The 121,896-nt window shown below is 39.0% G+C and overlaps 1 protein-coding gene across 11 annotated transcripts; it reads left to right on the forward strand.

Annotated features, from left to right (window-relative positions):
• Positions 1 to 30,478: 30,478 nt before the first annotated feature.
• On the forward strand, positions 30,479 to 118,377 carry CD44 (CD44 molecule (Indian blood group)). 11 transcript variants are annotated; one of them, XM_031942277.1, is made up of 20 exons: positions 30,479 to 30,959; positions 67,109 to 67,274; positions 71,564 to 71,697; positions 76,401 to 76,472; positions 77,550 to 77,780; positions 83,624 to 83,731; positions 85,153 to 85,287; positions 87,670 to 87,792; positions 89,162 to 89,272; positions 90,124 to 90,249; positions 92,362 to 92,481; positions 94,804 to 94,923; positions 95,964 to 96,146; positions 98,199 to 98,285; positions 99,855 to 99,950; positions 101,328 to 101,504; positions 104,582 to 104,629; positions 107,506 to 107,586; positions 110,256 to 110,334; positions 114,479 to 118,377. In XM_031942277.1, exons 1-20 carry the CDS (start codon positions 30,893 to 30,895, stop codon positions 114,690 to 114,692), a joined length of 2,478 nt encoding a protein of 825 aa, XP_031798137.1. In that variant the 5' UTR covers positions 30,479 to 30,892; the 3' UTR covers positions 114,693 to 118,377. The 11 variants fall into 11 exon arrangements, with proteins under 11 accessions (XP_031798137.1, XP_031798135.1, XP_031798136.1 ...); XM_031942275.1 differs by having other exon boundaries at positions 30,670 to 30,959; positions 99,858 to 99,950; XM_031942276.1 differs by lacking the exon at positions 101,328 to 101,504 and having other exon boundaries at positions 30,678 to 30,959.
• Positions 118,378 to 121,896: the final 3,519 nt, after the last annotated feature.

Below are 121,896 nucleotides of genomic sequence, written 5' to 3' on the forward strand. Positions count from 1 at the left end.
ATTCCAGATCCATTACTCTAATCAATTGTGCTTCATACTTGCCTTAAGGGAACTTAAACTTAAAAATAAACTTAAATTTAGTGAAAATATTGGAACAATCCCCAATAATAGAAATATGCTTCTCAAACATTTGGTCAGCCATTAGTATACTGGCAGGCCACACTCAACTAACCAGCTGGTCCATCCCTCCTGAACTTGCAGTGTATAATCCAGTCTACTTGAGGATGGGGGTGATGGTGGTGGTCAAAATAACCCAGATGTGGTATCATCCCTCCCACTGAGGTTAGATAACAAGCTGTATTTGCTCTCAAATGGGGATAAAAGTCATTCTCCAGACAGTGGATCTTGACATTGAAATAAGAAACCCAAGTTTCTTTTCACCACCCACTCTTGTGGTCATGCTGAAAAGTGCTCTTGTCCTGACATGTGCTCTCTCACTCCAGCACTGAGGGAAGAAGCTGAGTGGGCTGCCCGACTTCTCCCAAGAGAGGAGACATGAGTCACCTCGGCCAGGACGGCATTGGGGGAACTCGACTCCTGGCCGAGAAACCCGAGGGTGATTAGCTTATGGTGGGAGGCCGCAACCCCAGGAAGCAGCCCTCTGCCCGCTCTAGGCCCAAGTGACTTCCACCTGAAGTGGGTCTGGGGGCAGAGCAGACACTTTCCAAGAAAGTATCGGACATTTTGGGAAGTATGGACTGTCAGCCAAGCTCTCGTCCATCTCCTCAGAGGCATTGTGGGTCAAGGCACAAAAAAGGCCAGCCCCAAAGACAGGACATCAAGGTTTAAATTCTGTCTAAGGAACTTATTAGCTGGGTGATCACCATCATCGAATCTCTCAGCACCTCCTTGTTTCACAGAATCTCTCAGGGCCTCGGTTTCTGCATCTGTAACAAGGAAATCATCATCCTGCTCTCTGCCTCATAAACTCTTTGAGAAAAGTGTCTTAAAATATATAATGGGAATTGTTATTATTAAGTGTTTCAGCCATATGTAACTAGTATGACTAGGCGAAATATGCAAATATATGCCTGTAAGACTTGTAGCTGAGTCAGTGAAAGTGTCTGAGATGCTCTGAAATGTCTTCAGTGATTTGCCCAATATTATATAAACTAATGTCTCCTTTCCCCTAGAAAATACAGTCTTTATCCTTGCAAATAGCTGTGTACCCACTTTAAAAATTTTTTTCTGATCTTTTTCTTCCTTCTTCCCTTCCTTCTTTCCTTCCTCCTTCCCTCCTTCCCTCTCTCCCTTCTTCCCTCCCTTCCATCATTCCTTCCTCCCTTCTTCCCTCCTTCTCATCCTTCCCTCTCTCTTCTTCCCTCCCTTCTTCCCATCCTTCCCTCTCTCCCTTCTTCCATCCTTCCCTCTCTCCCTTCTTCCCTCCCTTCCTCCCTCCCACTTTCTTTCTTTCTTTCTTTCTTTCTTTCTTTCTTTCTTTCTTTCTTTCTTTCTTTCTTTCTTTCTTTCTTTCTTTCTTTCTTTCTTTCTTTCTTTCTCTTTTTTATTCTCTTCCTTCTTCCCTCCATGTCTTTACCTCTCATTGTCTTTCTTCCTTCCTTATTCTCTCTCCTCCCTTCCTTTCTCTTTCTTTATTCTTCCTGCCTGCCTGCCTTCCTGCATTCTTCCCTCTCTTCTTCCTTTCCTCTTTCTCTCTCCTTCTTTCTCCTTCTTTCCTTCCTATCTTTTTATCACCTGGAGGTTAAGCTATATCACACTAATTTTGGAATGTGCCTTCCCCTCCTTCATCCTCCTTATCCTCTCACCAACTTTAAGTTGTAAAATTAAGATTAAAAATAAGTTAAGCAAAACTAACAGACAGATCTTCAGCAGCAGTGACAGAATATACAGTTCCACAACTGGAATCCTTCTCTTCTTCAATGGTGTAGTTAATAATAGCAAATATTTATATAACTCCTACTATGTGCCAAGAATTATAAGAAGTGCTTTACAATTATTATCCCATTTGATCCTCACCACCCTGCAAGGTAGGTGGGATTATCATTTTACAGTTAAGGAAACTGAGGCAAACAGGTTAACTGACTTACCCAAAGTCACACAGCTTATAAATGTCTGAGGCTAGATTTGAACTCAGGACTGACACACTCTCCACTGCCCCATTTAGCTGTCCTGTTAGGTTTCTACTTTACTAGGACAAGGAAAGTTTGGTAGTTGGGGAGTAGTTGCAATTACTATTAATACATAGGGGAATACCCTCAACTTTGAAGAGGAAGGAAATAAATTAATTTAAAACCTTCTTTGGAGGTCTGCTACCATTATATGTTTGTTCATTGACTGGTTTGCTGCACGTATTGGGAATTTTAGGAACAAATTATCTTTGGATTCTTCTAGATGCAGTTTCATGCTATCACCTAGACTATTGCAATGACTTCCTAATTGTCATCACTCGCTCCCTTTCCAGCCCAGCCTCCACCTAATTGTTTATTCCTGGACATTAAGCATTTGATTACAAATTTGATTATATATTATTTATTTATAAATTGATATTTCTAAAGCACTAATGTGATTATGTTATTCCTTGCTCATAAAACTTCAGTAGCTCCCTTCTCTCTCTCATTTGTTTGGTATTCAAAGCCCCTGACTACCTGTCTCTAACTTCCCTTTTGAGACTTACTAGATTTCACTTCCTCTCACACATTCTATGATCCAGCCAAATTAGCCCACCTGCTATTCCTTGTGCAGAACTCTCCAATTTCCCATTCGGTGTCTTTTTAGTCAGTCCCCTGTTCCTGAAATACAGATCCTTCCTCTGAGAATCTCCAGACTTCTCTTAAAGGTAGTTGTAAGCCCACCACTATTTCCTAGATGAGACCTTTCTGGTCCCCATTTTCTAGTGACATTCCCTCTCCCCACTTCTTCTCCTGTATTTTGTTCTGTATATATTTTGATCCTCTGTGTGTAATCTCCTTGAAGGCAGAGACTTTCCATCATCAGAAGCTCAGAGCTTGGCACATAGTAGGTACTTAATAAGTACTTTTTGATGGATTAATCATAGCGTGACATCCTCAACCTAACTAACATTTTGTGTAGTGCTTTAAGATGTACACAGCGATACTTCCCTAACAATTCTGGAAGGCAAATGAAAGGATCACAAGTTGTGTTTGTTTTTTTTTTTTTAATAGACCTGGAATATAAAGAACTTCTCTGATTAGCTTTTGTCAACTTGGCTATAATCATAATGAGCTTCCTGAAATCACAACCTACTTATTTGTACATACTAATAGTATCTACACAAATTCTTCTGACTCCAAATATAGTCCCTCTGGCTTTTAGATCTATTTATCATCTCTCTTTTATAAGTAAGAAAACAGATTCAGTGAAGTTGGGACTTCTCTGAAGTTACACAATTAGAAAAGGTCAGAACCTTAATTTGAACTCAAGTTTCCCAGCATGGAGTCCAGAGCTCTTTCTGCCCCTAAATTTGACTCTCCAACTTGAGATAAAGGCTTGACATTTAAAGAGGATGTTGATAACATCAACCCTTTTCTCCTTTTAACCTGTTTTTAGATTGTAGGAAATACCGTGTTCCATGAGACAGTTACTTAAAAGTGAGGAAATACAGTTTCAATATAGTAACCACAGGGAAGGGAAATGCCCTAGCTATGTGCTTTGAGGAAGCAGTGACAAATGGTAGGTGTAAGCAGGCAGCGGTATTAGCCGTTCTGACTTGTATGAAAGAGATGGAATAATTATCAAACACATGGCCTGTGTTCTGAGTGAGGCTCAGGATTAAAATGGAATTAAGAAACATTTAACAAAAATAAAATATTTAGCAGAACATTTCAATATTTAACAAAATAAATACAAATTCAATAGGACATAGATAATATTAATGTGTAGTTTTCTAAATCAGTGTATGAGTTCACAGGGAACCTTCATTTAGTGGTCCTGTTTCTACTTGATCCGGATGCTCCTGGCAAGAAAATCTTGAGACCTTGTTTGACTTTGCCTCAGTTTCCTCATCTGTAAAGTGAAGATAATCACACCACTTACTTTTTAGAGTTGATGTGAGGATAAACTCACCACTGCCCAGAAATCCTTTAGTTTTTTTCCAGATTTATTCTCAAATTTCCCAAAGTAACTGTTCTAAATCCTCTCCTTTCTCCTTATGTCATAAGAGACACAAGAGATCATAAGATACAAATCATAAGAGATTTCAACTCCCCCTTTTTTATTGGCAGATGACCTCATCTCCTACTTTAATGACAAAATGGATCTTTCATCATCTCTCCCACTCAATATTTCAAACTCTCTCTATTGTCATCATCCTTCTGCTTTGATCCAGTCCCTAAAGGAGGTAGCTTTTCTCATCAAATCCTTGATTTTCTTGTTTGATTTGACCCTCCAGCAATCCCCTTCCAACTCCTCTGAGATTATTCTCTTCCTCCCAGAAGTACAATGGCCCACTTCTTCCCCAGATATGGCCCTTAAGAAATTTCCACTTGCCTGTGTCTTCCGCTTAGGCTATCACTCTATATTTCTCTTCCCTCCCACTTCCAGGTTCCTAAAATGAGTTGTCCATTCTCTCTGCCTTTACTTCTCCACCAGCCTCACACTGCCCAGCTCCCTATAATGCGATTTCCATTCCTCCCACCCTTTCATCATTGCTTTCTGCAACGTTAACTTAACTGATAAACCCAGGGCTCTATTCTAAATCTTCATCCTCCCTGACCTGTCTGGTGCCAGTGGAATCCCTCCCTCCACTTCGATCAGGGTCATCTACTTCCATGGCAGAATGGAGATCCAGGAGCTCAGTTCCCATTCCTCACAATGGACTAGCTACAATTGCGTAAGTGTCTTCCTGAATGAAGAGGTATAGAATGGGATGTGTAGCTTTCTCAAAACACACACACACATATACAAATAATTCTTGTTGTTCAGTCATTTCAGTTGTATTCAATTTATTGTGACCTCATTTGGGATTTTCTTGGCCAAAATACTGGAGTGGTCTGCTGTTTCCTACTCCAGCTCATTTTACAGATGAGAAAACTGAGATTTAAGGGATTTACCCCTGGTCACAAAGCCAGTTAAGTCTGAGACCAGCTTTTTTTTTCTTTCTAACAGCAGGATGGGCTAATTCTACCTATATAATATACATAATTAATTGTTCTTTTAAAAAATATTAACTTCACATTCTTATGACTCTTCCTTCCAATAGATTTCTCCTGTAACAGTAAAATGGAGGGAGAACAAAACAAAACAAAGCAAAACACAGCCCAGTACAAATGCATGATTCATTCTGTACCTGTGGCCTACCACCCGTCTGTCTAGGATCTGTAATGATTCCTAGAGCAGATTCTTCACTTTCTTGCCAGGCCCTGGTAGATAGGCCAGTTGGAACACTTCTTTTTTCTTTCCATGTTTGAATTGTTGAAATTCTGGCTGGTCTGAAGTGTCATAGAGGAAATGATAAAAGAAAAACCACTTCCAGAGAATACTTCTAACTCCTCTGGGGCCAATGGAAATCATGGGGTGGGGACAGAGAAAGGGGATAACCCAGCTTCAAAGGCAGTTAGAGGAACACACTGAAAGAAACCCAGAGTGTGGGGAGAAGCCAGTATATTAACAAATTATATAGGGGAGAAAGGATTCAGAAATATAGGATTTCAGATTTGGAAGGGACTCACAGACATCTAGACATGGAATTGACCAAACTCAGGGCAAAAATCTGAAGACAATTTATCCTATAACAGAATTGTTCAACAAGCACCCCGGGATCATCCACAACAGTCCCAAGTTCAGCCTGAACCAGATTTTTAAAAATTGAGAAATATTTAACAAATTTAAAATACAATAAAATACAATGTTAATATATATATATATATATATATATATATATATATATATATTAGTAAGTCAAAAATGGGCCTTGAAGGGTTGTTATAGATTTGTATTTGAGTTCAACACCATTATTCAACAACGTGCTGAAAGAGTGGCCAAATTAACCTTTGCTTGCAGACCTCCATTAAAGGAAAAGCTGGTCAATCTTACAGCATCCCATTCTGGTTTTTGGATAGTTTGAATGACTAGGAAGCTTTGACCTTATGTCAAGTAATTGAATGGTTGGTTGTTGCCCTTCATTCTTGAAAAGGAACCAAATCACTATGTTGGAATCAAGTTAGTGTCCAGCTGTGACTGATCAGACCAACGCGAGCTCAGGATGCTCTGACACAGTTTGGACACAAATAGTCCCTATGAACATTCTTTAACTTTGGGTATCTCGAGTTTCTTCTGAGCTAATTCAATTCTGTTTTGTTCAGAGCACAGGACTTCTCTGATGAGGGCAAACCATGCTGGGTAGTCATGTGCCATTGATTGTGCAATCAGTTCTAAAATCTTATCCTTCCCATTCTGCTCTTTTGTGACTAGAGCATAAGGCTAGACTCACTTCCACATGATGGACCTTCACTTAATTGAAGACAGCTCTTCTGTCCCTTCACCTGGCTGAGCATTCCCAGTTCATTTAACTAGCATTAACTTCACCATTTTGGTGACCTTTCTCTGGATACTCTCTAGTTTGGCAGCGTCCTTCTGAAAACATGGCACCCTCCTAAGCCAACCCAATCCTCCAGGGCAGAATCCAGCAGAATGATCTTCTCACTAATCCTGGACAGTATGCCTTTCTCTGCAAACTATGAGCTTTTTTGACAATTACATCATAATGTTGGTTAATAATGAAATTGTAGCTCACTAAATCCCTTAGATCTTCTTCAAATAAAAGACTTTCTAGACATATCCCTTCATCTTATACTTATGCGTCTGATTTCTTTTCAAGTGCACTCTTATCACCTTCCCTCTTCAGGAAGTCTAGAATACAAATCCAGCCTCAGCTGTGTCCCCATGGGCAAGTCACTTCACCCTATCTGCCTCAGTTTCCTCATCCGTAAAATGAGCCGGAGAAGCAAATGACAAACTCTTTAGTATTTTTGCTAAGAAAACTCTAAATGCGGTCACAGAGAATCAAACATGAATGAGAATGACTGAATGACAATTCTTATTACCTCTGGAGGTACTTCATTCCTTGTAATAACTCTAATAACTAGGAAGTTGTTCCTTTCATGGAACCTAGATGCGTCTTTTCCCAAAATCCGCTCATTGCTCTCAACTCTGGCCCCTTGAGCCACAAAGAAGAAAAGAACCAAGAAAGACATGGTATCTATCTTCAAATATTGAAAGGTGTTTAATATGATAGCCTTTAAATCATTTGAAGATTCATATCATTTGAAGATGAAGTCACAAAGCTTTCCTTTCCTCCTCCCCACCACCAAATTTACTCTTTCTCGGGCTGATCATCTGTTCATTAATCAGTCCTTATGTGACATCCTCTTGTACCTCTAACATTCTGATGATCCTTCTTTGGATAAGTTCCAGTTGGAGGATGACTTAGAAAGGCTTTAAGACTGATTTGATGAGAAGTATAGAAGAAAAAAGAACAGTTCAAAGAAAAAAAGAAAAGTTGGGGCATATTCCAGAATCTGAAGGGCCAGTGCCATCTGGAAAAAATCAACCTAGATCTACTTGTCCCAAGAAGCTACATGTGAAAAAATTTATCTCTTTTAAAAAATAATTTTTATTGATATCATTTGGATTTTGTACCATCCCTATTTTCTACCTTCTCCTTTTAGAGAACTATTCCCTAAAATAAAGAATAAAAAAGGGGAAAACCCCAATAGTTAGCAAAAAGTCTGACATCAATATGCAATAGTCCATGCCCATAGTCCCTCACTCTGCAAAGATGGGGAAGATCTCTTTCCTATCAAAATGATTTCTCATGAAAGAAACAGAGAATAAAAGAGTATGGATGACAAAGAAAAGGGAAGGGAAGTCAGAAAGATGACTTAGATTCAGATATATTTCATTTCTCCTCTTCTGACAATAACAATGTCAATAATCAATAACAGACAATATTTGCATGGTTCCTTTAAGGCTTATAAAGCACTTTCTAGCCGTTAGTTCATTTGAAAAATCCCTACAAGATAAATACTACAGGTCTTTTTATCTTCATATTACAGATGAGGAAACCAAAACAGAAAAATTGAGGGACTTGCCTGGGGTCACAGAGCTGGTAAGTATCTGAGGCAGGGATGAATCCTGCATTACTCCCAATTTCACTATGCCATGTTTTCTTTCTGTATGTGTGAGATCATTGATTCAAATTTATTAAATAATTTTGTTCAGTCATTTTTAAGTCACGGTTACCCCTTTGGGTTTTCTTGGCAAAAAATATTGGAGTGGACTGTCATTTCTTTCTCTATTTTACAGATTGAGGAAACTGAGGCAAACAATTTAAGGAACTTACTCAGGATCACATAGCTAGCAAGTCTCTGAGGCTGGAGTTGAACTCATAAAGATGAGTCTTCCTGGCCCAGTATTCTATGCTGCTTATCTGCCCCTAAGTGGTTACTGAGTGACAGACGGGTTCAGGGAGTAAACCAGCCAACCAATGCTGGCTAAGCTGGAAAGGAAAGTTGAGTAGAAGATGAGGACATTTCTCTTTCATTACTTTATTCTCAAATCCTTTCCTGAATTCACTAGAACTTCTCTTTTTTTAAGTTTGTCTTCCTGAAAGGGAAAGCAATAGAAATCCACTCACAGCCACTGTAGAAGTCAGTCGGAAACAAACAACTTTTAGCTATGGTACGCTAAGCCATTCTTCCTCCCCCCAGTTTTTCCCTGGGAGTCCCCCAATACTCAATGATTCATATTCTTCTCTCCTCCAAATCCCCCATCAAAACCTGCTCTCAGGAAATGGTCAGATGAACTCATTCACACTGAAGTACAAATGATTGAGATGGCTGGGTTTCATCCTTCCTAGAAGGTTAATTAATGGTTAATGGAAAGAGCTTGATTTGGGATCAAAGATATAGCTAAACTCTAGAGATTTGATTTGCCAGCATGATGTGGGGAGGGGGAGTAAGCCAGATCCTTTAGACAGGCTACATATACAATATACAATACAACAGCACTGAGAATATCGGCATTCAAATATGGGACTTTATTTTCTGGGAGAAGTTCAGAGTTATTACATAAAATAGGGAAAGGATGTGGACAGAGATGATTTCACTGATAATGGGAAGTGTCAGCAAAAAATTTCTTTGCCTATACAGTTCCACCCCTTCCCTGAAATTTAGAATCTTAAGAGACTGCCTAGAACATTGAGAGTCAAGCAACCTGCCTCACATCACCCAGTAGTTATTAAAAGAAGAATTTGAACTCTTTTGGGCTTCAAGAGCCTCTCTCTGGGCAGTATTCCACTCTCTCTTACATAAAATTGATTTTACTTTACTTTATTTTATTTTTTTGGCTGAGATAGTTGGGATTAAGTGATTTGCCCAGGGTTACACGGCCAGGAAGTGTGAAGTGACTGAGGCCAAATTTGAACTCAGGTCCTCCTGACTTCAGGGATGATGCTCTATCCACTGCACCAACTAGCTGCTCCTAAATGTAATTTTAAAAAAAAATTGACTTTATAGCAGCTCTTTTTGTGGTGGCAAAGATTTGCAAATAGAGGGGATACCCATCAATTGGAGAACAAGTTGTGGCATATGACTGTGATGAAATACTATTGTGTTCTAAGAAATGATGAGCAGCATGATTTCACAAAGGCCTGGAAAGATGCTGAATGAGGTGAGCAGAAGCAGAAGAACATCATACAGTGACAGCAACATTGTGCAATGATCCCCTCTGACATACCTAGCTCTTCTCAGCAATACAGTGATCTGAGACAATTCCCAAAGTCTCATGATGGAAAATGCTGTCCACATCCAGAGAAAGAACTACAGAATCTGAATACAGATTGAAATATATTATTTTCACTTTTTTAGCTTTTCTTTTTCCATTGCTTTTCCCTTTTGTTCTGATTCTTCTTTCATGATATGATGTGTTAATATGTTCAATATGATTGTATGTGTATAACCTATATCATTGCTGTCTTGGGGAGGGAAGGGAGAGAGAAAGAAAAAATTGGAACTCAAAATATTATAAAATGATATAAATGATTTAAAAAAGTTTGATTAGGATGCCTCATGTGGTCAAAAGATTCCTTAATTCCAGAAGGAATTTTAGAGTCCAGAAAGTCCAGTCCCAATCCCCCATTTTACTGATGATGAACTTAGAGGTCAAGAGAAACCAGGTCATACATAGTGTGGAAATCTCTGGCAGGTTTTAAATCCAGGTCTTCCTGATTCCAAGTCTAACACTTGACTACCCCAGATCACAGCCAGCTATCAGGAATGTCATCAAGTTAATATCCTGTATTGGATTGTCATTGAGCTATGACCTCCACTGTCCTTTCCTATTCTGTGCCCAGATCAGAGGCACTTTTGCTTCCTTTAGTTAATCACCCCAAAGGTGGTCATGGGAATATCCCAGACTGCCATTTGATAATGAAGTTGATGAGGAGCTGATGACAGTAGGTTGAGCTCAGAGCTAAGCTTCCTGATGGAGGAGGTACCAGAGGGGAGGGAAAAAGCTGCTGGGGAGGCAGAGGCCCCCTGATTCATGGCAGCAGCCTAAGATTAACCCAGAAAGACCCACCTTTTGACAACCCTTGCTAGGCTATAGGCCGGCCAGCTCCAGAAATTCTCCAAGAATTCGGACGTTGCATAAGATTGTAATCTTAGCAACCTCAGGATGGAGGAGATGTGATTATAGAAGCTGTGTTCTCATCGCAACTGTTCTCCTTTCAGACTGCCTTGAGGAGTCAGGCAACTTTCATCTGATAATTACTGTTTTTCCATCGTTATTCTAAGTGAGTTTTTATGACATTGCATTCTTTTCTGGCAAAGACAGTGGCTAGCATTAGTCTGTGCTACTATTTCAGATAAATTCTTCATTCATTGAATAGACATTTAATTTGTTCCCCCCTCCCCAGCGTGGACAGAGCACTGTGTTAGGTACTGAAGTGAATACAACAAAGTTGAGTCTCAATATAATTCCTGCACTCAAGGAACATATAATCAATCAACAAGCATTAAGTGCAGGGGATTCTGGTAAATATTTAAGAACCACTTTTGGGGAGAGGGAAGGGAGGCAGGAAATATATACACAATGCACTTTAAAATTTATTTGGCATTATCAACATTTCCCTCCCCCACTCTTTTCTTATGTCAACAAAATAATAAATCAAGTCCTGACTTGTATTTGCCTATTTCTGAGGTTTAAATGCTTCTGATGGAAATTTAACAATCTCCTCTCAGAGCAAGAAGGAGCTGGCTCCAGGACATCATGAGAGAACTTGCTGTGTGCTGGGCACTCACTGCCCAGATCTTAGATAGATCTTGAAGACACAATGCAAAGAATGAAAATCTCCTCAGACCTCCCTATTTCCTGAGACAAAAACATTGATATTAGGTCAATTGATAAGCCTACAATGGCAGCAAACTTCATGGTTGTTACATTTTAAGAACTGCCACAGCCCAGCCTCAACCTTCAACAGCCATCAACATCAAGACCTTTCGCCAGCAAAAAAAAAATTGTGACTCTTTTCACCAGGAAAAAAAAATGTGACTTTATAAAGACTCAGATGATGGCTAGCATTTTTTAGCAATAGAGTATTTTTAAATTCAATTTAGCAATAGAGTATTTTTAGCAATAAAGTATTCAAATAAGTATATACATTTATTTTTATACATAATATCATTGCACATTTAATAGACTACAGTATAAACATGTATCAATATGTAAATATAACTTATACGCACTGGTAACCCAACCATTCCTGTAACTCACTCATTCAGTGGGCTGGAACTGAACCCACAATGTCTCTGGGGCATGCCTCCAGTGTTCCATTTCCCATCTTTGCAAAGGCTGGAGTGCTGTTCCTTCCTATCTTCACCTACTGGAATCCCCAGCTTCTTTTATAAACTTGCTTAGGGACCCTCACATCAATCTCAACCTCTCTAGTCTTTAATATCTGTCCCCCACTCCCCCTCCACAATACTTTGTCTATGTCTTGCATTTCCTTCCCTGTGCATTCGTTCAGTCCCCCAGTAGACATGCTGCTGGAAGTCAGGATCAATTTGCTCTTTTTTGCATCATTTAGCGCAACGCTCAGATACTTTTAGGTCTCAAAGAAATGTTTAGTGATTTGCTGAGGGTCCTGACCTGGCAGTTTGGGTATAGAATTCATTGATCTGAAGGCTCTTGTGGGAACGACCCCCTGAGGTAGGTCAAGTGAATGAGATCAGTTCTAGCTCAGAAGTCCAGAGATGTTATGTAAGTAGTAAGAATAAACTTCTTAGTAGGAAACTATGGCAAGCTTGAAATCCAACTCACCTGCCCTGCTACTGAGTGCTCAATCAATGCTTGTTGATTAGTGGATTCTATACCCATGATCCCTCACCTCTATAATGAAAAACGGAAGTTGCATTTTTTTAACTCTATTCCCGGGCCAAGTTTTATCATAATTACACTGGATTCAGTTTTGCCTTGGGCAAAATGGATTGTGGCCATCTCCGCCCTCGGTGACTGATGGATGCTTCATTGTGGTCGGCTGTTTTGGACCTGCTCAGACTCTTGTGGAATGATCATCTCTTCTACTTAGTAAAGACTTTGGACCCTTTCTTGAGGTAGAATGTAAGTTTCTTGAGGGCAGGGACTACTATACCTATAAACAATGTTTGAAACACAAGTTACTTGATCTTGTGCTTGTAGCCTGATTGATTGGACCCTTTATAGACTGGGGACCTTCCTTTACCCACAAGCCCCAGTACTGATCCTTCTTTAACTCAGCCCTGGGCAGTTTACTTTGGCCCAAAGAACCACACCCTGAAAGACCAAAGCCGGTACAATGAAAGACTTTTAGCTGTACCACACCTCTAGTCCCATCCCTGGACGACCTGGGATTGTTTTCTTTTAAAATTGATGTGTTTTGTTTGCACATGCAATCATTTCGCTTCCCTACCCATTGAGCAAACCTCTATAACTATGAATTTAAAAGAAGGGACCAGGGAAGAAACCAAAATTCTAACCCTGTCTGACCATACAGTCACTCTGCAGATGCCGGGCACTTAGTAGGTACTTAATAAATACTTGTTCACTGATTGATTTCATCTCCATATTCCCCCATCTCTATCATGAAGAGAGAAAGTTGCATTTTCTCAATTTTCTTCCCTGGCCAGGTTTAATCATCATAATTACACTGGGTTCAATTTTGGCTTTTTTTTTTTTGTTGTTGTTGTGATCATTGGTTAATTTTTTTCTTTGTTTCTATTAAATTGAAAAAGAAATTGTTATAGATACAGGGCCTGAAAAGAGTGTTTTCCTTCAGTCACTATTAGCTTTTTATCAGCTGCATATATTCAATCATTCTCCTGAAATTCTCTCTCTCTCTCTCTCTTTCTCTCTCTCTCTGTCTCTCTGTTTGTCTCTGTCCCTCTTTCAATACACACACACAACACGCACACACACACACACACACACACACACACACACATTTAGCTGTTTCAGTTTTCCACTGCTAAAGAAAACCAGTCCATTTTTTTTCTTCTGAAATATTGCAAATTCCAAGCCAATGAGTCCAAATGACTTCCATTAGATTCCAGGAAAGAAAGATGGCCCTGGTATTTTTCATGGGGAAAGGGTGAGAACAGACAGAATCCTTATTCTTTCTGAAAGATTCAATGTCCCAGAACAAAGCTCTGATCCAACATTTATTATTTCTAGAATACTACAAATTTCCACAGGATTTTTGAGGTTATTTCCCAAAATGCTTCTATGATGTCATGAAGGATCCCATCTCACTAGTCTAAGAAGCAGCCTGAATTCTAAGTAGGGTGTCAGGAAATTTGTACCCAACTCTCAGTTCTCAGTGTTGTCTGCATAATCTTTGGTAAGACCATTTTCCTCATCAGTAAAATGAAGCACAGGAAAAGATCTCAGGTGCCTTCCAACTTTGGCCCTATGACCATTTTGTTGCTTGGAAAATCACTACCTAAAGGTCAAGTGGCTTCTCCAAAGTGACTTAGCCAGTTGCAGGTGGAGCAGGTGGATGGACTTGTGTATCCTGACTTCCTAAACTGTAGTCCAGTATAGAGACTTGCTCTTACTATACACGCTGGTGGAAGTTTCTTTTTATCTAATTTCTTTTTTGGTTGTTGTTGTTCTTTTCTTTTCTTTTCTTTATTTGTTTATTTATTTACTATGCAAGCCTTCCCTGCTCCATTCAACAATGCAATTTTCAAACTTTGTTTAAGGGCTTACTATGTTCCGGATATTACGCTAGGATAGGGGATCCAGAGACAAAAAAAGAAACATTTCTGACTCTAAAGGAACTTACCTTCTGTGAAGGGGTGATACAATGTGTACCCAAAGTCAAAACAAAAGAGATTCCAAAGTCTCCCAAAGTTACCTCAAGAAATCAGGGTGGGGAACAGGAAAAGCCTGATCCTTTGGGCTGAGAGTACCAGACCGAATTCAAAAGTTTTCTTAAGAGGTGGAGATGAGTAGGAAATGCAATTTAAACTGAGGGTTATAGTCCTGGGCAAATATCTGGAGAGAGGAAATAGAATGTTGTAAATAGGAGACAATATAGTTTGGGCTGGAATAGATTAAAGAATCAAACATTCTCTGGAAGTTCCTTTATTATCTTTCAAATACCCAGCAATCACACATTTCCTAAGTAAGTCTTCATAGCATCCAAAAAGCTGGGTAACATTTGGAAAGAATGAGGGAAGGGTTGTGGCTTTTTGGATGAAATCAGTGATGGGTAGGGGAAGACTAATGTGGTTTGGGAGGGGGAATAGTAGGGATTTTACCTTCTAACTCAGGTGGAAGGAGCTCGACCCTCAGACTCAAGATGTAATTCAGCTAGGGGGTTCCTCGGAGAGAGCACTGGATAAGGTCTCAGGAAATACCCAAGTTCAAATCCAACCTCAGACACTTATTAGCTATGTAAGTAACCTCTGCCTTAGTTTCCTTCTGGCTGAATCATGATAGTACCTTCCTCCTTTGGGCTGATCAAATCATGTATGTGAAACAGTTTGCAAAACTCACAATAATAAAGAGGCAACATGGTATAGTTGAGAGATGATAGTTCAGGTCCTGGCAGTTGAATGACTTTGACAAAGTCACCTCCTTTCTGTACAATGCTTTGTACAACTTAAATCACTGTATAGATTCTGGATGTTGTTTTGGTGGTTGTTACTTGTACCCCAAACCTTGACCAGATTGCAACCTCATACATTTTAGGAAATAGTTTTTGAGAATTGCTCTGCAGACTGATTTTAGAAAAGCCTGAAAAAGTCTTACATGGACGGATGCTAAGTGAAGTGAGCAGAAGCAAGAGAACACTGTACACAGGAACAACAAGATTATGTGATAATCAATGTGATGGATGTGATTCTTTTCAACAATGAGGTGATTCAAGGCAATTCCAATAGACTCGTGATGGAGAGAGCCATCCTCATCCAGAGAGAGGACAATGGAGAATGAATATGGATCAGAACGTAACATTTTCACCATTTTTTGTTGTTTGCTTGTTTTCTTTCTTTCTTTGTGTTTTTCCCCCTTTGATATGATTTTTCTTGTGATGATGAATATGGAAAAATATTTAGAAGAGTTGCACATGTTTAACCTACGTTGGATTGCTTGCTATCTAGGGGAGGAGAAAGGAAAGGGAGAAAACTTTGGAATACAAGGTTTTGCAAAAGTGAGTGCTGAAAACAGCTTTGTGCATGACCTGATGCCTGAGGAACATCTTAAAGGAAGAGAGAGGCTATGAAGGTGGAGGAAAGGTAATGCATGCCAGGTGTGGGGGATGGACTAATGAGAAGGCAAAGAAGTGGGAGCCAACTCCCATTAACAAATCCAACTTCCTCAGTTTGTGCATTAGGAAATGGAGATCCAGAGAAATTAAATGATCTAAAGTTACACCAGGCAGCAAGAGTCAGAGCTGAGATTCAGACCCATGTCCTCTGACTCCAGGGTCAGTTTCATCTCATTATACCACATGTGATATATCATCTGTCACTGGGTCCATTCATGAAGCCTTTCTTTCTTTCTTTCTTTCTTTTTTTCTTTCTTTCTTTCTTTCTTTCTTTCTTTCTTTCTTTCTTTCTTTCTTTCTTTCTTTCTTTCTTTCTTTCTTTCTTTCTTTCTTTTTCTTTCTTTCTTTTTCTTTCTCTCTATCCCTCCTTCCCTCCCTCCTTTCCTTCCTTCCTTCCTTCCTTCCTTCCTTCCTTCCTTCCTTCCTTCCTTCCTTCCTTCCTTCCTTCCTTCCTTCCTTCCTTTTATTCCTTCCTTCTAACACTCAATTGTTCAAGTTCACACAGGATGAAGCTTTTCTAAGCTGAAAAAACTTATCAGAGCTTGAATTCTACTGAAAAAGCGAGGATGGCCTCCAAGTCAGATGAACCATGAGAAGTGATGGAAAAAAAGGAGAGAAAATTATTGAGAGGTTCAGTCAGTTCAGGAAAAAGCATTTGTTAAGCACCTACTAGATAGCAGGAACACAATATATATGTGCTAGGTGCTGGGGACAGACAGACACATACACACACACACACACACACACACACACACACACTCCCCCTAAAATAGGATGTTTCATCTCTCAGAAAACTGTGTGTCTATCCAGAGAGACAACTAGCAAAATTATAATAGAGATTGGAACTATGATTGCATTGCCACAGGAAATTCCCAGATAAGGAAACCCTCTACTTTCCCCACAATTTGTAGTCTTAGGGAGTTGATTTGGACATGTGACTCACCTAGGGTCACACAGCCATGAGCTTGTCTAGGAGCCAGGGCTTTCTGGTTTCAAGGCCAGCCTTCTAGCTTAGCCACAATACCACATCTCTCTCTCTCTCTCTCTCTCTCTCTCTCTCTCTCTCTCTCTCTCTCTCTCTCTCATCTGATCTTCTCATTTAATGGTTGAGAAAACTAGAATAGAGAGGTGAGCTGCTTTTCCTGAGGCCACAGAAGTAGCAAAAGGGGAGGAGGAAACTGTCATTTGGACCCCAAGTCTTCTGACTTTCAAAACCAAGGCTTTTTCAATGATGTCACATTTCCTTTCTTTCCCATGAACTTCCCCAAAATGATAATGGGTTAGGTTATGACTAATTAGCTAATTGATTTGTCATTTGTCTGGAAGATATGCTCCCCAAAGAGCATGCTATTAGTGCTCCTTCCTGAGAATGCTCACAGTTGTTGAGTCCACGTGCCTGGATTTTATGGTTTGGTGCTTAAATGGGTGACTGGGGCTAAGTGACTGAGTTGCTCACTGTATGAGGTGCCCCTCCTCCATCTGGTTCAATAACAAAGTGAGAAAGGGGAGTGATACAGATTGCCCCATTTAATTAGTTTGAGGCTATGTATTTATCAATCTTGATTCCCACAATTCAGCAAAGGGCTGTAACTACAATTCTGGTGCTCTAGGAAAAAAATCAGTTAGGGGTTGGAAGAAGGGAGGAATCGAAAAGAGAGTGTGCCTTTATTAGATGGAGTCATGCTGGGAATAGAGACCTCTAATCTGGCTAAGAATCTGTCCCCACACCATGGCCAATAGTCTTCAAATCCCCAACACCTAAAAGGAGGTAGAAAACAGAGAGAATTACGGGGGATATAGTTGGGGTGGAGGGAAGATAGGACTATCAAGATTACAAGATCATAAACTGAGAAGAGATTTCAGGGATCATCTAGTCCAGGACTTTTTAAACTTTCCCATTCATAATTCCTTTTCACCAGAGAAATTTCACATGACCCTGAGTATATGTAAAACAGGCACAAATCAAACATTTATTGATAATAAATCATAATTCTGTGGTCTCCACATTCAGTTATAAGATCCCCTATGAGGTTTTGAATCACAGTTTAAGAAGCTGGGATTTAGTCCAACCCTCTTATTTAAGAGTTGAGGAAATTGAGGCTTTAAGGGTTTAAGACTGAAGGCCATACAAGTGATAAAGTAGGTGAGAGGATCATAGATTTAGAACAGGAAGGAACCTTATAGCCATAGGATCAAGCTCTTTCCTTTTACATCTGAGGAAATAAACCGAGGCTTGCTCAGGGAAAGTGTTTGAGGCAGAATTTGAACCCATCCATCCATGTATTTATCTATCTATCCACCCAAATATCTACCACTCATCTATTTCTTTATCCATCTATCCATTTATCTAGCTATACATCCATTATCTATCTATCTGTCTGTCTGTCTGTCTGTCTATCCATCCATCCATCTATCTACCCACCTATCTATTTTCCATCTTATTAATCATTCTTTGATTACAAGCATAGGATGACAAGATGGATTCTGAGTGCTTGCTCTATCATTACAGCACACAACTCCAAATTCAGGGCTCTTTTCCTTGCACCCTGTTGCCTGCTTAGAGAAGGGGATGCCCAAAATCAACCTAGTCAACATATTACTACCACTTATCTCAAGGCTACTTCAGCTCCTGTTTGATCTCTGGCTTATTTACAGCCAAGAAAAAAGGTCACTCACTACTGAAAGGTCCCCCTTGAGACCACAATTAGACAAAATTAAGTCTTTCTCTGTGAATGGTTGTAGAGGGCTGAAACTATTGAATCAATGCACTGAGGTCAGGACTGCTGGGCACTTGAGGCTAATTACTGATTGGATGATAGCCTATGGGCATATGCTTGGAAAATGGTCCTTTCCACTATCCGTATTGGCTCAATGATTGGTGTATAGATGATGGTAGGAGGGACTAGGGGGTGGAGTAAGATGAGCAAGGGACACACTCTGGGGATAAACGAGGGAAAGGCGCTTGTGGAGATTCTACTTTCATCCTGTTCAATGCTGTATCTGGGCATGGAGAATAAAGACTGAGGACTTTTGCTTATCCTGACTCTGGCTGATTCTGGGGTGTCCTGGGTGCTAGCACGGTCGTTACATTTGGCGTCCAAGCATGGGAACCAAGGACCCTAACTTCACTGAAGAAGTCTCCGGTGACCAGGAAATAGGGTGAGTATTTAAATAGACAAACAGGGAACTTAACTTTGTTAAGGGCTAAACTAGTATCCTTTTCTAGCTGCAATGGGGCAGATATTGGGAAAAAATTCTCCCCAGCCCCAGCCCCATCCCCAACCCCAACCCTACCCCAAAGGAGATCTGCAGGAAGCATACTCAGACTGATAAAGAGACAGGGCTTATTTATGACTTGTATGCAGATTGATGGATTCCTGGATACATTAGAATTTACATCCCCTTGGTTCTTTGAGGAAGAAGAGATAAGCCTAAATAATTGGAAACTTGTAGGAGATCAATTATGCAAATATTATAATGATAATGGTTCCGAGTTACTTTCCAAAGAAACACTATATATACATATATATATATATATATATATATATATATATATATATATATAACATAATACAATTGGCCTTAAAAAATCCTGCAAGTTATAGAAAAAAGAAAAGTTTTCAGAATGGCCAGATAGGGAAGTATGAGGAAAATAAGGAGGACAAAGGAGGGATTAAAAGCAATATCACCAGAGGGCATGGGGAGTTAAGTGAGGATGAAGGGCAGGGTGAAGGGCATGGTGATTCTTGCTCTCACAAAACAGCTTCAACCCCGCCTACACTGGAACTGGTTCTTGACACACCCCCATCAATTTCACCTTCTAGGATGGAGGGGGAAGGAGTAGTAGAAGGGGCTGTGACACCACCAGCACCTCCCCCCCAAAAAAAATCACCCCCTCCTATGACTAGATTGCAAAAGGCAGTAGTTAAAGCCAGGGAAGAAGGCCAGAATTGAAGTGATTTGCAACTGGAAATGTATCCAGTGATTCAAGAATTTGACTCTTCAGGTCAAGAAAGTAAAAGATATGCTCCTTTTGATATAGAAAACCTCAAAGACCTGAGAAAGGCTTGCACTCTTTATGGGACTACATCAGCTTATGTTAAGATGTTATTACAGAATTTGGCTTATGAAGTCTTAACCCCTAGGGACTGGAAATCTATAGCAAGGGCATGCTTAGAACCTGGACAAAACTTGTTGTGACTTTCTGAATATAGTGAGCTCTGTAGGATACAAGCCCAACAAAATAATTATAGTGAACTTAATCCTCCAATCACCTGTGACCAACTAACAGGTGTAGGTTCTTATGCAGAAATTTCACTACAGATTAATTACCCCATAGTAGTATATGAACAAATTGCTGCTAATGCTACCAAAGCATGGACTTCACTTCCCAATAAGAACGACAAGGGTAAAACTTTCACAAAAATAACACAAGGGCCAAATGAACCCTTTGATGATTTTGTGGGATGTTTGCAGACAGCTATTGTACGTACTAATGGTGAAAATGCAGTAATAGACATTATGATAAGGCAACTAGATCATAAAACGCTGTGCCACAGTGGCCACAAATGTCTTTTATAGCCAGGCTATGATGCAGACTTCCCAAGATCCAGGGTCCCTTTTGGCAAGGGACTTCCAGAGAGACTCGTCAATGCTTTCACTGTGTTAAAGTAGGGTATCTGAAAGCTCAGTGTTGGCATAGAGACAGAGTGAGAAAACAGGGTGGGAGAACAAGACCCCAAACCCCATGTCCAAAATGCAACAGAGGCTTCCATTGGGCCTCAGAATGTAGACAGGTTCAGAGAAACGGGATGAAGGGTCCAGCCCCAGGACCCAAAACAAAAAACACTTGAGGCATGATGGCAGCCAATGCTACACTCAGAGAGTGCCTAGAAGTCCAGTACCCAGACTTGACCAATCAGTCAGGAAGCCATATGATGGGAGAAAGGGATTACAATTGGGGAGAATAGAGTCGTATGCAGCTGGGACAACTGAGATACACCCCTGGAGAGGTGAAATCTGTTCCTCTCCAGCCTATGGACTCCTTGCCTCCAGGCACAGTAGGCTTGACCATTTCACTTCCTGAAAGTACGTACAAAACAGTGATCATTCATACCCTGATGTGGGAAACTGGGGAATGTGTAGATAATATCCCAGTCACTAAAACAGGCAGACAATGTGTGACATCACCCAGGAGAAGTAGTAGCATCAGGTTTACTCATACAGACTCCTAATTAGCAATCTGGTGATAGTTGCCCAGATTCTGACTCCAAACAACAAAATCCAGGAATATATTGGACAGCAGCTATGATAGCTGACTGACTTATGCTCACTATCTATATAAATGCCTAACATTAGAAGGATTGGTAGACACAGGTGCAGATTGTACAGTCATTAGAGGTGCCAACTGGCCCAGTCACTGGCCAGAGATTAAGGCAGATACCTACATGTCTGGCGTAGGAGGATCAATAGCAGCTGAAGTTAGTGCTGCCCCTATGAGATGGATATTTGAAGGTGAAACAAGAGTTTTTACTCCTTTTATAGTTGAAAAATCCCCATCAATCTGTGGGGAAGCGACATTTTACAACAATTAGGATTAAAAATGAGTACCTTGGTTTTTTAGGCAAGGCTGCTGTTGAAGGCCTTTTCCTATCCAATGGAAAACTGATATACCAGTGTGGATAGAACAGTGGCCCTTAGGTAGCGATCAAATTCAGGCCTTATTAGATATAATACAGGAGCAACTTGACCAAGGACACTTACAACCTTCTCTAAGTCCTTGGAATTCCCCAGGATTTGTTGTTAGAAAGAAATCTGGAAAATGGAGGATGTTGGTTGATTTAAGAAAGGTAAATGAACAGATGGAAACTATGAGAACTCTTCAGCCTGGACTTCCATCTCCTACTCAATTGCCTAGAGAATGGCCTCTTTGGGTTATAGACATTAAGGATTGTTTCTATTCTATCCCTCTGGATAAGGAGGATATGAAAAGATTTGCCTTTTCAGGCTCCACGTTAACTCAGCTGAGCCTTATAAAAGATATGAATGGACAGTTTTGCCACAGGGAGTGAAAAACAGCCCTACTATGTGTCAAATGTATGTTGCTGCTGCTCTTGCTCCAGTAAGAAAAGCATTCCCAAAAGTTATGCTATTACATTATATGGATGATATATTGGGATGTGCACCTGAGAAACAAATGTTAGAAGCATGTCTACAAAAGACTATGGAAACACTAAGGAATTACAAATTGCACATAGCTCCAGAAAAAATTCAAAGACATGCTCCTTTTCAATATTTAGGATATGAAGTATATCCTAAGATGCTCACAGTACAAAAACTTTCCTTAAGAACAGAGAAGCTAAACACCTTAAATGACTTTGAGAAACTGATAGGAGAATCCAATGGATGTGTCCAGTGTTAGGCTTGACTACTTATCAATTGCAGGCATTATATGATATTTTAAGGGGAGACAGTGCTTTAAATTCACCATGCCAGCTTACAAAAGAAGCTCAAGAGGCTTTGAGAGAAGTTGAACTGGCTTTATCCAATGTGGTTGAAAGAGTCACTCAAAAACCCTTGGAAATATCGGTTTTTGCTACATAAGAGACACCCACAGCAGTCCTTCATCAAGGAAATAGTGTGATAGAGTGGGTGAACCTCCCGGCACAACCATAACAAAGGCTTACTCCTTACCCAGTGCTTATGGCTAGAATTTTATTAAAGGCCATTAAGCAAGCAGTACAATTATCTGGAATAAGACCTGACAAGATATGCACCTTTTATACTAATGCACAAATTAATGTGTGCTGTGAGACCATCCCAGAGTGGCAAATTTTACTGGCCATGGCTCCAAATTTTGCACACAAGTCTCCATTAAAGATAACCAGACTATGACATAATTGGCCATGGATTCTTAAAGAAAAGGTTTTTAAAGTTCCTCTTAAAGGACCAACTATCTTTACAGATGCATTCAAACATAATATTTGTGCTATATACTCTTGTGACTTAACTATAAAGAGAGTAATCAAAACTCCTTTCCAGTCCACTCAGCAGAATGAATTGTATGCGATCATTCTAGCTCTTACTTGTTATCCAGGAGATATAAATATAATATCTGATTTGGCCTATTCAGTAGGTGTGGTTCAAAGAATTGCCACAGCTCAATTAAAATTTGTAACCTCTAATATATATCAGCTCTTCAAAGAACTTCAAGAGCAAGTGAGAAAGCATCTAGGTAAGATTTATATCTTGCATGTCCACTCTCAAAGTGGACTTCCAGGGCCTATTTTTGATGGTAATTCAAAGGCAGATAGCCTTCTAACTATGCTGACCAATACTCCTTTATTTCAAGAAGCCCAAGAATCTCATTTTAAATATCATCAGCCTGCTTGAGCTTTACGTTTGCAATTTGGAATAACAAGAGAGGAAGCTAGGAGCATAGTAAAAGCTGTACAACTTGCCTTCCTTTCCACGCTCCTACACTGCCTCCAGGGAAAAACCCTTATGGTTTGAGACCCAATGAAATTTGGCAAATGGATGTGACCCATTATAAATCTTTTGGTCGTCAGTCTTTTATCCATGTTGTGGTAGACACCTTTTCAGGATTCACTTTTGTGATACCAGCAGCAAAAGAGATAGCCCGAGTGGTCACTGAATTCCTTATACAAGCATCTGCAATTATGGGCATGCCACAAGCCATAAAAACAGACAATGGACCTGCATATACTTTTTGCACACTTTTGTGCACAGCGTAAGATTTTATACACCACTGGCATACCCTTTAATCTTCAAGGACAGGCAATAGTAGAGAGGAGAAACAGAGACATTAAAACGCTCCTCCAAAAACAAAAGAAAGGGGAAGCCACAGGTAACCCTAGAGAACTTCTAGATCTAGCTCTTTATACTATTAATTTCTTGATTTTTGACAAAGATGCACTGGCTTCGGCAGACAGATTTTATAATCCACCGGAAGGGCAATGTCCAGTGCGGGCAGCTCCACTATCTTTAGATAATCGCCAGGTGATGTGGAGAGATCCAGAAAGTGGTGAATAGAAGGGACCAGATAGGCCAACTGCTTGGGGGACAGGGTTTGCTTTTATTTCCACAGGTGGAGAAGGAATCAGATGGGTGCCAATGAGCCATATTTGCCTTGTTCATTGGAGAGAGACGGAGCAGATCCTTGAAACAAAAGAGAAGACCCAAGAAACATCAGGTGGTTCCATTGCTGACTGTGCCCACAACTGAATGAACATGACACTTATGGTGTTTGACTCATGGACATCAAAAATTGTTGGACTTCAGAACCCTCAGGAATCATTGGATTCTCTGAGACATGATAAGATTGTTGTAGGACCTCAAAACCCTTAGGAATCATTGGATTCTCTGAGACATGATAAGACTGTTGTAGGACCTCAGAACCTTCAGGAATCATTGGATTCTCTGAGACATGATAAGATTGTTGTAGGACTTGAAAACCCTCAGGAATCATTGGATTTTCTGAGAAATGATAAGATTGTTGCAAGACTTCAAAATCTGCTGGGATCATTGGATTCCCTAACACATAAAAAGACTGTTGCAGGAGTTCAGAAACTTGTGGGGATCAGTGGATTCCCTAACACATGAAAAGACTGTTGCAGGATTTCAAAAACTTATGGGGATCTTAGATTCCCTGACACATGAAGCAATGGACAATAGATTGGTTTTGGACTATCTCTTGGCTGCTGAAGAAGGCATATGTTTGACTGTTTTACATACCCTCCTTCTAGGACTTCTGGAAATCTCTTATAATACCATATTGATTTATATTGCTTGTTGTATCACTACTTGCATATACAGTTCATGTTTGTTGCACCACATTGAGCTTGCACTGGTTGTGCAGAGGGTCATCACTAATAGCCTGTGCGTTATTGCTATGTGCTTGTGTAATACCTCCCATGCTTATGGGTTTGTGCATACCTGTTTCTAATAAGAGCCTTCAGCCCAGAAACCCACTAGCAATCCCCACTTCCCTTTGGTGCTTTTCATCTCCCTTCCTGAGATGTCAGGGAGGGTGTGATCACCTCCTTTTTGGTGTTTTCACCTCTTTCCCTGAGAAGTCAGGGAGGGTGTGATCACCTCCTTTTTGTGTTTTCACCTCTTTTCCTGAGAAGTCAGGGATGGCGTGACTACCTGTGTTCTAAAACAAAAGAAAGCAGGACATGTAGAGGGCTGAAACTATTGAATCAATGCACTGAGGTCAGGACTGCTGGGCACTTGAGGCTAACTACCAATTGGATAATACCCTATGGGAATATGCTTGGAAAACGATCCTTTCCACTATCCATACTAGCTCAATGATTGGTGTATAGAGGATGGTAGGAGGTGGAGTAAGGGGGTGGAGTAAGATGAGAGAGGGACACACTCTTGGCAGCAGACAAGGGAAAGGCGGTTGCAGAGATTCTGCTTCCATCCTGTTCAATCCTGTATCTGGGGACGGAGAATAAAGACTGAGGACTTTTGCTTATCCTGACTCCGGCTTATTCTGGGGCATCCTGGGTGCTAACACGGTCATTACAAATGGTATCCTGAGACTCCTGAGCCAGTTCACCCAAATTAACTGTTGCTAACTCCAGTCTAAATACAACAGGTAAAAAACTATCTTGGCTAAAGGTAGTACAGTGGCTAAAGTGCCCATCCTGGAATGAGAAAGACCTGAGTTAAATATGACCTCAGAGAGTTACCAATTGTGTGAAGCTAGGCAAGTCATTTCATCCAGTTAACCTCAGTTTCCTCATCTGTAAAATGAGTTGAAGAGGGAAATAGCAAGTCACTCCAGTATTTTTGCGAAAACAAACAAAAAACATTCAGATGGATCACTAAAAGTCAGATACTACTAAATAACTAAAAATTACTGCTCCACACTCTAGAATAGATGTGGAGTCTACAATTTGATTTCTGTGCATTTACAAGAATTTCCTTCTGAATACACCCTTGGATTCTTATTGAAAATGATAGAATTAATCAGATAGTTGTTTCAACATGATACAAAACTTGGCCAATGTTCTTGTCTCCACTACTTTTACTGACCTAGATTTTAACCATTCATTCATTCAAACCATTTATTAATTATCTACCATCTTCAGAGTACTGAGCTAGGTGCCAGGGGTAGGGTAGGAGAGATGAGAGAAATAGAAAAAATATTAATCCATAGTCCCTGTTCTAATAGAATTTATATTCCAGTAGAGAGATGGAACATCTATGAGTGATTTTAATACAACATAATACAGTTCAATACAGGGAGGAACTTTTTTGGGGGGGGCGCCAAAAAAGAATAGAGGATTTAGAGGCAGATGACCTTGTTTCCATCGCCAGTCCAACAATTAGAAGCTATGTGACTTTGAGACTCCATAATCTCGATTCACCTTCCCTTTCTAGACTTTATGTATTCTATATTCCAAGAGTATAAATCACTTCAATTTTCTATATCTCACTATCCTTATTTATAAAATGATGAGGGTTCACCTAGATTTCCTCTAAAGTGCTTTTTAGTACAAAGTCTATGATGCCATGATCCAATAGAGGTGTACACTCTATGAAGTCTAATAAAGAAGCAGAGAAGAATTAAGGAGGGCTTTGTGGACCAGATAGCATTTGAAGTGGGCTTTGAGGGATGAGGAGATTTTGAAATTTTACTTCATAAATAATATTTTAATTTTGAACACTATGCCCAAGGATCTCCATATATGAATAAGAACAGTGGAAAGATGGACACGCTAATCTCAAAGCAAAAACAAGGACAATCCCACAGACTTTAGCGAGGATTTCCACAATGGTGGGAGAGAAGAGACTCAGGAAGTAGGGAATAGTATAAAGAAAGGAGTGAAAGCAGGGGAACTTGGGGGAACATGCTTGGAGGAGAGTAATTAGTATTAATGAATTCCTACTTGAATATAAAATGCATGTGGTGGATAACATAAAACAAGTCTGGAAAAATAGTAAAATGGCATCAGATTATAGTCTTGAATCCTAGATAGAGTTGAATTTTAGTCTACAGACAACAAGAAGCCACTGAGGATTTTTGAATGGAAGGTGAATCTGATAGCATATTAAAGGCTGTTTTAGAGAGAAAAGATACTGGGAGTGGGAAGCTCCCCAACAGTCTATTATTGTTTTTCAAACTGGTAGCGATGAGAAATTCAACAAGGTTTGAATAACATCCCAGAATCACAAGTTTTATGATTCTTAGAAGTCAAGAAATCTCCAAATATTTTAAACCATTTTGTGTGTTCATGTCACAGGTCCCTTTGGTGGTAAGGTGACCCTTTCTCATAAAATTTTTCTGAATAGGATAAAATGCATACAAAGGAAACAACAAAATGTTCTTTAAAAGTTTGTGAATCTGGAGTAGTTGGTATAGTGGATAGAGCACCAACCCTGAAGGCAGAAGAACCCGAGTTCAAATTTGGCCGCAGACACTTGTGTGATCCTGGGCAAGTCACTTAACTCCAGTTGCCTCAGGGGAAAAAGAGTTCATGGATCTCAGGTTTAAGAATTCCTAACTTAGATTTAAAAGAGATCTCAGAAGGCATCTGATCCAACTTCATTTTTTAGATGAGAAAAACGAAAATTTGAGAAGCTCAATAATTTGCCCTAAGTCACATGAGGGAGTAAAAGTCAGAATTCAAATATGGGTCCTCTCCAACCCATATTTGGGACAAACTGGGACAAGCTCTTCATTCCTTCCATGGAGAAATCTACTCTGCAAAAGGGAAGGACATGGAGCATGCTCTGGTCCCTCATTCCAGATAAAAGTGTCTGGGGAGTAGCTAGAATGTACGTTTCATGAGACCCGCAGCTTCTTTTCAGCTGCTCTATCATGGTAAGTGGTTAATAAGTGCTCAAGGAATTGAAGTGAATTGAATTGAACTGCTGTTTATCCCCACGGGAAAACTGCTCATCACCTCAATCCAGGCTGGAAACACAACATGGCCACTTTTTCCAAGTCAGCATGACTGCTCTGGGTGGCCATGATCATCAAGGAAGCAAAGGACCACAAGGGGTATGTGGATGCCACGCCTCTTTTCTCTTTGGGGAGAAGTAGGGGGACACAGTCATGAGCTCTTTATGGTGACTGGAGGCCAACTGTTGGGCTCTTAGCTCCTGTTTGAGGAGAATGAATGGAAGTATAACTTCCACCTGCCACTGTGCACCTGGACTCTGGATTTTGAAAATAGAATGGTACTTCATGCAGGGGTACTGAATCGGGAGGCAGAGGGCCTCTGCTCTTTGCTAGTTGTGTGGGCTTGGGCAAATCACTCAACCTCCCTAGACCTCAGTTTCCAAATCTGTAAAGAGTGTGGATTTGACTACTGAAATCTTTTCCAGTTCTAGATCTATTTTTCTAAACCATGTAAACACCCCTAGACTTCAATTTCCTCATCTATAAAGTGGGAGATTGGACCATCTGCCCTCTGAGATCTTTTCCAGTTCTAGATCAATTACTCTAAATCATGCAAACACCTCTGAACCTCAGTTTCCTCATTTTGTTTTTATTTTATTTTGCTGAGGTAATTGGGGTTAAGTGACTTGTCCAGAGTCACACAACTAGGAAGTGTTAAGTATCTGAGGCCAGATTTGAACTCGGGTCTTCCTGACCTCAGGGCTGGTGCTCTATCCATTGGGCCACCTAGCTGCCCTAGTTTCCTCACTTGTAAAATGAGGTGAGGTGACTAGTTACCCTCTGAGGTCTTTTCCAAATTTCGAACTATTATTCAGTATCTCCACAACTCAATTTCCTCATCTATAAAGTGGGGAGATTGGACTAGTTGCCCTCTGAAGTCTTTTCCAATTCAAAATCTATTATTTAAATCATGTAAACACTTGTAGATCCAGTTTCCTCCTCTATAAAACGGGGAGACTTGATTAGCTGTCCTTTGAAGTCTTTTCCAGTTCAAGATCTATTATTCTAAGGCATGTAAACACCTCTGAACCTCAGTTTCCTCATCTATAAAACGGGGAGATTTGACTAGCTGCCCTCTGAGGTCTTTTCCAGTTCTAGATCTATTATTCTATATTCCTGGACTCAGTTTCCTCATCTATAAAATGGGGAGACTTGATTAGCTGTCCTTTGAAGTCTTTTCCAGTTCGAGATCTATTATTCTAAGTCATGTATACACCTCTGAACCTCAGTTTCCTCATCTATAAAACGGGGAGATTTGACTAGTTGCCCTCTGAAGTCTTTTCCAGTTCGAGATCTATTATTCTAAATCATGTAAACACCTTTGAACCTCAGTTTCCTCATCTATAAAATGGGGAGATTTGACTAGCTGCCCTCTGAGGTCTTTTCCAGTTCTAGATCTATTATTCTATATCCCCAGACTCAGTTTCCTCATCTTTAAAATGGAGAGATTTGACTAGCTGCCCTCTGAGGTCTTTTCCAGTTCTAGATCTATTATTCTATATTCCTGGACTCAGTTTCCTCATCTATAAAACGGGGAGACTTGATTAGCTGTCCTTTGAAGTCTTTTCCAGTTCGAGATCTATTATTCTAAATCATGTAAACACCTTTGAACCTCAGTTTCCTCATCTATAAAATGGGGAGATTTGACTAGCTGCCCTCTGAGGTCTTTTCCAGTTCTAGATCTATTATTCTATATTCCTGGACTCAGTTTCCTCATCTATAAAACGGGGAGACTTGATTAGCTGTCCTTTGAAGTCTTTTCCAGTTCGAGATCTATTATTCTAAGTCATGTAAACACCTCTGAACCTCAGTTTCCTCATCTATAAAACGGGGAGATTTGACTAGTTGCCCTCTGAAGTCTTTTCCAGTTCGAGATCTATTATTCTAAATCATGTAAACACCTTTGAACCTCAGTTTCCTCATCTATAAAATGGGGAGATTTGACTAGCTGCCCTCTGAGGTCTTTTCCAGTTCTAGATCTATTATTCTATATTCCTGGACTCAGTTTCCTCATCTATAAAACGGGGAGACTTGATTAGCTGTCCTTTGAAGTCTTTTCCAGTTCGAGATCTATTATTCTAAGTCATGTAAACACCTCTGAACCTCAGTTTCCTCATCTATAAAACGGGGAGATTTGACTAGTTGCCCTCTGAAGTCTTTTCCAGTTCGAGATCTATTATTCTAAATCATGTAAACACCTTTGAACCAGTTTCCTCATCTTTAAAATGGAGAGATTTGACTAGCTGCCCTCTGAGGTCTTTTCCAGTTCGAGATCTATTATTCTATATTCCTGGACTCAGTTTCCTCATCTATAAAACGGGGAGACTTGATTAGCTGTCCTTTGAAGTCTTTTCCAGTTCGAGATCTATTATTCTAAGTCATGTAAACACCTCTGAACCTCAGTTTCCTCATCTATAAAACAGGGAGATTTGACTAGTTGCCCTCTGAAGTCTTTTCCAGTTCGAGATCTATTATTCTAAATCATGTAAACACCTTTGAACCTCAGTTTCCTCATCTATAAAATGGGGAGATTTGACTAGCTGCCCTCTGAGGTCTTTTCCAGTTCTAGATCTATTATTCTATATCCCCAGACTCAGTTTCCTCATCTGTAAAATGGGGAGGTTGGACTAGATCATTTCTTGGGATATTCAGAACGAACTCTCGGGGAACAGGGACGGGACCACTGCAGCAGCTCCCGAGTGGGGAGCGGATTCCTGCTTCCCGGAGACTCCTAGGGCTTTATTCGGTCCTAATCTATCGGTGTAGCAGCCTCCTGGGGAGCAGGGCTCGATAAGAACGCCAGCCCCCGGCCGCGAGCTCGGCGCCGGGAGCCGGGAGCCCCGCCATCTGCTCCTCGCCGGCCGCCCCCCGATTTCCAAGCTCGTGCTACTTTAAAGCGAGCGAGGGAGCGAGCGAGCGAGCGGGAGCCGGGAAGCGAACAAAAGAGTTCTGGTGCTTCCTTAAAGCCCCTGGCAGGCTGCTTGCTTAATCATACAACTGCCCTTCAGCTATCCACATGGGTGTGCCCTCGCGCTTATGTCCCTCCTTCATCAAAACTGCAAGCAAACTTCCGAGCCCTCACTCCCGGCCCGCACATCCTCCTCGGCCGCGCTCGCTCTCGGCCGCCTTTGTCTCAGCGCCCAGGGCCTCTTCCGACGGGACACGCGATGGACGGCGCGCGGAGCCGGACGCTCTGGGGCTTGTTCTTGGTGCAGCTCAGCCTGGCCCAGATCGGTGAGTGCTTCTGGAGGAGACGAGTGCCGGAGCCGTGTGCTCCGCGCCCGGGGGCGCGAGGGGGAGCTGCGGCCGCCGCCCGCTTCGGGAGCCGGGGGTCCCCCTCCTCGGCGGCGGCTGCCTGCGGCTGCCCACCCCGGCCTCGCGCCCACCCGTCACCCGCCGCCTCCCCCCGAGCGCCCTCGCCTAAACTCTCATCCTTTGGCAATAACCTGTGGGAACGGACAAGTCCGAAGTTTGGGGTTTGACTCCTCTGAATGAGAGAACGCAAGGCGCTGACGGGGAAACAGTTGTTTAAGGCTCCGTTGTTTCAAATTTCCTGCTGAAAAGAATTCTCTCTCTCTTTTTCTCTCTCAATCTCTCTGTCTCTCAACCTCTCTCTTTCTCTCTCAATCTTTTTCTGTCTCTCAATTTCTCTCTCTTTTTCTCTCTCAATCTCTCTCTTTTTCTCTCTCAATTTCTCTCTCTCTCTCTCTCTCTCTCTCTCTCTCTCTCTCTCTCTCTCTCTCTCTCTCTCTCTCTCTCTCTCTCTCTCTCTCTCTCTCTCTCTCTCTCTGTCTCTCTTTCTCTCTGTTCTTTTATTCCTTTTTCTCTTTCTTCTTTTTAAAGATTGGAGAATCTCTCAGAAAGAGATCGATCCCGAGCCTGGGTATCACTGCATCCCCGGCGGCTCAGACCACATGGTAATGCAACTGACTAACTGTCCTCCTGGAATCCCCTAGCCTGCTTGGAGTTGAGTAAGAAGCCCATTGCCGGGGCTGGGCAGGGCTGGGCAGGGCTGGGCAGGGCTGGGCTGCAGTAGCAGGCTCAGATATGCCCAAGGCAGAAGAAGCTCCAAGTAGTTTTCAGAGAACCCACTTGACGACTCCCCATGAAGCTTTCCCTGCCTGCTCATCCCGCCCCCCCACCCCACTGATCTTACCTGTCCCCGAATTATTAAATTAGGAAAGGATTTTTGGAGTCTACCAGCTCCCAATTGATTGCGTGGAGCCTTGGATTGTTCTCTAACTGGGTCAGAGCTTCCAGACTGGGAGGCTTTGTGGAGCCATTCGGTGGAATATTGGCCGATAGAATCAGAGTGAGGATTCCCAGAGGACTCAATCACTTCATTTTACAGAAGTGGAAACTTCCCTAGATTTAAAGCTGGAAGAAACCTGAAAAATCATGAAGCTTTCCCCTATCATTATACAGAAATGAGGCTCAGAGGATTAAGTGACTTTAAATCCATACCTTCTGAGACCGGTCCTCCTGGTCCCCCTTACCCCCACCCCAAAGAGCACACTTTCTCTTGCCTGCTTCATGGAGACTGAGCTTTCTTGGCTCATCCCATATAGAAAGTGGGCACCTCAAGAGTGCTTTAGACAGTAGGAGCTTAAGTGCTTCAACTTCCATACAGTAAGTGCTTAATAAATGCTTATTGCATAGGCTTAGGCTGTTTGACCCAGAAGCTGAGGGTCCTCGGGAGAGACGTGAGAGAAGGTCTGAGTAGGCTGCTGTAAATAATTCCTTCCAGCAACCCATGTCCCTGGGGGAGCTGAAATCTGTTCCTGCCCACTCCCCTTCCCCCACCTCCCCCAACTGTCTATAAGCCCTCGTTCTCAGGAGCTCCTTGGTAGCTTGAGTGAGTGTTTGCGGGAAACTGGAAACAGCCTCACTGCCTCTTCCCGAGCTCCCCAGGAATAGAAATGGTCTGGGGGAGGGGGGAGCAGAGAATCAATCGCCCTGCTCCCGGCTGCCAGCACCGAGAGGCTTGTGGCCATGCCCAGGATGCTGATGTTTCCGCCTGGGCTCTCTAACTTGCCTGACCGAGAGGGCTCTGGATGGTACATGTACAGGGGACCGAAGAATGGGGAGCAGGCCTGCTGCCCCCTTGGCATGAGGAGGGCCACAGCTTTGGGCCAGCTCTCTCTCTGGTGGGGGGGCAGGAGTAGGGGCTGGGGGAGGAAGGGAGAGATGTGGGATGCAGCCCTCCTCCGGGCCACTCTTCTTTGTCTCTCCTAGCCTCAGTGGATAATTACAGAGCCTCTTGGCTTATCGCTAACTAAATTAATTTCCTCTTTCAAGAAGTGCCAACAGTGTCATTAAACAGAACCCAGCTGAGGATTCAATTCAGGGAGGATGTAGTAAGGACCTTCTCCGCTCTGGGCTGGGCTGTGGGGCCGGGGGAAACCGCTCTCTTCACAGCAATCTTGGGAGGCAGGTAGTCTGGCACTGGGTGACAGGGGGAAGACAGTGGAGTTCAAATGTCGCCCCAAATCCCAGCAGCTGTGGGGGCCTCCAAAGAATGAAACACAGGGTTGGGATGTGGGAACCTTTAAGGCATTTTCTGAATCTGAAGCTGCTTCCTCATTTCATGAGGAAACCAAACTGGTTAAGTGGCTAGGTGAGCCCCAAAAGGAGAGCCCAGATCTCTTGCATTAGATCCCCAGATTGTTTTTATTAATTTATAAAGAAAATTCTTGTCTAAGTGGGGCGATGAGATATGTACCCAACAAGCTGGAGGCCCCAGGATTAGAGATCCAGCACTGCAGTAGGGAGGATCCAGATTCAGATCCCACCTCTGAAATTTACTGGTTAGGGATAAGTCAACTTCCCTGAACCTCAATTTCCTTTAAAAAATGAGGAAGCCGCTCCAAAGGATCTCGAAAATCCCTTCCAGCTCTAACTCCTCTGCTCTATGATTCATTTAGAGGTTAATTTAACAGTTAGGTAACCAAGCCCTAGATTATGTTGTAGACAAAATGCCTAGGAATTCAGTGGCCGAATAGATTGGGGGGAGCTGGAGCAAAGTGGATGGAGAAGGTGGACTTTGATTGAGACTCTGGAAAGCTGGGGAGTTCTGGGAGGGGAGAGAAAAAGAATAGCTCAGTGAATTAGCAAGCATTTTCTAGAGAGCACCTTCCTATCCAGCGGGCACCGTATGAAAGACGCAAAGGCAAATATGAAAGTCCCTTCCCTCAAGGGAAGGAAGGAAACAACATGTTTCTATGGGAGGAAACAATGTGTACATATGTTTAAGTGAATGAAAAAAGCGACACACTATACAAATAGTCTGCACCAAGTTCTGGTGGAGATTCATGGGACACAATGGGAAAATGTTCATGTTCACTTTTTTTTTTATAGTTTTTTTATATACAAAATATATCCATGGGTGATTTTTCAACAGTGACCCTTGCAAAAGCTTTTGTTCCAAATTATCCCCTCCTTCCCTCCACCTCCTCCCCTACATGGCAGGTAATCCCATACATGTTAAATATGCTAAAATATATGTTAAATTCAATATATTCCATTCACTCTTGACTTGAACTTTGAAGGCAATTAGGACTACCGAGTCAGGGATGAAAAGGAGGTGCATTTTAGGGATGGTGGAGGGCCTGGACAAAGGCATGGATGTAGAGTTTTAGATACCAAGTCTGTCTGGCCCGAAGAGTGTGTGAAGGAGAGGAACAGAGGCAGCTTTATTTCAATGATCAGAGAACGATCCCTTACTTATTTGTAGTTCAGGAAGGTGACTATATTGAATTTCCCAACTGGATCGAAGGAAATTATTTAATAACTTTGCACAGTTCTAAACTGCAGCTCAAAGCATCTTGAGTCTAATTGTCATTATCTTAAACCCAGGGATATTTATTAAGTACCCACGATATGCTAAGTCTGGCCAGCAAAACTAAAAACGTCCAGTAACCTTTCTGGAAGCTTGCCTCTTCTCATATGGGGCTCACCCCTCTTTTTTTCACAGTTCATTTTGGGCGGGGTGATTCACATGATGAAATCAGTAGCTGCTCTGGTCCCAGTTGTCCTGACTTTCATGTGCTTGTAAAGCTATTTAGAAGGGGGCTGAAGGCTTGAGGTGAGGTGAGACTGAGGAAAGGAGAAGATAGCAAGAAGAGAAGGAAGGTAGGGGAGAAAAATGAATGGGAAGAACATGGTGAAGGGAAAGAGAATTCTCTTTAAAGAAGGGAACTTGGGAATAGTTGGAAAGGGATAGAGATTGGGGGTAGGGAATAATCAACGGAGAAATAAGGAGGAAGAGTGTGGGTTAGAGAGGAAGAGCTGGGCAGCCTAGATAGGGGCGATGGTTTTAAGGAGAGAGAAAAAGGAACTGGAATAAACATGTACGAGTAGAATTAGCAGGACATGAACTTCCAGGTTGGTGTTTTAATTTTGTTAGAGGGGAGATGTTATCTTGGATAATGCTCAGAGTATGAAGAGGCGATATTTTGGGGGGAGTGATCTCAATGCCCCAGAGAGTCAATGCATTTTGTTGAATTCTCCTGGATGTCTGGTGCAAAGGATTTTGGGTGATGATCTTTCCCTCTGTGAATAGATGAGGGCGCTGGTACTTCATTCACTCATTTTTTTCATTCATTCTATTCACTGAATATTTACTGAGTCATAATTGTGTGCAAGGTCTTATTGCAGGGGTTGTTTTAGATAGGCAAATTTTAATGATGCCTTAGGAGAGGAACTTGCAGAGAAGACTTTTCCTTTCGCAAGCACTTATGAGACACCTATGATGTACAAGGTGCTAGGGCTGGGGATGCTTAGTTTTAGCCCAGACTTGTCATCTCATCGGTGTGGGGAATCTACCTTCACTGTGCAATTACAATAGTCTTGGAGAGATGCCTGGGGACGCTAAGGGGTGAAGTGATTTACCCAGGATCATACCGCTATAAATGTCAGAGATGGGACTTGAGTTCTGATACAAGGATTATTTCTTGGGGGATATTTAGGAAAAAGAAAAAGAAAAACCTCCCCAATTTTAGCACAAGACCTATGATTTCTTCGTATAGAGAAAGCCAAGGGAAAGAACTCTCCTTTAATAATTTAGTTCATATAGTCATGAGATCTCAGAGAACAGACTGAATCTTAGGTCTTGATGACTTCAAAGTCTGCTCTTTATCCATGACACTACACTGTCTCTGAGTACAACTTAGGAGAGTAACTAATTTTCTTTTCTAGGGCAGCTAATGGACTGGCCCTCAGGAAGACCTTGGAAATGGGTTGGAGGGAAATCAGTCTTACTGGGTTCCATTTTTGCCTGCCTGAAGAACCAGGCTTCAATTTACCCAGATGCCCACAGAATGACTACTTCCACTTATGTCCAGCTGCCTCCCTGGATGTCTTCACTCTTTGTAGGGGATAAATACAAAAGCTGAAAAGAGGCAGTAGGATTGTGGGTCGTGGAAGGCTGGGACTTCTCTCAGAGTTTTCTGAGGTTGACCAGAGGAAGACTTTGAATGTTTCTGCCACAGAAAATCAGTCAGATCACATGTTGTGGAAGGAGTGAGTTGTAAACATTAAGCATTCACCAGCTCACCCTGTGGCCCCAACCAGGATAATCCATAAATCCCTTCTCTCTAATCTCTCAAGGAACCAGGGCAGCCTAACTAAGGTAAGAAGTTTGCTTTCTGAATGTCGGGGATCCCAGTGGAATTCCCGATTCTGCCCCTCTCTTTGTTACATGCCGGTTCCCTCTTGGTTTTTGTCAGAGTGACAGGGAAGGTGGATTTATTTGACACGTACCCACATGGGTAGCCCCTCTCCAATCCCTAGTAGAACAACTGCGAGGGGGACAGAACTTTATTTTCTGAGAAGTTGAAAGAGGAGGTGGTATTTCTCTCACTCCAAAGGGATGTTTTAAGGAATTGACCCCCAAAGTGGGAAGGTCAGGTGTGAGCTTGACCCCCATTCATTTCTCTCCCTCCAGTGATCATCCATAGAATCTGCCTGAGCCTTGCAGTCTCTGTGTGTGGAGGGTGGAGGTTTAGAGAGGGGAACAAGAAGATCAGCCCCAGCTGGATATTTTCAGTTGTTCTTCCTCTTCCTTTTTTTCCCTTAACCCCCTCTAATACCTCAGAAGGAGAGCAGGACCCATGAAAGAAAGTAGAAATGAGCAGATGGTGCCAGACAATGAGGCGTTTTTGGAGGGACCGTCTTCTGTGCCAGAGAAATTCTGGGACTCTGATCTGCAGGGATGTTCATGACTCAGTTTCCTTTTGTACCTCAGCTTGAATGAGAGGAGGGGAGGGAGTGGGGGAGAGAGAGGATGAATGGATGAACAAATGAATGAATGAATGAATGTTAGATTAATCATAGGAGTGCTCAGAATGTTACTCATCAGGCCCAGGGCCTGAGTCTTGGAAGAGCTTCATGGAAAACTTTATAGTTCTGGGAGCAGGTTTTAGCAAGCCCTCCCCCACATCCCCACTGAAGTTCTCTGAGTTCCTGGAGGTGTTCAAGAGCAACCCTCTCATACACTCATTGTTCAGACAGAGAAGGAAACAGACTTGTCCAAGCTCACCACTCATTAAGGGTGGGGCTGGGACTCAGGGCCTAGAAGTAGAGGGATGAGTCCCACACTTAGTGAGAGTATTTTTACGGGGAGAGAAAGTTTCTGGAATTCTCCCCCCCCCCCAGGGGGAGAGATATGTAGATATATCAGGTCTAGCCCCCTCATCTAACACAGGGGGAAACTGAGGGGGAAGTAACTCTTCCAAAGTCACGTAGCAAGCAAGGATTTGATGCAGGATGAGGACCCAGGACCCAATTGAGGGACTCCATTCTGGTTCTCCCCAAACCTCAAGACCAGGCATCTCTGAGGAAGGACTGGGACAGGAAGGCACATCCAAGCTACAGAGAGCAAAGGGACTGCATAGTGTAATGGATAGAGCTGAACTTGGCAAGTCATTAACTTTTTTCCCTCAGTTTCCCCAACTACAAAGTGGGGAAATCAGCAACACCTCCCTGTCCCAGGATTGTTGCAAAGATCAAATGAGGTAGCATGTATACAGTACTTAACACAGTGCCTGGAATACAGTAGGAGCTTAACAAATGCTTTTCACAGCCTCCCTTCTAAAATGGAAAGACCACAAGAGTATCCAAATCACAGGCTGGTTAGGAAGAGTGATTAGGATAGCTCATGTCAAATAGTTTGTGAAACTTTAAAACTATACCTAAGTAGGAGCCATTATTTTGAGGGGCAGCTATTTAGTGCAGTAGATAGAGTGCCAAGCCTGGAGTTGACTCAGCTTCATGAGTTCAAATCTGGCCTCAGACACTTACCAGCTGAGTGACCCCAGGCTTGTCACTTTACTCTGTTTGCCTCAGTTTCTTCATCTGAAAAAGGAAATAGCAAATCCCTTCAGTATCTTTGTCAGGAAAACCCCAGATGGGTCACAAAAAGTCAGACACAACTGGAAAGACTCAACATTTTATTATTTTTTATGAGAGGGCTTCTTTAAGGAAATCAGTCTCATTCAATTCTGCAATCTCTAGGGATGACGGTATGAATATTCCATCCACCTATGCAGATTGCAGCTCCTGTGACTATGTAGTATGCACCCCCTTGGGGCTTCCTTCAGTTTAGCTGGCCTGGTCTTCAATCAATCAATCAATTTCTCAATTAATCAATAAACATTTCCTAAGCATGTATTGTCTACGGCTGAGAGGTGCTCCAAAGCTGTTCATATGGCAGTCCCTGCCTTCAGAAGGCTTCTATTCTATCCCACTCTGCATCCATGATCCCTCCATGTGCCTAGGGAGGGGGAGTGACACTGGGGTGACATTGAGCAAACAGCCCCTCTCCCATCTCAGCCACTCCTACTGCAATATGAGAGAGTGGTGCTCCATGCCCTTGTGGCTATAACTCTAGCTCCTCTGACATCATGGCATGGTGGCCAGGAGGGTCAGCCTTGGGGTCAGGATGACCCGGATCCCATTTCTGCCCCTGATTCATTTTAGCTGGGCAACTATATCCCAGCATTATTTGAACATATGTGTGTTTCAGGGTCCTCAGCGATTGATCTATGTAGGTGGAGGGGGCTTCCACACCTGAAGTATCCCATTTGGGTAAAATCACAAATCACCCTCACTGGCAAACAAAACAAAACAAAACTCATGACTAAAATCCTTTTTTTAATCTATAAAATGGCAATTAAAATAAACCATCCACCACTTTTCACAAGTTCACTGTGAATAACAGATTTTGTAAAAGTGATGATATGGCAATGTGAGCCAGTCCCTCAATTTGAGTTATTCATTATTACTCTATATTATACATATCATATATAATGTTATTATATTAGTATATATATTATATTATATTACATACTATTACTTATAAGTGAAATCACCACCAGTCTTTTCCGCTGTTTGGAGGTCTTTGGAACTGGTGTGTGTGAAATGATTGGCCTCCTGAAGTCTGTGCGAACTTCTCTTCCTCATGGAACCCCTTGGGCACTTATCAAGCATGCATCTGTGGGGTGGCTGCCAATGGGGGAAGTGATCCTGGGCAAGTCACTTAATTCTCTTTGCCTCAGTTTCCTCACCTGTAAAATGAGTCAGAAAAGGTAGTGGCAACCCCCCTCCAGTATCTTTGCCAAGAAAACCCCAAATGAGGTCACAGCCACACACAAAAATGAATGAACGATAATTCTACTTCGAGGAACCTTTGCCTTCGCAATTTGTATTTTTCTGTTCTAAGGGATAGTTGCCCAGTTCCGATTTGCCCCGTGACTAGAACCCATCTCTTTTGTGGGTGCGTAGGGGGGAAGGAGAAGGAGTTCTCCCCTCATCAGCAGAAAGGAGGATGGCTAACAGGTGGGAAGCTCATTTCCCTGAGGTTTCAGGGTTATTGGTGGCTGGCTGGATCCCTCCCTTCTAAGACAGAAATCTCCCCAGACTTGTGGGCAGCTGGGCTCCTTACAGATGCATCTTCTGCAGCATTTCCGGATGAATCTCAGGGAGGGTGTGGAGACACTGAGTCATTTAAGGAAGTGATTTGCAAACCGGAGGCTTGCAAAGCCCTTCTAGATTTTGGGGTTTGTCCCAGATGTGCTTCTGGGAAACTCCTTGTAGAATCACAGATTCGGGGCCCTTGGAGGCCCTGGAGTGTAACCCCTTCTCTTCACAGACCAGGAAATTGAGACCTAGAGAAGAAAACTTAACAGCTAGTCACCGAACTGGTAATCAAATGCCGTTCTCTTATTCCAAGACAAGATCTCTTTCCAATTTGTTTTTGGAAAGTAAAGCTGATTGCAAGACTTTCCAGATGAAGGAAACAATTTGTTACCTTTCAATGGAGTCATTATTTTGAGCATTTATTTACTATTTTTTGGCAAAAGATACGTTTCATTGGGGCATAGGGATCTGTTCCTCTTTCTCCTGTTCTTCCTTTGTGTTGATCTGTTCGGTGTCTTTGCTTTGAGAACATAACGTGGTGTTCCCCCAAATCCAGACTCTTATCATCTTTTCTTTCTCTGGATGGGTTTTCTCCCCATTGTTATGCCCCATCAATGAGAATATAGGGCTTTTTATTTTTCCACAAATGGAGGTGTGTCTTCCCTTTATGTTGTGTGGCTGGAGAATGGAATTATAGAAATGAAGGGAAGGAAAAACGAGTAATTGGAGTTTCCTCAGATGAATAGTTGGGGCAGCTTATTCATTCCAAGCTATGAATGGAAAGGAGTTGGTTCTTTGCTGTGTGGTTTTGGGGGTGGAAAAAGAGCAACCTTTGCAGTTTTTGTCTATAATTTCATCAGTGGGGACCAGGATGTGAGGCAGAAGTCTCTACTACACCTACACACAAAAGCAGCACTTAATATATGGCTCTTGATTGACTGATCGAGAATCAGAAGGAATCTTAGTGTTGGAACTCTCATTTTGTGGATAAAGAAGCTGGTATCTACAGAGCTTGAGTGACTTAGCCAAGATCACACAGTTAAACAGAGCTGGGATTTGAACTTGGGTCCTTTGGAAGCAGCATGGCCCAGTGCAAAGAATTGTGATTGTGGTTTCAGACGTCTGGATTTTAATCCCCCCTCTGCAGTTTTTGTCTATAATTTCATGGGCAAATAAGTCACTTTTCCTCTCCGGCCTCCTTTTCTTTGCCTGTAAAATGGATTGGTCTACATGGGCCCTGAGGCTTCTTTTAGCTTTAAATCTGGGATTTTCTGGTTCCAAATCCACTATTATTATCAGTGCAACATTCATTTCTCATTGGGAGTATTAACCTTCTGGGCCAGGGTTGGAGGGGCAGCTGGCAGACTCAATTCCTCTGTCTTTATATTTGGTCAGCATCAAAAGGATCCTTTACTTTTGGGGGAGGGGCAAGGACATCGGGGTTAAGTGACTTGCCCAGGATCATATATCAAGGAATAGTTAAGCATCTGAAGCTGAATTTGAACTCAGGTCCTCCTGACTCCAGAACCAGCACTTTAGTCAGTGCATCATCTAGCTGCTCCAAGAATGCTTACCTTAAAGCTTCTCTAAGACCGTCAGGTCCTGGGACTCCCTCCTGGCTGAGACTGACAGGTGAGGGAAAGAAAGCTTTGGGACTAATAAAGTTTTGAAAGAAAGAAGAAAGGATCTTCTCAAAAAATGGACTCTATGGAAGGAAAAGATCTGAGGTGGGAGAAGAACTTTCTTCTTACTGGCTTCAAATTCCTCATTTTACTGATGAGAAACTTTAATGTCTCTAAAACTGTCTCTTTGATTCTTTAATGGGGGACTCTCACTTATTATTTGGGTATTTGTCCAATCTCTTCTATAAACTCTCTGACTTTCATCTTCTTTAGAGAAATTTATGTTTTGTAGGATTTCTGTAGCTACCACAGCACCTTAGCACAGTGCCTGGCCCTTGGATTCTATTTAGTTGCTATTTACATTAACTAATTTTCTAAATACATATTTGAGGCACCTGAGTAGTACAATGGATAAAACATTAGCTCTGGAGTCAGTGAGATCCGAAATCAATCCACCCTCAGATATTTATTGCATGGATGACCTTGAACAAGTCTTCCTTATCTGTAAAATGGGGATAATTATACCTTCCTCTCAGGGTTGTTGTGAGGATTTAGTAAGACAAAAATTGTTACATGCTTAGCACCATGCCTAATACATAAATGTTTGCTGTTATTATTTTATTTATTTATTTTTGCTGAAGCAATTGGGGTTAAGTGACTTGCCCAGCGTCACACAGCCCGGAACCTGACTTCAGTACTGGTTCTCTATCCACTGAGCCACCTAACTGCCCCTATTATTTTTAAATGAATAATTTCAATATATTGAACAAAATGGACAGTTATGACTGAGTGATAGTATACTTAGATCAATTTGGAACCTTTTAAATGACTGGACCCAAAGAATGGTTCTGAATGATTCTGTGGCAATTTGAAAGGCGGTTTCTGCTGGAATGCCCCAGGTATCTGCAGTAGGTTCAATGCTGTCTAATATTTTTAGTGGAAACATGGCTGTAGGTATGAGATGGCAGCTAGAGGGTGAACACATGTATCAGATAACTGAGTCAGGACCAAAAAAAAAGATTTTGACAGGCTAGGGCTGTAAAGTTTCATGCTTGGGTTTAAAAAATCAAGTTATTATTGAGAGAAGACTGACTCCACAGCATCTCATCTGAAAAAAGATCTTCATGTCTTTCAGTGGACTGAAACTCATCAGGGTGCTAGAGCAACCAAAAAGCTGCTGTGGGCTGGATCTTGGCTGATTGTAAAACTTCCAGGAATCAGGTGATATTCCTGGTATAATCTACCTCGGTGACTGTACCGTACTCATTTCTGGGAACCCCATTTTAACAAGGTCTTTGAAGAATTGGAATATCCATAGAAGGGCAATTGAGAGAGTGAAGGGCCCCAGATTCTTGCCTTTTGCTCATCTAGTGAAAGTACTCGGGACATTTTGCCAGGAGAAGAGAAAATTTGGGGGAAATGTGATGATGTTCTTAAAATAAATAAAGAAATATGACAAAGACCTAGTCTACTCAGTCCCAAGGACAAGACTAGAAACAGTGGATGTGAAAGGACCATTAGGATGGATGGTGGATATAGGATAGATGAACCATACCAATGGGAATATTTAATAAGAAATTGCTTCCTAACCATTGCTCTCTAAAAATGAAATGGGAGGGGCAGCGAGGTGGCACAGTGGATAGAGCACCAGCCTTGAAGTCAGGAGGACCTGAGTTCAAATCTGGTCTCAGGCACTTAACACTTCCTAGCTGTGTGACCTTGGGAAAGTCGCTTAACCCCAATTGCAAAAGAAGGAAGGAAGGAAGGAAGGAAGGAAGGAAGGAAGGAAGGAAAAAGGGAAGGAAGAGAGAGAGAAAGAAAGGATAAAGAATGAAAGGATGAAAGGATGAAAGAAAGAAAGGCATTCATTACCTTAGAAGATAATGAACCCCTATACTGGAGGCCTTCCTTCAGTGGCTGGGTGACCACTTGATTGGTAGGTTGTATGTGATATATTCATTAAACTCAATGGTGCCCAATCATCTCAAGGATCAAATATAAAATTATCTGCCTGACAAAACCTTTGATTCAAAACCTTCTCTAACCTGGCCACTCCCCTCTTATACTATGCTGCTGGTACTTCATATAATGGAACCCAGAGCAGTAGTAATATGACATGAGGGCTTGGACTCTAAGCTCTCTCTCTCTCTTGCAATCAGCCCTCTAGAGTCTCCATCACTGGGATTGTCAACAACCCCAAAAGAAGCCTCAGGAAACAAGAGGGTGCCCAGCAGCTTCTTCAGGGTGAAATATTTGGTAATTTAGTGTTTGGCTCTAAATGAACATGATGACTCAAATTCTAGTCCAATCTTCCTGGGTGGTGGGCGAAAAACGTTATCATTCTAGACATCTCCCGCTTTGTCAGACTTACGAAACCTCAGGAAACATATGACAAGGCCTGGAGAAAGCCCACAGAGAGCCAACTTCAAGGCTATGGAGATAAGAAGACAAACTTATTTGGAGTCTTCAGTCTGAAAACAAAAAAGAAAGAGATAAAAATCACAGAAAATATAGATCAAATGAAAATAAATGTGTTCACCAGATCCCAGAATTCTATTGTATTCATTCATTCACATAAAAATACCAGAAGGCAGAGTCCAAGGCCTGCCCAAATAAGAATCCTCTCTCATCAAATCAAGTCAACAAACATTTATTAAGCACCTTATAGTTGCCAGGCACTTAATTTAAGGTCTGGAAAAATAGTTCATACTCTGCAGCAGTCCACATTCTAATGAAGGAGAAAATATGCAAATTTGTGTAAACAAGATATATACAGGATAAATTATAGAGGAAAAAAAAAAGTTTTCTAACCAAGAGAAGCAAAAAACAGTCCCTGTTCTTCATTCTAAGGAAAGAGAAAACTATGCAAATTCTGTACAAATAAGATATATACAGAAGAAATTGCAGAAGTAAATGCTTCCTAACAATAAGGACTATTTAAAAACGAAATGGGCTTTCTTGGGACATAGAGAGAAGATGGTAATATTAAGGCTTCTAGTAGAAGGTGAGATCTTAGCTGGGAACTGAAGAAAACCAGAAAAGCTGGGAGGTGAAGAGGAGGAAGAAGAGTGTTCCATTCATAAACAAGCCAGTGAAAAATAACCTCTTTATGCCTTAAATTTCCTCATCTCTAAAATGAGAGGGGTTAGCTTCCAAGGTCTTTTATCTGTGTTCTTAATCTATGATCCCTTGAAAGGGCAAGAAGCTGGGACTGGTTATTTGGGTTGGGATCTGTCAAGGGTTGGGAATGGCTCCCAGACTTGAGCTGTGATTCCCCTCCATAATCCTAGAGTGACTTCTGTTTCCCTTCCTTTGTCATTCTAGTCAGTCAACAATAATTTTAAAGTGCTTACTATGTACTAAGTATACAGAAAAGAAAAAAAAAAATCCAATCCTAAAGGCAAGGGTCAGAAAGATTTAGGATGTGAAGCAGAAAAAACGAGATCCTCTGTCCCTTTTCTGACCTCTTTCTAGGCACCCACCCAAAGTTCTTAGCGGAATACAGTCCATCCTGGGTGTGCCCATTTCATGCCCTTTGGGGATCTGCTGACTGGAGGTTCAAATGGTCTCCTCATGAGCTCAGTTCATGTTTCTGGTTCAAAGCCCCAGCTTCTGCTGAAGGAAACTAGGGATCACACCCAAGTACCACCAGCTGTTCACACTGGGCCTTCATGGAAGGTTGTGTGGTATGAGAGGAAAGGGGAATCTCTGAATTCCTGGAGAGTCTAAGAGCAATATGAATATAGAATCAGAAAGCATGGGTTTGAAGCTCATGATACCAGTAGAGGCCCTTGGAGAGATTCCATTGTGTTGATGTGGGAAGAGAACAACAGAATAGAAAATACTAAATTTGTGCAAAATAAATGTAAAGGAAGTTGGGTCGTTGGGAAGCTCTAACAATGGGGGACATCAGGAGGACTCCATGTAGGGGGTGCCATTTGAACTGGACCTTGAATGGAACTAAAAGATAAAAGAAGTAAGAAGATTTTTAGAGTCTATTCTTAGCAGGAGGGACAGTCATCAGTACAAAGACAAGAAGGAGATAGATTGCAGAATTCAGAGAACATAAAAGTTGGTCAGTTTTGGCTGGAGTGTATGATGGGAAATAAATCTGGGAATATAGAATAGGGGCAAATTGTGAAGAGCTTGAATGTCAAACAAATGAGTTTCCATTTTCTCCTAGACATGGTAATGAACCATTGGGCTTCTTAAGAAGAGGTCTGTTTAATTTGCTTAAATTAAAGTATTGCACTACACTGGGCCTTAGGAATATTTCTAGGCCTCTGTTTTTTGTCTGCAGATTTAGAAGGAAGAACCAGATGACCTCCAAGGTCTTATCTGGACCTAAATCTACAACCTCATCTCTACTATCTACTATTCTTATCGAACATTACTTAGACTTACTTAAGTATATGACATGACTTCTCTGGCCTCAGTTTGCTTCTCTGTAAATTGAGATGGTGAGACTCAATGATTCCTAAAGTCCATTCCAGCTGTAATAATCTAAAGATCAGCTTCCTCATCTATAAATTGAAAAGATGGGACTATGTTAGGTCAGGACTTTAAATCATGTACATCCTTAGTTATTTATACCTTGATTCCTTCATTAGAATATAAACTCCTTGAAGGCAAGAGTGATTTTGTCCTTTCTTTCCCTCCCAAGCACTTAGCATAATGCCTGACTTTAATAATGAGTGCTTTAAAAATGAATTTAATAAGTGCTTAATAATTGCTTATTGACTGACATATTGGTCATGTGACCCTGGGAGTGTTTGTTTCAGTGTCCCTTTCAACTGTCCAAAAAATCTTCCTATGAAGGATGATGATTTTTCTAGTGTGAAAACCTAGAGGAAATTATTGTGAGACATAGGATTTAATACAGTTAAGATAAGAAACAGGGTATCTATCCTGAATCTAATCAGGAAATTTTCAGATCTTCCTTCTTTGTCATTTTCCCCCAACTGTAAATCACAGAAAAATGAAATTATATAGAGAGATCACTGACTTTGGAATTCAAATCCTATCTCTGCTGCTTACTACTTGTATGTCCATGGGTAAATTACCTCATCTGCCTGGGTCTCAGTTTCCTCCTCTGTAAACTGAGAGGATTGGAATTCATGCTGTCTAACCTCTCCTCCATCTCTGAATCCTATGATTTTGTGTTCTAGCCATGGAGGGGGTAAGATGGGGGTTGATAGAAGCATAATTAGCTAATGTCAGAAGATGAAAGGGGTATGAACGTATTAATTAGGGCTCTTATCTGGACCTGCAACCTCCTATTTTCAGTCCTTTCTTGACCTCTCAAGTTTCCATAGAGATTTCAGGTCATGAATTAGTTCTACCAGGGTAATATTGACAAAGGATAGGTTCTGCACTCTAACCATGGGTAGAATCCTGGGCTTGTACTCAGGAAGGCTCATCTTCCCGAATTCAAATCTGAGCTCAGTTAACTTCCTAGTTGTGATCCTGAGTAAGTCACTTTACCCCATTTGCCTCAGTTTCTCTTCTGGAAAATTTATAATGAGCTGGAGAAGGAAATGGCAAATCATTTCACCATAATCCCCCCACTCTCCCAAAAAGAGACAGACCACGACAGAAACAATCGGACAACAAAAAACAAATCAGTTCATACATTCCAGTCACCTCTAATTATTATGGCCAAGGCATGAGCAGAAAAGATAAAAGAAGGAAAAGGGTGTGAATGAAATGCTTCCCCTTAGCTAGATTACTAGAGATCTTAGATTAAAGACTGGTCACTATGGTTCTCTTAGGACTTTGTGAAAAGCGCTGATATAATAATGCCAGTTTTCTCTGGCATGTGGCTGTCAGTAGTCATAGGATCCTGATAAGAAGATAGAGTGGATAGAATGCTAGAGTTGGAGCCTGGAAGACCCTTGTTCTTGAATCCCTTACCAATACTAGGAGTGTGATCCTGGGCATATCACTCATTTTCTCAATTGTAAAATTTGTAAAATTAAGAAAATAATAGCATCTATATCACTGGTTTGTTGAGAGCAACAAATATGATATTTGTAAAACCCTTTGCTGATCTTAAAGGTTTATATGTTAGCTATTATTAGTATTGATAATAATATTTTCCAAGAATATTATCTCCTCATTGTATACGGCGACCACAAGATTATATGATTGATAATCAATTCTGATGCAAGTGGCTCTTTCTAACAATGAGTTGATTCAAATCAGTTCCAATAATCTTGTGATGAAGAGAGTCATCTGTACTCAGAGAGAGGACTATGGGAACTGATGTGGACCACAACATAGCATTTTCACTCTTTCTGTTGTTGTTTATGTGCATTTTGTTTTTTTTTTCTCAGTTTTTTTCCCTTCTTGATCTGATTTTTCTTGTGTAGCAGATAACTATAAATATGTATACATATATTGGATTTAACATATATTTTAACATATTTAATACGTATTGGATAATCTGCCATCTAGGGAAGGGGTAGGAGGAAGAAGGGGAAAATTCGGAACCAACATTTTACAAGGATCAATGTTGAAAAATTACCCATGCATATGTTTTGTAAATAAAAAAGCTTTAATAAAAAAGAATATTATCTCCTAACCAGACAATAAGTTCCTTGAGGATATGGACTATGAGGATATATTGAGTGTGAGGGTTGCAAAATTATGATTATAAGGATATATCTCTTATATTTCCCTTAGCGTCCAACCCAGTAAGTTCTTTTAAAAATTATTCATTCTACACTGATTGGTTCCTATGTCTTTTTCTCTATGAAGGCTGGTACCAGGACCAATGAGCTAATGGGTGTGAAATGCATAGATGTCGTGTAATGAGGGTGATAATGATTGTGGTGATGATAATAATAATAATAATAATAATAATAATGCCTTACATTTCTATAGGTCTTTCCCATACATTACTTCAGTTGACCCTCACAATCATCCTGTGAGACATACAGGACAACTATTATTATCTCCAAATTTATGATGAGAAAATTTACTTTTGAGACAGTTATCAGCTTGCCTGTGGTCCCAGAGCTAGTAAGTGTCAGAATAAGGACCAGAATCCAAGTAGGCTTTATCTTCCTCCTCCTCCTCATTATTACTTGTCAGTCTATACACCAGTATGGTGTGACAGAAAGGGTACAGTAATCCTACCCCTCATGGCCGCCCTCATCTCCATCTTTCCTTCACATAATCAGACTTCTATAAATCTCTGAAATGATATTCTTTGGGGTACATATACACTGATTCCCATAATACCCCTTTCTCCCTAACATTCTCGTTGTGGGTAAAAACTCATAGGTTCACAGATCTAGAACTGAAAATAGCCCCAAATCCATCTAGTTCACACATCCCCTCATTTACAGACAAAATCTAAGGTCATACAATCACCGAATATAAAGCATGGAATTTGAACTCAGATCTTCTCCCTTCACTGTATCAAAAAGGCTCAGCATTTAGAATCCACAAAGTCCTGACACTCTAGGCCATGGGACTGAACTTTAAAAAAAAATTGATTACTCTATTTCAATATAATTGGTTTTCTTTGCAACCCTATTTTATTCTTTATTTACTTATCCATTTAAAAAGCATTATATCAAGAAAGCTTCGCCAGATTGCCAGAAAGACCCATGACATAAAAAATTAAGGACCCCTGTGATTTAGGCTAAAGCTTCTTAAACTGTGGGTCACAACTCCATATGGGGTCTCGTAACTGAGTGTGAGGGTTGCAAAATTATGATTTATTATTGATAAATGTTTGATTTTTATGTACATGTATTTCTGGGGTTGTGTAATAATTTCTCAGGCAAAAAGTAGTCATGAGTGGAAAAAGTTTAAGAAGTCCCATGAGTCTAGCCCAAGGGAAATAGTGTTATTCATTGAAATAAACTCACTAGGGAGAACTGGAAGGCTTTAAAATAAAGGGGTAACTTTTTCATGTGTGCAGTATGTTTTAAAAATACTCTTACCTAAAGTTAGTGACACACATGCTATTTTTCAAAGGTCCTTCTTTATGTTAACCCTCTGCTCTGGGGGAAGGAGCCAATAGAACTTCCCCAATCCGGGATATTCTGAGGTTCATTGTTGAATTCAAAGAGAGACTCTTTGCTAAAAAAGACCCAGACTCTTTTGGGGGTGGGGAAATTGTGATTTTTTTCTTAGAGCCTTCAAACTTAGAGTGTCATTTGGCAGGCATATGCAAGGTGCAGGGAAATCTAAAACTAGATAGTTCCTGTCCTCAAGGAGCTTACATTCTATAGATTTAGATTTCATCCAGTTTAAAGTTTAAAAAAAAAAACACACACACACACAGGCCATGTTTTTCTTCTAGCTTTGTTTTCCCCTTTGTCATTCTTCTTCCATCTTTCTTTTGTCTCTGTTGATGATCTAAGAAATGGTGTCTTCCTGTTTCCTTTAAGAGGACAACCCAAGAAGTTATATGTTTTGTTAGAGCACTCCCTTTCTAAACTGGGCATGAAAAGTAAAGAGACCTGTTCATCACTGCGTGAACCGGAGGGGACTCGGTCATGCTTGGGATGGCTTCTGGAGACTGCATTTCCAGTTGCACTAACTTTAGTTCCGGCCATCATCCCTTTGCTCTCTGCTGGCAGTCAGCAAGGAGAGCCATCCATGTGGGTCCCTCCCCTGAGCATGTCAAGAGCAGCCCTCTCTTTTTTAATAAGTGCTGTCAGACAATCACTAGCCTTTGTCACTCAAAGAATAGGAAAGGGCTCCTCTGTCTCTCTTTGTTTTCTCTTTCCTTATGGAGTAATGACTTGGCCAGTGAAAATCAACAGCCCGTTTTGTAGTTGGCAGACATCCTCTCTTTAAGAAAACAAAAAGCTTTAGAAGATAAAACTCCATGTTTTTTTTTTAAATTTATTTGTTTTAATGAGCCTCCCAGGCACTCTTGGCCTTGCTGGAGCTACTGAGTTCGTGGTTGTCTCAGAGGCAGAGAATTAGAAATGTGGGGTTCAGTTTGAGTTTCCGGAGAACACATTTTTCTGTCCACTTCTAATGTGATTCCTTAGAGTCTGGACAAAGGGAGTGGGAATGAGGATCACTGGAAAGGGGAAAGGGATGGATGCTTCTCTAATTTGTTCAGAGCAGGCTGCTATTGCACCAGGGTCCCAACTGATCTCTTCCTAGATTTCCACTCTCCCTTACTCCCCTCCTCTCCCACCAGTCACTTTGTGTTGTCAAACCATGGATTTAGGACCCAAGGGTTCTTATTCTATAGTGTTTTCTATTATACTCCTTAAGTGGATCACTGCCCATAAGGCCACAGGGAAAGGGATGGAACCCTTTCAAGCCCCTTACTTTACAGATAAATAAACTGAGGCTCAGAGAAATGATTCTTCATAGGATCCTAAATTGATTCTGCTGTACAGTTAAATCGCCTGCTGATGCATCCTGGAGATTTTCATTCTATTTTTGGGCCAAGCCTTGGCCAATGAGATCATGTTAAATTGAGGAAAGGTTGAAGAATGGGGATGGGGGGAGGGAGAAGGGAAAATTGGCGGGCCTGGAGTTGTGACATCTTTATGTGTTTACCCGAGCAACGGTTACCAAGTGTTATAAGCAACTCACGGATGCATCATGAGCCACATTTTTTTTTTTTAAACTACAGCAGCTGGTAAAAGAAAAAGGGAAAATCCCCTCGAGGTTCTGTCCTTACTTGTTCAATTACAGTAAATCAGCTCCACTGCCTGTCTGGGCAAATGTACTCCTTCCTGCCTCATGAAAAAAGGGCATGGAGGGTTCTCAGCCTACGGCAGGTCTCAGGGTGAGGGATGGTGGCACCTGTGACTCAGGGTGGCAGAAGCAGAACTCTGGGAGAGGAAGGGACGTCGGGGGCCCTCAAGTCAGGCCTTGTGCTTTACAGATGGGGAAACTGAGGCTCAGGGAATTTAAGTGACTTGCAATGGATCATGTAGGAAATCCAAGAAAGACAAGATGGTGCAGTGGGAAGTGTGCTGGGTTTGATTTTTGAACTGCTCCTTGTGTGACCTTGGGCAGCCTCAGTTTCCCACATCTGTAAAATGCAAAGGTTGAATAGGGAGTCTCTGAGGTTCCTTATGTCTCTAGGTCAAGTCTTCCTATCTTTCACAGAAGAAAAATGGGGCTCAGAACTCAACTGCTCCTGTTATTACTTCCTTGATTTGGGGTAAATGGCTTCACTGTTCTGGGGCTCACAGGGTCATGGACTGAAGACAGAAAAGAAGCTTAGGGGCCTGTATCAGTGGTAGGAGTTGGGCTTCTCAAGGAAAGATCCAGGATCCAACATAGCGAGCACTGCTAAGGTGCCTCAAAGGACAGGGAGGATCCCTTGGGGATCCTGGGTCGCTTTCCCCCAAAGGGAACCTGCTAAAAATGGGGATTATATTACTAACCTCACAAGCTGCTTCATGGCTCCCCCAGCCCCTCCTGGAGATCCTTCCATGTTTCTGGAGGACTTTCAGCAGCTTCATCTACCTCCCTTCCTGGGCAGGGCTCTGGAGTGCAGCTCTGTGAGTGCAGCTGAGGTTTTTAGTTATAAATTGGGTGTTCCTGAGCTCATGAGTGAACTCCTACCCCCGCCCCCTAATTAGCAAATTCCTTTCATAGCAAGACCCTTTTATAGCTTCTTAATAACCCAAACGTCCATCCCCTGGTAAGACGGTTTCAGTTGTTCAGTGTGGTCCTTGCTTTACTGAGTCCCAATAATGGAAGGTCAATAGTTCCAATGTGTGAGATCAATGGGCGTTTTAGAAGAGTGTTTACACTGTATTCTATCCCAAGCTGCCAAATAAGTGTGCCAAAGTGCCCTGCTTTGATTGCAATGAACGATCGACAAAGGGCTTTTCATTGAGTGTATATTCTTTAAAACAGAGCAAGAGGATCTTAGTGGACCCTGGCCAGATATGTCCACAAGGAAAGGAATCCTCAGATTCTGAGCTTGAAGAATCATAGGGTTGAGATCCTTGGAGACCACCTGGCCTAAGCCCTCTTTTTTTTTTTTTTTTTTTTTACAAATAGGGAAACTGAAGCCCAGAGTATTATAGTCAAAAATGTAATTTTTATGTAAATAAAAGGTCAAAAAAGAGTACATAAAGGAAATCTACCACCCTGTTGTGACAGAAGCAGCAGTATTGCATCTGGAGTTGCCAGCCCTGTATTGCTACTTTCTTAAGTGGGTCATTTTCTCTTGACCTCAGTTTTCTCATCTGCAAGATTAGGGAGGTATCCTCTCATCCCTGGAAACAGAGGACCTCCAGACTCTGGATCTCCTCTCTTGCTCCTGTGCTTTGGGCTCCCTTCCCTGTTGCGCTTTAAGGTGGGCTACAACACTTTGATGGTTTGAAGCTTGTCTCGTCCAGAAGGAAGTGGCCAGAGTGCCTGTACCTGCCTTGCACACAGTCCTCCAAGATCCCCGTTCTCCGGGCCCTAGGTCACCATGTAGAGAAGAGCCCATCTGGTATTGCTCAGAAGCTCTTCAAAGGGGGATTGTCTCATCGGCAAAGAATGGCCTGGTTGGCCAAAGCTCGTGGCGGGAGCACAGACGTTGTTTACAGTAACCCTGTAGGACCCTCTCCAAGGCAATCTCAACTCCACCGAGATGCTCTTTACAGAAAATGGCCCCTCTGAACTCTCCCCCTACCATCCCTGGCCCTCAGTGGCTACCCATTTCTCTGAGGGAATGCACCTTTTATAGAGCCAGTTAATCACCCAGTGCTCCCCATTCTCCCACCCTTTTGCTTTTCTCATTTCCCCTTTGTGGGCCTGCCTGCTCCTATCTGATGAATGGAGCCTATTCCTAGCACAAGCCACGCTACGGAAATGGGATCCTCCAAAAGTACAGAGGGAGGGACTCAGCTGGGCTTGACCGTAAGTTAGAAGGAGAATGGGGGGAGCAACAGGGGAGAGCATGAGGGGGGAGGATGAGGGGGAGGATGAGAGGCAGAAGGAGAGAGAGAAAGAGACACAGAGAGAGAGAGACAGATAGAGAGACAGAGAGAGACAGAGACAGAGAGGGAGGAGAGAGATAGAGACACAGAGAGACGGAGAGAAAGAGAAATAAATGAAAGAGAGAGAGGAGGAGAGAGAGAAAGAGACACACAGAGAGAGAGAGAGACAGACAGAGAGACAGAGACAGGAGGGAGAAGGAGACAGACAGAGAGAGAGAGAGAGACAGAGAAAGAGACAGAGAGAGAGAGAGAGAGAGAGAGAGAGAGAGAGAGAGAGAGGAGAGGACTAAGAGGGAGAAGGAGAGAGAGAGAGAAAAGAGACACAGAGAGATGGAGAGAAAGAGACAGAGAAAATGAAAGAGACAGAAGAGGTGAGAGAGAAAGATAAAGAGAGAGAGACAGAGAGAGAGAAAGAGACAGACAGAGAGAGTCAGAGAGAAAAAGACAGAGAAGGAGAAGGAGAGAAAGAGAGAGAGAAAGAGGCATAGAGAGAGACAGAGAGAAAGAAAGAGACACAGAGAAAGAGACAGAGAGAGAGAGAGAGAGAGAGAGAGAGAGAGAGAGAGACTAAGAGGAAGAAGGAGAGAGAGAGAGAGGCAGAGAAAGACAGAGACAAAAAGAGACAGAGATAGAGAGAAACACAGAGAGAGACAGAGATAGAGGAGAGGGAAAGGAAACAGAGGGACAGAGACAGAGAGAGATAGATAGAGACACACAGAGAGAGAGACAGGAATACAGGGAGATGAGGAGAGAAAGAAGAAGAGGGAGAAGGAGAGGAGACTCTCCACAGTCCCCCAGCTATCATCTGTCTGGGCTGAGCACAATAGGCCTGTTTCTTACCTGATGCTGAAGGCTGCATCTCTCTTACTGCAAAACAAGATCACTGTAACTTTCCTAATCATGTATGATAGTATTGGCTCATCCTGGGCTTTTAGTCCAATGAGACTGTCAGAATTGTTTCAAACGAACTGCTGTCTCCCTCCTCTTGTCCTCGTGTTCTAGTGGATCAAACACTGGACTGTGTGTCAGGAACATCTACTAGGTGTATGAGCCTGAATCAGTGTTTTTACTTTTTTGACTCAGTTTCCTCATCTAAACAGTGGACATTATACTTATACAATACCTCCCAGGTGTATGTTGCATTTGGGGGGCAATAAGCTAAGCTACATGTGCATTTGACATAATTTATTCTTTGCTATATTATACTGAATGCACTTCCATATTTTCTTATGCTCTAAGATCACAGTTCTGAATATCACTTGTCATTTATTCCACTATTAGATTTTTTAACATTATGAGCTGTTTGGTTCCCAGAGCCAAGGATATATGTGTTGTTTCCCCCAAAATGGATGTGGTCATTCCTGATCTTTACCATGAACTCACTGGCGGCTTACTATCATGGCATGAGAATAGTCTCAGGTTCTTACCAAGCCTAAAGCATGTCGGAGAATGGAATAACTCGGTAGTAAGGTATCCACTGCGAGAGGTATCCCTTCCATGGATGGTGATTTTGTAGAGGAAATTCCTACTTTGGTTTAGGATTGGACAAAATGACTCCTTGGGTCTGGTTCTGTGGTTTCCAGATTAGCAAACACTGATTGTGACTTGGAGAGAACAGCTGTTCCTGGTCTTAAGTCATTTCCATTTCCATGGTCCAGGCAATCCATATTTCTAATACTTCTGTTAGTAAGGCCAGGCCCAAGGCAGACAACTAGACCTTTTTCCTTGGGTGCACAAAAGGTGAAGTTTTATTCCTAGCCGGTCAAGAAAGCCCCATATCCCTTCGCCAGGTTGGCCCTATCGCAACACCCAAAGGCAATAAATAGATCTTGATGGACAGTGAGTGACTTGAGTTGGCCCCTTGCTCTGGGACTTTTAAGTAGTAGAAGATACAGAATTCAGAGGAATTCCTCTTTTTTTTTTTTTTTTTTTTAAGCCGATCTCTGATAAGTATCTTTGCAAATGGCAGAAGTGCACAAGACATGAGAGGCTTGGAGAGCTATGAGTTTCCATTCATTTTGAGGAACTTGAAAGGCAAATACAACAGTCTTTCTTCAACAAAGCCCATTGAGAGCTGCTCTCCCGGCCTTTAGACTCCTTGCATGAATGGGCTGTTCTTAGAAGCAGAAAGTTCCATCTGGGCGGTCCCAGCTGAACACAAAATGGGGGAAAAAAGAAAAGACAAAAAAAAAAAAAAAAAAAAAAGAAAAGAAAAGACAAAAGCAGGAGTCGGGGGGCTTGAGCTGGATGGAAACTCGTCAAAAATACATTCCCCTGGGCTGGCATTTGAGGCATGCACTTGCTCCTTCGGATGAGCTATCGTGGAAGGAAGAGACGTGAACTACAAATCCACTGTTAGCTCTGAGAACGTCCAATTTAGGCTGATTCCCCAAATCGGCTGGTGGGGATTAAAACAACAAGGGCAGCCCACAAATCCCCCTTGGCCCATGTGCTGCCCTCAGATATCTGTGCAATTTTATATTCTCTTCACTATGGCAGAAAGATCATAGCCTGGGCTTGGTCTCAGAAGAACTGGATTCTAGTCTGTCAGAATATATATATATATATAAAACTACATATGTGTGTGTTTATATATGTATATGTACATATATACATACACATATACATACACATACACCCCTATATATACATACATATACACACCCCTATATATACACACCCCTATATACATATATATGTATATATGTATGTGTATATGTGTGTGAATATATATATATATATATATATATATATATATATATATATATATATACTAGGCATTCTGCTAAGTGTTAGATATACAAAGAAAGGCCACCTGGGAGCTCATATTCCTGGTTCCCAAGTGTAAAAAGCATATAATTCAGTTCAACAGTTACTAAATGTTTATTATGCACAAGGAAAAGTCCTTTGTCTCTGAGGACAAAAACAGGGAAGCTTACATTCCCCTTGGGCCTCTTCAGGGAATTGTGAAGAGAGGATATTGGGATCTTGAGAGCTTTGCCCAAACCAGAGCCAGAGGATGGCAGAATACAACTGAAAGGGGACTAGATTTTAATTGGGATGTCTAAGGTTCAAATTCGGACTCTGCTAATTACCTAGATGACTTTATGTGAGTCACTTCTTACCAGCACTTAATTTCCTTATCTGTAAAATCTTTTCTTTTTGGTAGGCTCCAGCTGGGCTTGAAGACTCCTTGACATTCGGAATCTATGATCATTTTGTCCCCAGGGTCAGGAGCTGACCCACAGAAATATAACCCTAGACTTCTTTCTACTGTTATATGGAACTTTAGGGTTTGGGGTAACTGTGGGGATGAAAATTTCTTCCAAAATAAGAGGGATGTTAAGCTCTGTAGGGGCTAGTTCAGTTGTTGACTGCAAGGCTTTAGGCAAGTAGAAGCTTTTCTTGGTTCCAGTTTGTGTATCTGTAAAATGGGGATTATTATACAATAATTGTTGGATGTAAAATGGAGATTTTATGCAATAATTATTTTACATAGAATGGGGATTAGGTAGTGCCCTAGATAGAGCACTGACCCTGGAGTCAGAAGGATGTGAATTCAAATCCAATCTCAGACACTTACAAGCTGTATGATCTTGGGCAAGTCACTGGTTGTCCCAATTTTCTCAAATGTTAAATGAGCTAGAAAAGGGAAGTATCTTTGTCCAAAAAAACCCCAAAAAACAACAAAAAAAACCCAACAACAACAACCAAATGAGGTCACAGAGAATTAGATGAGACTGAAAAACAAATGAACAGCAATAACTCCAAAGTGTACTTCTTCTATGGGGTGATTTAGGGGATTATCTATATGCAGAATTTAAATTGGTGTGGACTTCAAGTTACTAATCCGATCAAGAATTGAAAAATTCAACGACTGGGTAAATGCTTATAAAAGTACTTACACTGTGTTAGATATGGGGACAAAATGATTGATTAATAATAATAATAATAAGTATTTATAGAGTGTTTTAGTCTGCATAAAACTTATCTGTACTTAGTTGTCTCTTTGCTGTGTCCCCTTCCCTAGACTGTGAAAATCCACTTGTAGTTTTCTTTGTATCCCCATCATGAACACACTGCCTGCCATGGCAGGTGCTAAATGAAAGTTTACTGATTATGAAATGATGTCCAGAATAATTAAAATTGGAGAACAGGTCTGGATTTGGTCCTCTGTCAGATCTTCTGACTGTAGACTGTGCTCTTTCTATTATATTATATAAAATGATATATTATATCTATTATATATAAAAATTATATCTTAAGTGACTTATCTATTGTCTCCAGCTGTTATGTGTTGGTCAAGACTTGAATCCAAGCCTTTTGCCCCCAAGACTGATGATAATACCCTTATATATACATCTTTAGAATAAACTGAATTTTTTTAGTAAAAGATTTAAATTTTACCTTGGAATAACAGGCATTCACCCCACCCTTGGTTTCCTCCATTGCTTCCCTGAAGGTAACTCACGGTCAGGAATAGAGAGAGAGGGCACAATTATGGAATGAAATCCTTAATTAATTAGGAGACACAGCTCTGACCAATCATGTAGAAAAGTACTAACTAGAAAGCTTCTTCGTGCCAAGAAGTACTCTGTCTGCCTAGGTCTCTGAAATCTAATTTTTTTTTGGGTCAAGTTGCCACATCCGGGGTTCATGATCATCAATCTGCTACTCTAAGAAGAACCCCTCAAAAAAGATTGAGAGAGGAAGTTGCTATGAGCTTCCTGATCTCCATGGTGACAAACAACCCTATACATTGTGGTTTTCCCCCAACTGTCTTCCTTGGGGCCTTGGTGTCCAAAGAGCTTTTGACTTCAAAGACTCCTTCAGAAGTGGGACAATCCCCTTCTCAGCCTGTATCTGGCTGCCTTTCAGGCCCCTCAGCCTGCTGGGGTGAGGGGGTGAATAAAGCTGGTGGTCCCAGGATAGGGGAAGAGCAAAGATTGGGTTACACATCAGATTTGCCAAGGGCATAGCATCCATCCATCCTGGCAGTCTGACCCAGGCTCATGGTCCGGTCCGTCTGAAAACAATTACTTGGATAATCCAAATGGAAAAGTTTGTTTTATTCCATAAAGTAAAAAAAGAAGCAACAAAGAGATTCAGTATTTCCAATCTGCTTGTCTAATTAGTTGGGGGTAGAGTCGCCAGGAAGACCAGACTTTTTAAGAAATTGGTGACGGTTTTTTGGATTGTCTGAAGCGATAATATCTCTTAAGAAGGGGAAAGGGGCTCCAGGAGATAAAGGTTCTGTGTAGAGTTATGTTTGGTCATTTACCATACTTATTCAATCTTTAACTTTTTGGGGGGCACTATTCTCATGGATGGAGTGAGTCATACAAGACTCATGGGATGCACCAGGAACGCCAGTGGGCAATCCCGTCCTAGCGTGTGATTTCTCTGCCCCGGCTCAAAAACCACTGCCAGACAATGCATTCTTTCACACAAGTCAGTCATATGGGTTTCCTTCCGGGGGGTGAGAAGCAGGGAGACAACTATAAACCCCAGAGGCCTTCTGGGTAGATGGAATGGTGATTGAAGAAGCAGAGCAAAGGCCAGAGCAGATAGACGTTTTTGATTGAAAATGTTTATTCTTTGGAGATATTCTTAGAATCAAAGATTTCAAATCGGTAGGGCTTTGGTCCTAAAAATCCTTAATTTGTAGATGAGGAAAATGAATTCCAAGGGATTGAGTAATTTACCCAAAGCATCAGGGATGAGATTCTATCCCAAGGGATTCAAATCCTGCTTCTGTCATTTAAATAAGGGGGTTGATTGGACCAGAAACCCCCTCAGGTTTTACTCCCAGCTTCATATTACTTTTAAGGGGAGCTAGGTAAATCATCCAGCTGCCCTCAAAGTATCTTATCTTCCTGAGTTCCAATCCAGCCTCAGATACTTTCTACTGGTATGACCTTGGGCAAGTCACTTTACCCTGCTTGCCTCAGTTTCCTCCTCTGTAAAATGAGCAGTAGAAGGAAATGTCAAACCACTCCAATATCTTTGCCAAGAAAACCTCAAATGGATTTACCAAGAATTGGATACGACTGAACACATATTCCTTTACAACTTTAAAGTAAAAACAAGGGAGCTATTATACCCAAATAAAATGGATTCCGAACACTGATCTTCTGAACAGTAAACAAACATTCACCAAAGTATTGTCTTAAGGGAAAGAGACAGAGAGAATTAGGTATTGTTTTATATTGGAAAGAGCACTGGATACAGAGGAAGGAAGACTAAGGTTCAGATCCTATTTCTAAAACTTGTTACTTGTGTGACATTGGCAAATCAACTTCATCTCTGGAATTTTTGCTCATTCTTGACCGCAAATCTAGTGTTCTTGTTAATTAGCCAAGAAAGGAATGCCTTCTTCTATGGATCAGAGGCCAAAGATTTAAGCTTTTTTTTTTTCTTTTTTGAAAAAAACAACTTGACCTAAATGTAGTGGAAATTGCCCTGGATTTGGGAAATCCAAGATCTGGGACATGTTGTTCCTCCCTGTAGAGGGTAAACTCCCTGAGGGCAGATGCTCTTATTTTTATCACTTTCTTCTCAGTGTCTATTAAACTAGAATGAGGTACATAACAGGGGCTAAAAATATGCTTGTTGCATGCATAAATGTGTCTCAGCTCTGCCCATGACTTAACACATAAACTTGGGCATGTGTCTCATTTTTCTGGACTAACCTGTTTTCTCTTTGGAAAAAGGGCTGAGCAAGATTACTCCTTATGTCCTGTCCAGTTCTAAAGTTTTAAAAAGCAGCAGCTTTGGTTGAATTTGTTTCGCAAACTATACTTTTACTCTGTTTCTTCAACTTATTTTTGGTACAATAAGCAACAAGCTGGGTTCTTATGTTATGTGCTCTTCGGTTCAGGATATGAGCTCAGCAAATTTCATTCAGTCGGTCAACAAGTATTTCTTAAGCACTTATTACACATATGCCAAATGCTAGGCTAATTGCCATGGATATAGAGACCAACTTCTTAAACTGTGAGCAAGACCCCATATGAAGGATTGTCACTGAATGTGAGGGTCATGAAATTTGATGTGTTATAAAGAAATAAATGTTTCATTTGTATATCTATTTTATAAGGGTCTGTAAAAATTTATCAGGGAAAAAGGATTGTGGGAAAAAGTTTAAGAAGTCCTGATGTAAATTGAGAAAGGCTGTAGAATTCAGATAAAAAAAAATGATAAATATCATAAAGGTGAATATAGATAATTTGGAAATCTTTTTCACTCTCCAGCTCAAACACTCCTCACCCCCATTTCTCTTCTATAAGCTATGGCCTTGGAATGTGGATCCAAATGAATTAATAATCCCAGCTGAGATCTGGGGAAATCCAGCTCAATATCCCCCCATACAGATGTAGCACAGTTGCACCTGAGCTTCTTCTCTAAACCTTAAAGAATTTAGTAATTGTTAGTTGTTATTGCTATTATCAAATAAGCCTCTCAAAAGATCTTTAGCTTCAAACCTCTCAAATATTCCAGGATCTTTTATTGTTTAGAAATAATGCTTATTATCTTTCAAGAAGATGTTGGTTGATTGTTTTCATTTTTCTGGAAGGAGCTTTGATCATTGTATTAATAAAAGTGGCAAATACATATCAAGATAGTTTTCAACATTCATTTTTGTAAAATTTTATGCTCTAAATTTTTCTCTGTCCCTCTCTTAACTCTCCCCTCCCCAAGACAGCGAGCAATCTCTGATATAGGTTAAATATGTGCATTTCTTTTAAATATATACCTGTCAAATCATAGAACTTTTAAGGGTTAGAAAGGTCCTTCAGGTCCAACCTTCCACCCACTTTTAGCTTTATCACTATCACTGTGATCTTGGTCAAGTCATAATCATTCTATTTCTCACTTTTCTCTTTAAAAAAGGATTATATTATATTATATAATAAGTGATATTATATAATATGGAGATAACATATCAGAGAACCTGCAGGGTGTTTGGGGGTAGTGGTGAGGGAAAGGGTCTTGTTGTCTCCTCTTTTTATTTATAAAAACCAAAGGACAAAAGTCATGAAAGACAAGGAGGGAAATCCCCTCACTCTAAACTCTCCCCCCATATCTAATTTCTTCCTGACTTACTTTACAAATGTATTTTTTATCTATTTGTTTCTGAATTAAATCTGAGATTTAATTGATCTAGGGAATTCCCAGTGATGAAATTTCCCCTATCCATGATCTTTTACCCTGCTGCCACAGATTGTCACTTATTCCAAAATTTAGGGTTTTAATGAATTACCTGCTATCATTGAGAGGTTCAGCGTTTCACAACCATCGTGTATCAAAGGTGAGACTTAGTCTCCAAGACTGGGGACCCTATGTCTACTACACCGTGCTCTCACATATATGTTGTAGATGATTTATTTGGAGAGCCATAAATATTATGAAGCACTCTACCTTAGAAGGCATTCTTATCCCAGCCTTTTTTCATCCATACAGGCAGTAGTCTACCATAGGTGGAATTTTGGGTCTAAATTCACTAAAGACTAGGGTTTAAATATTGGCTCTGAGAGTTGTTAGCTATTGACTTTGGACAAGTCATTTAAATTCTGTTTATCCCTGGAAACTCCCTAGGATTCCTCTAATAAAGCTGAGAACAGTTATCTGTGCTTGATGGGAGTTTTTTTCCTGATGAAATCCCAGATCCTTCTCCTACACTTCTATACAAAAACAATTAAAATCACAAAATCATTTGAACCTTATCTTGGTCTATAACTAGTTTCTGCTAAACCGTTTTCTAGTTTTTCCAGTAGTCTTTGTCAAATAATAAGTTTTTGTTCTAAAAGCCTGGATCTTTGGATTTATTATATAATAGATTACTATGACCATTTATTACTGCATCTTGTGGGCCTAATCTATTCCACTGATCTATTCTCTTTTCTCTTTCTCTATTCTCTTTCTATAGTGGAATAGATTCCACTCTATTTCTTAGCCAGTTTAGCAGATTGTTTGGATAATTTGTGATAGAGTTTGAGATTAGGTACATCCAGATAATTTTTCTTTACATTTTTTTTTCATTGTTTATCCTGATATGTCCTTGACTTTTTGTTCTTCTAGATTAATTTTTAGGGCTTTTTTTCTTGCTATATATGAAATAACTTTTGATAGTTTGACTGAATATATAGATTAATGTAGGTAAAATTGTCATTTTTATCATTTTGGCTTAATGTATTCATGAATAATTAATATTTTTCCAGTTGTTTAAATCTGACTTTATCTGTGTAGAAATTGTTTTGTAGTTATGTTCATATCAGGTAAGTTCAGCTGCATTAAACATAAACAAATTTTTCAAATAGGAATGGGTTACCTAGAGGGTAATAGGCTTCCCCCATTGAGTTTATCAAACCAAGGCTGGATATTTACCTGCTAAATAAATTATAGGGGGAATTCTCATTCATGTGCAGGACAAAGAGTTCAGTACTTAGACCCCTGAGGTCCTTTTGGGTTGGAATTCTAGAATTCTGTGGCTATAATTCCACCAGTCAACTTCCCCTTGGCATATATTCAGGACGTATACCAAACTGTGTTTCAGCAAATATTCTTGCTGAACTTTGGGGAGCATGTTATGTCATGCAAATTGGAACTGTTCCAATTGCTGTTCCAATTGCTGAGTTAGGATTCAAAGGCCAACCTTTTGGTGAGCCTGGAGTTCAGGACAAGTGATAAGAAATTTGATGAGATGACAGCTTCATGGACCCTCAAGCTTATTTCACATCATCCTTAATGTTACAGGAATTGTTTTCCATCTTTTTCTGGCCTTTAACTAGCTTCTTTCCTAAACTATGGGAAATATATAGACAAAGGCACGGAGGTGGGAAAGTACAAAGAATATACATACAAGAAAGGTCAAGTTTGGTTTGAGCGTAGAATGATGGAAGACAGTGTCTTGGGAAGGTTCCAAATTGGCTAGAATCTTGAACTCCAGATAGGCAAGTCTGACATTTAATCTAAAGACCTAGAAGGGAATCTGTCTGCAGAATTTTGAGCAGAGGAGGGATGCCATCAGATCTGAACTTTAAATTTCAAAAGGATTGCTCAACGATACATTTTCATCAGATATTTTTACCTTGTGCACTGCTTACCTCATTAAGAGAATACATTAAAAAAGTGAAAAGACATTTTGAGACCAAAGTTCTCATTAAAACAGTGGGACACTCTCCAGATATAATCAAAAAAGATGAAAGATTCTAAATTGGTTTATTTTCTTAAAGCTGCATTTCGGGTTCCTTATCCTGACTTCAGAACCAAGCCCATCATCCTTATTTGCTTTTATCAGACAGTGTTGACAAGTTGTTGGGGCCCACAGCCATAATCTGTGTTAATGAGGATTATCTCTGTGGTTATTTAGTGATTTTTGTAAGCACCATCCCCAATCACTCAGAAAGGTGAATAAATAAGTGAAAAAAAACAGTTATTAATCACTTACTAGGTGAAAAGCACTGTGCTAGCCACTGGCAATAAAAATAGAAAAGCAAAGTAGTATCTATTCCACAAGGGGCTTACTTTCTGATGGGGGAGAAAATAAATTGTAAAATGGAGATGACAATAACAAGAACAAGCATTTATGCAGCATTTGAAGGTTTGCAAAGTGCTTTATAAGTGTTATCTCATTTGATCCTTAGAAGATAGGTGGTATTATTAAGCCTACTTTACAGGTGAAAAAAAAACTGAGGCAGATAAGTCAAATGACTTACTCAGCTACTAAGGGTCTGAAGTTAAATTTGAAATCATCTTTCTGAATTTCTATCTAGTAGCTCTTGCTATCAAATAGATGGAAATGCTCCATAGTTGTGAGGATATAGAAGCAAATCATATGGAAATTTATTTTCTTTTATGTCATTTCAACTAATACTCATATTTCTGTTTCCTAATATTGTCAGTTGAAGGGAGTGGGGGATAGTCCTTGGTTCTGAATGATCTGCTTTATATCTCTGGGATGAGTTTGGGTGTTGGGCTTTAGGGATAGCCAGAAGCATAGGAATAATAATTTTCCCCTTCTTTTCTTCCTAAGTCTAATGTCTTAGCCCAGTATATCTTTTCTCTGAAAAGTAGGAAAGCATTGATTGAGGCAGTCAACTAGAATGGTTTCTAACTATAGAACTAGCTTCAGCTTTCTCCTCTAGATCAAGGACTGAGTGCTATCTATCTGTTTAGAAAAATTGGTGTCGGGTGTGAACTCAAGTTCAAAATGAAAAAGTATAGAACATAGAGTTTCAGGGCTGGGAGAGACTTTTGGGATGGCATCTAATCCAACCTTTAATTTTAGAGATGAGGAAACTGAGCACCAGAGAAAGTAAAAATCTTATGTAGTTAGTGTGTAGAGAAGGAAATTTAGCTTAAATTTGGGAAGGGGCTGGAGAGAGGGCTGTGGGAATAGGAAAGGCAGAAAATGGACAGAGGAACTCGTTATATTTTTTCAAAGTAGGTGAAAATCTATGTTTCTGAGCTCAAGTGAGAAGTGCTTCATCCCTGTGGGTGTTTTGTGATTCCCATGCGTTATTTTAATCACTTTGCCTTTCTCTGTCTGAGGTTACTCATCTGTAAATTGGGGATAATATGCTACCTGAGGAATAATGAGGTTATTTAATAATTAAGGTTCTTGAAGTCTTCAGAGATTGCGATATAAGATCAAGTATAACAGTATAATTTTCTGCTGCTCGTTGAGACTACAGATTAATTTCTGCAAAACTCCTAAGAAGTCTTGTGTGCATTTCCACATCATACACTAATTACAGAATTTTTTATCTCTTAACATGTCAATTAGACTTCGGTCTTTTGGTCAGCTATTCTATGGGTCATTTGGCCATAAGAGCAGACCGCTTATCTTGGAAATGCTCAGATCAGTGTTTGATGCCTTCCGTTTTCTAGTAGGGGTTGCCCCTGCAATCTGGAAAACCTATGAAAAATTTTTTGGCCCTCCCTTCATATCAGAGAAGAAATCTGAATTTTTTCTTTTTCTTTTATGGGACATTGATATTATACTATACATATATTTTATACATTTCTGAGTTTCTAAACTTTTTCTTTGTTGACAACTTGTTGTCAAAATCCCTTCAAATAACCATTTAATTTCTCATGTTGCGAAATATCAAAACCATGATGGGGAAAATCTCAGTGTGGAAGGGATTATTTTAATTGATAGTTGATCAATGCGGTTTCATTCATTCATTTGGTTCTCCCAACAACCCTGTGAGGCAAGTAAGGTATGTCTTATCCTTATTTCACAAAGGAAGGTGAATTTTAAAACTCTGAGTGACTTGTCAAAATCTCACATTTGGAGTCAGAACCAGAATTGAAGAATCAAAGAAATATTGATCTGGAAAGGATTAGAGTGGACATCCAGTTCAGTCTCCATATGAATAGGAACCCATTCTACATCATGCTTGACAAATGGACATTCTTTCTTTCTTCTCTTCCTCCCTTCTTCTTTTCTTCTTTCCCTTCCTTTCTCATCCCACCTTTCCTTTTCTTCCTTCTCTCCTTCCTCCTTTTCCATTTTCCCCCCCTTCCTTTCCCATTCCTGCTTTCTCTTTCCTCTCATTTTTCTTTCCTCCTTTCTTCACTTCCTCTTTATTTTCCTTTGCATTTCTCTTTCCCTTTTCTTCCCTTTCTTCTTCCCTTTTTACCTTAGAGGCAGCCTTTCCTACTTTTATTTGGCTGTCATCTTTAGAAAGTTCTTTGTGTTCAGTATAAATTTACCTCTTTGCCTCATTGCTACCTGGCTCTGGGAGTAAGTTTTGGGGCCGGACAGAACAAATCTAATATTTTCTATATGACATATATTCAAATATAGCTGTTGTGCCCCAATCCCCAAGTCTTTTTCCAGCCCCAAAAATCTAATTTTGAGAACTTCTATTATCAAAGTTAAACAAAAGTCTTCAGAAGACCAGTCTTGGGGCATTCTTCTAGTTTATACAATAGCCAGGTATCAGGGATCACTCACTCAGAGGTAAGAACGAGATTGCTTTGCCTTATGTTTTCCTAAAATCATACCCTAGGTGATGGTGCTTTGGGGGGCTTTTCTTGTGCTACAGTGGAAAGAAAACTCAGCCATGAATATTCAAGCTATGATTGAGTCCCAGTATTTCTGTGGGACACTGGGCAAAGCACTGTATCTTGACAAATCTCTGTCTTCTCATCTTTAAAATGGGGATGATAAAATTGGCTCTTCCTCAGAACTGACACTCCATCCCTTGCTTTTCCACTTGATCCCATATAGTTAAAATACTATCACCCTAATCCATGGGTCTAACCCTCTGTTTCTTGGGACACTTAGTTTCTTTCCAAACTCAGGTCAAGCTTTTACATGAAACCTTTCCCAACCTGTCTAACTGCCTTGTATTTCATTGAACTGCCTTATATTCACTTTATATATAGTCTGTATAAATTTTTATGTGTGCATATTATTTTCATCATTAAGATGTAAGCTTCTTGAGGGCAGGGACTGTTTCACTTTTATCTTTATATCTCTTCAGTATTAATGCAGTGTCTGGTACATACTAATTATTTATTAAATTCCTGTTAATTATTTAAATGTTTTATAAGCTTTTAAACACTATAGAAATGTATTGTATTTCTATGCATTATGTTTTTTATAAAATTGTGTTATAATTCAATGTAATATGGTAATGATATAATATATTAATATATTATGTTATATTAATATATTATAATAATTATATCATAATAATATATAAATATTATATTGATGTATAACCCTATTATGTAATTAACATAAAAGTCAATATAATGTGTTATAAATTAATTATATAAATTATAGTTTCAAGATTAAGTTAATTTTGATGGTCTAAGATTCTGTAGATTATTATCCTTTAAATGGGACTAACTAATAAATTTATTTTTTTTCCTTTCCTCTTTCAACCAACAGAACTGAATATTACCTGCAGATTTGCAGGGGTTTATCACGTTGAGAAAAATGGCCGATACAGTATTTCTCGAACAGAGGCTGCTGACCTTTGTAAGGCTTTTAATAGCACCCTTCCTACCCTGGCACAGATGGAGCAAGCATTGAGCATTGGGTTCGAGACTTGCAGGTAATGATGATGATAATAAAAGTATTAATTATGTATTATTATACCCATTTTATAGATCAGGAAACTAAGCTTCTGAAAAGTGAGATTGCTTATCTTAACTCAGGGTAGCACATGGCTAGTAAATAGTGGAGGAAGGGCTTTTACCCCCAGTCTTCTGACTTTCAAAGCGCCTTCCACTGCAAAGGGGGCAGTTTCCCTGAGAGGGTTAGTCATTGGAGGGCTGGCTGTGCATGAGGTGTGGGGAGGTTGGGAGAGTCAGAATGACAGCTGGATGGGCATTTTCTTGCAGACTCTGATCCACCTATTAATTTGTCAAAGTGAATTTGAAACTGGTGTGACAACTGGAATTTAGTTGGCTTAGTTTTCTGTGAATCATAGAGAGGGGAGGCCTAGCGAGGCCGCCCAGTTACTGCCTGTTCAGGGGTGAAATGCTTCCCAGCTTGCTCCTGCCTTTGAACAAGATCCCGATAGAATTGTCTGAGCCACAAGAAAGCAATAAATAGTAATGTTTGAGATCAATATGTAGTTCATACTCTAGGATTTGAATGTCAAGAACCCTTTATTTTTCTTCTTGTTTTACCATAAATCTTTTCCTTCCTTCCTTCCTTCCTTCCTTCCTTCCTTCCTTCCTTCCTTCCTTCCATCTTTCCTTCCCTCTCACCTTCATTCCTTCCCTCCCTCCTCTTTCCTACCTTTTTTCTCCCTCCCTCCCTCTCTCCTTTCCTCCTTCCTTCTTTCCCTTGCCTTCTTCCTTCCTTTTCTTTTCTTTTTTTTTTCATTTGTTCCAATCTGGAAAGGAAAACAAAACATCTTTTACAAGTTGTTTTCCAAGATACTAAAAACAAAACAAAACTCTTCTTAGCCATTAACACAACAAACAACCCTCTCACATGTTTTCAGAAGCACCAGGAAGAACCCCCAGAGCATCACTCTTTCACTGTCTCCTCACATACACCTTTTATTCGCACAAACCTATCTTATCCTGCTTCTCATCAGCAAAACAGCCTCATCTGTGCCTCAGGTCTCATGGATAGCAGTGTCTGATAGCAGTTAGGGACAGTGCTGACCACAAATGGAAAGTTCTCCATTTTCACTTGAAAGTTTCTATGTAATCTCCTCATCGCCTGCTCTGCAGCTTCCGACATTGGTCCACCGCTTCCCCTTCTTCACACACACACACACACACACACACACACACACACACAACACTGCAGAGATCACCATGGAAACTTCAGAAAGTCTCCATGACAGTTAGGAGTCTCCAGTACTTGGACACCAGGGGATCAGTTGGGAGATTTTATTAGAATCCGAGCTTTTAGCTAGCCAGATCATTTTAAGTGTCTCAGATTCACTTTCTTTACTGGTAGGAGGATGAGGATGGATTAGACACCCTCCAATTTAGATTGGGATTTTGGCTCTACCATTTACTACCTACAGGACACTGTAAATTGAGAGGACGGGGCGGGAAAGTTTCCAAAGTCCTTTGAGCTGTAAACAATCATGATTCCATCTAGATCCCAGACACTGAGCCCCACCTACAGAATGGACTCTGGTTGCTTTCCAGTGGGCAGGCTGAGCCTGCTCTGGGGTTCTTAAGGGCTTTAAACACGGCCACTAATAAGTGCTAGAAATTGTGTCTGGTGTGGGAGGTAGAAACACTTTCATATGCTGATGATTCAAGTCCATAAGGAAGTTTTTATTGAAATAACGAGGAGAGCGATAATATTTCCCAGATATACAGCCTTTCCCAGGAAAAGTAATATGCTCATTATCTCACAAGGAGCAAGAAAAGAGCAAAGATTCTGGCATTAGCAGACCAACTGGACCATTTAGTATCTGTGTGACCTTTGGGGACTTCAATTTCCTCATCTGAAAAATGGCCCTAAATCTGTGATTTTTTCATTTTCTTAATAACTCTATGAAGGACAAATTTATTGCCTTATTATTATTATTATATAATTTTTATTTTGCAGCTGAGGAAAAGGAGTCTAAGATACTTAAGAGATTAAACAAATTGGGAATTCAAACCCTTTGACTCCTACACACTGCCACAAGGAAGATTTGGGGTTCACACAAAACAAGATGGCCCCTAAGAAACAATCCATCGTTTGTCCCACTCACAAATGAGAGGTTGAGTTACAAAATCTATTTCCATAGTTTGGGAATCAGATAGCGACTACATGACAGACGCCAGAGATAGACTTGGAGTCTCAACCTTCTCTTGCCTGCCCCTCCCTGGTAAATAGCAATTTTCAGATATATAGAACTTATTACCACTAAACGTTCCCCACCCCACCAAGCTGAGGAGACTTCAGAAAAACCAGTTGGTCCATTCAAATGAGGAATTAGTCATAGACTCTCTAGTTGCAACAGACTTTTAATTAGTGCTATGTGCTAAGAGACTTGAAAATCTGTATAAATGCCAGTAGGTTTTGGGGGGTGCAGCACCTGAGGCAGTTTGGCTTTTTGGCATGAAGTTGCTGAAATATGAGAGACGTGATTTTAGCCAGGTTTGCATTTTAGAAATACTGCTGAATGTGAAACTTTTTTTTTTTCTTTCCGAGCTCAATTTGATTCAATTGGATTTAGTCAATAAGTACTTAGGTTTATGATAGAAAAAGCGATAACAACAAAAAAGGAGCTTACATTTTATTTCAGTCTAGTACAATAGATATTTATCAATCTCTTATTATATATGAGAGGTAATGTGTCCTCTGAACAGAATATTGGACTCAGAGATGGGAAAACCTAATTTTAAGTTATGTTTCGATGGGTAACTCAATGCCTCAAGAAACTCTCTAAGACTACCCATTAAAGAATAATTTATTTGATTTGCATTTATTTTATATATCCTTATGTGTATGTTGTGACTTCTCATAGAGAATGGAAGCTCTCTGAAGGCAGGGATGCATTCATTTTTATCTATCACCAGTATCTTGGCTACACTTGGCACCTAGAAGGGGTTTAGCAAATTGCTTGAAGCAGTTTCTTTATAGGAAGTTCCCTCTACCTATGAAGTACTGACCCTTTATCCCCTTCTCCATTTTTACCCCACAAAATGGAAGGCACTGTGTTAAGTGATAGAGCTAGAAAGATAAAAAGGAGATAGATCTAGCTCTCAAAAAAGTGTCATTAAACTAGGGCAGCATTTCCCTATTAATAGACCACATCTCATTTGTCATTTTGTGGACATCAAGTCTTAAGCCACAGAGCTGGAAGGGACCTTAGAGGCCATCTAGTTCAACTGTCTCATTTTACAGATGAGGAAACTGAGTTTCAGAGAAGTGACTTTGTCTATTGTCAACTCAGATAGTAGCAGATGCAGGATTAATCTCAGATGTATTTATGATTCAGTTTCCACTCCCCTTCCTATACTAACTTTGAACACATTCAATTTAGAAATAAGACTAAAAGTTATTCTTCCTCCCCGCTTACTCCCAGTCTCACTTCTACTTTCCTTGTCATATAAGTTCTCCTCTTGAGAGGCATTGAAAAAAATATTTTTTCTTCCATTTCTTCTTCTTCCTCCTTTCTTCTCTCTCTTCTTCCCTTCCCTTCATTTTTTGCTAGCCAATTCGCCAAAAAATTTATTAGGTGCCATAATGTGTCATACATTTTGTACTAGGGATACAAAAAAGCAATACTTCCCTCAAGGAGATTAAATTTACTTGGATTTGGAGTATGGAAAGTTCTCTTTTTGTCTCTGAAAATGTAGCTCCTTATCATTTCTGTGATTGTTTCTTTTCGTTTAACTAATACTTCAATTTTCGAATAGATCCATGATCATATTAGTAGACATTTACTTTAACATGGCAAATTACAACCCATCTGTACTTTGCCTATGTAACTCTGGTCCATGTCCTTCCATAAATTTGCCACCAGGTTTCCAAATATTGTACTGAGAGCCTTCCTTATATCCTCTCAACACTGCATAAATCTGGATATCTCTTCTTTTCACATAAATGGCTTTTTTCTAGTCATACATTTACTTGATTCTCTCTTTTATTCTATTTCTCTCCATAATTCCTTATTTAAATTGTGTTGTAACATAACCACACCCAGCTTGAACCAGTCTGAAATGCTTTAGGGCTACTTTCAATGAAGAAATAAGGAATAAATAAATAATTTGGTCCAGTAGAAATTACTGAGAATATTCAAACTGTTGGATTGAGAGAGGTACAAAGAAAAATTCAAAATGGTCTCAGACCTCAAGTAGCCTATGATCTCAAGTCATTCCCTGACACATCATCATAGTCCTGGCAGGTTGATAACCTTGTCTTCTTCTACAGGTATGGATTCATAGATGGACATGTCGTAATCCCACGAAAGACACCCAGGTTTCTCTGTGCAGCAAATAACACTGGGGTATATATCCTTGCCTCAAATATGTCTCAATATGACACCTACTGCTTCAATGCCTCAGGTGGGTTGACATTTGTTCTTATTTGTTTGTCATTTCTTATTGCATTGTTTATGTCAATCAAATAAATTGATACCATAGCTTAGGGAAGACTTACCTGGATACAAAATAGGGATGAAGAAAACACTTGATAATGGGTTAAAGATAAGAGGTCTACACTGTCATAAACAGGTATTTATCAAGAAACTACCATACACAGGGCACTGTATGGAACATATGGTTATTATACAGAATTCAGGTATTTAATTCAGCAAACCTTTATTAAGCACCTACTATGCACCTGGGTTCTAGAAAGAGAAAAGCCCCTAATCTCTTGGAGCTTGCATTCTATTGTGGGATTCCAACAAGTAGAGATGAGTACATATTCTATATTCTATATGATATATTTATTTATATATAACAATATATTATTTATAATTTATATTTATTTATATATTATATACTATCACACATGCCTTCCCTGTCTTCTTTCTCAAGGTCTTTGTGAAGGGTCACTGAATAAAACAACAACCTCCCTTTGCCCTAATTCTCTCCAGTCCCTCAGTGTTCATTAAGTAGAAAGGAAGCCTGACTAATGAGGTTCCATTATTGGAGAAGGGAGGGCAGACCTAATTGAATGTCTTTTGAGGTTATCATCCTCACTGTGTGCTCACTGCATTGGACCTGAGGAATGCTAAAAACAAACAAATGCATTAAACATTCTTTAGAATAGAAATGTCAATAACAAGTATGGGTCCATCATTTTGGGGAAGTGATCTTCCCTTCCTCTTAACGTTTATCTGCCCTGAAGGAAGTCGAGGGTAGCTCCCACCCAAATCTGAATGGAGCTTGGAGATTAAAAGCATGGGAGCTGCTTTTGCCAAGCCCGAGGATGAATGAGAAGGCATTCAGAAGGCCCGTTTTAGGACAGATTTAGCTACTTTTATGACATGGTTAGAGCAAGGGTCTTGGCTTGAATGTATTATTGGTCAGACCCAATTCAGCATTTATGTTGTACTTTTATCAAATACTTATTGAGCAGAGAAGAAACATTTTGGGGTGAATGACAATAAAAGTCATATAACTGATAAATATCAGAGGCTCGAAATGAGCTGGGTCTTCCTCTCTGCAGAACAGTCCCCCCAAATCATTGTACCAGGCTACCTTGGCAGGGAAAGGAAGGAAGAGAATATGCATTTATAGAGCACCTAACTGTCTCATTTAATTCTTACAATGACACTGTGAAGTAGATGCTGTTATTTTCTTATACAGATGAGGAAATCGAGGCAAACAGAGTTAAATGACTTTAGGGTTAGGATCATATAGTTAGTAAGTGTCTGAGGCTGGATTTGAATTCATCTTCCTGAGTTTAGGTTCTCTGAATGACACTATTGAACTCCCTTGTCCGATTCTTGTCTTGTCTGCTTCTAAATCTATGGTCCTATGATTTTATCTTTATTTTTCTCCAATTTGAATATTTTTATTGCAGCCTGGATGCTAAATAATATGTGGATTTTTTTGTAGAGGGGTGGAAGGGTAGAGCTGGAACTATAATTTTTTTTTTAATTAAAGCTTTTTATTTTCAAAACATATGCATGGATAATTTTTCAACATTTATCCTTGCAAAACCTTGTGTTCCAATTTTCCCTCTCCTTCCCCTATCCCCTCCCCTAGGTGGCAAGTAATCCAATATATGTTAAACATGGTAGAAATATATGCTCAATCCAAGAAATGCACACATATTTATACAATTATCTTGCTGCATGAGAAAAACCAAATCAAACAGGGAAAAAATGAGAAAGAAAATAAAATGCAAGTAAACAACAACAAAAAATGAAAAATCTATGTTGTGGTCTACGCTCAGTACTCACAGTTTTCTCTCAGGATGTAGATGGCTCTCATCATCACAAGATCATTGGAACTGTGGATCTATAATTCATAGGACTATTTCTTATTGTTGTACAATCATTGAAGTCAAGTCCAACTCTCTATGACCCCTTTGAGGTTTTCTTGGCAAAGATATTGGAGTGACTTGCCATTTCCTTCTCTAGATCATTTTACAGATGAGAAAACTGAGGGATTAAGTAATTTTCGGAGTGTCACAGAGGTTATATATGTCTGAGCCAGATTTTCACTGAGAAAGATGCATCTTCTTGACTCCAGGCCTAGCACTTTATTCACTAGCTGTCCTCATAGGATCATAGGATCCCTGATAAAGTTAGAAGATATCTCAGAAGATAACTCCCAGGGAAAGATCTCTGCTCTAATATAAAGAATCAGCCATTCTGTAGCTCACAGTCTCAGAGAGGTTATTACCTGACACACATCTAGGACACATGTATAGGATTATTGGGTTTTTTTAGTTTGTTTTTAGTTAAATGATCATTTTTCTGTTAGTTGAAAGGCTTCTCCTCTTAATTAATCCTCAATGGCAGCATGGTAGCCTCATTTAATGTATTTGCTAATATAATAACTGCCTATTTCTCTCCTTCAAGAGGACTAACACCCAATCTATGAAAGCCCTTTTACATGATTAATGATAACAAAAAACTGCCATTTAGGATTTAGCACTTTAGGAATTACCAGGTATTTCCCCATGTTACCTCTAGAGGAGGGAAATCCATTGGGATTCTCCCCATCTTAAAGATGAGAAAACGCTTCTTAAGAACTTCTTTTGTCTTTAAGTTCCTAATGGTGACCTTTATTTGAGTTTATTTAAATCAATCTGTTGATTAAAAAAGCACTGCCTTCTATGTATCAGGCACTAAAGAGAAAATGGCAAAAATGAAGATCTCTGAATTCAAGTATTTTAAATCCTAAAATATCTTGCGAAACAGAAAATAGATGAGTAAATATGTATATTTATTAATATTTATTTATAATATATAAATATAAATCAAATATATTTATGTAAGATATATAAACTTATAAATATATTATACATTTATTTATTAAGTGCTACTATGTGCAAAACACTATGTTAGATGCTGGGAATATGAAGATAAAAAACAAACTGTTCTTGCCCTCTCAGGACTTGTATTCTATCAAGGGAAATTTATGAAGCATGTATAAAACAAATACAGTATAATTTTTTGAGGAGAAGGTATGAGAATGTCAATTAATCAATTCGTTAACAAGTGTTTGTTTATTAAGGACTTACTATATGCTAAGGATTGTGATAAAGCTTGGGGATAGAAAAGTAAAATTGAAATAAATCCTACCTTCATGGAATTTACAATCTAATAGTTTTCATGGTAAGTGAATTTAAGTAGAAGGTTAGTCATTTCAGGCCTCCTCTGGAAAATGGGAAGGAAAACTCCAAACAAGGAGAAAGAGAAGTGAGGTTTAAAATATTGGTCCTTCCAACTATGATACTGAAGACTGATGATTAAGAATGCTACTTAACCTCTTGATGGAGAAGTGATAGACTCAAGATGCAGAATGAGATTTTTGGGTGTGGACCATGTGGGTATTTTTTTTCCCTTGACTATTAGTTGTTAGAGGCATTTTCTTTGTCCTTAAAATGGGAGAGTCTGATGAGTGAGAAGAAAAGGGAAATAGGAATAAGAATCTCACCTTCCCTCCCCAAAAGAAAAGAGAACAGAAACAAGGCCAGAAGATGTACATAAATAGGAAAGCTTTGAAAATTATCTAGTGAATTTACAGCATACTTATAAAAAAGCACTCTATGTAATAGAAATTTTAGGTTTCAGATACAATCCTTTCCTGTTATAGAAGTATATTGAGAAGTTTGTTTCATTTGGAATTTGTTAGATTCAGAGTAAAACAAACACATGAAAGGAAAATGAACAAAAATAATCTTTGATGTCTCTATAGAACTAAGCTGTGAAGTCCCAGATTTTGTTGCCAGGACACCGAGAAATGTTCAAGATGTCAACTAAACACAAAAACTTGTTGACTCTTGGCACGGAAAGGAACCAAAAGTAGGCATGAAATAATCAAATACCAAAAGCCAGAAGAAAAAAAAATTCATGTGGATCTAATCTCCATTAACAGCTTCAAATAAGAACATGACTCCTTATATTTTCAAGCTCTTGTCAAGTCTTTAGATGGTCTGAGAATTCCGAGCTAATGTGATGTTCTTATTCTTCAGTATTCTTGGATCTTCCCATTTTAGTTGAGGAAAGGAATAGTGAAAACTGAGTTGGAATCTCTGACTCCAAATGAATCGCCACCTCAGTTTTAATTTAACCTATGAATTATACTCATTTTCACCATATATTTCTGTCCCTATGAAAGAATTTTGGCAAAATATTCTCTTTCATTATATATGTGTTGCTGTGTGCATGTATTTGTGGTATGTCATGTTTTTCTATGAATATTTGGGAGGTAGAGAAACCTGGGAAATAAGTATGACAATGGACTTTACATATCTGTGGTAAAAGAACAAAACCAGACAACTTCTTCTTTTGGGAAATTTCTTACTTATATTTATTTTTTCTTCTGTAAAAAAGGAATGGGCTAACTAGATGATTTCTAAGATCTCTTCCATTTCTAAGATCCCATCTGAGGTGGAGAGGAAAGGACAGGTGGGTTGGAAAGTCCAGATTAAGATTAATATTGGGAAGGATAGGGAGATCATCACATTCTAGGGGAAAAGAGTAAGGAATGATGAAAACATTGTCTCAGTTTATTTTTTAAAATGGGACTAGTTCTTGACTAATTTCAATGAAATTAACCATTTACATTGTTCTCCTTCCTCACAGCCCCACAGGACAAGGAGGATTGCTCATCTGTCACAGATATACCAAGTACATTTGAAGGACAAATCACCATAGGTATCCTTTCCTTCTAATTTTTATTGTATGTTCTTATCACAAGAGGAGTGAGGGTCAAAAGTGCTGCCTGTTTTCAGTACTGTGTTAAAATAACAGGGCCAGTTCAGAGGCAATGGTTCATTGTGCTCGCACTATCATTTTTGTCTCTCTATATGGACTTTGGAGTGACCTAATTTATCTTACTTGGAGAAGGAACCTATTAGAATCCCTGCCAGAACTTTATGGGAGGGTTGGGGGAACCAACTCTGATTTTTGATCTTTGGGATTTGAATCCACGTCTTCCTGATTTTGAGGCTGACTGACAAGTTGCTCTGTCAAAATATGGAGATAAATAGACATATATATGTATATGTATATGTATATATACATATATATATATGCAATATACATGTCTATGGACTCATCCCTATACACACATGGATAATATGTATTTATAGATATTCCCCAATTGATGTGCATTCAAAAACATGTTAACATATACACACATATTACATACACACATATATATTTGTAAAACTTATATTGTATGTATATATACAGGTATATATTTATATACAGATTTATGTAGATGCAACATTTCATAATAGAAGAGGAAGGAATAATTTCCAATTCTATCTCTGACATTTACTAGTCGTGTGAACAAATGACATTAACATGTGTGTTTTGAAGGCAACTCTGTAGGATGTTTTTATTACATCCAAAATGGATTACAATCTTTTTTGCTGGAGGGAATTCAAATGTAGGGAATTCTCTATCCTGACAACATCACAGTCAGTGTAGATGTTCAGATGTACAGCTGAATAAATCTTTATGTGTACATAGATACAAAGAGCATATTATGCATGTATATACAAATAGCTACAAAAATACACATAGTATCTTTGGGGTCTAAACAGCTACTTTTCTACTACCAGATGAACATTTCGGTGTGTGTGATTCCTAGTCTCATAATGAATATGGCCCCTCTGCAGTGTCTGTATTTGATAAGAATGCCTTTACTACTTAAAACTTTTCCCCAAACTTGGGTAATCAGCGGGGTGAATTCCAAGCCATAATGGTACTTTCCCTCTCCTTCAGGCATTGTAAACCCCGATGGAACTCGCTATACCAAGAAAGGAGAATATCGGACAAATCCTGAAGATATCAACCCCACCTACAATACAGATGATGATGGGAGCAGTGGATCTGCGGGTGAGAGGAGCACCATGGGAGGCTCCACCATCATTCAGACTACATACGATGATGTAACACCTACTGCCTTCAAGTACCCCAAATCTGATGACGATGAAACCTTTCCTTCAATCACCAGTAAGGCTATTACATTTCCCTTTTCACTAGTTAGAAAAACCCCAATTTTACTAGTTCCTGGGTAGTTCCTCCAATCCTTCTCGAACTAGGGCACATCATTAGGAAAGACAGAGCATTTTCAATATAATCTTCATTAGTCAAGATATAATTAGATATATCTCCTAGCTTTCAGAAATTGGGTTTTGTAAATGAGAAACACAGTATGTAAACCAAAAAGGAAATATGGAAACTCCAAAACACAGTTACACATGAACAGATATTCACAGTTGTTCTCTACTTTCTCCCACTTTCCTTCCTTCAGTGACCAAAATAACATATCACAGAATTTCAGAATCGGAAGTGGTCATTTACATGTTGTATTTGCCTAATAGAAGCAAGTGCCTTGAAGGCATCTTGTAATTCGTGCCAGCACAGAGCCAACATATAGCTGATTGTTAACATAGAGCTGATAATTAATAAATGTAGATTGGGTTGTATTAAACTGGATGCAGTCCAAACCAGCTAAAAAAGAATTTCCTTTATAATATCTCTGGCAAGTGGTTATCCAGCTTATGGTAGAAGACTTCTCATGATGGAAGACCTTCTTTCTTTTGGGAAGGCAAGAATTACAATGCGAGGAAAGAGTTGTTTTGTACAGTTTTGGCACATGGCTTCCTACTCTTTAGCTCTGGTTATTTTTCCCATGGCCTGATAGAAAAAGTCATAGTAGGAGTTGTTTCCTTGTGTGTTACAGAATTATTAATGACCATCTCCAAGGAAATAATTGAGAATATGGACCACAAGTCACACAGGTGCTAATGGGAACAGGATCTTCTGGGCAGAGGATGCCCATAAGGTCAGGTTATCAAGGAGAGTTGTTAGGTGTACTGTTCTTTTTATACTTTCTCTTAAGTATTCTAAAATGGATAAAAGGAACTGGAGGAGGAGGAGGAGGAGAATGAGGAAGAAGAGGAGAAAGAGGAGGAAATCAATTAATATTTATATAGTATTTCAAGGTTTGCAAAGCACTTTACATTCTCACAACAACCCTGGAAAGTAGTTGCTATTAGATTAAAGTTATCAATTGTTATTAGGTGAAAGAATAGCAGGTAAGATGGTGACTAAATTTTAAGGATATAAATTAACATTTATATAGTAATTCAAGGTTTGCAAAGCACTTTACAGATAGTATTCCTTTTTATTCTCACAACAACCCTGGAAAGTAGTTGCTATTAAATTAAACTTATCATTTATTATTAGGTGAAAGAATAACAAGTAAGATGGTAACTAAATTTTAAGAACCAGCTCTTCTGGTTCGCCCTGCTTTCCTGAATCAGAAGAAGGCAATTAGAATGGGGAAGCTTGTTGAAAGTGAAATGGAAGAATTTACTGAAGAAACTAGGAAGATTTCATATGGAGACAATTTAGGAGAGATATGGCAGGAAATATTTAAGGGATTGCCTTGTGAAAGGATTAAGCTTGTCTAGTTAGTCACAGAGCAGGAAAAGGAGCAGTATGGGGAAGTTAGAATGAGGTAGGGGAAACTTGCTAACCATTAATGAAGCCTGCTCACCAAAAGTCTTAAAGTAGAAACCGGATGACCACTTACCAGGGATACTATAGAAGGGATACATGTCCATATAGAGGTTGGCTTAGCTGACCCCAGAACTCACTTCCAAGTCTCAGATTTTGTGAATTAGAGATAAGGTAATGCAGTCACTAGCATACTACTTAAGGAAACTTAAGTGACCATAGTGTATTGAGATCCAAAATACTTGAAAAGCCAGGGTCAGCTGGATTTACTCATGATAATAATATATTTTTAGAAAGAACCTGCTTCAGCAACACTTTAGTTACCTTGAGTGTTAATAACGAACTCTCCAGGATGGAGAGGATGTCTTAAAATAAAATGGTCTACCTGCTGTTTTTGCTTGAATGGGGCAGGATGTGGGGACAGCCTTCTATACTAGTTCTGGTTGCTTATATTACTATCTGATTCTGCGAGAGAAAAGATAAATGGATTCTATCTTGTTTTTTGTTTTTTTGTTTTTTTTTTCCTTCTCTTGGTGCTTTGTGTTGGCTGGGAAATGTTCATCCCTTTCTTTTGTTTTCTTTCCTTTTCATTTGGTTATTTGGGAATCATGATGACTGATTGGTTGAGATATTTTCTTAACAAGGAATTATTCAATCTTAAGGGTATCTTTCCTTGGGCATTATGTAGCGGGGGTTTTTCCTCTTTACTTATACACTCTCTTGTTGAATGCCAATAGCAGGTGGGGTTTGAGAGCTGAGAGTTGGGCCCAACTTTCCAAAGAGGATGATAAAGACTGAATGGTATATGCATTTCTGGGGCAGAGGCCTTTTTTTACTTTCTTTGACTCTAACAAATCAGACAGTAGCGATACATTGCCTTTGCATTCATACTTGTCTTATGCATGGATTTCTGGGGTTAAGATTTGGTTCTGTCCAAACTTAGGGTATGGGCTACTTTTTCATTGAGAGAAATGCCCCATCTCAGTGATATTGGCCAAAATGTTCCAACTCTTCCCTGTTTCCCAGTATGATTTAGACTTTTGGAAAATTTGCTTCCATGTTTCCTGGTATGGTTCAGCTTTCTTGAAAATTCATGCTTCTTCAGTTCCATTCCAAAAGACAATGACTCTATGAAGAACTTTACTACTGACAACAGAAATTAACAAAACAGATTCTGTAGTGGGAAGCTTATAATTTTTAAGACTCTCAATTTCTTACCCATTTCAAGATCTCAAATGATTAAGATCATGGAATTTAGGGATGGAAATGGACCTTGATGATAATTTAATTTTATAGATGAAGAAGCTGAGGCAGAAATATAGCAGAGAAAAAAAGCAGAGGATATGACTAAATACACATAGACCATGAGTAGCAAATCAATCAATCCATGAACATATATTTAAGGGACATTGTGCTAGATAGTAAAAGGAGGAGAAAGAGGAGAAGGAGGAGGAGGAGGAGGAAGAGAACAACACACTGCTTTTGTGTTGTAAACTTTAGTATCAATATCAGGATTAGAACACAGATCCTCTGAATTCAAATCCCCTGTGGGTTTGGATCCTTCCCTTTCTAACACAGGGTCTCATTATGTTTTTCCAGCTCTTGAGAGGATAAGTGACCTCAGTCTCAAACACACAGAGCTGGATTACTGTAAACGTGTTTCCCTAACATACGACAATCCTGGTAAAATATTTACTGTGGGAATTAGGCCAAAATAAAGGCCAAACCAATAACACATGCTTAATGGTAAACATGGGTCTATAGCGTAATGAAGGAGAGTCTATTACCCAACCCCAGCCACGTAAGGATGACTTGGCTTCCCAACTCAGGCTTTTTTTATCTTTGAGGGAAAAGCAGAAGGGCAGAGAGTTAGAGAAACAGAGAAAGCTGGTTAGAAACAGATGAATTGTCACAAAAATGGAACATTATAAATTATATCTTTAAAATCTCTCAAATGTAGGGAAGGAAACTTTAAGCAGGATTTATTGATCTTCCTGTATATAGGTCAGCTGAATGATGTCTCAGTAGCTGAAGATAAGAGAGGTGAATTGCTAAAACAGGGAAGAACCTGGGAATGAGTATCATTGAAATGAATTGAGAGGGAGAGTTCTGAGTTCAAATCTCAGTTCTGCTACTTATAATCTGTGTCCTTTCTGTACTGGTTTTAGTTTTGTCAGCTGTAATCTTAAGGTCTTGGACTAAATGAACTCCAAGGTTTTGACATTTGACTTTATAGGATCCAGCAATGTCAGTGATAACTTAAAAGGAGATCCTTTCATACCCAGAAAAGTTATGAATTTGGCCACTTAGTCAATAAAATTATTAAATGCCTACTATGTGCCTGGCATTGTGCTAAACTCTGGATCTGCAAAAAAGGCATAAACTAGATCCTGCCTTTGAGGAGCTCATAAATTAATGGGGCAAAATATGTAAACACTTGCCCAAACTAGTACACACAGGATAAATTGGAGGTAATTAAGGGAGGAAAGCTATGAGAATTCAGATGGAGGTGAGAACAAAGCTAGAAAGAGTTCTTCACTAGTTCTAGTAAAAATTGAAAAAAATCCTACTTTTTGTACCAGTGTGGAGATTCTCCCAAAGCTTAAGGTTTTCAGAACAATTTCTCTTAGGGCCTGGACAAAAACCACACAGGTGGCTAGATAGTGCAGTGGATAGAGCACTAGGCTTGGAGTCAGGAAGATCTGATTTCAAATCTTGCCTCAGGCACTTATTAGCTATGTGATGCTGGGCAAGTCACATTATCACTATCTGCCTTGGCAGTAATAATAATAGCATCTACCCCCTAAGGTTGGTATTAAGGTAAAATAAGAAAATATGCATAAATAAAATACTTGGCCAATTTAAAGTGCTATAAAAATGACAGTCATTATTTTCATTATTAAGGTCTATGGTTTACAAAACCCTTTTCCTTTCTTATTGCTTTTGACTCTCACAACAAACAATACAATTGTCCATATTTCCATAGAAGAGGAAACTGGAGTTCAGAGTCGCAAGATGATTTAACCAAAAGCCGAACTGTTAGCAAATCTGATCATCTGATCCCAAATCCAGTGCCCTTTCTACAACAGCCCAGCTGCTTCTCCTCCCTTGCTTTTGTTTTGGTTTATTCCTGATGTATTGTTGAGAGAGGGCCATGATGATTTGGCAATGGATAATAACAATGGCAGTAGGTAATGGATTTAAGAGATGCTAAATTTGTTTCAACAGCAGAATCTTGAAAGTTATCATGCACATTCTATTTTTCCTTGACTATCATTTTTGCTCCATGGCAAAATGAACTTGGCAACTGGAGTTTTTCCTATCTAAATGTCGATCCTTTTTTATAATATTTCTGAAAACTTCTCTCTGACTGACCCGGGTTTCTATCGCTATAACTGCTCCAGATCCCCATCATAGTCCTTTCCCATTGAACTCAATGGCAAGCTGAAAAAGCCCAAACTCTTTTCTAGCTTGAACATAGATTTTCAGATTTCTATGATTTTAATAACTGCATTCACAACTCTAAAAGGCCAGACCATTGCTTGTGAAGGGAACATTTTGAATTTGCTTCATACTAAACACACTTGGTGAGAAATGCTCAAGCCACATTTAGAAGGTAAAGAAAGTGATATTATGGATCACTGAAGAGTTTGATAATCCATGAGTTTGATAATCACTTTTAACAGAATGTATGTCCCGTTAGAACACAGTGATAATTATGAAAGGGTAAGAGTGAACGAACTCTAAACAAATACAAGGATATCCTAGCTTCAACCTTCTTGATAGCCAATGACGATACTCACTTGAGTCATAAAATGCTAGTAACAGCATCTCCAACCTCAAGTTTGGGGTAGAAAAAAGAAAGATGCAAATCTCTAATATTCATATTGAAGAAAAACAAATTCTAGTGAACCAAGTCAATTTTGAAGTCAGTGAATCATGACTGATTTGTTGAACGCCATCATTTCTACTACATAGCACCAAATAAAGGAGCCAAGGAAATCCAGTTTTGCTGTAGATCAACGTCTTGATCCTATCCTGAATTCTTGGCAAGAGGATGTTAATTTTTTTCAGCCAATTTCTACTCTAAGATGTTCATTTGGGAGGAAAAATAACATCTGATTACTGTCAATGAAGAGTTGCCTTTCTGTCATTATTTAAAAAGTATAGGAAGTTTCCAAGAGACCATTGATGGGGCTTCCATCATGATAAAGAAGCAGACTTTTTTTTTTAAGAGAATGAACATTATATAGAGAAAGAACTTTATCCCTGGGATGAGGACCCTACTAAATAACTTTTCTGTGATTGATTTACCATCCTTGTGCACTTAGAGACTCATTCCATTCCTGAAACAACAACTCAGGAGCAGCATAATTGGATGTGGTCGTGGTTTGTTCATTCACCTCCTAAGACTGAGTATCTTACAACAGCCAAGCCAGGTAACAAGTCATGTGTGATTTTATCAGCTGGTCTTATGGAAAGTTAGTCAGATCAGAGAAAAGAGATACCCATTGTCTATGCCTAAACTTCCAATTAATGCTCTTCAACTTTCCTGATGAGAAAAGGGCTTGGTCCCTTTCTCATATGGCAGCCCTCAATTCTTACTAATGGAGATGATTATAAGTTTACCTAGAGTTTTTTTTTTTCCCTTTATCTTATGAGAGTAGCCCATGTATAGTGAGAAGGAGGCCATTTTCATTCAGAAGTTTATGCCCATGTGTTCCTTTCAAATAAAAGATGCTGTATTTGATTACATCCAGAAAATGTAATTCTGAAATATTTTTCATATGCTTTCTCCCTAGCAAGCAAGTTAGATTCACGAAACTGCTAGAAAATGATTTGTTCCCTTATGAGTGACTGGATTTATTAAACCATCTTTTTTATCTCTACTGTTTAGAAAACACTGAGGAAAGATAAATTTAGGGGTCTTCATTTGGGAAGGTAAATGGAAGGTGGCAAAATGAGGGATTAGGAATAACTTAGTTTAGTCAATTTCATTAAAGGAAGCATCATTTGTCTATGTATTATCAGTGTATTATCAGAGAGGTAGCAAGAGAAAGGTGAGTGCGGTGTAAAAATCATGATAAATGAAAAAATGTTTATAAAGATGATCTTTAAGGGCAAAATGTGCACAGAAAACTTGCTTTCTGGTTTGCTTCTTCGTTGGGTCTTTCTAGGGTTTTTGGTAATTAATTTGGAAAATAATCATCCTTTGGGATTTTAAGGACTTTATGACTACTTGAGCTTTTCTGTTGGGTTTAGCTCTTATTGTGTCTTCTGATGATCTGGTTCTTTGGGGATGAATCCGCTATCAAAATGGCTTAAAAAAGGACAATCTCTGTACACTTCTTAATCGATGATCCGGGATCCTTTTCATTCTGGTCTTGTCAGTTGGGCTAGTCATGTCATTAACCTTTGCTTAGCATTCCTTCTTGGTATTCTCCTCCTTGAAAGAAGAGTCCTAGTGACTTACCCTATAGTCATAGTGTTTACTTAAAAATGATTGTACATAATGTTAGGGAATTTTGAGTCTATCATGGTGGTTTTTCAGCATCTTCTATTTCTATCCATCTTTGTCTACCTGAAATTCTGTGTTTGGGTTATCTGGCTACAAATGTTAGCTAAATCTCAGTTTCTAGGAGGATGTCTTTGACTATCAGATGACATTGGATGGTTTGAAATCCAATGATGATAATGCAAAATAACATATAGGTTTTTGGGCTTTCCTTTCTTTTCTCTCCATTTATAAAAAGTATAAATTACCATATTGAATCATTAAAAGAAGAAAAGCATACACACAAAAAAGCTGTTCTCTGGGAATCAGCAAGTAATGCTTTCACCATTGATTCAACCACCCTAGTAACAGCATTGACCAGCTCTAGTGGTACAATCCATGAGACAACAGCAAAGAAACAAGAAGACTCTGACTGGTTTTCACAGTGGTTCTGGCCTTCCAAACGTGAGAGGCAGCTGCACACAACCACAAGGACAGCTGGTAATGGGCTCTGACTATCTCTCTTCATTCACTCTTTTACAAGTCAGCATTGGCCAACTCTTTGGCCTTTTCAGGAGGTTGACAAAAGCCATTCTCCTTTTGGGTCTCAAAAGTATTTAAAAAGCTAAAGAACAAATCACCGGATTACCAAAGGGGAGTAGGGGAGATTAAGGTGGGCTTTGTAATATGTAATGTTAGATTTTGTCTTCTGTCTTCCAAAAAACTAATGTAGTATGAAAAGAGGCCCTAATAGAAGGTAATTGTACAGATTGATAAAAGAAACATTTCTTGAAAATTGATGTGATTTCTTAAAAATTGCATTTTTTATTTCTCTAAAACATCCTTTGCAGTACTATGAAATATTAAACCAATAAGTTGTTCATGTTTCCTTTAAGACATATTTTTAGGAAATTTGAAGGGGGTAGAATCCTCAATCCCTAAGTAATCTGTTGCAAATTTGACTCCAAAAAAAGAATCATTTACTTGAACCTCCATGTGTATGAACAAGCTGATGAGATCAAAGCTACATCTACAAAGTTGCTTTCATATGGCATGATGATTTTTAATAATGTAAGCATCTCATAGGGTATTATCATGTTAGGTATGGCTTGACGGTTCTTCCCCAAAGAAATGTATTTTGAACAAGTTACTTTCAGTCACAGAATTAAAATAGGCTTTTAATTTGTATTTTTGGAACAACAATTCTTGAAACTTTTCCCAATGTAATTGGAAAGATTCTTGCTTGGTTCTAAACATGTTGCTTTCTCTGACTTTTGGGAAGTCAGGATTCATCACAGGGATAGATAATAATATAAAGTTTTAAAATAAATGAAAAAAAACCCCAGATATATATCCATGTATTGAAAGCCAGAATACTTTTCCAGAAAATAGTTTGTAGTCTATCATTCAACATGTAGGGAACTTATTCCTGGGGACAGAAATTACTCCAAAAGTCACATGGAAGTGATTTGGAAGATTGAGTCTTTTCTTTCTATGAATCTGAATTGTGTCTCTCCTTAATCCCCAGTGAACTAAACCCACCACTGATAGATACTGCATGATATAATGAAAATAAGCCTCTCTCACACTAAGAATGATAAATATGCATTATCTTAATCAATTCTGAGTTTTAAATGAATTTTTTGATTTTGTACATCTCTCTATAGAACTCACCTTAATCAAAGTGAGGAGTGTTTATTTCAGATAGGAATATGCTATGTGAATATACATGTACATTGTATATAGGTATATCTATAACTAAATCTATATAACTATGTTTATACATCTCTATATATCTATATATACACATACATACATATATGTTTATATATATATTCATGTCCATTTCTATATCTATCTATCCATCTAATTATCTATATCTATCTATCCATCTAATTATCTATCATCCATGTACCTTTCTACCCTTCCATCCATCCATCTATCCATTCATCCATCCTTCTTTCGCTTGTTTTCTTTTCTTTTTTTCTTTTTTCTCTTCCCTCTTCTTCCCTCCTTCCTCCCTCCCTCCATCTGTCCCTGCCTCCCTTCCTTCCTCCCTCTCTCCCTTCTTTTTTCCCTTCCTCCCTCCCTCCCTCTCTCCTTCTCTTCCTCCTTTCCTCCCTTCCTTCTTTCTTGCCTCCCTTCCTCCCTTCCTTCCTTCCTTCTTTCCTCCCTCCCTCTTTCCCTCCCTTCTTCCTCCTTTCCTCCCTACCTTCTTCCCTTTCTCCTTTCCTCCCTCTCTCCCCCCTCTCTTTCTCCCTCTCTCCTTCCCTCCCTCCTTTCTTCCCTTCCTCCTCCCTCCCTCTTTCCCCCCCTCTCTCTTTCTTTCTTTTCATCCATCCCTATTTGAAGTAAACAATGGTGTTGATCAATTGACTTCCTGGTTCTTTGACTCCCTTTGCTTGGTGACTATCCAAATGAACATTGTTAAAAAAAAAAAAAAGGAAAGGTTCACAGCATTACTAATTACTTTGTGTCCATAAGCTTTTCTGAAGTCGACTAGGCACACATGAAGCTCTTCTATTAATTTCCCCAATACATTGACATAAATGTGTTTGTTTACTCTAAGCAGCAAGAAATCTATTAAAAAATCCCAGTTTGAACTAATATCTTCTTTCTTGACTTTTTGGGAATATTTGTAGTATGACTTATTTTTCCCCTTTGCTGTCTGGTTAGTCTGTAGAACATTGTTCTTAATAACAGAGTTGTTTAAATTTATTTGGGGACCAGAATTTAGGTATCTTGGGTAATGTGTCTGGACTTACTACTTTCTTCTTTTGATATCAGGAAATTGATTAACTCAATTGTGCCTGACTTTCCTCTTCTGTCAAATGGGGTTGCCTAGGTTTTTGCTCAGTCAATAACAACAAGTCATCACAACAGGTATCGACTCAACTTCTACCCCAGCAGACCTGGAACCAAATGAGGAAAATGAAGAAGAAACAGGAAAATTCCCCAGTTATTCTGGATCAGGCATTGATGATGATGAAGATTTTATCAGTACCAGTAAGAATAATAATCAATTACAGTAGAATCATTTTCTGGCAATAAAACTATAGGCACTCAATGGGCCAGGCCTTGGGAAAGATTGAATATGATCCAGGACTGTGATTTCACAACACAATCCTTCTTATAAGTTGGTGAATATATAGAGCAAGAATTAGTATCATTTTTATAACAACCAAAAAAAATTTTTTTTGGGGGGGGGGGAAATGGGAAAAAAGGATCCTCCTTTATAGAACTTCCATGCTTCACAATTTCTTTAACTCTCTTTAATTTTGGTTCCTATGTGAAAAGCTTGGTAAGAATATCCCCCACCCCCAAATCTTTAATATCATTGTGAGTAAAAAGAATTAATTCTTATAAATGTGGTTTACAATCTTCAAAGTATCTTTTTAAAATTAATTGGTAATAGTTAAAAGTTCCAAAGTTTTCTTAACATATAAAATAGAGATGATTCCATTTTCTATTTGTTGGAGTGATTTATTGAGTTTGAAAAAAAAATAGTACTAAAAAGGATTGTGAAGCATTTGTGGGTGACCCTCTTCCAAAATACACTGATACTGATCATATCTCGATTTTCCCTCATATGTATGTATTATATGTCAATGCCAATGTTTCTTTGGATAAATAGTATTGTATTTGGTGGATACCTAATTGTGCGGTGAGCTGGTGTGGTGGTGGTTTTCTCATGTCCCTTTTCTATTGCTCTTTTCATTGGCTTTGGTTGGCTTGATCTCGGTGTGTTTTGTATATTGTCAGAAGATTGTGTATTTGGCAAACAGAAAATAATTTTGAGCTATTGGACATAGAGTTTCTTTTGTGTCATCATCAGTAGGAAAAATCTTGCTCCTGGCATTTCTTGCCACTGCTATTCTTGATTCATTCAAATGATCATTTCAAGTGACTATTGTAATTTTTGTCATAATTAGTACAACCTTCTGAGCAAAGAAACATGGGCTACCTGCTACTGCTCTAGATTCTTGGGTTTTTTGGTTATGGCATTTTGTGGGTTACTCTTGGCTTCTTTCAGTCAGTCTCGGTGAAGGGCTGATATTTTTCTGGTGTTCTTGTTGCTATTGCTGCTTTGGCCAGAGTACTTGGGTTGCTTTTTCCATGAAGATATCATGTCCTGAAGACCCAGGCAATGAGACAAGATGGCAAGGATTCTGAGATCCTTGGCAATGCTACTGAACCAAACCAAAGGCCTTCTCTGCTTTTCTTCCTCCCCTTCTCCAACTCCAACCAGATGTATATGTTTATACATCTTTTGGCTTATCATGGGTATAAAATAAAGAGAAAAGTTAATTTAAATCTGTCAGGGGAAGCTTAGCAAGAAGTATTTTCATAATTTCTTCAACCGTCATTATGACAGCTTTAGCTACAACACGTGCTACAAGTCAAGAAACAACCCAAGGCTGGCAACACTGGGCACATGGTCATCCAAATCCAGAAGAACAACCTCAAACAACAGCAAAAGTGACTGGTAATGGTTTATACATATTCAATTAAATGTCCTTGACTCAGAGATGCTAATGCAGCTGATGTAACCTGAAGGAGAGAGTAGGAAGTTGGGATAATCTTTAGTCAAATGACCTTAGTGAGTTTCATAATTCTCTTTGCAACAATCATTGAGATATTTGAGTAATCATAAAATCTCTTATCCCCAGATTTAATGGGATTTTCCAATAAAAGTGAATGACTTAAAGTGGCTTATTCTATACTCTATTAACAATGAGTAATATTTATATATCTTCATTAAAGTCTTCCCCCAATGCTTCATTATGGACATGGATGTGACCCTGAATTCTGAAAGCCTATGTCAATTGAGAGAAAGATTTGGAATGTCCAACCAAGTTGAAAATGCTTTGACGGTGAATTTATATGTCCCATGTGAGAATAACTTAGTCAAAGTTGGAGAGGCTAGTACTAGTTTGGCCTCAGAGTGATTAATTTTTCTGACTCAGTTAATTAACAAATGCTCTCTGTTAAAGTACAGAAGAGATTGATATGTACCAGGAGAAGAGAAATGTGTATGGTGGGGTATATTGCTGAATCGTGGATATCTGATATTGAAATATGTTTTCCAAACAGTTAGTTTAGTGAACTAATTCAGGCATCATTTCCCCTGTGACATATTGGCAGTAGTCACTGGAAACTCATTTGTGATAGATTCATTTGGGATAAATTTACTTCCTCTTGAAAGAAGAAACTTCAAAGTATCTTCTCTAAGAAAATTATTATAATGGGTGAACAGGGCACAGTATTTTTCAAGAAATGATGTCAAGCATTTGGCCAACCAAGAATGTATTTATAATCATCGTCTATAATCATCAGCTGTTGTGGACATGGACAGACGTGATGATAGGGCTCATGGTGAAAATTCAACCCAAGAATCACAGAATCCTCTTATTCATGGTGGGAACCATGAAGATTATGATGGACATCATTCTTCAAGTACAAGTAAGGAAGCTAACTTTCAACACTTTTGATTTAAAGATGAACTGGTAGAAAGATCACCAATCAACATAATTGGATATGTACAGAAAGAAATTATGGAAAAGTCCACCAAATAATTTCCTTCCATACACTAATTTAAACTGGGAATGGTATTGATTAAAGACTTTATTATTAGAATTTTCTAAAATGTCATCTTATGAGGTTGCAAAAATGTCCAAAAATATCCAAGATGGTGGTCTGGATGTGGCATTCTATTTAAATTTTTTAATGGAATTATTATCTTCAAAATCTTTATTAGTTTTGAGCAAATAATGCTGATACTACATCTTTGGAAAGAAAGCTGGATGAATATCCCTTTCTTTTGCCATCCTTGTTTCCAACAAAAGCTTGTGTTTCCAACTTCTGTTTCCTTCTTTCTATCGTATGAAAAATGGATAACAAAGCCTCTTCTCTATTCTTTGGTGCACTAGATGGTTTGAGGGAGTTGGCCAAATTTTATCCTTTTTTTCCATTCAACTGCTTTATTCGTTCTTATAACATTTGTCAACCCCCAAAGTGACCTGCTTTTTCTGCTTTGGTTCAAATGCCTTATGAATCTTCCCTTAAAACCTCATATCCTGACTTCTAAAATGTATGATAAGACAATTTTTGGCATGTTTCTGAAATATTAAGATTTAAGAAAATAAGATGTATTTTTAATGTCATCTTCCATTGCTACCATCTATATATTGTGCTTAGTGAAAATAACTGGCCTGTGTGGAGTAAAAACAAAAACAAACCAAAACACCCCATAAAATAAAAGATGTTTTATTCTCTTGATGAGAATCTCTTATTGATGAGAATATTAGATAGTAATATTCTCACAATTTATTTAGTTATGATTCGAGTTGCTTTAGATATCTTTAATAGTACAATTCAAAAACAACTATCTTAAAGCAAAGATAGTATGGACATAGGTTTCCTGAGAGAAATCCTCAGTCATCAAAAGAAGAAGTTCTTGCAACAACTGAGGCACTGGGTAATAGTCATGGATTTTTCTTAGTGAACATCCTCAGTGTGTTGATATCATAGTCATTTTTTAGGGAGATTCAACCCATGTACTGAGATTCTCTAAGTAGGGGAGACAGAAAAGACATCAAGATCAAGTTCTATGCTGTTTTCCCTTTGAGTGAGTCTTAAAAATCATGGGAAAAATATATTAAAAAATGTGAGGTGAAAATTAATACCAAAAAAGGGAAGATAATTCAGTTTTCATCCAATCAAATGCCACAATTTCTCCATATCATTGTGGCAGATTTGGTTAAAGATGTAAAAAGGATATATATAAGTTGGAATCAATCTGGAAATTCATCCTTATTGAGGCTAGCACTTATTGCAGAAATTATCTGGAAAGTGCTATTATGTAATATGAATTATATTTTTCGATGGAAATATTGGGGTGAGCCTCATCAAATAAGTATGTCAAATAGAGAATTGTATCCAACACATGTATGGCACATAGAGCATTCACTGAACAAATAGTAGTTTCGGATCGGTATAAGAACTCACAAGTGTAATGAAAAGAGGACCAGGTGAGGTGCAAAGGAGACAAGGGTTCTCTTCCTGGGCTGCCATTAACTTGCTGTCTGACTTTAGAAAATCGATTTTTGTTCTTTGAAATTGACAAGGTTGGATTAGATAATTTCTAAGGCTCTTTCCAACTCTTCCATTCTCTGTCTCTGATTTTCTTTTGACCGTTGATATTCCTTCTGGACGGTTACAACTACAGAGATGTGAACACACAAAAAATGGTTTCTTTCCTTTTTAATTTCTCTGTTCATGTGACAATTTACTGTTATACCATTTCTTAGATCAAAATTCCAACAAAGTTTTTTTTTTTAGGAAAATCTAAAATTTCAAACATAAATGAAATAAAATTAGAAAGATGCTAAGATGAGAAGTTCACTCATTAGCCTTGGGGAACTAGAAAATGCTTGTCTCCTTTTCTTTGCTCCCTCTCTAGCATCTGTCCTTGGTACAACCCTGATGACTTAAAGAAAAGTACTCTCATGGTATATGGTGGGGGGCTATCAGCTGATAATGCTTTCACCGTTGATTCAACCATCATTCTCACAGCCTTGGACACACCTAGAAGTACAACCCAAGAAACAACAACTGATCAGCAAGAAAGTGGATGGTTTTGGTGGCATCCGAAACCACCAAAAGAAGATGCTGAGACAACAACAGAGACAACGGGTAATGGATCATGGATCCTTTAGGAAGTCATCTTGATTAGAAACTTCCTTTATTAATAAAGCACTAAGGACACTGATCAAAAGTCAGTTTCTAAGGAAGTGCCACAAGATATCAGGATTACTTTATGTGAATGATGACAGTACTCAGGCTACAGCTTCAAACAACTGTCAGATGTGAATAGCAGTAAGTCATGTGGCAAAAAGCCCCTTGAGTTTTATTAAAATACAATGGAGTTTAGTGGTTAGAGGATCAATGCTTTGGATTTGAATTGCTGATGCCATGTATTGGTTGTGTGACAATGGACAAGTCACTTAATATTTTTATACCTTGGAAAATGCTCTAAAATAGTGCCAAAACTTTGCTAATCTATGTCAACAAAGGAGTTTCCACACTAGAAATACTCCATATTTTTTTTTAAATACAAATCTCCTCCTCTTTCTCTCAAAAGAAAGAAAGAAAAGAAGGGAAGGGAGAGAAGAGGGAGGAGAGAGTGAAATAGATTGAGAGTAAATGAAGGAAAGAGGAAGAAATAAAAGAAAGGAAAAGAGAGAAAAAAGAAAGAATGAGAGGAAGAAGGGAGAAAGAAGAAAAAAATAAATAAAGAGGATGAGAGGGAGAAAGGAAAGAGGGAAGTACAGGAAGGAAAGAAACAAGGAAGGAGGGAAGGCAGGCAGGAAGGAAGGAAGGAAGGGAGAGAAAGAAAAAATAAAGGAGGAAAGAAAGAAAGGAAGGAAAGGAGTGAGAGAAACAGAGATAGAGAAAGACAAGTAGAGAAAAAAGGGGGATGGAAGTAGATGGAGATGGAGACAGATGGACAGAGAGACAAAAAGAGTTAAGATTTCAGCAGAAAGTGAGTATGGTAGTATTTAGCAAAAAAAAAATAAAAAAGTCTCAGTAGTCCTAGTCTCAAATTACTTTAACTCCCTAATCCTCGGTTTTCCTATCTGGAAAAGAAAATGGAAGAGAGAATGGATTGGATGCTTTCTAAGATGCCTTCCATCTCTAGTATTCTGTAATTCCAATATTATTCTTGTTTGTCAATGTACAAAGTTGGGGAGATCATCCAAGGGCAGTCCCTTGTGTGTCTCCATCTCACTCTCATTCTTTCTTATTTTGAGATTTATGGAAATTTGTAAAAGGGGGTTTGTGTTCCATCCTTTCGTAATGTTTGGTGACTCCATATGCTTCTAGGAAGACTGTGGGAAATATGAGAATTAATTAAGGGCACTATGTGTCCTGTGTAAAGAAACAGAGTCTAAAGGTTAGGACAAGATACCTTTCTTTAGAAACATTAGTTTCCTTGATGCCTTTTGGCCCTTTGGTCATGTCCACTGTCAACTTCTTAACTTCATCTTGAACTTTGGCTATCTCTCTTGGGTGGAGGAAATATCTCTTCTATCCTCTTGGACTGGTTAGAGGGAGAAAAATCTCATCGTTCTCATGATGGCTTCTTTAACTTTGCTTAGCCTTCTTCCTGTGTACAAGAAAGATGCTAATGTTTCCTGATGTGTGAAGAACTCAGAAATTCTTCATTTGCATCTGTGACATGGCAGAGCATTCTTGTTCATGTGGTTTACAACATGGAGCTGATCTTTTCTTCACCTTCATTTTGCCTTCTAAATGCATAGCATTCTTGGCAAAATGGTACAGTTGATATGTGTACTCAGTATAGTTGATGTGGCAGGAAAGTTTCCAACAACTTTTTAATCTCTGTGTTCCTTGGTTCCTGATGGATTGGGGAAGTGCATGGTAGCTTGGATTTTACAAAGACAAAATGGATGTCTTTCTTGCTCGGGTATCCCTTCTGCCATCAATATGAATGTCAGAAGTAATGCTTTTTAACAGGTGCTCTGTAGACTTCAGGGATGACCAGATGTCCATTCATGCTCATCACATCAAGAAGTTTTCCAAATCTTTGCCAACTCCCTTCTCTGAGACACAGAACATCTACTTCCAGATGATGCTGCAACATCTCAAAATGCAAATGTATTCCTTTGGCTCTCCCTTTAGGATACTGGAATTTAATTTTTTTAACTTCTGTGCTGTCTATTCTTTGCTCCATTTCCTGAACTCCAGAACAAACAATTCACAAACTGCTGACAAAAATGAGCATGAATGAGCTCCCCAAATAATATTAGGCATCAAATGGAACCCACACTTTTTCTTGTCTGCCATCTCTTCTCAACTTACCAGCATCTATACTAAGTATAGATGATCAGCATAAGGAAAATTCGAAAAATATGATGCTTAACACATTACCGACTGTTAACTTAAAAAACAACAACAACTATTGTTTAACCACATCATTATTAACGTCTGCAGCTCAGGACACATATTCCAGGCAGCAAACAACATTCCAGAAGCAAGATGATTCCTGGATAGGCTACCTTGATCCAATTTCCCATCCAATGGAACACTACAATCCAACAGGAAGGAACATGGGTAATGACTCCCAAGAATATTTTTTTTTGTAGCATACTCAAAGACATTATATGGACTCCTTACTTCTATGTTTGTACTGGTCCTTAGTTATCATTTCTTTTAAGGTTTTTTAAATGTTAATCGCCTTTATTAAGTTGGCAAGAACTGTTTTCAAATTCTAATTTCAGCATTGGAAGAGGGGAACCATGAGCTAAGGGACTGAAGGAGAGTCACCTTTCTGGGAGAAAAAACAAAAGAGGAATTAATCCTAAAATAACTATGGACTCTATAACCAGGAATTAAAGGGAAAACCCCCCCAACTTAATTTTTTTAAGTTGATATGTCTTAGACACAGATAATTAAATGGAGGCACATCTTATTGCTTGCACACACACATATTAAAGATAAGGAAATGAGAAATGGGCTTGATAAATTGTACTAAAACATCAGATTTCAGTTAGTAATTATTAAGGACTCAGAAGGGAGCTTCAAATAGGAGAATTTCTCATCTTGGTATTCAAAACTATAACTTGAATTGAGGCTAGGACTAGTCCGCAAAATGTGCCTTAGGCAAAAGGTACAAAGAGAGGAAACAGCCCTGCAAGGGGCATCAGAGACCCCTGAGTACCAAGTCTGAATGAACTCATGGGGACAGGGGAACAGCTCAGCTTGATGTTTGGTAGATTACTATTTTAACTAATTATTATTGCTCAATAATTGTTAAGTTCTCTAGTTCTACAATGCTGAAAGACTCCATGCACTCTTTTTGCAGCCTAGGGTCAGGACTGTGGGGGAAAGCTCCAGGTCCCCCAACCCTTGTTATTGTTCTGCCTTTCATTTTTATCAAGGAAATCATGTTGATATTTCAGAAGGCTAAAAGCTCTGATTTGGTCACTTCATATGACCTAGTTTTCTAGTTTTCTTTAATGCATTTCTATCTTGCAACTCACAGACAATGTAAATGCAATGCACAAGAATAGACTTTTTTTTACACAAACATAAGATAATGATGATACTCTTTCCTATTTTTGTAATCATAATTACTTCTCATCTCATGACAGATGGAAAACATACTGAAGCATCTACCCATGACCCAATGGGAGATGGTACCTCTTTTTTCTCAGACTTAAATGAGGAACTGCCCCCCATTTCACCTTCTACCCCTCTGAGTACTGTGACATCTGGAGTTACTGAAGTTATCTTTCCAGGAGGTTTTGATTCTGAAAATGAAAAATTCCAAACAGGTAATTGGGCCATTACCAGCAATATGGGAATGAAAATGATCAGTTTGCAGCAAGCGTGTTCCAATTGACAAGATCACTGCAACCTCAATACTAAGGAGGAAATCATTATTTTTGAAGACATATATGTATGTCAATACATATATATGTGTGTATACAGAATGTATGTGTATACAGAATACACATATACACAGAGACATATACAGAATATATATACACAGAGACTGGAATATACACAGAACCTCAACTCCCAACACTTAGAGCAAATGACAATTTCCTCTTCATTGAAAAGACTGAAGACATCTGATGAGGTTCCTCCAACAATTCTTCATTTCTCAATACTTCTCAGCATTGCTACCTTTTCTGCCCATCTCCAGAAGAAATAATTTATACTCAATTCCAAGAATAGTTTCTACATCTGTACTTTCTATCCCATCCCTTCTCACCTCTTTAGGGATCTTGTTGCTGCAAATCCCCTTTATCCTGTGAATCTTCAGTCATAGCCTTTCTACTAGCTCCTTGCTAGTTTTCTAACTGACATGCTCTAGTCTCTCCAGTCCTAAGAAAAATTCCTTCCTTTGACTTCTATCTATTTGTACTCCCTTCCCTGCTAGACTTCTCTATCAAGATGTCAGCTAGTATGCATAGAGTCAGAAAGATCCCAGTTCCTCAACTGCTAGCTGGGAAACTTGGGCAAGTCTCTTAAGATGTCTGCCTTTTATTCATCTGCAAAATGGGGATAATAATAGCACCTAACTCCCAGTGTTATTGTGAGGGATAAAATAAAATTTTATTTATCAATTCCCAAAATATTTTGAAAACTTTTCTAGAAATGCTAGATACTATTACTACCATAAATAGTAACAATTATAAGGTGAAACATACCTGCACACCACAAAAATAGGAATAATTTTCTTTTAGCTATTATATCATTTCCCATGGGTTGAATTAAATACTTCTAAAGTTCCTTATAGTTCTAAATCCTCCAAGAAAGTAACTTGTTTAGACTCTAGTCTGATAAAAACCTAGGCTTCCCTTTGATAGAAGTTCCTTTCTTGATTTTTCGTTGTTGAATTGGGATTGAGCTCTTGCTTGAAGCCACATTTATGGGCTATGGGGGAGATCTTGAGTTTTTCCCTTAAGTTTTATGTAAATTACTTTAATGCAGAAGACAGTAGGCAACCTCCATGATCATATTTAGATCAGTTTTTAAATGACTAACTTCTAAATTCAGAAGAAGTGGTAATTTTATAACTTAGCTGAGTTGTGAGTCAAAGAATCTCATAATTAGCCAGGACACAAAGAGCAAAGAGATCTAATGATTTTCCATGAGAGCTGATTCAAGTATCTAACTTCTCTGACTTTCATTTTCTTCATCAGTAAAATGAGGGGGTGGGACCATATGACCTCTAAAGTCACTTTCAACTATAATATGACGATCCAATGATCCTATGGCCTCTTTTAAAATATCCCCAACAAGTGATTTTTCAGGTTTCTATCTGAAAACCTTCCCTTGTAGCAACCTGAAATCCATCTTCCTATTACTTCTATATGTCTCCTACTTTTGTCTTTTTTCATAAGCAGATTCAAACCTTCACAGGATAGGTTTTTAGATTATTGACATTTATCATGCCCTCCTCTCTAGCTCCTCTCCTCCGGATTAACTATTCTCAGTTTCTTAAAATGATCTTCATATAGCCATGATGGCATTTGTGGACTAATCTTGCTCCCTTCAAGACTCATTCTATGCTTTCCATATGAAATATATCACACTGTTCTCTCAGTCACTGTAGATTTTGCCACAGGTTCTCAATGTTTTTGAAGTCTTGGTGAATCTCATTCCCCTGGGGTGCCTATGATCATTTATAAGGTCCTATTTCTTTCATAAGCCGCTGAGTACCTTTTATGCACTCGCTTAGAATAATCAGAAAAGAAGCTGTATAAAGGGATGCATTAATATATTTATATAGAAAAACAAAAATGAATCTGAGGCACAAAAGGTTTGGAAAGAAATGTTCAGGAAATAGATCATTAATGCTTAATTAACCTCTCCAGATACAGTACCTCACCACTCAACTGCAGATCCACAGGAAGGATGGACAGAAGACAATGATATCACAGATTACCCTCCAATGGTCACCCGTAAGGATAACAGCTTTCAATTCCCTTTCCCCCCAGCAGTCAGTCTTCCTGCTTTAGCTCTTGTTCATACTCTGCTTGGTGTTGGATCATGGTGGAGCAACAGAACAAGCAAACAACCTTACTTCTGGGGCAGGGATTCTGTTTTGCATGTTGTTGACCTGAATTTGGTGGTGCTTCAGCTGTCTACTTTGCTTCTGGTGGATTAGGTTCAATCCCCTGATGGTTTTTCTATCATATTCTGTATGCTCTAGAATCAATGACTTCATGTGAATAATTTCAATGCATGCCTTAATTCTCTAAGGAATGGCTTCTTTATAAAGAAACCTGATTCAACTATAAGAATGGTTTTCAAATATTTTCACTTGGTTTTCCCCATTTTCTTTTGGGTCCAGACTTCTAATTTCATCTATGTTGAGAACTCTTGGTATTATGGAGAAGAGGCAGGTATTGATGCTTTTTTGGAGGAAAAGGGAGTAGGTAATTTTAATCTAGAAGAAGCTGGTAGATAATCATGGGGATTGTAAAAATCAACCCAGGGACCATAAGAGGAAGATTATCAAGTATTTATTTGGGGCCTAAAAGTCAATGTAATGGAGATGAATAAAATCTAAGGAAAGTAAACAAACATGAAAATAAGTAAGTATAAGGATGTACACAAAATAAATGAGAGGTAATCCCCTAAAGGCATTGATAGCTAGAGGGAATGATAAAGTCCTCTTATAGAAAGTAGGATTTGAACTGAGGCTGGCGGGAAGCCAGACAAGCTAAGTACTTTGCTAAGTACTGTGAATATAAGGACAATGGACAAAGGAAAAACACCTTCCCTTCCCTTCCTTTCTTAAAGAGCTTAAATTCTATTGAAGGTGGGGGGGGGGGAGGAGGAAGGAACATACTACCTTTCAACAGATAAGTCCATTATGATTATTTAAGGAAAGAATGTACACAAACCTAGACAGTCCACATCCAGAGATAAGATTTGAGAATCAACTGGCAACTGTTTGGTGGAATGGGGTTGGTGGTAGTGGAGGGAGGGTTCTGAACCACGTGTTTCTCTGAATTAAATCCACCTGAAGCTCACATAAGCTGGTTATTCTTGCTGGTCCTCTTCCTCTCTTGTGGTTATTCAGCATCAATGACTGCTATAGTGGTGTTTGTGTCCGTTACAGTCAAGCTTCCTGAATAGCAGCAAGGCCTTCTTGATTGTCGGCAGTGACTGTTTCACAATACCATGAGTTCCTTTCCTGTTTTCCTTGGTGGTTGGTTTTCTCATGTGTTTTCTGTGATCGGGATCAGGGCTCATTCAGAGCAGGTGAAATGGGGTGAGGATGGGGGTCACAGCTCATCTTAAACTTTTGAGTGTTGAAGAATGAAGAGGTCACCTTGGTGGGGAAATGAAAGTTCTCATGAATTCTTTCATCAGCCAGTGGAGAGGAATCCTTTGTTTTCTAGTTTTGCTCAACTACTTTCTTACTCACCTGTGCTCCACCTGTGGTTGGATTTCTCACTAACTTGTAAGAGAAGAATTGTACCAAAGTTTCCAATTGATTCTGAATTCATTCTTTATCTTAGCAGAACAGAATCACCACTCTCAGAGCACCTCCAGACCACATACAGGTGTGGAAGATGACCATACGCATCCCGCAGGTCCTTCTCCAACATCTCTCAGTAAGAATGACAACTTCTAATGGCCTCCTCGGTAGATTCGTTGTGTTGGCTTTAGCTTTTGGTCAATGGAAAAAGCATGTGTAATGTCTGTGGTGGAGGAACCAGAATGATCAATTGGCCACCATATTGCTATGGGAGCTGGAGATCTCTAGTGATGGACGTGCTTCTGGTGATGGTTTTCTGCTTTTTCTGCTTATCAACTCCTTAATAAAATATATCTCTCAAATACAAAATTTGATTTTACCCCCTTAAACTCTCATGTCAATGATATAATTTTGGCCATAGTAAATTACTTATTCTTCTTTCAGAATGATCTCAAAGTCAGAATTATATTATTTTTTTCTGCCTCTTAAATGAATCACCTTTTTCTGGTTCCCAACATGACCCTGTATTCTAGCTGAATTTGTCTTCATGGGTCAAATATCTAAGGTGATAATAGCTCATGACTCAAAAAATAAGACCTTCAGGGAAATTAGCATAGACCAAATGGGTCAAGAACACTAGATTCTGAGAGTCCTCCATATTTGTTTGCACATGGTTACTTTTTTGATGCTATATCATACCCGGTCTTTAATTAGATGGCAAAATGATTATAGAGCTGGGTGTGGAATCAGAAAAACCTTATAGCTGTGATACTCTGGATACGTTACCTAACCTTTAGTGCCTCAGGCAAGACCTTAGGACTATTTTACTAAATTCAAAATGGGAAACAATTTGTTTTGGTGGAGAAAGTTCCATAAAAGGAGTTTTCCATATTAATAAAATCAGAGTCTTCATGTCTTTCCCTCAACTTCATTAAAAGGATTTATTTTTGGTCAGTCATATCTGACACTTCATGACCTCATTTGATGTGTTCTTGTTAAAGATAATGGAATGGTTTGTTATTTATCTTTCCAGCTCATTTTACAGATGAGGAAACTGAGGCAAACAGGGTGAAGTGACTTGTCCAAGGTCACACAACTAGGAAGTGTCTGAAGCTAGCTTTAAACTCAGGAAGATGAGGCTTCCTCATTCCAAGTCCAGTGCTTTGAACATTTAGCTGCCCCTCTTCAGAAGAATACTGAAATAGAAACTAGTTGGGAACTAGATAATGATAGATGTCCTACTTTATCTGGTTCGTGGGTCAAAGCTCCAGCAAATTAAATCATTCTTGAAGATCACATGCATGAGGATGCAGCTAATTCTCTTCCTGGCCTTGATAAACCTATGATGATCCTGACTATGTTTACTTAGCTGATCCCAGAAATCTATTTGTTCTCTTTCCCTTTGTTCCCTTGCCAATGACTTAAAAAAAAGTTTGATATCAGAACTCATGAATTCTGTGCATGGGGTAGTAGTCTTGCAAATGCTGGGGTTACAATTGATTCCACCTTGCAGTAGATGCAGATGATGAAAGCTTTCCTGAAGACTCAACCACTCCTGGCGAAGATTCTTTTGACTCAGTCACAAATGAGAACTCAGCTCACTTCTCAATGATCCCTATGTCTACTGAGTTGCCAACTAACCCTACTGTTTTTGGAGGTTTTATTCCTGATAATGCACAAAATCCTTCAGGTAATTAGGTTGTTTCTTACTCAATTGCTTTTTCTTTAGGAGTGCTCTTAACCTTTTCTTCGTCACTGACTCATCTGGGAGATTGATCAAGGTCTTAGAACAGTGTGTTAAAATGCATAAAAACACAATTCAAAAGAAACCAATTATATTGAAATACAGTTGTGTATATACACATATACATATAGATCTAAGGAACCTGTTTATAATGGTTAGGAACAATGTTCTGTTACTTTAGACTTGATTAAACTTTGTGTGGTCAGAGAAAACTTTTGATACCTTCTATATCATCTTAGATTTGAACTGAGACATTTCAAAATCTTTACTTTTGCTTCTTGTTAGAGGTGTCACAGTTGAATGTGTTAACTTCACTCAAGTTTCACTTTCTTCTTCTACAAAAAGAGAATAATAACCCTCAAGCCACCGTACTTCACAACTGTGGTCTTTGAGGTGGGATTCTTTTGAAAGCTGAGTGGAAATGCATGCTGAAGTTGCTCCTCAGTTGGTTGTCTATGTAAGATCTACTTTCTTCACCTGGTGACAGCCATTGTCTTGTCTTTTTGTTGACCCTGGGATCCAAACTCCTCATTCTCTCATGGTGCTTTCTGACTACACTTTGCATGTAACCATGATTCTTCTGTCTACAGGAATCTTCCCTTTGTTGGTTGTGGCAATTAGATCACTAGTAATTTTTTGGTGTTGGGCTAATCTTTTTTGGTGATGGTAGAACTCACGAGCATTTCTAAAAGCTTCTCTCTTCGTCTGTCTTAATAATCAAAGAGCTTCATCTCAGTCTCCTTGATGAAACCAAAACAAAAAAAGGCATCTTTTGTCCAAACTGTAAAGCAATCCAGCATCAGCTGATTTTCAAGATTAATGCTATTTACTTCCTTTCCTGTCTTACCTCTCAGTTCTCATTGAGAAACTAACACGTAGAAAAGGAGGATGAAAATGTGAAAGATTTTAGAAATTAATTATAAGCACTGAGTCATCCCCTCTTAATATTAGGTGAAATTGTCCTTCCCAAACCTTTTAATCTCTCAACCAGTGAAACATTTTGTCTCCATTAGGGCACTTTTGACTTTATTTTTGGAACCTTGTACTTTGACTAAAACAGTATAGGTGCTCAAAATATGTTCACTGATCAACTCATAAGTTGAGAGGCTGTACTCAGGACAAGATGACCTGCTAAATCAAGTCAGGATTCATCTTTAGCCTTTTTTGATACTGTTTGATATTAATTTATATTATTGTGACTTTTTGTTATTGCTTGTAATTGTTGGGAATTCACCTGGAGACATGCTCCAAGTGCATATGGAATTATTTAATTGATATTCTCTATAGCCAGCCAGAGAGTTGGGTCTTTCTTATTTTGGGGATGGAGGGTGTGATCATTTGGCAATTTATATCTTAGTTTACATTTTTAAATGATCATTTAAATCATTATAAATGTACAACCAATACTGCATGATTGTTACCTTATGCTTATGCATAAACTTGATGTTCACATATTCTGATTATCACCCAATCACATTTATTCTAGAGTGGTAAGAGCAGACTTTCCATAGTTCTCTATAAAAGAATTGTTAACAAAGCCTTGAATCCGGGATTCTGTGGTGCTCACAATCACTCTCATGTGAAACTGATCTTTTCCAGTAGTTTGTTCTTTTTTTACAATATAAAAGCTTTTTTTTTGGAGGGGGAGAAAAGGGGAAGCTGACATCAGTGGCTACATTTCTGTGAATTTTAAGTTTTTCATAGATTTGACCAATGCTATATAGATGTGAACAACTGTAGTGATGATGTTCTTTGTGACAATTTGGTGCCAAAGAACAATGGAAACTTGGTCTTCTTCAAAAGCATAAAATCAATCCATCAGTCAACAGGGACTATGTGCCAGGCACTGTGCCAGACCAGAAATCCATAATCATGTTATGAAACCATTTGTCCTCACCAATCCAAAATAGATTTTAATTATTTGGGAACAATTCATTTTTGTTTTAATAATTTTAGCATCTATTATAGCACCTGGACTTTTAAGAAAAATAGACTTATGATTTCATTAATGTTGGAAAATCCCAGTGCAGAATATCATTTTTTGTCAAGGGGCAGGGATTAAATAAATGCTTATTGATGAATTACTATATTAAAAGCACCATAAAACCAAGAAAAAAGGTGTGTGTGTGGGGGGGAGAATACCTGCCTTCAAGGAATTTGCAATAACACAACATATAGCTGTTCTCTGAGGGTTTTCACTCCATGTTTAAATAATATTTCTAATATGATATTGGGAAATATAGCCAATGGGGTTGTTACTAATATTCCAAAAATACTTAAGACCAAAGATTCTGATTCTTGCAATCCATGAGCCAATCTGTGTCTCAGAGTTATAGTTGGTGGAGTGCTTTCAGATTTCTTTATTATGTTGATTCTTAAAGTATTGATTCTAGAGAACTTATGAGACAAAATTTTGATCCTGACCTTTATGTTTCCTAAAATAGTTTTCAATCAATTGTGATAGCAAAACTCTTTCCTTCAATCCAGTTCACTAAATATTAAACTTGAGCTTAAACTCTAGGCTTAGCTCATCTTACTAGATTACTTAGATTACTTAGGCTCATCTTCCTAGATTTTCCCCTTCCTTTGATGAGAGTGCTTGCTTTCCAAACTTCAAGATGGTTATGCAAGTGTACACTATTGGTTTTTCTAACAAATTCTTTCCAAGGTAATTTCCAAAAGAGACCAGGTCTTTCATTATTCCCATCTTTTCAAATTGAGTGACATAACCTTTGATGGTTTGGGGACAAATTTGTTTGACTTAGAGGTGGGAGGCGGCAGTTGGGTTTCTATTAAGGATAATTTTCTCTTGATGTATTGTCTAATTTTTCTAAATTTTGGTTTCATAAAATGTAAACCCACTAGCCTGGTGGATTGGAAGATGAGGGATGAATGACGGTGACTAATGATTATTTTTGGGTCCTCTTTTCTCTTTACAGTGAGCCTAGAAGCCCAACAATAAGGAAGATTCAGTGGGTGGTCTAAGTACAAATGACTAAATCATTATTTATTGATTTTGACAGATCGTGATGACTCCCGCCCTGGTCAACCCCGCAGGCCGGATGTTACATGTGAGTTTCTATCACCTCCATCATTAGCTAACAATAGTAACAACAAATAGCAATAACTCATATTTTTCATGAGGGCTCAAGGGCTTACAAAGCATGGTCCCAGGTGATGGTGGAAAAGTTTTGGAATTAAAGGAGCTAGGTTTAAGTATTGATTGTATTTCTTGCTATTTGCATGATATTAGGGAAGAATCTGAAAATCTCCACATCTTGGTTTCCTGAGTTGTAAAATTAGATAGCTGTACTAGATGACATATATATATTTATTTAAAATTAAATACAAAATAAGAAAAAAAAAACAGAAAAAAAGGCAGAACATCAGGAAGGATTCAAAATATGCAACAATAGATTTCCATTTCAAGAAAGTATATATAATAATAGAAGAGATTATATTTCTAACTGTCCATCTTTGCTTCCTTGTAGGTTTTCGTTTGTTCTCTGCTGTGCACTTTTTACTTTATTCTTTTTCTCACTTTCATCCCACATCCCACTTCCCCCAAGCAGACTACAGTTAAGCGTGGATATATTTATACATACAATAGATGGCTTTTAAGATTTCTTCTAGCTCTCTTACGTGTTTTTCTCAGAGTTGAATGAAGACAGTTATCTCTATTACAGTATTCTCTCTTCTCCTAGATATTGTTATCTTCCAAATTTTAGAGTCAAAGGCCCCTGATTGGAAAAACCTGCTTTCCCAGCTGGTCTCCCATAGCTTGATTTAGTTGGCTTCCTGGATATGAAGCAACTTCTGCTTTATCTCCTCCCTTATCTCTATTCTTGCCTCAAATGAAAGTCAGCTTGGTGGGAGTTTGCCCCTATTCAGTTCTGTTCCTTTCTCTCTAAGCAACACCCATTGTTTAGTAGTTGAGCTCTCCACTGAATACACACCCAGAGATCTTTCCCTGCCTGGGGCAATTGTTTTGAAAAACAAAATGGGGAGATTAGGCCCCATTAATTTCCTCCTCCCATTCAAATATCAAAGACTAACCCGAGTCAGAGAGACTCCAAGAAGAGCAATAGGTTTTTCAAGCATTCTAGGACACCCAACAGGTGAAAACCTGCAAATGATGTGGAAAACTGCATTCCAGAGTGGGAGTAAAAGCAACTCTGGCTGGCTGACTTAGGTTTCTATCCAATAGACAAAGTTGTCTAACCCTAGAGATGGAAGAAACTCAGTTTCCATCTCTGAGGGATGGGGCGTACTATAATGTAAAGCCTATTGAGGGCTTTGGGAATCAGGTTCTGTCTCTGACATTTGCCATATGTGTAACCTACCTCCTTGGGTCTTAATTTTCTAACCTGAAAAATAAGAAGAATTAGTTCCTGAAAATGGCCTTAGTTCCAGATTTAAGATAATAGGAATTAAGTGGATTTTCTTGGGTGTCTCTTCAGAAGATTACTGAATCCTATGTTGATACTGTAGTTTTCTACAATTTGATTGACTGACCTTGGAAGATTTCATGGAGGAGGTATTAACCTGAGTCTTGATGGAAGAAAGCGTGGAACCTAAAAGGAAATATATTCTATGCCATGGTTTGGGGTGGTGTCCACAAATCTCTGGGAACAGGATAGATGGAGACTTGAGTCCAAAAACAACTGGCTACTATTTGATGGAATTAGTTGTTGCTCTTCATATTTGGAGAGGATCAAAATGACTTTGCATGTAACCAGGGTTCTTCTGTCTACAGGAATCTTCCCTTTGTTGGTTGTGGCAATTAGATCACTAGTATTTTTTAAATACTAGTTTAAAAATTATATTTATTATACTTTTGGCTTAGTTTCCCTTCTGAAGAAGGAAAGAAGGAAATGAAACAAGTATTTATTAAGTACCTACTATGTGTCAGGGATCACCTAAGCACTTAAGCACTTAAAAATATCACATTTGATCCTCACAATAACCTAGAGAGGTAAATACTGTTATTATCCTAATTTTCTAGGTGAAGGAACTGAGATATATAGAGGTATAGTGGACTTGCCCAAGTCACACAGCAAGTTTCTGAGGCTAGATTTGAACTCAGCTCTTCCTGATTCCATCATTAGTACTCTATTCCCTGTGGTAACTTCTAACTGCTTCCAACTACCAAGGCAAATCCAAGTGTTTATTAGACTAGAATGAGAAAACATTCACTAGTGCCAAGCACTGTGCTAAGGCTTAGGGACATAGAGAGAATCAAGACATTCACTGTTCTCAAAAATCTAAATTGGGGGAAATACCCTTGAAAGGGAGGGCTCATGCTCATTTTCAACTGGACCAGTTCAATGCTTAAACAGGGATGGTTGCAGGGAAGATGGCAAGACCCAGAGGCTTTAGCAGAGCAGTGGTGAAACCATCAATATGTATAATATTTATATAACATAATTCTTTAACATTTGGAAAGCATTTCATATATTTACTCATTTTGTCTTCACTACATCCTAAGGAAGACAGATGCTATTATTCTCCCTAAATTAGCTGACATCTACTGTCTTTTCTAGCTCTGACATGCTAGGACTACATTTGCTTATTGGATAGATTGACATAGCAAGGTTGGAGTCTGGGGGATTGGAAGGGAATAGTAGTCAAAAGTAACACTGTGATCCAGAACTGATTCTGGATGTAATTGAGTTTTCATGTTTCATTAGGAAGAGGGAATGCTATCTCAAAAAGCCCAGTAATGGTCAAACTGAGAGCAAAGCTAAGAGTTATGTTTTTGGGGGTCAGGAATATTACCTCAAATGATGTAGCATAAATCTGTCAGCATTTTTATTGTGAGCTCTCTAAAATAGTAAAAGGTTAGCTCTTTCCTGTATAGCTCAGGATGAGCTCACGATGAAGGAAGCATTCCTCGATGACAGTTTTTAATGGGTGCCAAGGTAAAATGTTTTGTTTTCTTTTTTAGCTCATGCAACGCCATCCTATGAAGGCAACCAAGGCCTCTCTGAACAAACTCCCAACCCTAAAAGACAGCCCAAAATTCCAGGTATGTTCCAACTTAGAAGAGACAGATCCCCTTATGTAGTTTCACAAAACCTCTCAATCCTGATGAATCACAGAAAGAACAGTCGAAAAGGATTGTACAAGATTGGTCACCAAGATTATTCTTAAATTCTGTGGGAGAAGATAGCAGAGTAGATTACATTATAGTTGGATAGCCTAATTCATCTCCCTGAAACTATGGATACTATAAGTCAGATAGTCTCTTAAGTACAAGGTACAGAAAGATGAAAACACTTCTTCCTTTTATTACTGAGCCTAAATTGACTTGATCAGACTTAATCCCTGAAAGCCCCAGAAAATCATTTCAGAACCATCATCATTACATCTGGGATCCTGGGTATGAGCCAGCCAGCAAGAGGCTGATTGAGACACTTAGGAGTCCAGTTCTGGACTCATTTGTCCACGCCCTGAATTCTGACAAATGGATTTATTCTGCGACATTACAGTAAACTGACTACAAGTGCCCTGAATGGGGGGTGAAATAAAAACTTTTGGGGGGAACCATTCAGAAAATGGATTTTCTTGATTTCTATGTGTCATTTCCATATTCAGAAAGAACAGATCTTTTTGAAGGGATGATACATTTGTAGTGGTTAGCCATGTCAGCGTCAGAATTAAATTATTGAATAAGAAGCATGTTATGATAGGGAGCATAGAAGGCTGGCTGTGGATTCTGGGGGACTGTGGTTCAAACTTAAGCTCATTCTCTGCCACACCCTAGCTAAGTGACCCAGTGTACAAATCACTAAACCTCTCAGAGCCAGAGGCTACTTTCTAAGACTATAAGGAGTGGACAAATTGTTGGCCTGCATTGCTAGAGGGAGTTTCTATATTGGAAGTTTCTTATAAGAATAAATTAATTATAAATTTTTAAAATCTGGCTTAAATCTAATTAGAATTCTTATCTTTAGGATTGTTTTATTAAAGTTTTTATTTTCAAAACATATACATAGATAATTTTTCAACATTAACCCTTACAAAACCTTGTATTCCATTTTTTCCTCTTTTTCCCCACTCTTTCCCCTAGATGGCAAGTAATCCAAAATATATTATACATGATAAAATATGTTAAATTCAATATATGTAAACATTTTTATACAATGATCTTGCTGCATAAGAAAAATCAGATCAAAAAGAAAAAAAACATGAGTAAGAAAACAAAATGCAAGTAAACAACAACAAAAAGAATGAAAATGCTATGTTGTGCTTATCATTAGGGTTTAATTGAATTTAGGATTTTCCTTGAATTGTAATTGATTTATGTCAATCCATATTCACTCTAGGAGGTTACAAAATTATGTCTCTTTAGGGCAAGTGGTCTTAAAGATTTTTGTGCGATATACTCCCCTTTCACATTCAAGTGAAACCCATAGGATTTTTTCAGAAGAATATTGTAGGTTTCTTTTTACATTTATAATTGAAAAAAATACTAAATTTTTGTTAGAGGTTAATATTAAGAGGTTTTATTTTCTTGCCCAAGTTCATGGACCTCTTGAAATCTATCTATGGATCCCTTAAGGGGGGGCTTATAACTTGGATTCAGCCTCTTATTATAGTGGTAAGGAACTAAGAAAGAAATTGAAACTCCCAGTGGTATCATTTTTGCCTGAACTTGGATAAAAGTCCTTTAAGAGTAAACATATATGTTGTTTGAAGAAATAATTTGCCATATATTGGCCATTCAATGAACCACATACAATGCTTGAGATGGGAGGGAAAGGGACAAGAATTGATGCTATCCTTGCTTCTCCCTCATCTCCCTTACTGTCTCCTGTAGGTCTTTTTGACTCCTTCCCAAGATATATTTAAGTAAAAAAAGAGAGTAGAAATTTTTCATAATTATTTTTACTCAATTGGTATTAGCATTAAGATGAAGTCTTCCAATCAATCAGTAAGTTAATAAACATTTATTAAGTACCTATCATATGCCAGGCATTCTGTTAGTACTAGGAATATTAGTCCAAAATTATGAAGCAGTTCTTACTCCCAAGGAGCTTACCTTCTAATAAGGAAGGGACAATGACTAGAGTTGGAGAACCTGTGTTTACATCCCATCTGACACACATAATTTTTTCCTCAATGAATAAGCATTAAGACATTTAGGTGGCATAATGTTTAGAGCACCAGCCCCAAAATTAGGAGGACTGGAGTTCAACTCCAGCCTCAGATACTTAACTGGGTGAATCTTAATCCCAATTGCCTCAAAAAAAAAATTTAATAAGGATTTATGTCCTCTCCATCCCCTTCCCCAACTTTCTCCTCTCCAGGGGATGAGATATGCACAGGAAGGGGGGAAAAAAAAGACTATCAATTTATTTGTTAAGTCAGTGGGTTGGACTAAGTGGCTTTTTAGGTTCCTTCCAGCCACTGATCTATCCAGATCTCGGAGCCCATAAGACCTGGAAAAACTCCTGGCCAATGAAACAGTTCAATAGATGGTCTGTCAACTTGGTTTAATCCAGCAGACAAACAAAGCCTTTGTATAGTTTTTCTTCAGATAAGAGAATGAATAGAAAGATTTTCTTTGAAACGCTCAGTCACAACCCTCCAGCACAGTTCCTATCCTGTAATGGAGAGCCTTGTTAAATTTGATTAAGCGAGGTTCATTTGAAGCCCTTCCTAATTCCCATGTGTTTTGGCTCACCTAACCAGAGTGGCTGATCATCCTCTCGGCTCTCTTGGCGCTGGCTCTGATCCTAGCTGTCTGCATTGCTGTCAACAGTCGAAGAAGGTAAGACAAACAGTGGTCATTTTCATGCTGTTTATGGAGGGAAATCATTCAATATCTATTAAAGGTTGCTGCCTTGAAAAAAAGGAACAATTTTGAACTCTCTACTTGTTCGAAATTCTTAAGAGGTGTTTAAGTGTGCAGGAGGGACATTCTTTGGGTAAATTGACTTTAGCTGTTGCAATTATTAAAGTTAGAGAGAAGGAAGCCCTTTCTTATCATGTAGGACTATGAAATGCTCACAGATTATTGAGTCTCTTTTCCCAGAGAGTTTTGAAAAGAGAATAAACATCTATACAGAGCAATTAAAATTGTTGTCAGTGGCCAAGATGGTCATCTACTACTACCATTACCATCACCACCACTATCATTACTACTACTACTACTACCTCTACTGCTATTGCTGCTACTGCTATTACCACTACTACTACTATTACTATTCCTACTCCTACTTGTACTACTACTTCTTTACTATTTATATTACTACCATTATTACTACTATCACTTCCATCACCACCACCACTATTATTACCACTATTACTAGTACTACCATTACTTCTACTTCTACTTCTACCACTACTGCTATTGTTGCTGCTGCTATTACTACCATTACTACTACTCCTTTACTATTTATATTACTACCATTATTACTACTACCACTACAACCACCACCACCACTACTATTACCACTATTACCAGACTACCACTACTTCTACTTCTATTTCTATTACTACTACCACTTATACTATTACCACTATCACTATATACTACTACTACTACTACTACTACCACCACTACCACTACTACTACTACTACTACTACTACTACTACTATTACTATAGCTACTACCACCACTACTACTACTACTATTACTACCATCACCACTACCACTACTATTACTACTGTTGCTACTGCTACAAAAACTAGCATTTATATAGTGCTTTAAGATTTGCAAAATATTTTACAAGTACTGTTTTATTTTATATTCACAACAACCCTGAGAGTTAGATGTTATTATTATCTTTATTTTACACGTGAGGATACTGAGGCAGAATCACACAGCTAGTAAATATCTGGGGATGGATTGAACTCTGGTCTTTCTAATTTTGTGTCCATTGATCTATCCACTGAGCTACCTCTAATATGTATATTATTCAGGGAAAATCAGTTTAATGCTTTGGGCCCCAGTTTTCTCATCAAAATAAAAAGAAATTAAACTAGATGAACTCTAAGCTCCTTTCAGGCTTCAAGTCCATGCACATCTATGAAAGAAGCTACATCACATATTTGGCCTTTAGAGAATGAAAGGAAAAAAAATACCTCGGAAAGAGAGTAGAAAGAATGCCAGACTTGAAATCAAGTGAGTGCTGGATTCAAATCTCACTTCTAAATCTTGTGACCCTGGAGAAGACACTGTCTATCTCAATTTACTCACTGACAAAATAGGGATAATAATAGCATCCACTTTTCAAGTTTGTTGTATCAAAGCAGAAAATATTTGTAAAGCATTTTGCATATCTTAAGTCACTACATAAGCACTGGGTATTATTATTTATCAGGCACTGTTTAAGAAGATACAATGATTAAACAAATATGAGATAAGGCCTCAAGGCACTTTCTATTAGAAGAAAGCAAAACTGGTTTAAACACACATACATATTAAAAAAAGCCTAATCCTGGAGAGATATGAATATATGAAGCGAAAGTATTTTAGCTGATAAATTTCTCTGGAATAAGGTCTGCCAAGAAGTCACCGTCTCAAATTATTTTTTTTAAAGTGAAATATAGATTTCTCATCATTTGACTGCCACGCCGTTGGCCAATTCTCAGAGTATGTGGTCTTCACTCCTGATTAGGTTTCAATAAGTCATTCTTGGCTGATGTCAGTACAGGAATGTCAGAGCTCAAATGCTGAACACATGGTCAAGTTCACAGTGACATCCATCCCAGGGGTTCAATAACTCATGACACAGTTTCTATTGTGTCTATTGAAAAAAAAGGAAGACCACCCTTTTGTTCCTTTCCCCATCCTCCACATGAAGTCATTTGCCATGGCAACCGACAAACAGGGATAGTTGGATCCTGGGCAGCTTGCTGGGAATGGGGCCACCTGGGTGCTATGAATTACTCTGTATTTGAAATTGAAAACAGATAGAATAGTAGGCTAGATAAGTCTGTAGATACGCTTTTCCCTTTTAAATTCACCAGCCTAATACTATTCTTTTTTAAAAAAGGTTTATCTCTGTCTCTCTGTCTCTATCTGGTTCTCTCTATATCTGTGTGTGTCTTTATGTTTCTCTGTCTGTCTGTCTCTTCTCCTCTTCTCTCTCTCCTCTTCTCTTCTCTCCTCCTCTCCTCTCTTCTCCTTTCCTTATGCTTCTCTTTTACTCCATCTCCACAGTCACACACTTGTCTTACAAAGAGATCCAAAATGCACAAGCTAGGTTTCACTAGGAAAGTCTGGGATGGGAAGGAAGCATCATATGGACAGCCTCATCTAGGGAAAAAAAAGTCCAGTCCATTGCTACTGCCTGAGGTCTTCATGTTCTGTTCCGGTTAGGGATTCACTTTGAGCTTCAACAGAATTCAGTATCTTTCTCTCTGTGTGTGAAATGATTTTTTTAGGTTGTTAGTGCTAGAGTTGGAAGACATCACAAGAGACAAGCTAGTCCAAACTCATCCACTATATGATTTCTTTGACCTATCACAAAACTTAATGTTCTTTCCATCACATCACATCTACAAACATATATTAAGCTAAGTGCTGATGTTTCCTTACCCTCCTCTTAGCATCCTAGTAGAATACAGAACCCCATGATGACCAGATTCTTGGAAATCAAATGGATCTTAGTGGTCATCTAGTACAGTTTCTTATCTATAATGCAGAAATTAATTTCACTCAACAAACATTTAGTAAGGCACTGACTGTACTAAGCATTGAAGATCTAAAAAAAAAATAATAGTAAAAGTCCTTGCCTTCAAGAGGTTTATGTTTCACTTGAAGGATCTAATATAAACAGACAAATATAATTGGAGAAATTTAGAGAAATTTGGTTGTCTATTTCATATGCATAAGATAATATTTTTCTTTTTCGTGAAAAAAAGGGGAAGCATTTAATCAGAGTAGTCAGTAAAGTGAGGCTACAAGATGCACTCTATAGAAAGATAAGATTCAGGACTTTCCCTTTACACGGGGTGATGTAAATGTTAGATGAAGTAACATAGGAAAGTACTTTACAAAGGGAACTGCGGTGTAGTAGAATACATGCGCAGTTGAAAATTCACAAGATCTCAGCTCATATCCTGACTCAGACACTTATCAGCTGTGAAACCCTGGATTATATCACTCTCAACTCCAATTTGCTTATCTACAAAATGCTTACACTGCTTAGTTCTCAGGATAGTCAGGAAAGAAGTACTCATAAACCTGAGACCATAGCCTGGTGCTAGATTTGAAATTGGAGTCTCTGATTCAAATTCTGGCTCTGCCACTTACCACCTGAGGCAAGAAACTTGGCAAGACCCTCTGGGCCTTAATTTCTAAGGTATTGGATGGTGGTTTGATGGTATTGGATCGTTGTTTATTCATTTCAATTGTCTGACTCTTTGTAACCCCATTCGAGGTTTTCTTGTCAAAAATACTAGAGTAGTTTGCCATTTTCTTCTCCAGCTCATTTTACAGATGAGCAAACTGAAGCAAACAGGGTGGAGTGACTTGCCCAGGATCATACAGCTAGTAAGTGCCTGAGGCCTTATTTGAACTCAGATAGATGAGCCTTCTTGACTCTACCTTCAGGGCTCTATCTACTGCAGCCCCAACTGGCTGCCTCTACTTCTTTCCAGTTCTTGACCTATGTTATCAAGATTGAGTGTATAGTATTTGTGATAAAAACTCTTCAATCTAGATTAACCAGTTTAAAAAGAAAATCTGATTGAATGAAAAAAGAAATGATATAAAACTAAACTTATATCGTTAACTCTTGTTTGGGAAAAAACAGTTTTATCACTGCCATGGACAGATAGTAACTCAGACTGGACTAGAAGTTGGGGTAGTGGTTGAATTTGTGGATTTCCTTCCTGGTTGCCAGCCCAGATCCCTCTCTTTGGTCCCATCAACCCCCTCTTCTATTATTTTTCTCCTGACTAGGTGTGGGCAGAAGAAGAAACTTGTGATTAACAATGGTAATGGAGCAGTTGATGACAAGAAGTCCCCTGGACTGAATGGTGATGCCAGCAAGTCTCAGGAAATGGTGAATCTGGTGTACAAAGAACCATCTGATGGCCAAATAGGACAAGATGAGTACATGAATGCTGATGAGACTCGGAACCTGCAGAACGTCGATATGAAGATTGGAGTATAAGACCAGCCAGGCCTGCTTGTCAAATGAGAGTTGGGACATCACCATTACATGGAACTGGGACTAACTCAGATGCAATGTGCTACTGATAGTCATCTTGGCTTTTTTTTTTTTTTAATCAAATTTTTTCTTGTCCTTTGGGTTTTGTTGTCATTGGTTTTTTTTTTTTTTAAAGTCAAATCCAAATTACCAAAATGAACAGTTGGGTATGAATTTGATAATACCAGTTCCTGCCTGGAGGGCTCCCACTGGCCGTGGTTTGTGATGGGTGGCTGCTAGCTTGAACAAAGATACATTTCATATTCTCCTGTCCTTCTATTCCTTTCCATTTCTTCCCACCTTCTCCAGTATCTCTCGTTCCCATTCTATTTTCAAGATCTTTGCAAGTAACGTTTCCTGTGTCTAAAGAGAGTTCAAGGAGAAAGGAGATAGGTGATTAACAGGAAACATGAAAGGAAAAACAGACAAGGTCTCATGGAGCAGGGATAGAAGCACTATTCCCAAAATTCTAGTTTTCAAAGGCCAGCTGGTTACCCATCCCCTTGTAGCCTGGTACTCTGGAAAGTTGCTATGGCTCATGGGCCATGCCTGGAGGGTGAAGCTATTTAATTCTAGTTAACTATTTAACTCTGTTTTGACAAGCCCAGCCCCGGAGGTCCATTGATCAGGGTGCCTTTGTTAGAGAAGATAAAAGGCTTTAAAGGTCTGTATTTCTCTCACCAGTATTTCTCTGTTACTTTCCTTTAGTAACTGAGTTCTCCCTGTGGGTAGACCAGAAGGCCATTCAAAGCCATCCTTGGAATCTTCTTAGAGATAGCTTAACTCAATTCAAATTTCACAAGAGATCAAAGAAAATATCAGTATTGTCTCTCTGAGGTCTAAGAAGTCCCACTCTCCTAAAACTGTAATCTTAAGAGGCTTGGCACTATTAATGTTCTCATTCCCACCTGTTATATTGCCTTGCAGGTAATTTTTAAATCATGTTAAATATGTATAACATACCCTTTGCTGAGGTGGAAGGCAGGGCAGTTGCCAGTTCATTTGCTATTCTTTTGAACCCTGGCCCAGCTAAGCTAGTCATGTCCATGAAAATTAACCCACACCCCTTCACCCGCATATCACATACAATGGAAAAAATATCAAAAGAATGAAAAGGAAAGAGGATGTAAATAGTCACTATCCAACCTAAAGATTGGAACAGGATTTTTTATTTTTATTTTTTGCTTTTTGGGGGGTGGGGGTGGAGAAGGGGAAGGGCTCCTGTGCAAGTGCTTTTTATTAGTGTATTTATTTTTATTTTAACAACCTAGTGGAATCTATTTTGCCTAGGGCAGGTCACATAGTTCTGGAGCAAGTTTAGATCTTAAACAGAGCCAGAACGGATCTCAGAAGTCATCTTGGTAACCTTCTCTGTCTCATTTTACATATGAGAAGGAAAATGGGCTTTCTTAGGTCAGTTATCTAAGGGTTCCCTGAAAGAGTGATGGAATTTTCTCCATTCTTGGTCCTGGGAAAACTTCAATTCTATGTATATAGTACTTACTTAGTTCCCTAAATCAGTCATAGCTCCTTTCTCCCCTTCCATGGTACCTAGTAGCTGAAGAAGACTTTCAAAACTTCTCAAGTCCACTTGAAATGAGTCACCAAATCCATAAAATGGGTCTGTAAAAACAAATCCACTTTCTGAGTCATGGTGCCAATGGGAACCATGTGTCAGGGAGAAAACTGGTCCCTGCTCTACTCATCAGGCAATGCTTTTGATACAAAAATATCTTTTAGCACAAATGTCATTTAGGGCCTTATTCACAAAAATGTCTACTCTAAATGCATCTTATTTGGCAGATAAATAAAGGATAAGATAGCCTTTTGTTGGTCTTACACTAGGGCCTTGGTGAACATTCAATGCTTTTTTTTTAATTTCTGTCTCCATCCTGGGCCAGTTCCAGATTTAATCTGGGCCTTTTTCTTTTACATTTCTAACCAATGAAATGTCATTTCATGACAAGGATCCCTTTTATTTCTTTCTTGTGATCATCCCCAGAAGCAAAAGTTGATTCTCTAGCTACTCTGGTGATCTTCACATATGTACTATCAGATTTAAGACTAACATGACCCAAGAAACTTTAGGCTATGGACACTCATATCCAATATGGACAAAGCTAAAGTATCATTCTCAAGCCTCATTGAGTCCTAATATCAGTTTGGCTTCTGACATGTTGGTCTTTCACAGGCCCATTGCCATCCAAACAATATATCTGATTAAAATGATTTCTTTGGGAAAAAACTTAGTTTTCATAGGGTAAAATTGTTTTCTGCTCAGAAACCACACACACACACACACACACACACACACACACATATACTTTGTGTCCAGGCTCTAGATATAATTCCCCCCTGCAACCAAGCTTATGGATCCCCTGAAACCTATTCATAGATCCTTTGGGAATCTCTGGATGTCAGATTTAAAACTCCTGATCTAGCACAACCTCCTCATTTTATTGATAGGGAAATATAAATTCTCCCAAGGTTTCTTTCTTTACCTTCATATCTCCAACTTTTACTATCACTCCTGGCACATAGTAAGTACTTAATAAATGCTTGTTGAGTTGAAAAAAACAGCAGTCCAATTCCCTGATGCCCCTCTTCTCATGAGATTTCTTACCTCACTTTTAAAAATCATGGCAGGTCTATGATGTATTTCTTAAAAACACTGATGGTTTCAAACTTGCTGGACAACCTTAAACAACTACTTAACATCTTTTAGACTTATGGCAAAATAGAGTTGCTAGCATTGGTTTCCTTGCAAAGCAACACAACTTTAGAAAATAGTGATCCTGCCATTGCCAATTTTCTCCTTATTCTAAGGGCTGAATTGAAATTTAACATTATACAAAAAAGTAAATGGGCAAATGATCACTTTATATCTACCCCTTGACATGTTTTAGTCGAGGAAAACAGACTTCTCTGGTGGAGCTTTTCCTCTGCAGAAAACTGCTTGGCACGTAGTAGGTGCTTAATAATTGAATATTGACCAATTAGTCAATGATGGATAATGACTTTGGGAAGATATTAATTGATATATTGAGTCACACCAACAGAATAAAGTGACTCCCAGTTTCTCTTGAGGAAAAAAAACATTTGATAAGCAATAATACAACTTGTGCAGCTGGATGGTGCAATGAATAGGGTGCCACATCTGGAGTCAAGAAGACCTGAGTACAAATCCAATCTCAGAAGTATCTCAGATACTTCCTAGCCATGTGGTCCTGGGCAAGTCACTTCACCCTATTTGCTTCAGTTTCCTCATCTGTAAAATGAGTTCGAGAAGGAAGTGACATAACACTCTACTATCTTTGTTGAGAAAACCTTGAATGGGGTTATGGAAAATCAGACATAACTGAAAAACAACTAAACAACAACAACAAAAAAATATGACCTGTTAAACACCATATCGTGGGTACTATTTAGTATAACAGGTGTGTGATGATTTCTTGAAAAAAAATTGAATATTGTTGATTTATCTGTGCATGTAATTGGTTATCCTCATTTTTTAAAGTATTATCTGTCTTTTCCCAGATATTTGTTTATTTATTGAGGAACTGCTTATAAAGAGAAAAAGCATGATTTGTATATTGCCCTGATGGAAAGGACTTATTGGAAAACATTAAATGGTCAATGGAATCCACAAGGAGAAAATTGTGCTGTGGTCTCTGATTGAGGGGGAAGGGAGCTTTTTTGATTGGCTGACAAGGCTGCTGGAGGGGTGAATAACATGGGTTTCATCTGCCTGGGTACATTGAAAGGATAGGCTCTAAAATTTAAAGGTAAAAGATTCTTGATGGACAGCAGGACTGAGACAACTGCCACGTAGGCCCAAATGGGGATTTGTTCTCATCAACTTAAAAGGATGAACTGGGATTTCCAAAAAGATAACATAGGATATATTATTCAAACTCTATAACAGTAATTGGGAGGTCAAACAATAACCTCCCACCAATTTTGTCAAAGGCATGGTTTTTGCCTAGATAGATGCTATATGAATAAAAGCATAATAGATAAGATTATGAATGGGTATGTTTCCCTTTTGGATGTCAACTCATATATACCATCTTATATAGTACCCATATTATCCATATTCTTCCAGGCGCTTTACCCAGAAGATACATTCACCTTGTTGCTAGGTATTCTTCTGTGGTTATCTATCACCACTGACAGAATACAGATCTCTAGGATTTTATAATTTAAAGGACTTGAGGATCATCCAGTCCAACTCATGCCCCAAAGGATGTATCCACTGCTTGAATTTTTCAGCTACTGCTTGAATATCTGCAAAAAGGGACATCCACTACCTGCTCAGGCAGCCAGCCCATTTCATTTTAGAAAAGTTTAATTCTTTAAAAAATTTGCCAGTGATTCATACAAAAATTTACTTTTTTGGGGGGTGCCACATCCACTTCTTATTTCTGATTCTGCCCTCAAGGAACAAGGACAACAAGTCTTGACTTATTTATTTTATTTTTTTTTTTTATACCAGAGCTACGTAGATAGCTCTCAGTGAGGAAACTCTCTTTACCAATATGAATCAACACCTGATTAACAAATTCTAGTTTCAGAAAATTGCTATTCAAGTTCAGAAGACAATGAAATCCTAAATTTAAATCTGGAGAGGAAGTTAGAGATTGTTTCACCCAAACCTTTTGTTTTATACACAAGGAAATAGAAACTTGGAAACTTTTTTCAAGTTATGGTGTCAACTTAGAATGGCATTGAGTGTTGCATAATATGAACTCCTTTTATAAATTAGTGAAAAATTATTTATTAAGTGATTATGAGACAAATGCTAAGGATATAAACAGAAAAGCAAACCAAAGCCAGGATGGTTAAATAGTAGAAAGAAATGCAGTGAGCCTCTCTCAACAAATCTCCAAACATTTAGAAAATATATCAGACAAGTTGATTAAGGTGGAAATTCAAGGGAGAAAAATAATCATAAGTCATTTTCCCAGTTCAGGTCCACAAAAAGCGATAGATAAAGAGTTCTGTGGATACTGTGGATGGGGTCTGGTTAGGAGTTCAATATATAAAGTGAGAACTTGCATCCCCAGTGTCTGTCACAGAGAGGTGTTTGAGACTAATCAATAAATCACCATTGTGCAAATGCTGGAAAGCAATCCTTTCTGCTCCTCCCCAAATCCCCCAATTACATCACCTTCTAGATTTGACACAACACCAGCAATGACCCAGAATCTGGGAAGTCTGAAATAGAAAACTCCACCATGGAGGATGAATCCTCCAAACCAATATGAATTCAGTTATTAAATCAATTTGGGTCTCTGCACTTGAATAGATAAGGCCATGGGAAAGAACCCATGCATTAGAAACCACTTAGCTTTTTAGAATGAGAAAGTAAAAAAAAATAAAAAAAACAAAAACTCATCACCATTACCAACTCCTAAGTGGAATTTCTTCTGGTCCTGAGAAATTAAACTGAGAGCCAGAATCAAGGGGAAAAAATTAAATCAGAAGTGTTTTTGTTGTTGTTGCTGTTTGTTTGTTTGTTTGTTTGTTTACCATCAGAGAGAGAAATTCCAGATATTAAGAGGGGCCAGTTCCTGTCTGGTTATGGGGACTTTAGCAACTCTGGTGGAAATATACAATTTCTGTTTTTTCCCTAATAACTGACAAAATTAAACAAAACAAAACAAATAAAAAAGCAATGCTTTCCAGCTTTTTCCTGCTCCCATATACCTACCTTTAAATGGCCTCTGAGATGCTCTCTAGCTTTCAGATTTTTCTAGGATTCTGTTGGCTTCATACCTGAGTTTCTTCATTAAAAGGTAAACTTCCTTAGGGATGCCAAGGTAAGAACTCTGAATTCTTAAATAGGTAAATACTGCATTGGATATGGGATTTAATTAATTAGCTTATCTCCTCCAAACAAGCAGAATTTGAACATTTCTTCCTGTCCATCTTTATACCTGTCTTCCCATGTGTTGGCCATTGGAAGTTTAGTCAATGGATTGTTAGTTATCCTAAAGTTCTCTGGACATCCATTAATTTACCAACTACAGGTCTCAGGCCAAACCCCAATTGGTCATTGGGCCCTGAATGATTCAGAGTAAATGTAAATAACAACTTTCTGCTTTTGCCAGAAACCATGAGGAATGATTTTTTTTTTTTTTTTGGATTAAGAGATCATTCTCTGCCCTTTTTCTTACTTAGACTTAATTACTGATTGGGCACTGACTCAGTCAAATTGAGACCTGTTAAAGATCTTGGCTTAAAAAGGCTAAGATCTCCTTAAAGGAAGGAAAGGGACCCACATGTGCAAAAATGTTTGTGGTAGCCCTTTACATTATGGCAAGAAACTGAAAACTGAGTGGATGCCCATTAGTTGGAGAATGGCTGAATAAGTTGTGGTATATGAATGTTATGGAATATTATTGTTCTGTAAGAAATGACCAGCAGGAGGATTTTAGAGAGGCCTGGGGAGACTTAGATGAACTGATTCTGAGTGAAATGAGCAGAACCAGGAGATCATTGTACATGGCAACAACAATATTATACAATGATCAATTCTTATGAACATGACTCTTTCCAATAATGAGATGACTGATGCCAGTTCCAATGATCTTGTGATGAAGAGAGCCATCCAGAGAGAGAATTGTGGGAACTGAGTGTGGATCACAACATAACATTCTCACTCTTTTTGTTGTTGTTCGCTTGCATTTTGTTTTCCTACTCATTTACTTTCTTTTATTTTTTTTTAATCTAATTTCTCTTGTGCAGCAAGAGAATTGTATGAATATGTTTACATATATTGGACTTGACATATACTTTAACATGGATTGGATTGCCTGCCATCTAGGGGAGGGGGTGGGGGTAAAGATGAGAAAATCTGAAGCACAAGGCTATACAAGGGTCAATGTTGTCAAATTATCCGTGCATATGTTTTGAAAATAAAAAGCTTTAAAAAGAAAAAAAAAAACATAGAAGGCTCAGCTCTCTCATTACATACAAGGCCATAATCCTGAATGGAAAAAAAAAAAGGACATCCAATGAACTTTTAGACTTTCAGGATTTTGTTACAAAAGGACCCAAACTTGATAGAAAATTTGACATACAAGATCCAAGAGAAATATAAGGTAAACATCAGGTATTAATTATAAGGGACTCATTAAAGACAAACTACAAACTATTGTCTTTA

This window comes from Sarcophilus harrisii, chromosome 6 (assembly GCF_902635505.1).
Source record: "Sarcophilus harrisii chromosome 6, mSarHar1.11, whole genome shotgun sequence".
NCBI classification, from domain to species: domain Eukaryota; kingdom Metazoa; phylum Chordata; class Mammalia; order Dasyuromorphia; family Dasyuridae; genus Sarcophilus; species Sarcophilus harrisii.

What these genes read in the sequence shown, in the direction of transcription:
- CD44 (XM_031942277.1), top strand. Translation starts at nt 30,893, where the DNA reads ATGGACGGCGCGCGGAGCCGGACGCTCTGGGGCTTGTTCTTGGTGCAG. An exon ending in CTACTGCTTCAATGCCTCAG is followed by an intron (nt 71,698 to 76,400) that starts GTGGGTTGACAT and finishes CCTTCCTCACAG; the next exon opens with CCCCACAGGACAAGGAGGAT. An exon ending in TTACCCTCCAATGGTCACCC is followed by an intron (nt 98,286 to 99,854) that starts GTAAGGATAACA and finishes TCTTTATCTTAG; the next exon opens with CAGAACAGAATCACCACTCT.